This window comes from Eublepharis macularius, chromosome 1 (assembly GCF_028583425.1).
Source record: "Eublepharis macularius isolate TG4126 chromosome 1, MPM_Emac_v1.0, whole genome shotgun sequence".
Lineage (NCBI taxonomy): Eukaryota > Metazoa > Chordata > Lepidosauria > Squamata > Eublepharidae > Eublepharis > Eublepharis macularius.
In genome coordinates this window covers 150,974,561-151,083,029 of record NC_072790.1, presented here as the reverse complement: position 1 = coordinate 151,083,029, position 108,469 = coordinate 150,974,561, and the positions used below count along the sequence as shown (strand labels likewise).

Below are 108,469 nucleotides of genomic sequence, written 5' to 3'. Positions count from 1 at the left end.
CTGTAACTCATGAACTGGGCTAGTGAGTATGACAGACACTAGACTATCAAATGACAAATTCCAGATTTTTAAAAAAAGAGGGCCAGGACATTTTGCTATATGATGCAGGATATCCAAGTGATGCTGCATTGTGCCAAAACAATGAATACCAAGTAATCTGTCATAGTTCAATGGGACTTAAAAGCGGTCTACTGAGGTGGCTACCTCACTTTGCTTCATGGTGTGGCCATCAACAAGTCAATATCCATAATAGGAAGAAATGTACTAGTACTCCTCATGATCAAACTACCAATACTAAATTTATCTTAACAGCCTGTGGAAAGGAAGTCCATGAAAAGAAATAGAAGTTGCCTCACAAAACAGAACTCACGAAACCAAGACAACAAAAAAGAAAGCAGAACAACAAAGAAAAGATACCAAGCATTTATCATGCTTTGAAGGTACATTGAATTAATCTCAGCTGCTGAGCCCATATTAAAGTTTGAAAAGCAAATTTTATTTAGTAGGCACATTTTTATTATACTGAATTGTACAGCTTTTTGCCATTTGTGAATATTTCCATTTGTTTGCATTGCGTTTTTCTTCCCTGTGACTGCTCGGCTTCAAGTAAAAAAGTTTATTGCTTTACTTCTCTACAATCTGTTGAGATGAAGAGTTAACAATAAACTACCAGACAGACCACCTTACTTAAAGAAACCACCATGACATGCAGCATGAATCAAGACCAAATGCAGCAGGTACATGGTAGAGAACAAACATACAAAGCTTCCTAATATCCTGTTTGTTAATGTGTCCTTTCAGCTGCCAAGTTAAAAGTCAGGTATTGCTTCCGAGGATAAGGCTTTCACTTTTCAGCAGGTTGCTGGCATCAAATGTCTTTATGTCAACACATAGGTGAAAAATACAAAGTAAGTGTTTCATGTATAAAGATGACAGAATTTTGTATGGTTTTAGCTACATTTTTGGTTTGATGCATTTCCTAGTCTGTACAACTCCTCCTGCAGAAGCATTACCAAATCTGATATCCTCAGATGAAAGCACGACTGCCATGAAAGCAAAAAGCAGACACCTGGAGGGAGACTGCAAAAGACTCATATACTGCAAGAGGAATTTATGAGCAAAACGCTTCATCAATATTAAAATTGCAAAGGGCTTGATTTCAAATATCATTTTTCCTGAGACTTCCAGCACAGACTATTTTTTTCCTGTGGGTGTTGCTTTTCCTTTAAAATACAATCAGGTAATTCATTTGGGCAACTGTATAATGTTGACAAAATAAATACAAACAATACCAATGCTGCACTCTTTATATGTATAGTTAATTTACTGAATGTACCTGCTAAATCTGAGAAACTTACTTTGAATTCAGCTTGCCCAAGAAGCAACAAGCTGGAAAGTAAGATGTTTATTATAATCACCTATGGTAGTCATAGCCATTTACAGGTCACTCTCCCCATACAATGCTGATGAAAATGAGGTATAATCCAGAGCTCCAGGAACAGCACCTGGGCCCTTGTATGCTGGCATTCGCTTGATGCAGTACTGAGCCTGCTCGGGCGGCAGCTCTCGAAGCAGCTCCTCAGCAAGAATATAAGCCTGCAAAAGTTTTAAAACAAGTTCAGTTTTCCATGCAAATCTGAAATCTTTTTGATGCATACCATCTGGAGGCAATATTATGGGATTGAGCAAAAAGTCTAGCGGAATCTCTTATGCCATACATCACCTAATACATCCTACTAGATTTGCATAATCTGTTATGCCATACATCCTACTAGATTTGCTAAGGCCTGTGTGCATGTGCAGGGCTCTGATAATCTGTGTAACTAATTCGCACATGCCACACATGATGCCCTCTTATTCCTCAGTAATCCATATTGTATGCCAGAAGACTTGTTGTGTATTGTACAAAATTCTACATAGTATGGTATCATCTTTGCTTCCCATAGTCCCCATTTGGGGCTTAAAGTGTTAAAATTAGAATATGAATGTCTGCTGTGGAAATATGGCTCAAGCTATAATTAAAAATATAATGCAAGTATTGAGAGTCAAACTAGACTAGACACTGGGAGATCTATGAAAAGATCTACTACAGATTTTTAAATGGTAAACTACTGCTACAATGGGGGGAGGGGTTGGATAGGGTGGGTTGGGCTGGGGCCACTTATCCCCTACCATTATCCAGACTTCAGTCAACCTTGTGAAGCTAATATTTGCCAGTTGGGGGAAATACACAGAAATATATAGATATAGAAATATATTGCATTATTTACAACCTATTCCCAATAGGGCTCCTAAGAAAACAATGCAAGGGAGAATGCATAAGTCCATCTCCCCTGTTGCATCAATTTCTGAGGCTGCTATTTACTTTTAAAAATCCTGGGCAGGTCTCCCAACATCTTGTCTAGTTAAGCCCTAAATGTACAAAGTTGCAAGAGAATAGCCTGAACATGTATGGGTAGCATCTGATTAGAAACCAAAGAAGGTTGGAATTATTAAATAGAAATCTGTACAAAAGTGTCAATTTTGGCATCCTTGCTGTAATCATTTATGGTTACCCAAAGGTTTGAATCTCAATTTCTATCACACAGTTCCCAGTTCCTAATAGAAAACAAGGCTCTCAATTAACTAATTTCCATCCTTCACCCCATCGCCGCTGTAATTATTTCAACCATAACAAAGCAATTCATGGCTTTCTGGTTTTTAAAAAAGTGCTCAGAGATTTTTAAATTCATTTTATATTCTTATATTCTGCCCCATGGCGCAGAATGGTAAGCTGCAGTACTGCAGCCCAAGCTCTGCTCATGATCTGAGTTTGATCCTGGCGGAAGCCGGATTCAAATTGCCGGCTCAAGGTTGACTCAACCTTCCATCCTTCCAAGGTTAGTAAAATGAGTACCCAGTTTCCTGGGGGTTAAGTGTAGATGACTGGGGGAGGCAATGGCAAACCACCCTGTAAAAAGTCTGCCAAGAAAACATCGCAACGACGTTCCCCATGGGTCAGTAATGACTCGGTGTGCTTGCACAGGGGACTACCTTTACCTTATATTCTCACTACTTTCACAATAATCTTGTGTTAGATTTCTTTAGATATGCCAAATATAGAATTGTTCATCTAGTTTATAAGTACCATTCTGCTGCTATATAAATATTCTTTGATATACTGCTTTAATCTTCTGACTTATAGCACTCTGGTCACATTTTTGCATTTGATTATGCTACTGTTCAGTAACAGCAAAAGAAGCTGAAAACAGCCAGACTTCCAGCATATGGAAAATTCCATTACCTAGACAAAAAACACCAACCTTATCTGAAGCAAGGATCCTGAAAGAAGCAATCACTTGTTCAGCAGTATCAGTGTCTGCAGTCTCTCTGGTCATAAAGTCAATAAAAGACTGGAAGGAGATGGTTCCTTGACCATTGGGATCAACCAGGGACATGGTTCGGGCAAACTCTGCTTCACCCTTGAATACAATTCAGAATCAGTGATGAAAGTAACGATATAGGACAAATTAGCAATTCAAATTAGCACATATACTAACACATTTAAAAAAAATTGAAATACAAGATTAACTGACTGCCATACATCTCATTATTTTTTATATACGTTTAAATAGGAAGAAGATATTTCATAGCTTTGGATCACAATCCAGCTAAATAACAATGCTTAAATCCACTGAAATCAAGCACTGTTTTGTATTAGATCTAGAAGAGTTAGCTGTGTTAGTCTGTATTTGCAAAAATAGTAAAGAGTCCAGTATCACCTTTAAGACTAACCAACTTATTTGTAGCATAAGCTTTCGAGAACCACAGCTCTCTTTGTTAGATACATCGTAGTCTTAAAGGTGCTACTGGACTCTTTACTGTTTTGTACTGTAGGCCTGAATTGTGGCATAGAAACTATAGCTAAATGCAATAAATCATTATCTTGTAAAAATAAAGATCTTGCCTGTTTAATCATTTCTAAAATATAGAGATGTTGACCAATTATAATATTTTTAGCATATATTTGTATGCCCTTCTAGTCATATAAAATATTTAGAAAATTACATATTAGCATAAATTACTCTTACAGCAATAAATAATTGTATTTATTAATCTAGGGTAGTTGGTAGCATGTAAGTAAAACTATATAATTGTATGTTAAATTTCATACCAAATCATAGCCCATGGAAATTAAGCAAGCTCTGAAATCATCGTGGTCCATAAGCCCATTTTTCTTCTGTTGGGGGGGTATGTGGAACGCAATAACAAGATTTGAGGTCCAGAAACAAGAAGGAGGCCATCACCATTTCCATTAAGAAACCCATCATCGCACAGTTAGCGTTTTCATTTAAGGTCAAGTCCAAGGAGATTCATCAGTTTTAAAGGACAAAGATCAGATACACATATCACCAGAAATAATGGGACAATGGGAACAATAAAATAGACAGACAAAGACAGAGAGCAGACCCAGAAAAGATAAAAAAGAAAGAAAAAGCTTAGTGTCCTTGAATTAGCCAACATCACTAACTGCAAGCTTCTTTTGTTGGTAAGATACAATTGCTGTCTCAGCTAGTGGGGTATGGAACATTATTGAAAAAGTTACACCTACCAGACTTTGCGGATTACATTACATTACCAATGACAAATATTTTCCAAAATTAATGAATCTTTAAAAAAAATCTGGATGTAACATATTCAATTATGTTCTCACTGGAAATGTGTTCCTTGCTACACTATTATTTTTTTAATGAAAATCTTGTCATACAAGGCTTTTATTTTAGAAAGGAAAGGAAACTCATGCTATCAAACCATCCATTAAACAGGGGTGAATTACAATACTGGCACTCAGGGGGCTAATGCCAGCTACTCCCAGAGGTCAACATCATGCCATATAAACTTTAACAAAATAAAAGACCTTCTCCTCTGCACTATGTATGCAGGGAGAATCTGGATTGAGCAATCAAACCAGTAACAACAGAGGGTTAGTTTTGCTGTAGAAATTGTGTGACAGCAGGGTTAACCATTTTTATGCTGAATATTGTATATATTTAAAGTTTGGGGGAAATGCTCATACATTCCTGTTTGTAAAAATTCCTAATGCACATCAAATAACAAAATTCAGAATGCTCTAAATTTAATTATGTTACTGCATTAGAATTACCCTTGTAATAACAATAACAACAACATTCAATTTATATACTGCCCCCAGGACAACTTAACACCAACTCAGAGCAGTTTACAAAGTTTGTTGTTATTATCCCCACAACAAACACCCTGTGTGGTGGGTGGGGCTAAGAGAACTTGGAAGAGCTGTAATTTACCCAGCTGGTTTCAAGTAGAGGAATGGGGAATCAAATCCGGTTCTCCAGATTAGAGTCCCACACTCTTAACCGCTATACCAAACTGGCTCTTTGAATGCAGCAATTTTAATTTAATGCAACAATAATTTAATAATTATTTTTCACTTAATAATAGAAATAAAAATTCTGTCCAAATGCTCACAAGGCAACTCTTTTAGGGAAGTAAAAGGAATCGGAGCACAGTCAAATAAAAGAGCTCTACAGTGAAAGACCATTTGTCTGGGAAAGCTTAAGAAAATCCCTCACTCTTCTGAAGTTGTTTGAATACAGATCAAGAGGTAGCATGATTACTATCAACAGAGAGAACTGATTAGAGAGAAAGGCTTAGTAAGTGAAAGGCCAGAAAGGGTGTGATTTATCATGGAGACAAGTAAGAAGAATGGAGAGGAGGGAACATATTGTTGAAAAAAAGATTAAAGATAAGGAGGGCAAATGAATTAAGTGACTGAACGGTAAGAGAGAATTTTAAATGGACTATGAATGTGCCAATGAAATCTTCAAAATGGAGGAGTGAAATGATGGAAACTGTAATTGCTATTATTATTGTTGATACAGCATGGGTGTTTTTTTAGGTTGTCAGTTGCTATCTCCATGGCCTGGCATCAGTTTGTCACCCTAGTTCAGGCCTTCATAGTCTGTAATCTGCCAAGCCACAAGCAATCTATCACTTATGCACTGTCTTGCTCGGTGGCTAGACAGTCCCTCTACTTCTGCAGTCCCAAGTAGGCAGACAAACAGGGTGTTTACTGAACCACTCCTACCTCCCCATGGGTGATCCTATATGGTGTGGAGAGTGACAAATGGAATGGGGCTGCATTTGGTGGAGCAGTGGGGTTACTGGGAGCTCACATATGCTCATTCCACGTTACCATCCATTTGTCTGTTGGACAGAGTACATCAGGTATATGGGCCACCTGGATTCAGCAATAAAGTTCACAGGACTGTCCCAAGGTGGGAAATGGGTGTACCACAACATCTGATTATTTTAATGCACACCCTGTACTCTGGACAAGAGGTGACTGATGGACAGAACATGGAGAAACAGAATGGTTTCCAATTGGCAAAGGTGTCAGACAAGGATGTATATTATTTTCCTATCTGTTCAAACTATATGCAGAGCATAAGCTGACTTAGATTCAGATGGTAGAGTGAAAAATGGTGGAAGAAACATTAACAATTTGAGATATGCAGATGACACCACATTACTGGCAGAAAATACTGAAGATTTGAAAAAACTATTAATAAATGTTAAAGGAGAAAGTGCCAAAGTAGGATTATAGCTGAATACCAAGTAATGACTACCAAGGAATTGTGCCATGTTAAGGTTGACATTGAAGAAATTGAAATTGCTCATGTTTTTCTGTTCCTTGGCACAATCATCAACCAAAAAGGAGACTGCTACCAAGAAATCAGAAGGAGGCTGAGATTTGGAAGGTCAGCCATGAAGGAACTAAACAAGATTATTAAGGATAAGGAAATGTCTCCGAGGATTAAGGCTGCCAGGTCCCCCCCCCACACACACACACACTGGAGGCAGGGATCCTCTGCTTCCAGCCGCCTCCCCTGCCTCCACTCACCTGGCCAGAGGGGTGGGGAGGCCCAGGGAACAGGCCCACAAGGCAAAAAAACTCCCAGGCCTGTATGCAGTGGGCATGCTCCCACTGGCCACAGTGATGTAACTTCCTTCAGTGATGTCGTTCCACCCAGCAGGCATGCTCCTGTGCTTCACAGTGGCCCAAATTGGCCTCTGTGAATGGTGGGAGCATGCCTGCTGCCAGGACATGGTGACATCACTTCTAGAAGTGACATCATCACACCTACTGGGAGTGTGCGCATGCAAGGAGATTGCCCCAGGTAAGTGCCAGATCCCCACCACCACTCCTACTGGGATGGTAAGGGGACCTAGCAACTCTACTGGGGACCAAGTTCAAGATAATTCATAGTATAATATTCCTCATTACTATGTATGGATGTGAAAGTTGGATAATGAAAACAGCTTACAGGAAGAAAATTGATTCTTTGAAATGTGGTGTTTGAGAAGACTTTTATCGATATGATGGAAGGCCAAAAAGACAAATTAGTGGGTTCTAGATCAAATCAAGCCTGAATTCTTCCCAGAATGTAAAGTGACAAAACTGAGGCTATTGTACTTTGATCACATCATAAGAAGGCAAGACTCACTGGAAAAGATAATGATAGCAAAAGTTGAAGGCAGTAAGAAAACAGGAAAATTCAAAATGAGATTGCTTGACTCAATAAAGGAAGCCGCAGCCTTCAGTCTGTAAGATCTGAGCACGGCTGTAATTACAAGATGTTTTGGAGGTCATTAATTCATAGTGTCTCTATAAGTTGGAAGTGACTTGATGGCACATAACATGCATACATGCATTCATTCTTGTTCTTTAAATACTCAGTTTGGTTTTACAGGGAAATTGTATTTTTCTATATGGCGTGACTGCAAATCCAGGCCAATAGACTGATTTTTCTTCATGGTATTATCCTCTTAGTAAATATAAGACAAAATCAAATATATCTGTCCTTTGACTTTCTGGTGTAATTTGGAGAGATCAACCTATTGTCCTTTTTGCCATTTTGTTTTTATGCAGAGAGGTTAACTGGTTTTATTTTCTTCCTGAATCTTCAGGAAGCCAGTGATGTTTTAAGTAACTTGTATATACCAAATAAAAATCTTGGATATATGACCACAGCAAAACAGGATTTTGTTCTTCAATAAGTTGCCTGTGGGCCAAAGAAGTGTTACCAAGCTGTTCTGATGGGCCTGCCAAGAGCCTGCCTCATCATTGTTCTCTGAATCTCTCAGCTTCTACAGTAAGGGCTGCCTCCCAAGGTCATCCACTATTTTTCATAGGGTGATTTTATTTTTATTTGTTGCAACCTTGCACATAATATCAAATTATATTACAAAGCAGCTGGTCTAGTTTGGATTATAGACTGGATAAGAAATCCCAAAGATAGACTAATACAACTAGAAGCAGCGGACCTGACAGATGGACTGCACAACCTCCTCTGGGTGGCAAAAAGATCAAGAAAGAAACAAGAAAGTCATGTTATAAGAGATGGTCTCATTCAAATTTGGGATTCAGTTAGAAGAAGAATAAGCCCGTTGATATCACCACTATTTTCACCAACTGATGCCTTTTGTGATAAGAATCAGAGGAAAGATAATGATTTTATAACGTACCAAGATATGACAAACCCTCGAGGAAAGATAAAATCATGGCAAAGAAATTCAAGATGAAGGGGAAAAAATACAATGGCTGATATATTAGGCTGATATATTATCAGGCAGTTTCTAGAATGCAAGAAGCCCTGAAGGAACTCAGAGGACAGTTAAGGAATCTTACCGATTTTGAGAAAATAATCATGCAGAAAAAAGAACACATCCTGGGTCTAATATATAAACTTTTACTCCAATATGATACTGAAACAGAACAAGTTAAAGTGTGCATGATAAAGTGGCTGCAAAATTTCAGTGAAGAAATAACATTTCAACAGTAGGAGACTATTTGGACAAAGGGCATAAAATTTACTGCAAGTCAAACATTAAGGGAGAACTAATGAAGAATATGAATTTGAAGAAAGAGATTTTATATACCAAATTCTGTGTCTTTAACAAGTGGGGGCTCGTCCTCGCTGCCCTCTGTACAAGATGTTCTTCAGATGGTACATTACACCAAAAGACATCAAGAAAATGGACAAGAAATATGTGGGGTCATGTTGGAAATGTAAAGAAGCTGACGGTTCTTTTTATCGTATGTGGTGGACTTGCCACAAAAGCAAAAGCTTCTAGAATGAAATACATGCTGAGATGCAAAAGATTTTAAAATTTGAGTTTGCCATGAACCCACAAACTATGCTGTTGGGAATACTACTAGAAAATGTAGATAGAAAACTACACAAACTATTTAGATATTTACTGACGGTGGGCAAGGGTGGTATTTGCAACCAGATAGAAGGAAGAAGAATGCCCAACTAGGGAAATCTGGAAAGACAAGATGGCAGAATACGCAGTGATGGCAAAACTGACAAGCTATTTAACCAGAAGATCAAAGAGTAAATTCGAAGAGAAATGGGGGAATTATTTTACCTACAAAGGAGAAAATGCATAAAATGTTTTAGTGTCAGAAATCTAAATAAAATAGTATATTGATATATTGTTCTAGACTGAATATAAGGTTAGGATCCGATAAGATGGAAAATGCTTAAATATCATTGATGAGGTAGAACACAAGATATGGAAACTTTGGTATAATAGTTAAAAGAAATAAAAATGATCTGTATAGAAGTGTTAGACTCTGAGCAGAACCACAAGTGACAAAATGCACATATTGGACACTTGTCTGCTTCCCTCAAGTTTTGATGGGAAATGTAGGCATCCTGATATCGCAGCTTCGCTCTCTGACTGCTGTCCAATGGACTTTTCAACTGTCACTTGTCCAACATTCCGCCAAGCTGCCTACATTTCCCATCAAAACTTGAGGGAAGCTGACAAGTGTCCAATCTATGCCTTTTGTCACTTGTGGTTCTGCTCTATGTTAAGATATAGCAGTAAGAATGTGCATGGAGACCACTCGTTATGATCTTTAGTTGATCTAAAAGTCAACACTCGGTAGAAAAAGAATATTTAGTTAGTAAGGTACACAGAAGCTGGAATATTAGATGCAATCTTCATTTTAACCTTGATGAACTCTGATGAAGGTGTGTTGTGTGTACGCTGTGTTTTAACAACCCTTGTAGTGCAAAATTTTACCGTTCCTTGGACCCTGTTATCCCCCTCCCTTCTTTTTTCTGTACCCCTCTTTGTTTTGGAAAAAAAAAATAAGTTGCCTGTGGGCCAAAAAAGTGTTACCAAGCTGTTCTGATGGGCCTGCCAAAAGCCCGCCTCATCATTGTTCTCTGAATCTTTCTCAGCTTCTACAGTAAGGGCTGCCTCCCAAGGTCATCCACTATTTTTCATAGGGTGATTGTATTTTTATTTGTTGCAACCTTGCACACAGATACATAGCAAAATGACTGAATGATAGCGTTACTTTGTTACAGATGTTTTCGGCTCTTTACTGAATGTAAATTACTTTCTGAAATAGCACTTATCCTTGGTGCTGTTATTCCACCTCAGCTGATTCAGTTTATATACATCTTATTAGTTTATATTAAAAACTCCCATCAGTAGTTTATTTTCTTCCTAGTGAGGATACATATAATCCTTGATAGCAAAATATTTTTGCATTCATTCATATCCGAATATGTATCATTATCACTATACTGAATAATAAAATGCCTGGCCCTGTGTGAATGATGAAAGCAACATAAAGTGGCCAGGCAGAGACTACATAGGGGCAGCAGCATAAGAACATAAGAAGATCCCTGCTGGATCAGATTAGTGGTCCATCTAGTACAGCATCCTGTTTCACACAGTGGCCAAGCAATTGCCTTGATGGGCCAACAAACAGGATATAGGTCTTTTCCACATGGGGCTTTTTCATCCATTCCAACCCCACACTGCCTTGATTTATCTCCAGAGCTCTGCACACATGGTCAAAATACCCCACAATTCAGTCTCCAAACTGCTTCCTAGACATGGGGGGAGGGAGATTCCACCCGCAAGTCACCCAACTTTTTAATATATGAATTCCCACTCATTAAATCCTATTCCAATAAATATGTTTAGTGGAAAGTTATTCTATTTCATTCTATAAACAATTTTAATATGTGACAGCCTTACAAGGAAGATTTTAAAGTAATGACCTAGTTTAAAATCTTCCTTGTAAGGCTTGAAAGGCTCTTAAGTGAAAACCACATTTCACAGTCCATATAAAAATGCAGTTATTTCTGTCAGTTTAATAGCTTATAATATATAATTTATGTAGATTTTAACAATATGACAAAACTCTAACACTGAAATGGGTCTTTAATCGATTGGTATAATAAATTTGGTGATTTTTAACAGAACAACTACAAGGTGAGGAGCCACCTGAGCTGGCTTATTGCAGGAGCAGGGCTCCTAAATGAATAGCATAGGTAGATCAGCATAAAAGACACACTCTTTGCCACAGGCATAAAGATGAGGGGAGGAGCAAAAATGTGATGAAAGTGTAAGGGATATGAACTGTATCAAAAATATTATTAGGTATCTCTAAAATTTTAGAATATTTAGCTCTCATACTGATACAGAAGTAGAGAACAGATAGGATATTGGTTGTCCAGAGAAGACATTTTAGATTGTCCTGGGGCATTGCTGGGCTAGGGTGACAATGCCAGGAAGAGTCTTGTAGATGTACAAGTTGTTTTTTTCCTGGTTCTGCATATTTCCAAACTTTGTGTATGTGTTTAAAAGATGTATTTTTTTTAAAAAAAATCACAGTAGCAGTTAAACACAGATGCTTTTTGGAACACTGTCTCCAGGTTAATAGAAAAAGAAAACTGTACCCTGTCAAAGTGATTAAATGATGCTCGGAATTCATTCATTTGCTGCTGTGTGATCCCTTTGGCATCCCTTGTGAGGATCTGATTCCCAACTTCATTGATGGTCCGTGCAATAGTGGTCAGTAACAGTTCCCATCCAACACGGATATGCTGTAGCAGAAGAAAAAAAAGATATGCTTTAAGGATAGCCGGTGAGAAACTGGACTGAAAGATTTAACGAAACTGATTGGAAAAAGTAGAGCTTGAGACTTACTCTTTTAAAAACTCAGAGGTGTTACTAGATCATGGCAACAGATAGTTATAACAGTATTGCTCTATAGTGATCTAGCAACTGACGATATTTTTTAAAATCCCCCAAACCCATCTGGTAGCACTGGGGCAGGTAGGAAATGATGGTGGGAGGTGGAGGGGCTGAGACAAGATGAATATAGTGAAAACCGCTCTACAAATATTACATCGTAAATAATTACTGTGTCAACACTGGTCTTTCCCATCTTTCCCAAACCTGTTTTTCTGTCATGTTTTGGGAAAGATCAGAGCAAAGCTGGAATGGTACCCATGTGAACTGGAAAATTTTCTTGATCCTATTCACATCAATGCCTGTTTTCTGGCCACTGGACGATTTTTTTAAAAAAAATTGGCAGCTGACATATCACTACAGCAGTATTTTTAATTATTTTCATTTATACCCTGCTTTTCCCCCAACAGGGAGCCAAAAGTAACTTACATCTCAGCCTAAAGTGTCTCACATGGTTGTTATGAGGATAAAATGAAAGAGAGCAGACCATTAGGTTGAGAGTGTGTCATTGGCCCAAGGACACCCAGCAAGCTTCCAGGGGAGAATGGGGATTAGAACCTGGATTAGAACCTCTGAATTCCAGATTTGGGTTTTTTAAAAGTCTGTAGCACCTTCTGTTGCAGAGAAGTAAGGGGGAAAGCACCTCTCTACAATAAAAGGAACTAGAGACTGCTTTAAAAATGAAACATGGGAATTCAGAGAATCCAACAGATTGTTACGACATTATAATTCTATTACCAATATGTCAATTGCTGGTTAAGAAACAACTGCTAAAGCTCCCTAGTGGGAGTGGGGGATGGTCACTACTGAGAAATTGTGGGAGGTGGGGGGGGGAGAAAAATGTGTAGAAACCTGCCCCCTTTGCTGCTGTGCTGTATTGGCAGCTGCAGCAGCAATGGGGGAAACTACAAAAGCCTCCTGTGTGGAAAACTGTGTTTAAACATATGGGTATGCTTCTGCTATGTATAATTTTATGTCTGTAAGATCGCGATAATAATTCCTGCATATTTGAAAGACTGTTGTCAAGATTATTGAATCTGAAATACTTCCTTAAAACACCATAAAATGCTTATTTATTATCACCATCATCCAGTCTACATGTAGTTGTTTGAGAGTCCAAAACAGGGTTTCCAACCTCCAGGTAGTGTCTAGAGATCTCCTAGAATTATACCTGATATCCAGGCAGCAAAGATCAGTTTCCCTGGAGAAAATTCCTTCATTGGAAGGCGGACTCCATGGCATTATAGCCAGCTGAGGTCCCTCCCCAGGATTCACCCCTCAAATCTCCAGGAATTTCCCAACCTGGAGCTGGAAACTCTAGTCCTAAAACAGCCGGAAGCACCCATGATTTAAAAAAAATATCCAGACAACAAGAAAGCCCTATGAACTCAATTCAATTCAATTCAATTCAATTCAATTCAATTCAATTCAATTCAATTCAATTCAATTCAAATATCTTTAATGGCATACAGCCCTATGAACTCAGCACGGTTGCAACTACCACCGTGAAAATCATTAAGATTGCTTATGTGAAATGGAACATTTATATACTCAAAAGGCACATAAAGGATTCCACACCTACCTCCATTGTGTAATTAGTATGCTTATTATCAAACACCAAGGCCTCTTGTATCAGTTGATGATCTCCTTCCAGTTTGTCAATGTTGTGTTTATAGTTGATGAAATTTTGCTCATACTGCTTTAGTTGAGTCATCTGGTCCTCTAAGGGCCCTCCAATCTCAACTGAGCTTCGGGCAATTTCCTGCCACAAGGTTGAGAGTGGGAGAGAGAATTTAATTACATTACATCAGTTTGTAGTTAAATAATCCAAAGTATTTTGCAAGTGATAAACCTTTGTGTCTATGTACAGAGGAGGAGCCAGCATCTCTGAACATGCCTGCTGAAAGAACCCCTTGCCTTAGTGTGCATGCGAAGGGAAGTAGGGAGTGTGGCACTCTTGCTCTTTACATGTAACTTAGCATCAGGTTCTTCCAGATTTATATATTGCAGGTGGGACTCTAAAACAGTGAAGAATAAATATCAGCATTTCTATTTCTCTTCTCCCTCCTTCTTGTCATATGTAATGTATGCTGTATGTACTCGAAAGGAACACAACCCTGAATGTAAGATGACTCCCTTAAAAAAATTATACTCCCACACTCCCTTTTTGTTTTTTTGATGGCATACTGGGAAAAAAAACTTAGTCTTGCATTGGAGTAAATAATGTTTGACCATACTTTCATTCTGCACAAGCTCACCTATTGCCAGTCCATTTTCCTGTCCAGTCTCCGAGCCTTCTCTATGCTTGAAACAGCCTGCCCAATCTATCTTCCCTTCTCCTTCTTAAGTACCTTGGCAAAACCACCATAGCCAATACTCTGCCCCATTCTATTCCGAATATTCCACTGTCAATCTCTGATATTGATGTCAATTTTGCCCCATTCCTGTCTTCACTTAAATTGCAACCCCACCCCACTCCCCACCCTTGAGGAAGGGACTGTGTCACTTTTATGTTCTCTATAATACTCTGCTAGTGCGCTAAGTAAGGAAACTGATAGTATAAAATAAAAGTGCTAATTAGCTTTGGAATGCCAGTTGTACAATGATAAAGGCCTTTGATATTTTATATACCCTTCCAAGAAAACTAAATGTTTACCTCCATCTGGGTTTGGATCCAGGGACCAATGACATTGGCCTGAGCAGCAAACTGGCGACGCAGACGTTCATTGGTATGCTGGCGAGCCAGTTCTTCTTGCAGTGATTGATCCCTCACAGGCACAAGTTGTTTTACCTGTAAAATGAGCAGGAATTACAAGTAGACAAGTTGTTTGATAGTAGAAGAGTGAAAGCAATAATAGGGCAATGGGACGGTGGAAGGTTACATGGGGGTTTCCCCCTCTCTCCCCATCCTCAATCCCTTCTGCAGTGATCCCACCTCCCCATGCACTGCTGGTGTGTGTTTTTGGTTTTGGAAAAAATCCATCATTGAAATTAATATAATGTTATATTGGTATGTCAGTTGTGTGGTGAAAAGTGCTGTCAAGTTGCAGCCAACTTGTGGCAACCCTATAGGCTTTCAAGGCAAGAGATGTTCAGAGTTGGTTCCCCATTGCCTGCTTCTGCATAGAGACCCTGGACTTCTTTGGTCATTTCCCATCCCCAGGGCTGACTCTGCTTAGCTTCCGAGATCTGGCAAGATCAGGGTGGTCTGGCCCATTCAGGACAAGGTGCTATGTCAGTTACTGGTGTTTTTAAAACTTAGAAAGCCTCCTAGTGGTGCAGGGAGGAATGGCCACTGTGAGGATTAGGGCAGGGAAAAAGCAGGGAAATCTGCCATCTGGAATCCCTAATGCTGTTGGGTTGCTTTAGTGGTGGCGGCAGCAACACTGGGCTGCCACAGCAGCCCAATATTGCAAGTCATTTTATGCAATCAATTTTAGTGCAATAAATGCCTACAACTAATGTATTTGTTACATTGAGTCCAAAAGTCTTCCTCAGGTCTTGTTTCAGTAGTAGGGATATCATATTTTCCCAGCACTGATTGCACTATATTTTGTTTGTTACTGGGAAATGCAATTACAGACATATATTGGCTGCCATCTGTTAAATCGTGAGTTACAGAAGTACAATTACTCTCCCTACCACTTCCATTTTTTGAACTTTTTCTTTTTAATTTATTTTTTCTTTTCAAGTGATGACTCTCAGCACCTGAGCATGCTGCTCATTCAGTACCGGGATTTTAAAAGACTTTTAAAAAGAAGCAACATTGTACCAGTACCCCCATCCCCAAATAATTTAATTTAATTTAATTTATTACATTTATATTCCACCCTTCCCGCTTTCGCAGGCTCAGGGCGGATAACAAACACAAACATCAAATAACCATTAAAACTAAGTAAGTATACAAGACACATGTGTGCCAATTAACTAGTTTATTATTGACTGATCCACATAAAGTAAATATTCCTGAATGAGTGTATGTCACTGTTAACAAGCATAGCCACCAGTATTTTAGGCAAATCCACCCTGGCTCCATATTAGAGCTTAATTTATACTCATCAGCACATAAAACAGTGTTGAGAGGCATCAAGCCTCATCTCCCTCCTCTCATGTGCCAGTCCAGCAACTAAAGGCTTGGCCGATGTTGTACACCCACCAAGACTATTCCCTCCTCAGCCCACCAAGCCACTCAAGTCAGTGATGGGCTATCTTGGGAATAGCCCCCATACTAAGATGGCGCACGGTACTTGCCAATTATCCCTACATGTACTATAGCAGCTTGAACTATTCCTGTCAAAATGATTTATAGCCTTACTAGTCAAAAGACTCATTAGAGACTCAATCACTCCTTACGGCACTGTTGAACATATGTAAAAAGCCCCCTTCCAGGCCAATTTGAAGGATGCCCCCCCCAAATCTTGGTCACCCTCAAAAAGCAACCCGCTATCCTCACATACTCCAAAGGGAGGGTGGGTGGAACAACTTGCAGCAAAAACCTTCTGCAGAAAAGAGAATAGCTTCTCCAGCCACTTCCATGTTGACTGCACCACACAAGGCAGCAATTGGCTTATCAGGAGTCCACAGTGCTCTTGTGACACATTTAAAATTGGGGCTGGCATAAAGCATACCCCAACCCTATGGGCTGGGAACAAAACAACTCTTATGCTATCTGCCCTTTAAGAAACGTTTACTTGAAAGGTATAAAATGCATATTGTTAAGCTGGCTATTTATCCCTACTCGTTGTGTAAAGTCACCATTGGAACTTTAATTCAGCTCTGCTTTGTAAAATGCAGCATGGTTATTCTCTCCACCCCCATGCATTTTAATAACCTCCGTATAACACCAGTGGCACAATGTTTCTTATTCAGGATATGCGGGACTGGGGCTGTCAAAATACAGCACCAAGGACAAAAATCCATTGTTCCATCCCTGGAAAGGCCCTGTTTTTACACACTTGCATTACCATTAACCAATAAATATTTCTGCTATTTTTGTTTACAGTACCTTTTCCCATTTGGTACGTATCTCATCCAGTGTGACTGTGCTATAAGGATTGTTAGCACTTATTCTGAGGTTGTAGCTCTGAATCACTTTCTCCACTTCATTATGGATAGAGAGTATAGCTTGCCTTTCACCATCTGCCTCAGGTAAAGTGGCTTTAAATTGTTCGTGAGCAGTTATCAGGCTCTGGAATCAGAAATGGGGGCGGGGGTTGATTAAGGTATATATAGTGGCATCATCAACCATATTTTGCTGAGTATTCATTTCCTCTCCCAACAGGATTATGAAGACTGCATAGTTGGTATGCTCTGTATAATCATTAAGGGACATCATATGTCTGTTACTGCTGCAGTTCTTAAAAACTGGATCAAAGAAGGAACACATCTAAACACAGAAGGAACAGAGGCTAACTACATATTACATAAACATATGTATGACAGTAATCCTTTGTTAGCTTTTTGAAAAACAATAAGAGCATGCAACAAATAAAGTGCTTGACAATGGCGAAAACGGGGCATTAATATGGAAACAAAATAATTAAAATCTTGAACAGAATGCAATTTGAACTTCAAAAGCCACATTGGCTTTTGCTAGCTCTAACGTTAGCAACTCTGGGTTGGGAAATTACTGGAGGAATTCCCAGAGAGGGTAGATTGGGGGGAGGGGGAGGGAGATCAGCAGGGATGAGATGCCGTCCTCCAAAGCAGCCATCTTTGCCAAGGGAACAGATTTCTGTAGTCTGGAGATCAGTTGTAGTTCTGGGAGCTTCCCGGGCTCTACATAGAGGTTGAATACAGAAGATGTTTTTCCCCTGATGTGTCTTTAAGACATGATAAGAACAAGCAACCCTTGAAACATCTCAGTTTAGCACTACTTCGGTGGTACAGGACTTTTCCTTCACAATTGGGCAATTGCAGGGCGGGAGAGCCATTTGGCACAGGCCTCAAGCTCCAAGGGGGCTTCAGATTTAGACATTTGTTAATTTTTTGACATTTGATAGCTTTTACAATTTGTTTTTGCATGAATTATGTGCTGTCATTTAAAAATATTTATTATGGTTAGGAGCTCAAAAGGTGGAAGTGGTCCTAGCCTCTGTGTTGGAATAGATGACTCAGAGCCAAGCTACAAGTGACGAATTACACTTGCCTGGCAAGTGAACAGACTCACGTGTATTCCTCCCTGTTCACTTGCCATTCACTTGCTCTCCAAGTAAATGGCAAGTGAACAGGGAGGAATACATGTGAGTCTGTTCACTTGCCAGGCAAGTGTAATTCATCACTTGTAGCTTGGCTTTCAGCATGCCTTGGACATTGGAGGGCACTGCATGTCTCTCTGTATGTATGTGTTATTTTCCTGATTAGCAAGATCTCTCTCTTTGTCTAAGGTAGGAATGCCTCCTTAACTCCTTTCTTTTTGTCTCCACTGAGAACAATTCTTTCTCTTGCCTTGTGGTGTCCAAGAGAAGAGGTTGCATCCACATCTCTCTTCTCTGCAATGACAAATTTCCCTCCTACACCCAGCAGCTACCATGCTAAACTAGTTAGCAGTGGTACAGGGAAAGTAATTCTTTCTTTCTTTTACAAGAAAATTCTGTGAATGGAATCTACCTCAATAAACTGTAAGTTCTAGCTTTTTTTACAATTTCATTGCCTATGGATTAATTACTGCATGTTGTGTGCTTCTGACTGGGTAACAAAATATAACTGTTTCTAATACTATGAACCTCTGAGAGGGCCTGTTCTCAGTCCAAAGGAAACTTTTGCACTTCCATAGGTTCACAAAGCAGAAGCCATGAGCTGGTCTTACCTGGATCTCTTCTATGCTATGAACAATAAACATGTCTTGTAAGTCTTCCATGGCACCTTCCATCCAGTTGTTGAAAGGAGCAGCCCTCTTGCTAAACTCCAGGTGCAGCTGATCAATAGTTTCCAACAATTTCTCTGTTCTCTGTAAAGTTAAAGCGCAGCAATGAAATAAATCAATGTGTTTTTATTTTTTACAAGCCTATGCTCACTTTTACTTACATTTTGGAGGGCGGACAACTAAATTCAACAGAACCAACCAATGCCAACAAGCCAAGGATGTTTTCTTTCTTTCTTTTTTTTTCTACAGAACTAGTGGAAACATGATTACCACAGTAGCTGCACTGGAAGAAAAAAATTGCTTTGCGTGATTTTAACCCCCAGTTCAGAATTTGTCTTGGTGCGTTGACCTGAATTCATGACTTTTTATCATAAAAGGTTGAGCCAGGGTACTGTATCTCAATACATTTCCTGTGGCTTCAGGATATTCAAATCATTAATACAAAATCTGTAAGGGACTGATTATATTATCCGATTGATTTACAGTGCAATCCTGGGAATAAGCCCCATTGACTACAGCTGCATAGGATTCTGAATAGATGTTTTAGGATTGCACTGTTCATGTAGGTGCTAGCTGCTGACCTGTGGTTAATGTTTTAATGTATGTAGTGGACTTTTTAAAATTTGTACTTCTTTTCTGTATTGTCTTTTTAAAATATATTGTCCTGGGGAAAGATGGGAAACTGATATACACTAAAATGATTTAAACCAACAAAGTCAAGTGATGACTGCAACAATGAATATACCTGTGATGCATCAGGTATCCAAAAGGTGGTGCTAGAAGCATCCCTTGATTCCAACTTCAGTTAAGATATGCTTCCTAGCCACACTGGGCAGCAAACAGTTACAAGCTTTTTACAAAATCAAAAAGAGTCCAGTAGCACCTTTAAGACTAACCAACTTTATCGTAGCCTTTTACAAGTATTCCTCCCCCCCAAAAAACCCCATAAATGGTACTTTTTGCACTCGGTTTTTAGAGCATATTTGTATCTGTTCCACATCCCATGTTTGCAAAGTTTTCACACTTTCAAAGCAATCATGGGACGCAGTCTCGTTTTTTGTCCACTGTATCCCCGATTTTTCCTCCTGTGGACTTACCGTAATGTTTTTTAAAGTCTGCTGCCAACTGGCAGCTGGACCGCATTTTGCTAATGTGAACACTCCCCCAACCCTTTTTGCTTCTCTCCTTTTCCCTGGGAGCTTATTGGTTTGTGCAGAATTAACCACTCCCACCCTCCTCAGCTCTCTGAACTCCTTGTCCACCATTTTTTTTAGTAAAACGAGGTGAGGGTCATAAGGCTGCTTCTCCGTTGGTTTCCTTCCTCCCGGTATGCATGTACTCTTTTATTTTTTTCCCCAAAGCCAGGAACAATTCCTAAGCTTGCTGCTAATTCCCTGCTAGCTCGGCTTTCTCCTTCCTCCCTTAGGGTATGCACACACACACTTTTTTTTTAAAGACAAGAATGGGTTGCAACATTGTATCATTGTAATGTTACTGCACTTTCTTAAATGGCTGCTTTTCCCTCCCTCCTAGGCATGTTTCAGACTTTGCCAAAGAAAAAGAACCCCAAGCATTTTGCACAGCCCTTTGGAAACAAAGCCTCAGCTTGCTGGGAGGGGATGAATCGGCAGCATTTTAACCCTTTCCTGGCTTGATTTAAAAAAATTAGAGTGGTACATGTTTTCCCCCAGAATTCCGCCACCAATTGCCTCTTCAGTGGGCAGGGGACAGCCCAATCAGCAATCAGGGTTCCAACACTGCAACGTTACTACGCATACTCAATTTTTTTTTAAAAAGTGTGACATGAATTGCAAGGCCCTGAAAGCCCAAAACTGCACTGAGGCTTCAAAGTGGGTTTGAAATGAAGCACAGATGCCAAATCGAAACTGCAGTGGACAGTGTGAAATGAACGGGTGCAATGCCGAAGCCACTGCGATTGGGGTGAATGCTCATAAATGGCGGTTTAAACCATAAGTGCGAAAAGGGCCAATGTGCTGGGTGGGAGTTTAATAGTGCACAAATAGCTGTCATGTCTAGTTGTCAGGAGTCCACAACAAATAGTATACATTCCACTAATTATAACTTTGTTTTAAGGAGATGGTTTTTTACATTGGTCTCACCTCCAATGCTTCTCTCCTTTTCTGAGTGAGTGTTCCCAGTCTGTCCCACTGATCACAAATCTTCTGACATCGATCATTGACACTTGCAGCATCATGGTAGTCTAGTTCACTGAAGGAGAAAGGAACATATTAGAGATGGCCAAGTAAAACAAAACACTAGAGTACAAACCGACATTTATCATTTATCTAGAATAACTAACCACTTACATTCCTGTTTGCAGTTTCTGATATGGAATAGAATTAATGCTCCTTGCATAGATAGATACTTTATGGAAATATTTGAGAAATCTGGAGGAAAAGCACTTACTCTTTTAAGTTGCTAAGAAAGTGGTAGTCAGTTTTGTGACCTTGCATCCTGACAGCCTTTTCTCACATTTTAGAAATATATGGGTATAGATTTCAATAATGCTTGTGCATAAAAATAATGTTGGAAAGGTAATATTTTTTGGACATATGACCTCCAGAGTCCCTTCCCACCATTTCTTTTAGGGGGGGCTGCCAAAAAAGACTTCTGTGACTTTATCAGCTACCAGTCAAGTAGAAATTTAGCAGTCCATTCATTTCATCTCCATGCCACAAAAAGTTTCTCTTGCTATATTACAGGAACCCATCAGAAAAAGAAGGTAGAAAATATTCATATTTTATATGTCCCTTTACCCCTTAACAGAGCCCCATGGTGCAGAGTGGTAAGCTGCAGTACTGCAGCCCAAGCTCTGCTCACGACCTGAGTTTGATCCTGGCAGAAGCTGGGTTCAAAGACCTCTTCCAAGGTCGGTAAAATGAGTACCCAGTTTCCTGGGGGTAAAGTGTAGATGACTGGGGAAGGCAATGGCAAACCACCCTGTAAAAAGTCTGCCAAGAAAACTTCGCAATGCAACGTCCCCCATAGGTCAGTAACGACTTAGTGCTTGCCAGGGGTCATTTTGTAGAAAAAGAGTTGCAGGAACTCATTAGCATAACTCATTTGCACAACTCATTTGCATATGCCATGCCCCTCGACATCACCAGAAGTGTGTCATTAGCAAAACTGATCTGCATATGCCCCACCCCCTGACATAACCTATCCTGGCTGTTTTGGACCCAATCCTGGCCATTCAGTGCCAAAATTGGGCCCAAAATGGCAAAAAGGGGCTGAAAATGGCTGAAAAGGGGCCCAAAATGGTCAGGATTGGGCTGCTGCTGAGTGGGAGAGTGATCCACCACCTGTCAGAGGCCCGATCCTGGCTGTTTCGGGACCAATCCTGGCTGTTTTGGGTCTGATCCTGGCCATTTTGAGCCCAAATTGGGCTGTTTCGGCCCCGATTCAGGCCGAAATGGGCCCCAAATGGCCAAAAATTAGGTGGGCGGGGGTCACCTGACATGTGACCTTTTTGGAGAACTACCAGAACTGCGTTCCTGCGCGTTCCCCTTCAAATGAGCCCTGGTGCTTGCACAGGGGATTACCTTTACCTTTTACCTACCCTTAACAGATCTTTCTAAAGTTCATGCGCTGTGTGACACAGATATGAAACGCATATTCATGGGCTGGATCTGCACAGTCTTTGTGCAAGCAAAAGCACTAAAACTATTCCTTACTGTCAGCCTGTGCTAAGTGCAAATGATTGTATTCCAACTGTCTTTCCATGTGCACAAGACATAGCACAAAATAATTCTTCTGATACAATTTCCAAAGCAAACTAAATAAAATCATGTGTACTGTTTGTTGTACATTCCATTGTTCCACATACACATTGAATTACTATTTCGTCAAAAATTATACTGAAATCCTATGTGCTGCTACAGTCCTTTCACTATTGCTTACACAAGCAGAACTGCACCAAGTATATTTTCCTTTCTGCTCACACATAAATGGATCATCCAACCCTTCTCCTGTTTTTAAAAAAACTTGGGACGCGTCTTTAGACATTATGTGTTTTATCCAGTTTAACGTTTCCATGAGTACAAAGACTTCTGCCTGTGAGGCTTCTACCTCACTCCTCTCATGGCACCTTCAAATACGCCTTAGGTACAGGATTTGGCGGGGGGAGGGTTTCAGGTTGCTGTGGAAGGAGAGAGGTGGAAACATCACTCTCTGGATCTGAAATTATTTACTGAATTGTAATAATTTCTCTTGTGCACATTTTGATTACAATCAATTCTAAAGATCTCCTAGGCTCACATGGGGATTTATTACTTGTTTTGAGAGCTTATCCTTGCCATATCAGAAGCTGCTTTTGAAATCCTCTTCAGTTTACCATATGATTATGGGGACTTGTTCAAGAAAAACAAATCTAAAACCCTTTGAGCTTGAGGGAATAACTCCACAGTTCTTTGTGTCCTGGCTTATAGTTTTGAAATGGGAAGCAGAACAGTGTTCTCACAGACAGACTTGGTGATTCTAGTGAAATCTCTGTTCACTTTTATAAGCATCTCATCATCTGCTACATTTAGCTTTTGGCTGCTACCAGGGTCCAGGACACTCTTTGTTGGCACTGTTCATCACAGACATTGTAATGATGTGAGTACATGCCAATTTGAGTCTGGGATTTAGTTTAACATGAGTACACTACGTTAAATCCAGACCTTGAGTGAGGTGGGAAGATTTTCTTTATTTGGAGGAGTCATTCCCAAGTTTAATCAAAGTGAGTCTTAAGTCCACAGAATTTGAGCTTTTACATGAGAAAATGTGCTATTTTATTATTGTTGTTAAATGCCAGCTTAAAGGGAGAAATATGGAAGTAAGAAATATGAAAGGAGTCCATTGGCATCCTGTGCCATCAATCAGTAAATGAATGAAGGCACAATTTCATGTTTGTGTCACTCTGCTTTATTTTTTCCTAGTTTCTATTGGGCCAGTGCCATTTTATTTCTGCATAGTTGAAAGGCGGAGCCTAGGCATAGAATTCTGTGTAAAATAAATAATAAAGGAATCATATACAGACAGTTTGGCTCTAATTTTCCAAAATAAATAGCATTTAAGAGGATCATGAGTCTACTGGACTGTGAAGTTCATGCAGTCACTTTTTTATACATTACTTTATTTCTGCTCTTTGAATCACTTTGCATCCAAAATCTATAATCGCTCACTGGCTACTATTTCTGAGATCTACAGGCTCACACACAGTAGCAGTTTCTGAACTAGTATGGGTTTTCTGTCATTCTGCATGCATACAGTCTTCATCCAGATACCATATATCAACAAGCCTTTAACAACTTTAACCTTTATGCTCTTAGCAGACTCAGCTGCTGTAAAAAAAAATGGCAAAGCTGACCGTGAACTATAACCAGTATAGCTCAAGGTCACACACCAATTGTTCTCCAAAAATAGCAGCTTCACACTGCCAAGAGATGAGAACCAGAAAATAGAACCATAGAAAGGAACAATGTCTCTCAGAGGGCCAAAGCTAATAACCAGTAAGACTATCACCAAAGTTTTCAGCCCCCACGTCATTAAGAATTATCTCCAGGGAGGAAGATTCGTTTTTTCTAATCCCTGGTATTCTGAAAAAACTACTTCAGGAAATTATAAACAGCTTCACTAAAACTATTTTCTTGTAGGTAAGGACGACAAACATTTCATTAATATACTTAATATAGTTCAATCTACAAGCTCCAGGGTTTCAAGGATTAGCTAATTTACAGTGTAATCATATGCAGAGTTATGCCAGTCTAATTGGCTGGTTAATGATTTATAGAAAGAATGGCACAACTCAGCCAAAAGTATGCACTTTTAATTCCCATTGATTTCAATTATTACATTCACACAAGAGTCCCCCCCCGCCCCAGCTTGGCATACAAACTACAGCTGAGGTGGTGGTGGTGGTGGTGGAACAGCTACACAATGGTATCCTCTAATTTCCAAATTGGTTCGGTACAATCTTTCTAGAAAGACTTTTTCATGCTAAATGAACATTATGGACAAATCTAGATTTAAAAACTGGGAAGAAATCTTATCTATGGAAGGCTTGTATAGATAGGGGGATTTTCATTTTGGATCAGTTGATACACTATGATGACGATAAGTTCTTGTCATTTTCTCAGCTGAGGACTAGATATGATTTGTCAACTTTTTCTGAATGGCAATTTTACAACTCCAACATCTGTTCATATCCAAGTATGCTCCTACAGCACTGAATGTTTCAAAGTTTCCCCCACTCTTGGAAATGCTTATTGAATCTATACAAAAAACGAAACCTATAATATTTGTTTATAAATATTTGATGTCAGTTAATAAATATAATATGCAGAATCTTAGAATGAATGGAATAACGAGTTATATTGCCCTATTTTGCCAAAGCAATGGGAATAAGGCCTTAAATGCTATACCTGTAACTTCTATGGATCTTAAACTGTGACTTATTCAGCAAAAAATTGTTTAGAATATATTCAACACCATAGAACCTTTATACCAAAGGACTTAATATAGGAACTAATTGTTGGCACTGTATTTTACAAGATGTGTTTCTTAAGCATATGCTCTGGCTATGTCCAGTTATTCAATCTTTTGGGGGAGGAAGTTATTACTTATATTAATTTTGTATTAGAATGCCCATTGATTTTTGAGGATGTTTATGTACTTTTAAACTACCTACTGGTATCCTGGAATCTAACTGGTGGTTAATGAAAATGGATCCCTTGTGCCCTTATTGAAGCTAAAAGTCTTATATAACAACACTGGAGACACAAAAGCCCACTTCCCATAATTCAATGGATAGAGGACCTTGCAACTTTATCTATGTTCAGACCTATGGAATATAGATGACAGCTGTGGATGGACGTATTTTTAGCTATTTGGAAATCTTTTATGGATGCTTGTGTAGATTTCTCACTGTTGTTGTCACTGTTGTTTTTATTGTGTATGAGGCTTATTTTTTTTCAAATAAAAAATAAAATGGAAGGTGTGCCTTTTAGAAGGTTCCAATCACATTGCTGCTATTTTCCCAGCAGTCCCCATACTCCCTCTGTGCAATTAGAGGACTTTTTAAAAATTGGTAATTACTATTGCACTGTATCGCAATAACATTCTAGTGCTCTGTTCCCATGATTGACTAGTTCTTTTGATTTCCCAGTTTTCATTTTAAAACATAAGCCTCTGGCCCATTTCATTGGCTGCAGTAAAAAAAGACTAGAGCTTTACCTTAAAAAATTAAAGCTGAGAATTCAAAGGAATTAGCATATTGTGACAATAGATCACTAGAACGTTATTGTACATAGTACAATAGGAATTATCAATTTTTAAAGCTCTTGCAAAGCCCTCTAGTTGTGCAGAGGGGATGCAGAGAAAATGATAGCTGATAGAAGGAAGTGTGCGCAAAACTCCAGAGTGCACAAACTGTTGGTAGTGTGCATTCGTGGTGGTAATGACAGGGAAACAGGGAGAATCCTCACTATGTGAATGCAACTGATGTGAGAGTTAAGCATGCGATGAAATACTTCCTGTTGAAACCAATTCATTAACAGTGTGTATTTGTAGAAACAAGAGGAGGGCTAGGAAGCGAAGAAAGGATATGGTAGTGTAATAAGGCCCGGATCTAATGCTGTATTTCTTTAGGCACAAGAACTCCTGCCCATGGTGCTGAATTCTGTAGCTTCCTTCTCCTGTAAGAACTTGAAATGGTTTCCCACATCCTGCTCCTGGGGCAGAGAGAACTCACAGGAGTAGAATCTGGGAGGCCATTTCAGGATGACACAATAGACAGGAACTGTGAAAGTCACACTGTGCAAGCTGAAGTCCTTGTGTCTACAGAAATGTGGAGTTGAACGTGAGGCTTAGTTTATCAAATATCAAATACTTACTAAATTAGCAATAAAGCCAAAGATCTTGGTCTTAATTCAAAGAGCTCTATCAGTGTAGAAGAACTGTTTTTTTTCTGGTTTGGGCTATTTCAACACTGGCATTTTGCCCCCGCTGAAATTCAGCATACCCCTGCTTTATTTAGGTGTTTCTACATGATGATATGCTATTCCCAAGCACAGCTCATGTGACTTTCCTCATTAAGGCAGAGCAACGAAACACCTCTGTTGCTGCAACTTAACCAAGAAACAGCACTACAGCTGAAGGCACATCTTCTGGGTCAAAACTCTGCCTACAGCGGATCTGAGGTGGGGAGAGGAGTGTAAGAAGAGGAAGCAAGCGCTGTCCCTTACTCAGGTTTCAAAGGAGGACAAACTAAAGAGTTAGAAAGATAGAGAGCTCAAGGATGTGTTTACTCTTTTGTTCTCAACTGCCCTGGCGCTATCCTTTGATGTGTACAATGCAATTCTCAGAGACTTCCTCTTTTTGACACCTCCTCTTCCTCCTCATTACACACTCCATCTTTTCTCTCCCTCTTGCACTATGGAGGCAGGACCTCTCATCCTGCCATCCACTGGCATCATTAGACAAGATAGCTTGATAGAGAACTGTCTCTCATCTTTCCTATAGTGTATGGAGTTCCCTCAATAAAGAACTTTTATTTTTCTAAAGCCTAATCAATGTTCTGAGTGGGTTTCTCTCTCCCTGTGTCCCACGTACACTCACAATGAAAGTTCCTACACGCCACATTTCTCTGCTTACTAGTCACTCTGCTAGCAGAGTGGAGCTTAGCACTATCTTCAAAACGGCAATGCTCTGCTCCAGGATTCCTTCCTCTTTAGCCTTTTAACAGGCTGTGTGTGTCTGCTAACCTGTTGGTGGCATGGAGGTTGCCAGGTTGTGGGGTACTGGTACTGCTCCCACCAGCTTAAGCACAAGCCTGAGAGTGGGGAGGGGCAGTATGAGTGGCATGGGGACTAGGGTCAGAAGCATGAGGCAGGCAACCAGTGGGAAGCAGACCTGGGGGGAGCCCAGCAGTAATGTCATTAGCAAAGCCATGTCACCAGCAACATAATGACATCGCTTCTAGTCATGTTGAAAGTTATGTCATCACATTAGGATACTGCCTATCACCACTATTCATCCTCCATTTTTCTCCTCCTGCTCAGGTGAGCAGTGGCGGGAAGGGCCCATTGAAGGGAGTTTCCTGGTCAAAACAGGCAGCCCTAGTGTGGATGGGGTGTACGAATGCTGTCCCTGCACATTACACTCGCGCCTGCTGTTTCTTCCACAGATCCTGTGTGAAAGCATCCCTCACTGAGAGACAAGTTACCTCCTTCCATAGTTCATCACGAGTAACTTTCCAAATTTAACCAGTTGTTGAAAGCTACATACAATGAGAATGTCAGGTAAAAGTCCTGTTGTATGCCTCAGGATCTTTATCTGTATTTCTGGATCAGGGCCCAGAAATAAATACGCTGGTGGGGTGTTTGTGAACATCTCTTTGAAATGAAACAATCTCTGCAATCAGTTATTTTTAAAACAGTCTTTTAAATAATGCACTACACATAGAAAATAGATGAAAGACATCACTCCAGAAAGGTTCGTTTTCCTTCTAGCTTCTCTCAAGTAAAGTGTGTGAAGTCAGAGCTGACTTATCTCAAATGCCAGAATCACTGACTACGAAAGGGAAAAAAGCAAAAGTTTATTATTAAGTTATGTTTGAAATCTTTGCCCTTCTAAGGCATCTCTATTTTTAGTTTAAGAGGAAATAAGAAAGGTTTTCAATGAGCAGGCCAAGATAATAACACTTACAAAACTATCTGTGGAATTCCTACATTGTACCTATGACACTATCGAGTTTATTGGAAAGAGTTTATCATGTAAATGTCAGCAGCTGTGTGCCTCTAAATGGAACATACTTCAGCTCCTGGGCAATGGCAGCGATCTGTTCCACTCTGTCCTGGTGAGCGGCCAAGTCGCTCTCAAAAGCCTCATGTTTCCTCAACAAAGCCCGGATCTCTGTCAGAGAAGCAGATTCATAATCCTTCTGCTGCAGAATCTGCTCTTTGCCTGGCAGAAGGAAAGAAAACCAAAAGGATGGTCATTAATAAGGCTAATTACTTTAAGCATGCTTCAAAGGTTCTTTGGAACACCGTCCAATGTTTGATAGGACCAGGATCAAGTTGAGGCCTGTCATTGCAAAGTGCCAAGGTATCTCAAATAAACCCTTCTGTTTCGATTATGGTATCACAAACAACAGAGGCCTGGATAAGCTGAACACAGTCCACCATCTCGCAAGGGTCACAAACCACATTATGCTTGTTCATCTGCCTAATAATGTAAAGGCAGAAGAGATATCAGGTACCTGGCATTCCACAATGTCTCATATATTTCCAAAGTATTAAGGAGCATTGATGTGGCAGCATCTTTGTTTGGGGGCTACCAAGTATCTTGTTTGCAGGCTCTTAGAACAACACTTGTAGCTGTATCCCACCTTGAGTGTTTTGATGGAACACACAAGCAGGAGATATGTAACAATAAATGAAGTTACACATGAGTATATACTGTAGAAGCACTGTTGTCCCCCCCCCCCCCCTTTAAAACCACCATTGGAACTTGTCTTCATATTTCTATGAAGAGTCAAATAATAAAGGGAGCCAGTATTGTGTAGTGGTTAGAATTTCAGACTAGGATCTGGGAGGTCCAGGTTCAAATACCCACTCTGCCATGATAGCTTGTTGAGTGACCTTAGGCCAGTCATATACACTCAACCTAACCTATCTCAGATGGTGGCTGTGAGAATAAAATGAAAGAGGCAAATGATGTAAGCCACTTTAGGTCCCAGTTGGAGAGACAGGCGGGGTATATATGAAGTAAATAATAAATATATAGTCTTCTAAAATGTGACAAACATTACGTTTTAATGTTTCCCATATTGGGACACTTTTAAAGTACATATATAGTAGCAATTGCATTGGGACACCTGAGTGGACATTAAGGGCTTTTCCAAAACTCAAACCCAGGTTTTTAATTACATGCAAAAATCCATCCCAGTAGGATGGATATTGTGCCCAATATTGTGCCCCCCACATGCAATGATAAGAGGAAAGGGGGCTGCTGCTGCAAGAAATGCATCAATTCTCCAAAAAACATGATCAATGTTGCTTCATTTTTATTTATATTATTCATTGTTCAGAGAGATTTAAGACCTACTTTTCCCCCAAAGGGGACTCAAAGCTGCTTACATTTGCCATTCTCCCTCCTCTATTTATCCCTACAACACCACCCTTTGAGGTTGGTTAGACTGACAGAGGTTGGCCCAAGGCCAACCAGGAAGCTTCCATGGCAGAGTGAAGACTCTTCCAGATTCTGCTCTGACACTCTTAACCCTTAACCCCTATACTGCTATGTGTGCGCTTCAGCACTGGGGAGGTAGAAGCCACAGCCTGAAAGAAAGTAAGAGGGAACTGCTGCAAGAGAAGGGGAATAGCTGCTGGTATATTTGTTCCCCACATTTTAAATAGCTACATGAACACTCTCATTAAGGCATTGTAAGAGTATTCAACTTCTAAAATCAATTCACAATTTTTGAATTTTTTTAAAAAGGTCTCAAAGAGGAACAAGCATCCTAAGGCAAACCGTGTTGTCAATGACTCACTTCTTATGTCCGGGCATGCATAGAACGCAGGGATAAGAAGTCAGTGGGGGCAAAATGGTTTGCTTCTCCACCGCGCAGCTGCAGGAAGGCCCAGCGCCATGGTGCTGAGCCTTCTCGCTACCTTGGGGGTTCTCAGTTGGGCAGTGAGAAGGCAGGCTAACCGCCACTTTCTCCCTGCCCAGCGAGGGGGCGGCAGAGTGCCTGCCGCTATTCAGTTAGGCAGGGAGAAGGCTTTCTTCCTGCCCAGCTGATACGTGGGTGAGGGGGGCCAGTGGCAGAGTGCCCGCCTGCCCATGGATCAGCTGGGCAGACAGAAGGCTTTTCCCCTGCCCAGCGGATCTGCGGCCCAGCCCAGCAGCCCGCTGCTGCCCAGCCAGCAGCCCACTGCGTTGTGGGGCTGCCTGGCCTGCTGCAATGCGGGCCAGCCCAGCCTGCTGTGTCCTGTGCCGACCCAGCCCAGCCTGGCCTAGGCTGCTAGAGCCCATTGTACTTTTTCACAACGGGCTCTGCCGCTAGTGGGAAATATGCACTGCTCATCACAAGTGATGTCAAATTGGTCACTAACCAAGAAAAACTCATGATATGCAACAAAAGTGAATGTGTAGAATTATAACATACTAGGAAAATCTTGTCATGATATCATCTTGTCAGCATTGGTAATGAGACAGGAAACATACATCTCAATTCAGTCTAGGTGGATGCATTGTCTTGAGCTTTGTTATTAATTGCAATATCAATGCTGATTTCTTCACATCCACTACCCCTCTGCATACCCCACCCTATTCAATCATGCTTGCCATTGTCATTAACTGGCTGTTATCATTCAGCTTCCGTAATCACTCCACGCTCCAAGATATAAGGACAGATGGATCCACATTCTAGCTGTATCTGAAGAAGTGAGCTGTGATGCACGAAAACTCATACCCTACCATAAATGTTGTTAGTCTTATAGTGCTACTCAACTCTTGCTCTTTTCTTCTGCTACAGACAGAGTAACATGGCTACCCATCTTGATCTATCTTATTTTATATCACTGTGTGGGTGCAGTTCTGACTGTAGCCTCAGATTGGGGAATTATGCTGACAGCAGCAGTGCATATGCAATTTTTCAGCTGACTACAACCCTGCTTTCAGGGTAGTACTCCCCCTTTTTTCCTACCCAAAAGAAAACTTGCATCTCATTCAAGAGTTACAAATCTTCTCTAAGATTTGAGTCTAATGACAGCTTAGAGACCAACAAGATTTTCAGTGTGTAAGCTTTTGAGATTCAGAACTCCCCTTCTTCAGACACAGTAGAAATCGAGATCCCTGAGCCTTTATATCCCAGCCAGTGAATGGCTGTCCTCAAACAGAGAAACTGCAAGGGAAAATTACAATGTGAGATTGCTGAAAATTAGTTCATTTACAAATTCAGAACAATATCCCCCTTAGTCTGAATAGAGACTTAGGATTCTTATATCATTACTACGGATGTAATTTCTGACCTCATGAAGCTGCATTGTACCTTTGTACTTTACATCCTAATGTCTTCCTTTGCTATGCCCCTCCCATCTAATCAAGCTGCATTGTTCCTTTACATCCTCCTGATGCCCTCCCTTGTAATACCCCTCCCACCTTTGGCTGGGATATAAAAGCTCCTCAGCTCAGATCATCATTCCTACTTGTCTGAAAAAAGGGGCTCTAACTCTCCAAAACTTACACAGTGAAAAACTTGTTGGTCTCTAAGGTGCTACTGGACTCTAATCCTGCTATTCTATTGCAGACCAACACGGCTATACTCCCCCCCAAAAACTTCTCTAATTAGTTGGGAAAGAAGTATTGTGCTGTTCCCACTAAAAAAAACCCTCCCATGCTGTTCCCACTAAAATTCCCTTCAAGAATTAGTGCTTTCATTATTTTTAAAAACATTTTATGCTGAATCTATGCCATGGTCCTTATGTACCCCTTTACCATCTGTGCATTCAACAAATTCCTCATAACAGAAGTAAAACCTAACTTCTTCATGATATTATTTCACATTTCCCCCCCCCTTTCCTTTGTGATTTTTTTACAAATAAAAATGCCAAACTTCTCAACAGTTGCCCCCTCTATTAAATTGTTTTTAGTGAATTACATTTTATTTCAAAATCATCTTGGAGGTGGTCTGCATCTCCTTTTTTGGGTTGCAGGGCAAGATTGGGGCCAAGCTACCCAAGCAGCTGCTTAGGGTGGCACAAGGAAGCGGCTGCCAATGCACCACAGGGGCTTAGCTTACTCCTGGCAATTGGAGGTGTGGGAAATGATGGGTATCACCCCCACAATGGTGCTTGGAATAACAAAATTCCCTGGACCAGCCTGATGAGTGGGGATGCTCATACTGTTGTCCTTTTCGTTTACCCCAAAGAGCAAGAGCAGCACAGCTGTTTCCCCAGAGCAAAACTGCATCCTTCCCTTACACAGGGATGAAATACTGTATGAAAATGAACAGATAGGAGTATTATGCAGATACTATAAACTTGGGAGATACTTATTTAGGAAATGTACATGCTGCTTCTCCAAAGTCTTGTTCAAGGTCACTAACAGGTAAAAACAAGCCATTAAAAACAAGCTAGGTTCCTAAAACCAGCATAAAACAGCCACTAAGTTCCCTTTAAAAATCCATAAAACAGACTGTTGATTGTCTCAGCTTACCATATGACCATGTTTCGTGAGCAGATGCCTTTTGTCTAAATTTTGCAGCCAAATGTTCAAGTCGCTCAAGTCTTCGTATTTCATTCAGCAACCATTCTTCATAGCCCTTTTCTGCTTGTTCAAGCCTTTGCCAAGCACTGGCAATATCCTATGTAAAGTGTGGAGATGAACAGCTTTAAGCACCTTTTGTGATGTATCTCAAAAAAGTTTTCTGGCATTACACATCTTTTGTTCATAGGATCTCACTTTCACTTCCTTTTATTGTCTCCCCACTGATGAAATTTAGATGGTAAACTTCTTCAGCCCACAAATAAAGCACCATATATTGTATGAGAGTGTATTAGAAATAAATAACAAGAGATGTGCCAAATGGAGCAGTTAAGCATTGGGATGTAAGGAAAGGGGGAAACAGTAACTGAAAGTATTTGTAAGTCTTGTTATTTCTTTGCAGCTGTGAAGAAAATTAAGCAAGCAAAATCAAAGCAAAATCAATTTGCACAATGCAAAAGCATTGAGGTAAAATAGACCACAGTGTTAATTAGCGCATGTGAAATATTTAGTATGGAATTTGGTTTAGATTTGGTGTACTGTATACCCTCATAGATCACTCGCAAAGGAAATCACTCACATCTTGCAAAATAAGAAATTTTCTATATAAATTGGTTAGAATAAATTAGGAACTAAATTGCCATCATTACTGTTAAAAAGGGAATTTAGAGGCAAACGTTCTTGTCTTGATCCTTGTATCAATACTGTGAATTTTTCAAGGTAAAAAAAGTTTTTAAAGTTGTTATGTTTTAAATGTGAAAGATGAATATGGATGTATTGTTCTTTTAACACTTTTTTAAAGGCAGAAAATCTTCCTGAAGCAGAAGGCAGATGCAACACTGAATGATGATTGTAAGGAAAAATTGCAAGACTGGATTTATAATGTGGGTGAGAAATTGTTACCACCTTTAAGATTACCGATTTCCTACTTAAACATCAGAATAATTAGAACCAAGTAGTTATGCGCTTTCCCAAGATTAACAAAATGTTTTAGAACTGAAAGTGAAGAATTAAAAAAAAATACATACTGAAACCATCTTGCCCTCTGATGGCATAAAAGCTGGCCTGTTACTGATTCGTAACTTTGTCTGCAATGTATTGAAATTGATCTCCAGCTGGCATTTTTCTTGGACCTTGGGTGGCTTGTGCTTGCGACGATAATCTCGAAAGTCTTCTAACTTCTTCTGCATAGCTGCCATAGTCTTCTCTGGAGTCCTGTTTTCCAACCAAGGAGTTGTGCGACGAATCCATTCTAAAAGCTGTTTTGCACACACATAATATTGTAAAGAAACAGGTAAAAGCCAAGCCAACAAAAAGAAGGTATATCCTCCTCAATATTCTGCTTAGTTTATATAGACCTAGGTGGGTTTGTTTCTTGACATTTTTATAGCCAAAGTGGACAATGTTTTATAGCCAGAGTGAACAATATCCTGTACTATAAGACTTATGAAGTAAGTAGTATGGGCCGTTTTCACACTACTAACCTGCTTCCACAACGTTGCGAAATGTTGCGCAAAAAGCACAGAAGATAGCGTCTTCTCGCGAGAGTTTTGCACGATGTTGCGTAAAACTCTTGTGAGAAGACGCTATCTTCCGCGTTTTTTGTGCGACGTTTCGCAACGTTACGGAAGCAGGTTAGTAGTGTGAAAACGGCCATGGACTCAAGAAAAAAAGATGATTCCTAGGGTGATTTTGTGAGAAAATACACATATAAGAAAAGATGTGAGCAAGTGGATACTTAGCTTCAGGTGAACCAGCTCTAGACTAAACAACATTTCCTCATTCAGATCCAGAGCAGTGGGGGAAGATGGTAGTATTATTTGGCAGCACATTGTCTCCTTGTGGCACCCTAGGTCAATCTGTAAGGTTGGCCAAGGAGGAAGACATGATGGTACAGATTGGGGTGAAAAAGCCCTGGTGATATGTGGACAGAAGACCAGGAAAGGGACATCAGTAGCTGTTGCAGCTTAATATTTGCATCAGTTTCTCAGGACCATGTTTCCCAAGAAACCTTCTTCCCTCAGAAGACTGAAAACTCTGCCTTGGCCATGCAAACTAGAAGGCAAACCCCACAGAAAGGACTGAGGGTGGATGAGGGGGTAAACCAAATATAATGCTGCTAGACAGGCACAATAGAAAGAAAAATGATTTAGTTTCACAGAAAGGGCAGTTAGGAAACAGGGTGGTAGTTAGGAGACTAGGTGGTGCTCCCTGGCATAGTCTAAGGCTGAATCCACACACCCGCGGAGCGTCCCAGCGTTGTGCTAAATGTTCGCTAAACACCTGGAAGTGTAGTGTCTTTCTAGAGTGATTTCTGAATCACGCTAGAAAGACGCTACATTTCCAGGTATTTAGCGCAACGCCGGGACACTCCGCGGGTGTGTGGATTCAGCCTAAGAAGGCCTGGCCCAGGCTCTTTCAGGGGCAGCCACAAGCATACCATGTGCTTCTCTCTTTTTTATCATATACTTTTTATTAATTTTCAATTAGGATACATACACATATGCATAAACATAACATCAAGGGATATCAAACATAATATCATAGGATATCAAAGGAGATAATATACAACAAAATATGTATTATATTCATTTTCCATCTCTACAATTCCTTCTTCTTTATATTTTCTTTTCCTTATTCTAGACCTAGTTTTCCTGTAAGGCTCCTCTACTTGATTCTAATATTCTCTCCTATTCTCATATCATATACTTAATTTCTTGTTCCATATTTTGATTTGACCCATATATAGAAGGGTGTCCATCTTTTCTGCGAGTCATATCTACTTTGTTCTTTTATCAGTTCTGTTAACACGTCCATTTCTGTTGTTTCTAAGATTTTTTCTATCAATTCTCCTTTTGTTGGTACCTCTATCTTCTTCCAATATCTCACATATGTTATTCTTGCTGCCATAATTATATGAAGCATCAAATACCCATTTTCCTTCTCTACCCCCTCCGGCATAATGTTAAGTAAGAACAGTTCAGGTTTGAAAGGTATGGTCATGCCTAATACTTCTTTAAGTAACCCATGTATCATCTTCCAATATTTCACCACCTTTTCACATGACCACCACATGTGATAGAACATACCTATCTTATCTTTACATTTCCAACATTTATTGGATGTGTCCGCATACATTTTAGCCAATTTCTCCGGTGTCACATACCACCTATAGTACATTTTATACAGATTTTCTTTGAATGAAACTGACTTTGTTATTTTAATATTCGTCTTCCATATCTGTGACCATTGTTCTAGGTCTATATTATACCCCAAATTTTGTGCCCACTTTATCCTGCAATCTTTTATTACTTCATCTTCCCTTTTCAACTGCATTAGATATAAGTAGAGTTTCTTAATTATTTTTTCATTTGTTTCCAGCAGCAATTTATCAAAGAGAGACTGTTCCATATAGAATCCTTGCGGTTTATCTTTGGCAAAGCTGGGTTTGATTTGTGCTCTTAGCCACCAATCCATATGTATATCCTGTTCTTTTAATTCCTCTATTGAGTTTAGCTTTCCATCTTTTCCTAAAAGTTGCTCATATCTATATATTTTCTCCCAGCTTAGGAAATTTGGGTGGGTAAATGCTTCCACTGGTGACACCCATTTTGGGATTCCTTTGTATATCTGTGGTTTTAATTTCTCTGACAGTAACATTAAAGACTTTCTTATTACATGATATTTGAAGTACTTATGTACCTCAACTTTTTGATACCAGAGGAATGCATGCCATCCCAATTTAAGATCATGCCCTTCTAACTTTAAAAGCCTTGTATTCTGAGTTAAGATCAATTCTTTAATCCATACCATACCATGTACTTCTCAACAGTGTTGGACTGAATAGATGTAACTTTTCTACATTGTTCCTGCCTTGGTTAAGTCTAGAAATGTGTTCAGTAACATTTTAAAAATTGTTCATTCAAATTAACTATAACTAATTATCAGAATAATGACTGCATTGTGTCAGACTCCAGTGTTGTGTGAGATTTCTTTTACCTCACTTGCCAGTCGTTCATATTCTTCCATCATTTTTTCATTTTCTTGATTCACAGCAAGTACCTTACAAATCCGATTAGCAGCTGTTTCTGCCTACAAAACAAAGTAAATTGCTATATGCCATTACAAAAAGACACAAAACAATAAAGTTTCCTGTCCTGGCTGGTATTATGCAGTGATCTCTAACACTGCAGCCACAGGGTACCATGGTGCCTAGCAATATGTTTCCTGGCACCCGCTTGCTTCAGCCCTAAAAGAAAGAGCCAGTCCTGCTTTTTCTACAGCTCAATGGAGCAGGAGATGCTTCAGAAGACCTCAGGAGGCATCACTTCTATGGCTGCAAGGAGAACCCATTTGGAAATAGCTCTACACATCATAAGAAGGTGCTTTGCTTGGAACCTTCCACAACTTGTTCTCTCTCGATGGCAGCCATTTTGTGTCTACCTCCCATGGCAGTCATTTTCTGATGGTGCCCACTCTGCCCTGCCACAAAATTCCAGAAGTGCTCATAGGCTCAATAAGGTTGGGAACAACTGGTGTAATGGCTAGAATGCTATAATAGGACGGGGGAGATCAGAGTTCATATTCCCACTCAGCCATTAAGTTTAGTTTATTCAGTGTTTAGCCTGCCCTCACCGCAAGCGGCCTCAGGACGGGGTACAGCAGTCTTAAAATACAATTCCACTACGGGATAAAATACAATACAATAAAACAGAAAAAATCACCAATTAAAATCATATACACAGAATCATAGATGGCCACTTCCACATTTCTGCCCCCAACATACAAAGATGGAGGGAAATGGACAGGTGAGATGTAATCAGCTACATACATTAAGCTTATCTGGTGACCTTGAGCAAATCACTCTTTTGGCTTTACCTACTTCACGGGGTTTTTATGAGGATAAAATGGAATACAGGAGAGCCGTCATGGTGCCTTAAGCTTTTTGGGGATAGAATGTAATTAAAACTGGACAGAAAACTAGTATGAACATCCAATGGCTACTGCAATGTAACACAATGGGCATGTCCATTGAAGGCGGTTTTTTTTTCTTTTTAGTTCAGGCACACTGATTCAGCCCACCAGTCCTGTCACAGCAACATAGCACCTATTCATGAAATCCCACTGATCTACAGGAAGTGTCTATTCATCAAGGTGGGGCATTCCATGTGAGAAAAGGCTGCACATTGCTCACTGCCCCATGGTATCTTCTTCTTTCAGGTATTGTTTCCTTCATTTCCCATTAGCACAGAACGGATTGGATCCAATCTACTGACAGTGGCACTCTCCACTAGCACAAGATTTTCCATGACACAGGAGGCTGTCTCTTACATCACAGGAAGCTCCCTCAAGCACTGCAGCTATGGGAGCAGATCCATCCGTGCCTGTGTAAGCCTGAGGCATCTACAAGATCATTACGGTGTTCTTTCAGTGGGACTTGCACAGCAGAACCTCCTAGCAGACTATGCCCTGCAGCACCCATCCCAGAGAGTAAAAGACTGGTATACCCCATATTTAGGAAGTGGGTCCAAAAATGATGCACATAATAATTTTACCACTTAAATGACTAGAATAATATTAATAACCATTCAATTTAAAGTGTTGTTCAGGAGGTAAGTCATCTTAGATATCAAAATGTTATTATTTCAGTAATGTGTAGATTTAGAGAGAACAGTGCTATAAGCCTCTGTTATAAAAAATACTTTGGGCCTGTTCACACAAACATGCTGCATTAATTTTCTTCCTTTGTTGGCATGTTCAAGGGCACGCACAAAAATCTCTGTTGTGAATAGTCACTTACATTTGGACACCAGATTGTAGCAACCTAGAAAGGGGAGCTAAAATAATAGAAATTGCTATCATTTAAGTTACTTCCCAATGACTGCTTATCCACAAAAACAAAAACAACAAATAGATTTAGGATGATGGTGTTGGTAGTGTTGAAAACATCACTGCTGGTTTTAAAGTACACTGGAGTGATCCATTTTGGCTAGCCCATATACGAACATAGTCTCCATGTGGATTGTAGGGGTCTGGTGATCTGAATCCTGCTTGCCACTTACAAAAACTACATCAGGTAGTATCCTTATTTGTGTACTTTGGCTGTAGTTCATAAATGACATACCCAGAATCCCATAAGATAGATATAATACAGACCTAAATGCTAAGCAACAAAACAAAAAGGACTTGTGAAGCCAGCTATTAATTCTCAAAAAGTCAAGGGAAAAAATCTCCCTTTGAATGAATTTGAAAGAAATTACACCTGTTATATACTATGGTGTGGACACATTTGTAATACTGTGTACAGTTCTGGTAGCCATATCTCAAAAAGATATTGCAGAGTTTAGAAAAAGAGCAGAAAAAGAGGGCAGCCAAGACAATTAGGGGATTGGAGCATCTTTCCTATGAGGAAAGGCAGAAGAATCTGGGATTGTTCAGTTTTGAAGAAAGACACTAAAGGGGGAAATCATGGAGGTTTATAAAATTATGCACAAGGTGGAAAAAGTGAATAGAGAGAGCTTTTCTTCCTGTCCCATGATACTAGAATTCAGGGGCACCCAATGAAGTTGATAAGCAGTCAATTCACTATGAACACAAGGAAAGTAATTAAATTGTGGCATTCACTGCCAATGAATGTTGCAATGGCCATGAGCATAGGTGGATGGCTCAAAGGGGGATTAGACAGATTCATGGAGGAGAGGTCCATCAGTGGCTACTAGACATGGTGACTAAAGAGAACCTCAGCATCCAGAGCCAGTAGACCGCTGAATTCCCGTCCTAGGAAGCAACATCAGAGAAGGCCCTGGATGCTATGCCCTGTTCATTTCCCTATTTGGGCAACTGTTTGGCCATTGTGTCAAGATTGTGCACTAGATGGACCACTGGCCTGATCCAGAAGTGATTTTCTTATGGTCTTATATATCCTTTTGCAATTGAAGACCAATCACACACCTGAGATTTCACTCCTGTGCTGGGAAAAATAGTATGCTATTATCTTCTGGTTTCTATAGAAGACATACTGGGAAAGCCAACATTTTTAATTTATTAAAGCAATTACAGAAAGATTTTTTTAAAACTCCTGTGCCTTGGGGAAAGGGATGCATAGCAGCCAACATAATAGAGTTATAAGACCAAAGAGATAACGTGGAGCAAGCTAATTACATACCAGTTCAATATAATGAGGAAGTAGCTAGCACCAGATGCTTCAGAGTCACTCTTCACTGGGCAGGACAATTATCTACTGACCCACCTTTCTCATTTTTCACTCCTGGCAACATTTGGAAACTGACATTCCACCTCCATCCCTGATCGCTAAGGTAATAGACATTCCTAAATCTCTTAATCATTCAGATGCACAATAATAACAGTACTAATTCTATTTAAAAATCTTTTTCAAATAGTAAAACATTTATGGGAAAGAAGATTATTAGCAACTATGACACTCCAGTATGTTTGATGCATTACTCATTTTCTGTAAGGGTTATTTTGGTTTCCATCACTGTCTATGGCAATGTAGATGACATACTGTCTCCTGATGTTGTCTAGTTTCAATAAAGATGGTGCTAACTCAAGGTAACTCTAATTATGGTACCATCTGGACACCATCTGAATTCTCATCAAATGAAAAACAAAAGATGATGGCTAAATAGAAAGAAAAATAGGGATGCAACAAATTTTGGTCATAACATTTGTCAGGATTATCAAAATAAAGGTTGGGGGCAAAAAAATCATGACTTCCTGTTTATCTTCCAGTGCATTGTTCATAATTTTGGTAGCTGCTTTTTGCGCAGTCTAAAGCCTTGCTATCTTTTAAAAAATCAGGCTCTTCTTTCAGATAGCAATCATGGCCTATCAGGGATCACATGGGTAACTTGTTAAAATTGTATCATTTGGATTTTGGATGTTCTCTTTTGATTTTGGCTACATGATGATACCATAAAGCCAAATCTTGAAGCCATTGGCAAGATTGCTCCTAGTCAATCTCTCCCACCCTTGAGTGATCTACAGAGGGCTGGAAGATATCTAGAAAGATGCAAGTGCTATAGAGCCACTGGAAGACCTTTACAGAGCAGTGAAAGGAGCAAAGAAACCTTATTTCCCTGCCACAATTCCATCAGCTGTTTTGTGACCACCTCAATTGCTTAAGGTATTTTGGTATCTTCTGACTCCTAAATGTGAACCTTTACAGGCTCACTACCAGACAATTAGATGTGACATGTTCACAACGTTTTTTTGCTGATGAAATAGCACAAATATGCTCTGGCCTGGATGCCACCTGTAATATGAGGATTTTGACAGGATCATGGCACCTGTGAAGGCCACTACTTGTGCCCTGGATCCTTGCCTAACCTGGCCACTAAATCATGTAGAGCCCACATAAATGAGCCCTTGATGACTATCTAGGGTTGCCAGTCACCCGCCCCCAGTGGAGAATCCCCCGCTTCCACCCTCCACCTCTGCTTACCCTTGCCAGCTAGGGGGGATGCGCCTTCTGGGGCCCACTCCCGGGTGGTGCAGCATGCTTCTGTACACTGTAGCAGCCCAATTTGGGCTGCTGCAGAGCATGGGAGCACTCCCGCACTTCTCAGCAGCCAAATCCAGGCCCGAATCAGGTTGAATCTGAACGGATTCGGGCCACTGCAGAGCTGCTAGAGAAGTTAAGACAGCTACTAAAAAGTCTTCTTCAAACTCAAGTTAACCTGGGAGATGACCTTGACACAGTCTGTCTAGACACTTGGATCCACACCACTGTAATATTGAGACTAGATTACTGTAATGCCCTTTACATAGGTTTTCCCTTGAAGCCAACTCAGAGACTCCAGTTGGTACAGAATGCTACACCTTGATTATTATCAGGAGCTGAGTGAAGCATGTATATTAGTCCCATTCTGCAGTCCCTCCATTGGCTTCTCATCAGTTACCAGGCTCAGTCAAGGTTTCAGCTGTCACATACAAAGCCCTTCATGGCCTTGGTCCCTCATATCTATAGGACTGCCTCTCTCCCTATGCCCTACTATAGCAGTTTTGCTCATCTGAACAGAACCTTCTGCAGTTTCTCCCCGCAGTAGAGCAAAATCAGCAACTGCCTGTACATCTGCATTCTCTGTAGTGCACCCCCTCCCCTTATGGAATGGCCTGCCTGAAGAGGTCAGGAAAGTTCCCACTCTCTTAGCTTTCTGCAAAACTATGTGAAACTGATGTATTGTCGAAGGCTTTCACGGCCGGAGAACGATGGTTGTCGTTCCTAAATGTCGTTCCTAAAAGACCACGGCAATACAGCCCGGAAAACCCACAACAACCATATGTGAAACTGAGTTTTTCAGGAAGGCTTTTTTACACAGATAATAGTACTGTGTGGTAAGGAATAGGTTCAGAGAGACGTACTGGAAACAGGAACTGTAGACTATACTACTGCATAGTATATGTTGCTGTAAGTGTGCTTCTACTGGATAGTTCCACTCTGTGTAATGTCATGTCAATTTGCTTATGTTTCGCTTCAGTATTGATTTCAGCTCTATATTGGATCTCTGCTTGTTTTCATATTTGTTCAAATTTTGCATTTGCATACCCTATTGCATAGTTTATTGAATGTCCCAGTCATTGATCAAATTGACCTATATTGTATAATCCACCTTGAGTCTCAGCAAGAAAAACAGAGTATCAATATATTGTCGAAGGCTTTCATGGCCGGAGAACGATGGTTGTTGCGGATTTTCCAGGCTGTATAGCCGTGGTCTTGGCATTGTAGTTCCTGACGTTTCGCCAGCAGCTGTGGCTGGCATCTTCAGAGGTGTAGCACCAAAAGATAGAGATCTCAGATCTGCTCTCAGAGATCTCAGAGATCTCAGAACTCTGTCTTTTGGTGCTACACCTCTGAAGATGCCAGCCACAGCTGCTGGCGAAATGTCAGGAACTACAATGCCAAGACCACGGCTATACAGCCCGGAAAATCCGCAACAACCAGAGTATAAACAAATAACGTAAGAAGTAAGAGCAGGAATTGTTCTCTTTCTAAATAAATTTCCTAACAATGCCCTCTCATTGTGGATTTTACCTTAATACAAGGTTTAGGACACAGCAGGCCCGAGAGTCTGGTTTTCAGTTTTGTGTAAACATACATTTTTTTACTGTTCTAGCTAAATTAGAGTTTTCAGCCTTGAGAATGATAGTATATGAATCAATGGCTTTCTGCCCAGAATAAATCCTAGAACAAACAAAATGAAGTTTGCAACAATTATCCCTTGGAACACTCATCATGACTCTAGAGAAAATGAAATGGTCATGTCATGTGCGACTCAAATAATTATGTCTATACCAGATTACCAAATCCTAAAACTGCCAAATATCTCAAATCTGGGTTGTAGTAAGACTATCTTATCTCTTCTGAAAAGGTTTGGTAAGAATTTTAGAAATTGCATTTCATTTTTAGAGCAGCCTAGGTAGCAAAATAATTGTTTGTATTTTTATGATTACTGTTTTTATATTGTAAGCCACCTTGAATGCTGTAAAGTAGAAATGCAGCTAATAAATATTTTAAATAAATAAATAAATATGTCTGATATGGAATCATTGCAAAGGATTCTGTGGCATGTTGTGAGGTGTAGTCAGTTCTCATGAGGTATTGATCACAAGCTACGAGGACCTGTGCAGTTCTGTGCAAAATGGGAGCACCCCAAGAACAAACCTAGCATGCTTCTGTTTCTGGAACCAGGCCACATGCTGTGTTTCAGGGAATCTTTTCTGCTTTTACTGTTTTTCTTACTGATAAGCCTTGGAGGAACCACATCATTCCCTAGAACACAGTTTGAAAACCATTACCTTAAACCATCTGTGCAACTCAAGGGGATAATGCAGTGTTATGCATTAACTCTTTTAAAAAAGATATTTAGACCCTGCTTTTCTTCTTAATGGGGACTCAGTGACTTGTTCCAACCTCATTTTCCCATCCCTCATTTTGTTCTCTAAAAACAACCTTGTGAGGTAGGCTAGGCTGACAGAGTATGACTGGCCCATGGTCACCCAGCAACCTGGCGGAGTAGATTCAAACCTGTGTCTCCTAGATCCTAGTCTGTTGCTGTAACCATTACATGTATACCTCATTTGACCTTCTTGTAATCTAATCACTGAAGAGCAGTGAGCAGAATATTTTGCATTTTACCCTTTAAAAGGAAATAGTAGTGTTTATCTGTATTATGATTAGAGATGGGCACGATTGGCATTACGATAGAAAAATACACACAATAATGGCGTTCTCGCGATCGGCACCCGGCGGATTGGTGCTGTCCACGGCGACCGATCCAGCGGTCGGGCGGGGGGGGCTTGATTGGGGCTTGATCGGGTGATCGTTATCTGATCGGGGATCCAGTCACTCTGGTGCCAGCAATCTATTCCCCTGGCAACGGAGCCAGGGGAATGCCTGAGCTGAGTTTGCCCTCCTTCCGTCTACCTGGAAACCCGAACGGAAGCCCAGCTTTCCTTGATCAGCAGGGCTTCCTTCCAACCACGGAGCAGCAACGCACTCACCAGTTGAGAGAAGACACCCAGGGGAGGGAGGGGGAAGGGGGTGTTCTGTAGCCATGGGCACTCCAAACGTTTTTTGCTTTTTAAAAAAACGGGGCTTTGTAGGAGGAATGGCTGTTTTTCTGTCTGTCACTCTCTGTTTTTAACCTGCTTTTAAAACACTGTATTTTGTGGGAAAACCTCATTCACGGCTCTGTGTGTGTTTAAAATATGCTTTTGGAAGACTGGCTGCTTGCTTTTAAAATCGGGTGGGGAGGAATGGAGGATTCTGTCCCTGCTTTTTTTTTAAAAGCTGGCTGAAACATGTTGATGGGGTGTCTCTCTCTCTCTATTTGGAGAGGCAGGGACGGGTTAAAAACTATTTTCCCCCTCTGCTCTGTGTGTGTGTGTGAACGTTTCCTCCCTGAGGGGAGGCAGCTCGTCGCCGGGTTAAAAACTCCCCCCCCCTCTGCTCTAAGTGTGTGTGAACATCCCCTCCCTGAGGGGAGATGGCTCGTCGCTGGGTTAAAAACTTCCCCCCTCTGCTCTAGGTGTGTGTGTGTGTGTGTGTGTGTGTGTGTGTGTGTGTGTGTGTGTGTGTGTGTGTCAACGTCCCCTCCCCGTGCCCGCCAGGCCCGGCGGTCACCGCCACCACCCACCTTCCCACATAGCTGGGAACAGCGGGGTGCCCCTCCACTTTGGCCTCCCTGATCCCCAATCCACGGATAGGAAACGGGAGATGATCGGTGTGGATCGGTGATTTGGGGTCAGCGCCGGTACTGATCCCCAATCAGCTTGATCGGTAATTTTTTTTGGATCATGCCCACCTCTAATTATGATTGTGATGAGAAGATGAAAATTGCTTTTGTAAAACATTAAAATTTGACAATATCACAAAAAAAATTGGCAGTTGCATTCTACGTATATTTATGTTAATTAAAAACAATATTGCTTTTAGGGCAAATAAAACCCCAATGAAATGCACAGAACAAAATACTCAGCAACCCAAAAGGGATACAAGATGAATACCTGCTCTGCTCCTGCAAAAGCATGGTAGAAGCAGGAAACATAAGTCATGATAGCTCTTTCATCAGGCTTGGGAGTATTCACAATGTCTACAAGAGAAGAAGAAATAAAACACAAGGAAGGAGGAAAGGAAAGCATAAGGTAACTGTCATCTTGTTCTCTTTTCTGCATGCAAGGCAGGTGCTTGCATGCAGCACCACACTCCAGGCTTTGCAAAGCTGAAATTAATCATCTGCTAACATTTATACATGCTGGCTGAAAAGACAAAATATTGAACTCAAACTGAGATTCTGGGAGGGAAAACTTAGAATATTTCCTCTGCTTTTATGAATAACATTTGCAGAGTAAATAATGCATACTATTATTTTCCACCATAGTATGCCCTAAGTTCAATCAGTCTAGTCCAGTTTTATCTACAAAGAAAAGATTGGTTGCATGGTTAATGTTTGCATGACTGATGTTTGTGTCCCAAGTTAATATGTCTGGTTTCAGTGAAAACATAAGCAAGATGACATGTGGACTCGTGCTTTTCACAAGTGCACATCTGAGAAAGGTACTCTTGGGGAAAAGTTGGCCCTAAATTTCTGCATGAATAATGTAATTTTTTTAAAAAATAGCATATTTTAAAGCATGTTGCTTATTAGCAGTTAAATTTTCTAAAAGATAAAATGTTAGCTTTCTAGTGTACATGTTAAGATTCATAGGTACACTGGTGGTTGAATGCATTTTGGTTTTACAGCTTATGAATTCCTCATAAGCAGCAACATGGACATAAGCAGCAATCTGAAGATCTCTCAGAATTATAACTGAACTTCATACTGTAGGTTCCCGCACCAAATCTCCCAGAATTCCCAACCTGGAATTGGCAACGCTAGCAAGAAGCCTTAACTCTAATCTTGGTCCATGAATTGAATGTCTGCATTGACGTTGCCGACTCTTGAGTTTGGAAATTCCTGGAGATTTGGGGGTAAGCCTGACAAGGGACTATGGAAATATAACACCATAAAGTCTACTCTCCAAAGCAGTCATTTTCTCCAGGGAAACTATCTCTGTAGATCAGAGATCAGTTGTAATTCAGGGAGATCTACAGGCCTCATTTGAAGACTGGCAACCCTAGTCTATATCAGCAGGAACACGAAGGTAAAACTGGGGTTTCTTCAGAAGCGATATGTGTCTTCTGTAGGAATTACAAGAAACTTTACAGTTTTACAAGAGAGTTTCCAGCAACTCCTAAAGAGGCACGACGTTACAGCTGTTTTTTGTTTCTGGAAGTGACATCACACTGTTAGCCCAACTGTCATTTAATTTTTTTTCTGCCCCCACAGATGGAAACAAGATCTGGGGGTTGGCAACTAGTACAAACACTATGAACTAGCCATTCTGAAATTCACCTGAATGCTGGTGCAACATAGTGGTTAAGTGGTTGGGTTGCAAATCAGCACTCTGCTGGTTCATCTCCCAGTACTACCATGATCTCTTCAGGTGGCCTTGGGTAAGCCACTCCTCTCAGCCCCAGCTCCCCGGCTGTGTTGTAGGGATAATAATAACACTGACTTTGCTCACCATTCTGAATGATCACTAATTTGTCCAGAAGGGTGGTATATAAGCACAATGTCGCTGTTGTTACTAATACTACTACTGTCATGAACTCAACAGGTGGCCTTGTGTAAGCCACTCCTCTCAGCCCCACCTGTATTGTGGGGATAATAACACTGACTTTGTTCGCTGCTCTGAGTGGACACTAATCTATCCAGAAGAGTGGTATACAAATGAACTATTATTATTATTACAAAGATAACTAAGCAGAGTATCTTAGAGCTATTTCAAAGATACTTACAAATAAATGAAAGACGAATGATCTTACATGTATAAGTACCCAAAACATCCCTGTAGTCACTTTTTACTTGGGGCATTTTCTAGAGGCTAATTTCTACAAGCCATGTTGTATGTATAAGTATTAGAAGCATCAAGTTTGCATATGGAAATAAAAGTTTCCATATAGAAACAACACATTTTCTTTTTAAAGTTATGTCCTGCAATAACTCTATGATATTTGGTTGCATCCTTTGCTTTCCATATCTATGAAACTCTTTTCATGTCTTTCTGCCCCCAGTAAAACAACATTTCTAAGGAGAATGTGTCATTATACTTTATTCCTACAGTTCTGATTCTGAAATCAGGCATAATGAGGATAACAAGAAGCAGGGATTTGTAAAAAGGCCCTGGGGATTTTAAAAGCAATTACAAGAACACTCAATGAATTATCATACAGCACCTTCCACAAAGGATGCTCATTCTTTGACAATACTTAGAAATTCCCATAGTGGTAATAGGAAAAGATGTGATGAAAAAGTCTTTTAACAGTCATCATGCATTATCTCTGTATGAAACATCTTACCAACTGAGGAAAGTATGTATTAATTATTTGTATAGATGTTCCTCTCAGAAGCCCATATTTAGTTTTATTACTAATTACATTTTAAATACAACTATTAACTGTTTTGTGTCTGTGCTAATTCTAGCTGAGTAGGGCAAAACTACCACTGCTGCACGCGCTCCAGAAGTTGTTCCTTGGAAAGTGGGCAACTTCATGATCTCCATGACTTCTAAGGCCATATAACTCAAAATCCAAGCTGACCTTGCTTTAAAACAATTAGAATGAAGAAGGTACCATAAGCAGCAGGATTTTACCACTGAAGCACAATGATGCCAACCTGATGCCTCGTTCAGGAATTCCTGTGGACGATGTGCTCACTAGGGCTCGCTAGGGCTCTGTGACAGAACAGCTAGTATGCTCATACAAGTATCACTCAAAGTTTCTGTATTTCTCAGTGTTCCCCTTCCAATTGGCCTTCTTAGGTAATTTCTACTCCATAGTTGCATTGTATATGATTCATTTATTCAACCACCCCAAATGTAAAGATTCAGCAGAATAATCTGCCCTCAGAGGAGTCCACATCTTCTGTCCTTAGATGAGCCATGGCATTGGATTTGCCTCCTTCCTATTAGAAGGTATATCCAGATCATAAACATAGGGGATTGTCTTCTCTGATGTTTACACTCTAAAACTAAACATTTTGGGAGTATAAAAGTGAAATGTGCCTCTGGTTTTTAACTCAGAAATAAAATTGCTCCCCTCAGGTATCAGACATTTAGAAAACATCCCCCTAGTTGCTGAGATCCCATTGTGGAGTAGAACAGTCCCATCTTTCCTTTGTTCCCCTTGTGCTACCTGACTTCCTTTGGCAGGCAGGAAGACTCGAGGAAAACAGAACCCACTGTTTACTTCCTAACTGGGAAAAGCCATGGAAAGGGCCAAAAACCTCAAAGCATTTTGGTCAGCCCTGTATGTCAGTTGCTCATGAGAAGGCTTGCACCTGCAGTTTTTGAACAGTTGCCACACATACTCAAGTTTCCCCTCCAGCTGGAGGAGGGTGGCCTATGGCAACAAATCATGGCCAGCTTCATAGACCTTAATTAGATCAAAATATACATTTGGCATTCTCTAAAACAAAAGGAATTACTGAGTGAGCACTGTTTGTTTTCAGGTGGGTAGCTGTGTTGTTCTGTGGTTGAACAGCAGGCTTTGAGTACAGTAGCGCCTTAGAGGCCGCAGGACTCAAATCCTGCTGCTTGGTTTGGAAGAGATCCCTCTGTCATGAAGTGTGCCAGGGTGGGGGTGGGTGGGGGTGGCATTGAGAAGTTGCCTTTTGTTCAGCCTTCTGCTTATTAAAAGTAATCCCCACCTTCTGCATCCAACATCTTCGGGATATCCAAATGTTTTTCAGCAACATCCATGGCAAGGTTTATATTTCCTAGTGGATCATCCTGCACAAAAAGCAGAAATCATTACTGGCATATCTTATACAAGATTGCTACAATAACTGTAGGAAACATTGTTCATTCAGAACCAGGAAACATTTCCCAGATATTTCCCACAGTCTCTTTCTAAACCATAGTGTCAAAATAAGCCAGTCTGATCCTTTTAAGAAGAAAATCTCATCTTGTTACTCTTAAGTAAGCATGCATAAGATTGCCACCTTAGTTTTACTTGGAAACTATTAGGAAACCATAGATCTTGTGGCAGGAAATGGCTACATGAGAAGGTGTGCTAGATTGTACAGAAGTATCCTTAAGAAGATATGTGGCAAGAATAAAAACCAAGCAGCAAAAATGTTCAGGAAACATTGGATGCTGCTAGCTATAGCTCAGAATTCAAGATGAAATGTTTTTTTAAAAACATTAAAAAAAATATTTAGATGTGCCTCCATAATATCATATGAAAAATATACTGGGTGTGGCTTGCCATTTAGGTGATTATTTCTTATGCTAGATACTGCTGTTTGGCAGAGGGTTGATCATAAGTCACTCATCTCAGCCCCAGCTCCCCAACTGTATTGTGGGGATAATAATAACACGACCTTGTTCACTTCTCTGGCTAAGGCACTAATCTGTCAAGAAGAGCAGTATATAAGCACAGTTATCATCATCATCATTCGAATTATCCGAAACACAATCAACAATAAGCAGAGGTCACATGTTATTATTGATTGGCCTTACTAAGCTGATACAAGTTTCCACTGGAGACCTAAGTATCAACCAGATATCGGCATAACATCTATGCTGTTTCCAGTAGCGCCATCTTTTGCAGTTCTGTAGGTGTTATGTCAGAACGCTGCAGTTTTTCCATATGAATTGCAAAGTTTTTGTTGTTGTTGTTGTTGTTATGCTTAACCTTTTAAAGGTACTTAAAATTAAAGTATCATGGATGCTCAGGAAGTCTTTTTCTAAATCACTCTAGGGGCCAACCTGGCAAATGATGGAACTGGAGAAGATAGACTGTTTAAGAGTATATTCTCATGGCTACTTCAGCATACAGGGACCCACCTGGGTAAAGCTTTGTCTATAGCAGCACCAGTCAATTCAGTACATGGCAAATGATTACCAGTACTATCACCCAAACAAATCTTGTGCATGGTGTTTAACTTTTCTAAAATTGTTGTCAATTGTCAATACGTGAACAATAACCCACAACAGAAGGGTCTACGGACCAACACCTGTTAGTCTTATAGGCGCTACTGGACCCCTGCTTTTTTCTGCTACTACAGATAAACACGGCTACCCATCTTTATCTATCAGCACAGGCCCCTGAGTGCAATGACAGTCCCTGGGAGAAGAATCAGTGGTCTGGGACTGGAATGGCAGTGGGTGTGGAATGACAGGGGATGTCATTCCAGTCCCAGAGCCCCGACTCTATTCCCAGAAACAGTCGTTCCACTCTTTGACCTGTCATTCCAGTCTCTGAGCACAGGTTCTGTTCCTAGAGGCTGTCAATACATTCTGGGGCTGTCATTCCAGTCCAAGAACACTTCTGCTACTCCCAGGGGCTGTCATTCCATTGTGGTGCCTGTAACTCCACTCCTACTACCAGGGGCTGTCATTCCACTGTGCAACCTGTCATTCCTTCCCAGAGCACAGATTCTGCTCCGAGGGGCTGACATTGCACTCTGGGAGCTGTTATTCCAGTCCCAGAATGCTTCTGACAATGTTTTAACTTTTTTGTTTCACTCGTTCCTGCCTTGCTGTTTATCATCATCATCATATTATTTTTTCTATCCTTATTCATTTCTTTGCTGCTGTGGACCCCTGATGGGGAGAATGGCAGAGTATAAATGAATTTTAAAAATAAAAGATATATATTGCTTAGGCCTTTGTCTAATTTTTCAGTGGTTGACATTTTCCTTCTCTATGCCTCTCTTCCCCCTAACCCTATCTTATGCTCATATACTGGCTCTATGTATGCTTGGGAGGGGGTCTGTACAGAACCTCCCTACAGCATGGGCAAAGAGCAGTGACTTCATCTAGTACAGTGGATTATTTTGCAGAATACACTACAGCCCCTCTCATAACATGTTTTAGTGACCCCTAGAACACAGTTTGGGAACCAGTGGTTTCCTGAAGTGATTTATTTTCTAATCAAGTTCACTAGCAAAGCCAGGAAGGAAAGTCACTTAAGTTACTTAATCAGTCCTGTTTACTGTTAAGGGGAACATGCTAAGCACACAGGAAGTGAGCTAAATCACTGCAAATCAGCATGCTGTGTCACCCAGACTTTTGACCTTAGATAGCTTGGAGTAGTCAATAAGATCAGGTCGATGTCTGTGGATAAGTGCACAGAGGCCAAGGCCGTCTTTCCAGCTTCACAGCAAGGAACCAAAAATAAAATGGAAAGATGTTAATAAAATTATAATAATCTGTATGGCAGCTCAGCTCAGCTCACATGCAGAAATAGCACATTTTGATCAGTAATGATAACTCATACCATTTTCTATAGTTCCAGAGATTGTTGGGTTTTATTCTGTATTCAGTACTTAGGCAAAATTTCCCAAGAAAACGAATGTAATTTTAAAAATTATTAGGAATATATCACACAAATCCAGTTTTCTGAACCATGGTCACTGCCATGTAAACAACTGAGTAAATCCCATGCGCAGTTCAGCACATATAATGAATGGACATGTGCCTACTTGATCACATGTTCTTTTTTATGGTTATAATTTTTATTTTATTGTGGAAAAATTGAAAGAAAGAACAGAAAGGAAAAAGAAACACATATAACTAATAAAAGCCTACAGTGGCCTACACAAACAGACCTAAAAAGAAAACTAGCTCATATCATTAATCATCACAGTTTTTCCCCTCCGACACTTCATCCTTTTCACAGCAATCAGCTGGTGGTCTAATTTCTTTCTTTTTTTCTTATTTTATATATATAAAGATTTATATAAAAGATATATATATATTGTTTCATTAACATCCTAGCTCCATATTCTTACTTAAACTAATAGTTAATTCATTTTTCTTTTCCATTTGCAGAGAGTCATCAAGGGTTTCCAATTTGCCATGTATATAAACAATATTTTTAACTCTCTTTGTAACTATAAGTTTGGCAATCTCAACTAAAACCCACATCTTTCCAATCCAATTTGCCATGTATATAAACAATATTTTTAACTCTCTTTGTAACTATAAGTTTGGCAATCTCAACTAAAACCCACATCTTTCCAATCCAATCCCTCTACTGTCAGTATATAAACCATTTCAACATTTCCCCATAAGGCATTCGGGAAAATATACTCTTTTTTCCCTATCCATATTTCCCAACACATAAAACTCCAGTCTAGACTATAAAGTAATCTTTCAAATTCCCATTAACATATATAATTATAGCCATTTCCCCCCATTTTTTTACCACTCCAGTCCACCCAAAATAATAAAATGATCCTTCGTTCTATTCCCCTTCCAGTCTTTAATTTACAAACCTTTAATCCTTTTTACTATTTTATAAAAGCATATACCATCAGTAGTTTTATAGGGAGTTCTCTTTAAAATTTTTACAAAATAAATTTGGGGCCCCTATGTTTACAATTCGTCCCTTATTTATTTATGCCCAAAGTTCTTTATTCAAGTTCTCATGACTGTTCTGTTCTTATTCCTCTTCTGATCTAAGATAATCTTCTTTCTTCCCACTCTTTCAAATCTTCACAACCTAAATTATGACTTGTCTTGTTAGTTTATTTTTTATTACAGATCTGGTATAAACTTTGTACATTCCATTTCCACATTTAGGCTGCAAATCTGATATAAACTGTGTAATCCATTTCCACATTTGGGTTAGAAATCTGATATAAACTTTGAACCATCCAGTCCATTTCCACTCTTTGGGCAGGATTTTTTTCTGGGAAAAGAGGTGGCGGAACTGTCAAGAGGGAAATGAGGAAGAAACACATGTGATTCTTTGAAATAATATTATTTTCATGCACTATTGCCGAGTTTTTTCAAGAGGTGCCAGAACTCCATTCCACTGTGTTCCTGCTGAAAAAAAAGCCCTGTCTTTAGGTATATATAAATAAGAATCCAGCAAATACCTCAACCCTTTTTTGTCTAGTACCTTCATCTTTCCTTCTTTGGTTCCATGAAATAAATTCCTTTTCTCTTCAGCTCCAGTAAAATCCAATTATTTTGATGTATAAAAGTCCAATTTCATAGTATTATTTCTCATAAATCCAGGAGGTGATGTTATTAAGCCAGAGTTTTATAGTCAGGAATATAAAATAATTTAAGGAGGGGAAAAAAAGAGAGGCAAAGACTTTCCAGCATAATTTATGTTGTTTACCTGGCTTATCTTCTTTCAAGGCTGTTCTGCTTCACATTACTTTTCAGTCTCCCAGGCCAAACTGTTACACTTGCCGAAACAAAAACATAGGCTTCCTCAAACATAGCAAAGAGTCACCCTATGTCCATTTAAAACTTCCTTTTCCCAATATAAATAAACCAACCTCCTGTGTATATTCATTTCCTTTAATTCTTCTTTTTCAATATAAAAAGCACTTCCAAGTTAGACGAGAATTAAACAAGAGACTGTTTCTCACTCAAGCTGTATAAACTTCATTCTGTGTCACAGGTTCCAGACTGTAGTTAGAAGATCAAAGAAAAGGTTTAGTAGAAAGGTGTGGGATGGGTCATACTTTACTCCAGCACAGCTTCAGTGATGCTCTGTTCCTGGTCCTCGACTCTTCGACATTCAGACACTGCCCCGACATGGTCAGGCAGTAAATCTTTCCATCGAACTCACCAAATGAGGCACAAATGGATATCTTCCAATCAGTCTCATATCAAGAATACAGCTGGAGAAAGACTCTAGCCACAAAAAAACAGCTGCGTGTCTCTCCCACAGACATGGAAGTGACCTACTTCACCACATATTCATGCAGGAGGAATCCATAACAGATAGCAAGATATTGGGCTAGGTAGACTCTTGCTCCGACCCTGACTTCAAACATAGTTACTCCAGTCTATGCCCATTGGTTAGGATTTCACTGTTAATATTCCAGAGGATTGGGCACACCAGGCATATGAGGATATGTGGTATGGTGTATAGGAGACTAAGTTCAAATCTTACCTCTGCCATAAAGTCATCAAATGGGAAACCATTTTCTCTCAATCTCAGCCCCTCACATGTCATAATAATAATACTGACCTACCTTACAATGCTATTGCTAGGATTACAACAACAGCATGCATGTGAAGCACTTTAAGCACTTGAAAGTATTATTTAAACTTGCATACATACACAGAAGAAGTCCTATCTTACATAGCTATTAATATAAGCTTTGAAGGAGATGGTACATGATGGGATCGACTTTACCTGATAATGTTAAAGAGAAACTCATATGGGACAAAACATAGTTCTCCTTGATATATTTGGAGTTAATCTAAACAGAGAACTACCTCTTTTACAATATATAGTGCTGCAATTTTTTAAAAAAAATATTTTAATTTTCCAGTATAATAGCCTTACATAACGTCTTAATGTTATTTAACACTAACAGTAACCTTATTTACAACATTAGTGAAGAGTACTAAACAATACACAATGATTAATAAAATACAAAATCAACATATTTCTTTGATAAAGAAATATCTATTGAAGCATAATTTGAAATATAATCAAAAAACGGAAACCATTTTTCCAAATAGTTTGATTGGTATGTTGGGTTATCCATTATTGCTATTTGTGATGAAATTTTATCCATTACAACCAAATCCCAAACCTTACGTAGCCATTGTTTTCTTGAGGGTATTTTTTCAAATTTTCAGTATTAGGCTAACATAAATTTGGCTGACATAAGATCTCTTCTAATGGCTGGTATGGATGAACTATTCGACAAATGAAGTAATACAGTTTAGGGCATTTGGGGATTTGATATCCTGTAATTTTTTCAACTATATCAAGCACCTTATCCCAAAAGATCTGGATTTTTTGGCAAGACCACCAACAATGTACAAATGTTGCCACCAGCCCACAGCCCTTCCAACACCTGGGGTCTTTGTTCGATTTGTAATAAAATAATTTCAAAGCAGTTAAATACTATCTTGAATTCAATTTAAAGGCTTGTAACTTAATATTTAATGCTTTAGAAGAATGGATCCAGAGGAGCTAGCCGTGTTAGTCTGTAGTCAAAAGTAAAAGCAGCACAAGCACAATGTTTAAATATATCAATAAAGTGCAATATGCTCCTCTGCCATAAATATCAATAAATATAACTAAGAAAGTTACCAGTGCATGTAGATGTAAAGTGACAGTACCTTGAGTTACAAATGATGTACAAAGGAAATTAAATGTACAAGTTTCAAATTTCAAAGGGAAATGTCCGTCAAGTTCAAAGGAGATATTCCATGGCTGAGGTGTATATGATTGAATGAATACATGAGACTGAATATCTTTTCAATATTGTTTACTGTTTCATTATAATACATTCTTATGTTTAGTTACAGTGCAATCCTATGGAGAGTTACTCCAGTCTAAGCCTATTGAAGTCAATGGGATTAGACTGGAGTAACTCTCCATAGGATTGCACTGTTAGTGTTTCACAGTGCTTGTGCTGCTTTTACTTTTGGTTTCTTCCATGATTCTCTCCTTTTTCTTCGTGTTAGTATGTAGTAGTAAAATAGTCCAGTAGCACCTTTAAGACTAACCAACTTTATTGTAGCATAAGATTTCAAGAGCCACAGCTTTCTTCATCAGATGCTACTGGACTCTTCACTATTTAGAAGAATGGAGATTTGAGGACCATATTGAATTCCATTAATTTTCATTTATTGTTATGCCCCAGTCCTTTCGCCATGCCTTCTGTTGTGTTGTCATTAGTGACCACTGTTTATTGTTTAGCAATTTATAAAGAATAGTGATTTTCCCTTTGGTGCCAGAAGGATTATTTTTAGCAGGGATTCAAATGGGGTAAGCTCTCTATCCAATAATGTGACCAATCTGTTTTTACAAACAAATGGTGTAGTTGGTGATATTGGAACCATGGTATTTAAAGATATATTTTGTTTCTAATTGGGTTTTTGTTTGTGCCATAAATTCCTATGTTTGTCCCATAAATTTTCCTATGTTTGTCCCATAAAAAATAAGGGAAAATATAGGTTTGTTCTATTTGAATTGAACCCGTCTGTGCTTCGGGCCATATAACTCAATATATTTTTTTATTTGGGCTGCAACATAATAAAAGTTTAAATTGGGAAGCCCTACCCCTCCTAACTTGGAGGGGTGATTTAGCAGTGGAAAACTTATTCTTGTTTTTTTATTGGCCCAAACAAAATTATTAATTCTAGATTGCCAAATTTTTAGTTTACTTTGATGGACCAATACAGGAAGACTTTGACATAAAAATTGTGAGAAAATAACAGATTTAATAAATTCTATTTTTTTCATCCATGACAGATTGATTTTTCCCCAATCATTTAATGTGGTATGTGGTATTTACTTTTCTGCTAAGGGTTTTATAATTATAATCAAATAGGTCCTTTAGATCAATGGGGATATTTACTCCCAAGTAGACATGGGCACGAACAAAAAAAATTTAACGAACCAGCGGATCGTGGTTCGGTGCCGACAACAATCCTGAATTAGCGAACCACAACGAGCATCTCCCGTTGCCAACTTGGTTCATGGTTTGTGGTTCGTGTATGTATTTTAAAATAATTTTATTGAGACATGTGGCCAAGATAGATGAGAATTTTTTTAAATCATAGGCCGTTTTTACACTGTCTATAAATCACGCGAGACTCACAGAAGGCGCGATTTTTGATGCCATCTGTTTACAAAATGCCACAAACAGTGATTTAAGGCATTTTGTAATCAGATGGTGTTAAAAATCATGCAAGGAAGCCAACAGCCTTCCGTGAGTCTCATGCGATTTATAGACAGTGTGAAAACAGCCATAGTTTAAAATAAAAATAGGTCTGTATGATTCTTTTCTTATGGGATCTTTCTTCCACTAGTGGTGAGATTAACTGAGTTTTTTAATAAAATTCTATCAGTAGGCCGTCCCGACCTGGTGTTTTGTTATGCTTTCGTTTTTGTATTGTTTCTGCAACTTCCACAGTGGTGATGGGATTATCCATAAATTTTAAGTGGTCTAAGGAGATTTTTGTATTGAATTTTATGGAATTCAAATATTTTTCTATAGAGGCTTCTTGAGGGTTTTCAGAGTTATATAATTTCTGATAATAGTCATAAAAAAGATTGACTAGTCATAAAAAAGATTTCTGATAATAGTCATAAAAAGATTGAATTATCTCTTTTGAAGTTGTTAACATTTTCCCTTTCCCTTGGGGGTTCTTGATCTTATGTATCAGATTTGATGAGTTTTTGTGAATCACTCTTCTATGAAGCCATCCCAGAGACTTTGGAGATTTCCAAAATCTTTGTTTAAAAATAACAAATTCTTTTGTATCTTTGATGTTTCAATCATTTCTAATTTTTTACATTCAAGGTTTAATTTATGGAGCGTCATACTACCACCATATTTTGTATGCCTCTTTTCTGAAATCAATTTCTGTCTTGTCTTTTTTAGTGTTGAAGCAACAGATATAATTTTGCCTCGAAACACCACCTTAAAGGCATCCCACACACTGTCTTGACTTACCCCACACTTTGAGTTTAAATCAAAATAAGTTTCAATTTCTTTAGAAAGCTCAGTACAGAAGTTTTCATTGAGTAAAAGTTACTTGTTTAGACACCAATTTGGACCTTTTCCATCAGTAATTCTCTTAGTTATTAAACAGGACACCCAACCATAATCTGATGTAACTCCGTTACCGATACCTGGAGACTGAATTTGTGGTAACATCGACTTGGAAGCTTATAAAAAATCAATATGTGTATATACAGTATGAACTGAATAAAAATAGGTATAATCTCTGGCTCCTGGGTTATAAAATCCCCAGACATCCTCTAGACCAAATGAATCCAGGATCTCCTGTCATTTTGATGGTTTATCTCTTTTACTTTAAAATGGAGGGGGTTCTTTTGAGTTTTGTCCAAAGCCGAGTTTATTACATAATTTAAAACACATCCTATAAGGACATCCCCTTGTTGAAATGCCATCAGTTGTTCAAAAGCATTTTTATCAAGTTGAGTTGGTCTGAATTTGGAGCATATATGGAAGCTAATGTCAGGGGGGAACCATCCAGTTTCCCCCTGACAAGGATAAAACATCCTCTTGGATCCACTTTGGTATCTAGATGGTGAAATGGTACATTTTTAGAAATCAAAACAACTACCCTTCTAGCCTTAGAGGAGCCAGGAGCTTGAAATGAAATGTTAAACCAGTTAGAACTTAAGACATGCTTAACAACTTTTTTATAATGTGTTTCTTGTAAAAAAACAAAAGGAGGGTGTTCTTTAGTTAATTTATTAGAAATTCTCTTAACTTTAACTGGATTGTAAGACCTCTGCTGTTCCATGTAACTGCCTACAAGGATTGTGTCATTATTTTTTTATCACTCCTATATTTGGCTAAATTAAATATCTTGTGTACTAAGGATATAAAGTATACCTTGAGTTTTTAAGTTAACTGTTCACAACTAGAGAGAGAGAGAGAGAGAGAAGAAAAAACAGAAACAACTCCTACAGCCCTATTTTTAAAGTTTTAAACACTGCTAAAATGCCATGAACAAAGTTACTAAAATCTGGGCTCCTTATTGAGTTATATCTTATTCTTTATACAAAACAGAATAAAACAAAATAAAGGAACACCTAACATTCTATAAAGAAAACAAACTTCAAGCACCCTATAAACTGGGTGGGTTTCTCAGGGCACTTCAAACTACTGGGCACAGGGAGTTAGAACTCCACAACTCCCTAACCTGGAGCTTCTTTCTTTGGAGGGAAAGTGTTTAATAACCAGATATTACCATCCTCCTCCTACCTCCTCCTATAGATAGTTTCAGTGTGTGTTAATTTCTTTTTATTCCTTTATAGCCAGTCTTTTAAACTGAGAATTGCTCTTTTTTCAAAGTAAATTATATATTATAATAAGCTACCAACTATTGTTAACCAAAATAGGTCTATTTGCATTTTTTGCAAGTATGTTTTCTCATTAACACAAAGTGCATTCCTGACTACTGGGATCATAATTCAGAAATACAGAACTATTAAATTCAGAGGTCTGGATCTTGTTTGTCTTCTGCTTTCCACCTTTTAATCACCAGAACTCAAACCCATTGCTTTGTCTCCTCTTTACTTGCCAATTGTTCTTCTTCGGATGTCAAAGAGAGATTTAGTGCAGATAATAAGAGTTTTCCTGAGGCCAAGTCACTGACTTGATGAATAAGTCCTCCATGAAGAACAGTTAAGGTTGATGAGGGGCTCCATCTGAAGTGAATGCCTGCAGGTGAAAGTTTAGATGCACCAGGTTTAAGTAATCTTTGTTCTCTAGTGCTTCAGGAGACAGATCCAGTAAGACTAGTACTTTTCTTTCATTGCATAATAGAGCTCTATTTTGACGTGCTTCTTGAAAAATTCTATCCCTTATTCTTGGATGCAAAAATTGTATCAAAATGTCTCTGGGGTGATTAGAAAGGGCTGCAGCAGGCTTACCCAAATAAAATGCTCTGATAATAACTGGGGCCATCCCCTCTTCTAGATTTAACACAGAATCCAGCCATTTTGAAATAAAGATAGCAAGATCTGTATTACCTTCCGCCTTTTCTTGGATTCCTCTCAGCTTTAAGTTGTTTTGGTGCCATTTATTCTCCAGTGCTGCAATTCTTTCTTGCATGGTTTCTTCATCCATTTGTAGTGACTTGATGTATTCTTGCAATGTTATTCCCAGTTTGATTGCAGTCTCTGCCAATTGAGTGGCCTCTTTTAGGTTTTCTATCAGCTTTTTAATCTTGGCTGCTGAAGCTCTAAAACCTTTTCAGTGAAAAAGTTCTGCAGGTCATTCTTCAGTTCTCCCGGGTCCTTCTTGCCTATGGGAGCTTTTTCCGGGTCAGCTGGAGTGTTAATGGTGGCCATTTTGGCTCCATTGATCTGCTGGGGCTCAGGATCTGCTGCCAGGTCTGTCTTACACTGCAGGATTGGCACAGTGGCTTCTTGCCTTGGGCTCCATAGAATGGTGTTAGTAACAAAGTCGTTACTAAGTTAGGACTCAGCTAGATGATACATGTGATGAGTTAGGTCAGTGGTCAGCCCAACTCATGTCACATGTAAAATCATGGAAGAAACATTTCCAAACACTACAAGGCCAGTCTCAACTTGTGAGCATGGTACAGGGGAAGGAGGGTCTTTGTCCTTCACAACCTCCCTTGCAAGCTGAATCCGGCCCCACAGCATTTGGGAATGTTAGTTACTTGATGTTACGTGTGACTTGATTCGTGTCACACATAACATCACATTTATCATCTAGCTGAACCTTTACTATGCCAACATTACCTCTTTCTCCAAGGCAAGGTGATAAGGATACATGAAGCAAACTCATTATTGATTCTTCCAGTGTGATATACTGTTCTAATCTTACTTGAGCAGTTTGAGAAAGAACCATGCCACCTCTGAACTGGCCGTTTTTCAATCTGCAAGGATACTTTTTAGTACACCTCTGAAACTGGAAATTTTTGGAGCATTTTCATTTTGGGAAATTATGAACTTTACCTAAGATGAAAGTTTTGAATGTTCACATTTCTATAAGGTGCAGTTTTCCTCTGACACCATAGCAGCAGTCCTTCTTTGGCAGATGTCTCTGAAAAGAGCACAAAAATGTATTCAAATCTGAAAAGAGCACAAAAATGTATTCAAATCAAGCTCAGAATATGGCTAGTTCTCAATAGCCATTTAGCAGCTGGGAAGTCAAGTACTTGTGTGGAAGAATGTTCCTTAAGTCAACAGCTAATATTTCTTAGAAAATGCATGCAACTGCACATGGTTTCAAAATAATTTCACCCAATTTTAATTAAAACATGTTACCTTATGTTGAAACTATTTTTGTTATCTTATGTTGAAACTAATATAGTTAGTTTTAAATTTATCCCAAGTTGCAATGCTTGAATATTGCATTTGGTAAGAATCTCTCTTTCACTAGTGATAGATTTATATGAACAAGTGACCCCAGAAGAATATATGAGGGAAATGATCATATATAAAATCACCATGATTTCTGCATCATGAAAATGTTATTATTTATTCTTATTTCTTCTAAAATTTATATCCTGCTTGCAGGGCCAGTGCAGAGTTTCTGGCACCTGAGGCCGGGGGCAGCTTCAGGGCTGTTGCCGCCCCCACACACGTGTGCAAAGTGCGCACACACCTGGACTGCATGATGATGTCACTGCATGTGACATCATCACACAGCATGCCACTGTGAGCCAGCCCCATTGGCGTGGCAGGCAGCTGGGATGGCTCACGGGTGGCTTCCCAGCCCTCCTGCTCAGTTGCCCCACACCACCCCAGCCACCTGCCATGCCTGGTCCACAGCTGTGTGCAGGCAGCGGCAGCATGGGGCAACTGAGTGGGAGGGCTGGGAGGATGCCCGCTCAGACTGCCCCATGCTGCTGTTGCCAGCACACACTCACGGCCGGGCGCAGCAGCTGTGGCCTGGGCACAGCAGGTGGCCATAACAGCATGCAGGAGGTTTCCCAGCCCTCCTGCTCAGCCACCAGCACTGCTGCTGCCAGCTCCGCGATGCACCCCCCCCCACCCCCTGTGCTCCTCCAGCGCCTCAGCACTCAAGGCGGCTGCTGGACCCGCCTCCATGGATGCGCCAGCCCTGCCTGCTTGATTAATTTGACACAGGCTCCCAAAACATTAGTCTCCAAATATATGAAGTAGTAATTATTATCCTATTCAATTCTATGGCAGCAAAAACCATTTTTTTTACAAAATGAAAAGGAGCTGTATGAAATTTACCAGGTCACTTTATTTTTAATGCTGCCAAATTAATCCATTACAAAACCAATCAAACCAGTATTTTAACCTGCTTTCCTTTGTTGGTGTACAGTTATATATATTCATTGTTTCCTCCCTGCAATGGTAATGCTTAACACTGTGTAAGTAAGGTAATAGGGAACAAAATTCTTAGCACTCTCGCTTAACTAACTACCACACCATGACAAACTGATATTAATGTGTAATGTAGATGTGCCCAGAGGGCACACATTCTTGGCTAGGTACTTGTGTGCTAATCTGAAAATAAATAAAACAAACAGAACAAGTACCTTTAAAAAGTTGAAAACCGTTTTACATGCTGCCTGATCAACTTTTACTAGGCAAACTATAAATAATGGACGGTGCTTGTTCCATGCTTTCCATTGCCAATAGTTTATGGATACAGGCTGGGAACTGGTATGGACTGCCCTTGACCAGAAAGGGGGGCTGCCAGGGATGAATATATGTTAGAGGTACTTCTGTTCCTCTTCAAAACCACTTTGGAGGGTATTCCTTAACAGAACTGCACCTTTAAAAGGCACGTACATTTCAGCCACCTCCTAAAATTTACTGACAAAGCTCTCTTGAAAACCTGTAAAAGCATAGTCCATATTGAAAAAGGACAATCAAGATATATTTCTTCTCCAAGAACTATATAATTGCTACAGTATATTCAGATTAAAATAAATTTGCCAAGAGTAATTGTTCTCTAAGTCAACAAATGAACTACAGGAGACAGATGATATTGTATCCAATAATGAATGACATATATATGCTCAAACAATTTATACACATTCATGATTTGTCAAGGAATCCACAGCTTCCTGTATACTTCATTTAAATGTCGTATATGTTATTTATTTTTGAAAACTGTGTTGTTAGACAACAAAATCTTTTAAAATGTTGCTGCATCTATGGCAGAGAATGAATATTTCCAAGATATAGCTTTATCTACACAGAGTAAGTTTCAGGTGGGTAGCTGTGTTAGTCTGCAGTAGAACAAAATTCAAGTCTATAGCACCATAAAAAACAACAGAATTTTCCCCCAGTTGTATAAATTTTTATGAGTTGAAGCTCATCAGTTAGAACAATAAAATTCTGTTGGTCTTTAAGGTCCTACTGGACTCAAATTTTGTTTGGCACAGTGGTACCTTTCTTTTTGAAAACACTGAACAGTTTTGAATTGTTTAACTTAGGAAACAAATATACCTGGTGCTATCATGTTTCATAAGTCCTGAACAGCCCAACTTCTAACACTTTTCTCTGATTAAAAACTTGACCAGGAGGAAAAGATTTATGAGGGCAGTCAGTGTCTTTTATCTACATGATGCCTAAAAGTCATCATTCCTTGTGCTAACATAATGCTGACATCCATTAGGGAATGGAAAGCTATCGAACATTCTGACTTCTTAAGCCATGTACCAAAATCTTCTGACATTTAAGAGATGGAGTAGAATTATACACTCCTATGATGCCCTTGGCACCTCCCCATTGGTGGGGAATTGGGGTCTGTCAGGAGCGGCTGGCTGCTGTATGGCCCAGTTCTGTGGACAGATGTCCTGGGCGGGGAACCCCTGGACAAGCCAGTCTCCCCCCTGCTGCTGTACGGCCGGGTGGGGGAGCTTTAAAGGGGTGAACCACTTTGCCTGGCCAGGCCAGGTCCCAGCCATTTGATGGATGGCTCACATCCGGGGCAGTGGGTGAATCGGCCAGACAGGTCAGAGCGGGGTCCAGGAGTGACCCCAGGGCCTGACCTGTACTGCTAGTTAGGCCCTTGCCGTAGTTGATGTTTGCATGCTGTAATTTAATAAAGTGGCCCATTTTGAACCCAAATACTGTGTCTGCCTTTCATTCCAACTGAGGGGGCAAAATGCTGACATCCATTAGGGAATGGAAAGCTATCAAACATTCTGACTTCTTGAGCCATGTACCAAAATCTTCTGACATTTAAGAGATGAAGAAGAATTATACACTCCTATGCGTGCCAATTTATACTGCTTCTGTTTCCTGTTTGCTCCTCTTGTCAGGGCTTGTTTCTGCCGCCACTGGGCGGGGCACCAGCTGGGTCAGCCCTGACATCAGAGGGGCACCAGGGATGCTGCAGGACCCTGCTCTGTGGAAGGAGGGGCGGTATACATCACCCTGACTCCCTCTCAATCCACTCGCTGGCCTGCTCAACCTGGCCTGCTCAACCTGGTCTGCTTACCCTCTGCGTCCTCGTCCTCGTCCTCGTCCTCGTCCTCGTCCTCCTCCTCGTCCTCGTCCTCCTCCTCCTCCTCCTCCCAGAACTCTCCTCCAAGCCTCCACTCTTGCACTGTTCTGCTCTCACTCCACACCATCACTCCTCACTCACACCCACCACCCCAGAGCTATTCCCAGCCAGCTTTTATAGTGTTTCCTTTCTCCACCCTGCCCTCCTTCCAGGCTTGTTCCCTCTCCTGACTTGGCCCAGCTGTGCCTTCCCTCAGGTGTTTCCCTCCTATCATTAATCCCTTCTAGGCTTCTTTGCCTTGCTGGCAGGGTGGGGTTGAGTGTGAGCCATCCCCAGCTGAGGTCTCCTTGGCCTTGCTCATGAGGAGCTGCCCCAGCCAGCTTCTGTGCTGCTGAGCTTGCCTGGCCTTGCTCGCGAGGAGCTGCCCCGGCCAGCTTCTGGGCTGCCTGTTCATTGCTGCTGGGTGGGGCTATCCATCTCCTCCCCCAGAATGCGTGTGGCAGCTCCACCTGGAGGGGTTTGGCTCCTAGCAACTCCTGAGCCGGGCTGCTGTCCTCTAGCCAGGGTGTGGCTCTGGGCTGTAGTGGCTGCTTCTCCTCCTTAGCTGGTAAGGGCTCTGTGTGGGCTGCTGCTGGGTCCCTATTCCCCCTGCTTTGGACCTTTTCCTCTGGCCTGCTTAGTCCCCTCTCTTCCCCCTGGAGGGTGGGACTGGCTGGTCTCTCCCTGCTCCCTCCAGCCCTCTGAGGCTTTGGCCTTTCGCTCCTTCCCCCTGGAGTGGGCAGGTTCTGGACCTGGTTGCTGGCTGGGGTGGTAGGGCCACTGCCTCGCGGTTGCCTCCCACTGCTCCCTCCTGGCAAGTCTGGGGGCTGGGACGCAGACCCCGGACACCTCTATCTAGATATTCCCTATGATTCCCCAGTCTATTGATAGTTTCCATTCTGAATGACATGACGTGGTTCTGAAAAGCCAACACAAAGTTTGAAGTATATTGTGACATGTTTCCAGTATGTACAGAGATCTCAGCTCACCACTTCATCCTACTGCAAAACTTCTAAACTATGAAGAGCCAGCGAGCAGTGAAAGACAAACAGCATAACAGATTCAAAGAATCAATCACAACCAAATATTCATCTTGTTTACTGCCTGTTCAGAATGCAGGAAGGAGATAGTGTGATTATACTGAAAACTCCAAACCATGGAAAGACAGCATATGAGGGACTTTGCTTAAATTTTTTTTTTGAAGTTCACTTTGTACAGGGAAATTATGACGTGTGTGTGTGTGTGTGTGTGTGTGTGTGTGTGTGTGTGTGTGTGTGTGTGGAGGAAATTGATGCACTACCTTTTTATCCCACCCTTCCACCAAGGAGTTCATGAGGACATACATTATTTTCTCTACCTTCATCTTACCTCACAATGGGTTTGATCCAGACAAGAACCTTGCAAGGTCTCTGCAAGGAATCCTGATCTTCCTGGCTCTCCCACACCTCCAGCAATCATTTCCAACCAATTGAAAGTTTATTCCCAGGCTGGAAGGGCCTGCATGGAGTAATAGCTGCACAGGTGGGGGAGTTTGCATTGGGGAGGGGGAACATGTCAAAATCATTCCCTTCTGCCTCTTGCCACTAGCTCTGCCAACTCAACAGTGTTGTGAGGTACAATAGGCTCCAGACACAAGTTTGGTTTGGGTTCCGCTGACCTAGCTCGCTTTCCCTGCACCCCTATAGCAGCTCCCAGGACATACTTATCCAAGCACTGCAGAGCCCAATTCAGATCAAGACCATAGCACAGGGGAGAAAGACTCTGAGGGAGCATTACTTGCCTTGTTGCAGAGCCATTTTGGGTGTAGAAAACAGGATGTGGAGAAAGGCTGGAATTCCTCCTCCCTAACACAATGGTCCCAATACAAATAGGGCCCTGGAGCACTTGGGTAAGTTCCCTACAGCTGTGGAGAAAGTGAGTTGACTTGTGGCCAAACATATAATGAGAGAGTAATTACCCCAAGTCATTTTAGCTTCATTGGAAAGGGAAGATGGGAAGATGGATCTCTCTATTCCTAGTCCAACACTCTGTAAATATTATACCAACTATCTCTAATCCAAGGAAGGAAGACTAAAAAGAAAGCAAGCTAGCAAATGCAGAGAGCCAGGACTCCTAAATAAACATGGGCACGAACCACAAAAAAATTGAACTGTGTGGTTCGTGGTGTTTTCACAAACCAGGAACCACAAACACCCATGAACTGAACCGGTTTGTGGGGTTTAAATGCTTAGCAGCGGCAGGGAAAGAGGCATTTAAACCCCCGGATCAGCTGCTTGTCGGGGAGATCCCTGAGAAGCAGCTGATCATATAAATAGCGGGGCTGTTTAAACGGCCGCTCCCAGCAGCGGGGAAATGGCCATTTAAACTGTAGGTGGGGCTTGGCTGGCCAGCCAGGAGTTCCTGGCTGGCCAGCCAAGCCCCGCTGTTTAAATGGCCATTTTCCCACCACTCAGAGTGGTGGGGAAATGTCCATTTAAACAGCGCGGCTTGGCTGGCTGGCTGGCTGGGAACTCCCGGAGCGCTCCGAGTGGTGGCCATTTCCCCGCCGCTCAGAGCAGTGGGGAAATGGCCATTTAAACAGCGGAGCCTGGCTGGCCAGCCGGGAACTCCTGGCTGGGCAACCAAGCCCCACTGCTTAAATGATCAGCTGCTTGTCAGGGATCTCCCTGACAAGCAGCAAATCTGCGGGTTTAAATGCTCCTTTCTCTGCTGCTTTGCAGCACCACAGAAAGGGGCATTGCTGAACCAAACGAACCAGTAGACTAGTTCATGGAAGTTCGTGGAAACGAGCTTCCACAAACCACTGGTTCACGAACCATGAACTGGGCTGGTTTGTAGGTTTTTTGGTTCGTATTCTGGTTCGTGCCCATCTCTACGCCTAAACACTTATTTATGAGCTGTCTGGCTGCTCCATCAGCAAGTAACACATCATTATTCAATGTTATCAATAAAGCCATAATTTGTTTAAACAAACTGTCAGCTCTGGTCAATGCACCTTGAAAAAACTCTAACAGTCTTGTGAAGCAATTTCTTACCTTCTACTGAAATGTCTTGAATAGCAAAGCGAAGGATGATCGTCCAAATCATACCTAGGGTCATTTTCACATTGCCGTCAACAATTTCTAAGTGAAATGAAAGAGATTTGATATTTTAGACAATTCACTGTGATCACATTGTACATGCCTGCTATACTTTCAGTTTGGTCATTTTATTCATACTTGTTTAATTTTTCAGCAAATCCATAAATCACTGCTTTTTGTATTCAGAGTCCATTCACACTTTTTGAAGGACACAGCAATTGCCTCTGTTGGGGAGCAACTCTAAGTAGGTCTACTTGGAAGTAAGTCAGGCTTGGACCCTTGGGGATCTATCCCCTAGTGTCATACTCTTGAGCTGGAAGTTGTCTCTTTATCTACCCCATATTAAATGGTTGATTTTAATTAATACTATAGTTATTTTACCACTTTCACAGCAATACTTGTCTTCTGAAAATAGTTGCATATATAGAAAAGAAACTAAACCCAGGCCATTATCACATGGCTAAAACCTCTAGGAAATTGCGGGAAACACAGGGCATGACAGCATATTCATAGCGCAATTTCCCATTTAATGGTGCAATTTCTGACGTCATTGTGCCATTAAATGGGAAATTGAGCTATGAAGACAGTGTCATGCCTCAAGTTTTGCACAATTTCCTGGAGGCATTAACAGCTGTGTGAAAACAGCCACAGTGAACAAAATGAAAATGAACACATTTAAGATGAACATAAAGTCCAATTAAATAAATAAGATTTGGCAAATGAAGCAAATATGAACAAATCCTATTAACTGGTCATTGTGGTCCCATCTAATGCTGGTTCTAAACAAGCTGAAGGGCCATCTCTTTGCCTTGATTTGAAAGGTGCTTTTTCATTCCTATTTTGTCACAGCATTCCCTCTTGAGTTATGCCTATTTGATAGCATGACAAATTGAAGTTAGTTGAAGACTTCCATTTTCAATCTTGGAATGACTTGCCTGTCAAAGAGGGAGGGAGCACACAAGCCTGACAACTGACCAAATTCATGCCCGTTACAAACAAACTCCAATTTGTTCTTGACATCTGAACCACACCATTCTGTGTTACCAGCCCACTAATTGGTACTTCAGTCCCTCTTTCCCCATATTAACTTGGATCAGTTCTTGTTTATTTTACTATATAATTGAGTAGGCGTATTTCAGACAACTCACTTTATACCCTGGTGCACCACCAGAGGGTGCTGCCATGGAGGGAAGCCTAACAAACAAACAATTCCGGGAATATGTATATAACTATCAATTTTTATATTTTTATATGGTGCAAAAGTGCAAAGTGCAAAATATGGTGCATAAATATATACAATAGTAATAAATATACAATAAATACAATAAAATTCTGATCTCTCTGTCTCAACACGCAATAAATATAATAAATATAATAAAGATACAAAATGCCAATGGTTATGAAATATATTTTCCAAGGAAGCAATGTCCATAGGCTAATTAAGTTGAAAATGTAGCAGCATGCAGATTTCCTCAAATAGAGCTCCAATGCAGATGTGCGGGAGGCATAAGGTGGGGAGTTCCAGTCCAAACTGCAAATAAGTCCACAAGTGCCGACGGGATTATGTGTGCATATTTATACAATTCCCGTTTCGTATAACATACTTCTTCATGGGCACAATAACTATGGACTGTGAACAAGAGTAAAACATAGTCAATTGCTAACTCACCAAACATAGAGAACTCTGTATACACATTCCATCTACTCACCAGCCCCCACTTCACCGGTAGCTCCAGTGCTGCTGCTTATGCCATTCTGATTCAATTTCAAAAAGCATGAATTGACAGACAGAAATCATACATAGGAGAGGACTCTCTTAATCCCAAAGCAATAATTGGATGATTGGCCAAATTACAATGAAACAAGCAACAATTACATAACAGCACAAACCTCAACACCACTTAGATCCCTTTCCGGTTTTAAAGAGACAAGTAATGTAGAATGCACCCTCAGCAAGGCAATACAGTCTATAACCCCCAATGGGTAGTGCAACGCCGGGCATCCACTAACCCAAAAAGCATGAGTAATCCACTTCACTATTGAGACCTCCTGGTGCCAAACTCCGTATTTTAAAGATCCACCTAGACTCTAGTTGCAACAGTTTCCTGGGGCCATCCTGAACCCCCTCCTGAATCATATCAACCACTGTTACCCTAAGGTCTCTAGGGTTATGCTGAAAACTCAAGAAATGTTGGACTAATGGTGCCTCTCTTACCTGATTACGGATTCTAGATATATGTTCCTGCACTCTAATTTTAAGAGGACGTGTCGTGCTGCCAACATAAATTAAAGGGCACCCGCAGCGGATCGCATATATCACATTAGATGTCCGACATGTACTAAATCCACCTGGAACGTCACGGCGTTCAGGGAACAGGTCTTCAAACTTTGTCATCAGGGCACAGACGTTACATTCCCCGCAGGGGAAGTGTCCCCTCGACGCTCGGTTAGCGGAGCTATGTGGTAAATTTTGCTGTTTGAATTCAGAGCGAGTGAGTATATCCTTAAGGTTGCGAGTTCTACGGAGACCGATCTTTGGACACATCTTGCACCCGGGAATATTATCAACAAGGTGCCAATGCTGTCGGACAATTCTGCAGATGGGGGTGGCTAGGGTGATGTAATCAATAGCCCATTTTAAATGTGTATTCCCTTCCTTAACTTTGGGAACCAGTAATTGTACACGCGATGTCCTCAATGCCCGGTTCCTGGCCGAATCAATGGCAGCCGAAGGGTATCCCCTGCTAGCCAGCGCCTTTCCTAATTTGGTGCCACTGTCCCTGAAATCCACATCCTGTGATGAATTCCGTTTCAATCTAAGGTATTGACTAATGGGAATATTATATTTTAGTCGCTGTGGATGAAACGATGAATAATGAAGGTATGAGCACCTATCCGTTTTTTTCTTAAAGGGGCGCACTCCTAGTCTCCTCTCACTACACTTGTAAATAGTCACGTCCAAATAGTTGATACATTGACCATTCCCCTGCCAAGTAAATTTAATGTCCATACTGATCGTGTTGATCCATTGACCAAACTGTTCTGCACTCTCCTGGTTTTCCATAATGGCTATGATGTCATCAATATATCGGCGGTAAAACCTAATGGTCGCCTTGAAAGGATTATTGGTATCATTCAGTATGTAATCCTTTTCTAGTTGTGACATAAATAAATTGGCGATGCTGGGGGCCGCCGCGCACCCCATCGCTACCCCCTTTGTCTGGTAATAAAATTCCCCATTGAACTTGAAGTAATTACGTTCAAGTATAATATCCAAAATGTTTAGAAGGAAAGGAGTAGAGGGGCTCTGCTGTGTCCTAGTAAGCAGTGCTGTTTGTACCACGGCTCTGGCCCCCTCATGGGGAATAGATGTATACAGGGAAGCTACATCAAGAGTCAACAAGTAGGCTGAGCTAGGTAGCTCCAATTCCTCTAATAAAGAAATAAGGTGCATGGTGTCTCGTAGGTAAGCCGCCGTTTCCACAACGAGTGGCTGTAAAAAGTTATCTAAAAACTGTGAGAGGGGTTCCAGGACCGAATTGCTCCCCGAAATGATTGGTCTCCCCGGAGGCGGAATGCCACCTTTGTGTATTTTCGGGAGCAAATAAAACACGGGATTCTTATTCTGCTCTGGCCCCCTCATGGGGAATAGATGTATACAGGGAAGCTACATCAAGAGTCAACAAGTAGGCTGAGCTAGGTAGCTCCAATTCCTCTAATAAAGAAATAAGGTGCATGGTGTCTCGTAGGTAAGCCGCCGTTTCCACAACGAGTGGCTGTAAAAAGTTATCTAAAAACTGTGAGAGGGGTTCCAGGACCGAATTGCTCCCCGAAATGATTGGTCTCCCCGGAGGCGGAATGCCACCTTTGTGTATTTTCGGGAGCAAATAAAACACGGGATTCTTATTCTGCAACCCCTTGTGTGTCTTATTATTTATTTCAAATTGGCCTAGACCCTCATCAAGGACCACTTTGATGACCCTCTTGATTTGAGGTAATGGGTTAGTGGCGATTTTCTTGTAATCAGTGGCAACCGAGAGTTGTCGAGTCGCCTCCTGAATGTAGTGAGCAGTATCTAGAATAACAATACCCCCGCCTTTATCAGCCGACTTAATGACTATTGTGTGGTCATTTTTTAAGGAATTAAGTGCTTGCCATTCCTCGCGGTCCAAATTAAACCTCCGGAATCTCCTCTCTCTCTCCAAGTCCTCAATATCTCGCAGCACCACTCTCTCAAAACAATCAATGGAGGCATCAGAGACCGATGGACAAAAGGTAGATCTGGGTCTGATAAGCCTGTCAATATCCTGTGCCCTATCGGGGAGGTTGACAAAGAACTTTCTAAGTTTAATAAGTCTAATGAGTCTGTATACGTCCAATCTAGTATTAAACCCATAGTAATTAGGGTTTAATACTACATTTTCAACTTAATTAGCCTATGGACATTGCTTCCTTGGAAAATATATTTCATAACCATTGGCATTTTGTATCTTTATTATATTTATTATATTTATTGCGTGTTGAGACAGAGAGATCAGAATTTTATTGTATTTATTGTATATTTATTACTATTGTATATATTTATGCACCATATTTTGCACTTTGCACTTTTGCACCATATAAAAATATAAAAATTGATAGTTATATACATATTCCCGGAATTGTTTGTTTGTTGTGGTTCCTTACTATCCGGGCAGATTCCCTTGTTTTGCATAGATGGAGGGAAGCCTAGGCAAGGCACCATGTCCCTGCAGAAAACATGCCATGGTGGGAAGCCCAGGCTGGGAGCAGGCTGGGAGCAGGTGGCAATGCCCACCTCCCACCTTCACCCAGCTGGTATTAGAAGTGAGGCAGGTGGCAATGCCCATCACCCAACTTAACCCAGCAGATATTAGGAGTGGAGCAGGTGGCATTGCCCACCCCCTGCCTTCACCCAGCTGGTATTAGCAGATCATATGGCAATGCCACCTCTACCTTAACACAGCTGGTATTAGGAGCTGAGCAGGTGGCAATGCCCACCACCCACATCAACCAAGTTGGTATTAGGAGCAAAGCAGGTGGCAATGCCCTCTCTCCATCTTAACCCAGCAGGTATTAGAAGCGGAGCAGGTGTCAGTGCCCTCTCCCTGCCTTAAACTAGCTGGTATCAGTAGCGGAGCAGGTGGCAATGCCTGCCCCCATCCTAACCCAGCTGGTATTAGGAGCAGACCAAGTGGCAATGCGTGCATCCTGCCTTAACCCATCTGGTATTAGGAGTGGAGCAGATGGCAATGCCTGCCCCACACCTTAACCCAGCTGGTATTAGGAGTGGAGCAGGTGGTAATGCCCTCCCCTGCCTTAACACAGCTGGTGTTAGTGGCGGAGCAGGTGGCAATGCCTACCGCCCACCTTAACCCAGCTGGTATTAGGAGCGGAACAGATGGCAATGCCCACCCCCCACACACACCTTAACCCAGATGGTATTAGGAGCGGAGCAGGTGGCAATGCCACCCCCAACCTTAACCCAGCAGGTATTAGTAGCGGAGCACTTGGCAATGCACACACCCCCTTTCATCCAGCTGTGATCAGAAGCAGAGCAGGTGGCAATGCCCACCCATTGCCTTAACCCAGCAGGTATTTGGAGTGGAGCAGGTGGCACTGCCCACCCACCCCCCACCTGAACCCAGCAGAGATCTGGAGCAGAACAGGTGACAATACCCACTCCCTTCACCCAGCTGGGATCAGGAGCAGATCAGATGGCAATGCCCGCCGTCCTTCACCCGACTGGGATCAGGAATGGAGGAGGTGCCACCTCCCGACTTAACCCAGCTGGTATTAGGAGCGGAGAAGGTGGCAATGCCCATCCCCCAACTTAACCCAGCTCATATTAGGAGTGGAGCAGGTGGCAATGCCCTTCCCTGTCTTAACCTGGCTGGTATTTGTGGTGGAGAAGGTGACAATGCTCACCCCCCACCATCACCCATTTGGGATCAGGAGTGGAGCAGGTGGCAATGCCCACCTCGCGCCTTCACCTGGCTGGGATCAGGCACAGAGCAGAAGGCAATGCCCTTCTTCCCTTCTTTCCCAGCTGGGAAAAGGAGTGGAAAAGGTGGCAATGCCCACCCTCTTCAACCTACTGGAAGAAGCTACTGAGCAGGTGGCAATGCCCCCCCTGTCTTCACCCAGCTGGAATCAAGAGCCAAGCATGCAGAAATGCCTGCCCGCCCCCAACCTGCAGGAATCAGGAACAGAGCAGGTGGCAATGCCCACACCCCCTTCAACCAGCTGGGATCAGGAGCAGAGCAGGTAGTAAAGCTCACCGCCCACCTTCACCTGTCAGAATCAGGTGTGGAGCAGGTGGCAATGCCTGTTCCTCTCTTCACCCAGCAGGGAGAAGGTGGCAATGCCCACCCCCCCCTTCACCCAGTTGGGATCATGCTCGGAACAGGCGACAATGCCTTCCTCCCTTCACCCAGCCATAGGTGCAGAACAGGAGGCAATGCCCCCCTTTACTTGGCATGTATCAGGCATGGAACAGGTAGCCCACTACCCCTTCACATGCCCGAGATCAGGCAGATCAGGTGTGGAACAGATGACAATGCCCACCCCCCACCCCGTCCTTCACCAGCCATAATCAGTGATGGAGAAGGAGTGAATGCCTGCCTGCCCTCCCCTTTCTAGAGCCCGTTGTATTTTTCCCCACAACGGGCTATGTTGCTAGTAACCAGATAAAGTAGCAACCTATCATTTAGATCTCATTCATATTGAGACAGAATTAAGGTGAAAAACAGTCACTGAAGATGCAGGTGAGAACCTGCTGTAGGTCCAAGTGAGTTCAGGCAGAGCACAGTGAAATGGCATCTAGGTCAGAGGTGTAATGCTCATCTGGAACATAGATCAGTGCCTATCTCCAATATCTAGTAGTTCAGAATTGTCTGATGATAAAGCTAGTCACAAATAAATACCAAAGCAAGATGAGAATCAGATGACCTATATTTTAATTCCAGTTTCTGTGCTTCTTGGGCTGTCATCTAGCTTTAAAAAAATTGTAGTAAGTACGGTGGAAAACCAGGGAATACACAACTGCTTGGTCCTCCCTGTCTGCCTTCAAGGTTTCAGCTAAGACCCTGGGGCTGGTAAAGACCACTTCTCTTCCCAAATCTCTCCTCCACAGCCTGGTGAAGATCTCCTCACTGACCTGTCATTTGACCCCTTATATGGACCAAACCTAATTGCACATGTGTCCAACAGCCTTCCCTGACATCCCACACCTGTATGTTTGCCTGATAGCCAGGCCAATTTGGCTCAACTGCAGCCAAAGTCACGGCTACCTGCTGCACCTGGGTAAGTCCAGGAGACGGTCCAGTCTCAGATATGGACCTTTATGTGAATGTGCGTATAAAGTGCCATCAAGTTACAGCATACTTATGGGGAGTCGGACCCCATAGGGTTTTCAAGGCAAGAAATATTTTAAATTTACAGGGAATTAACTGGCTGTTAAAAGATAAAATAGTCATTCTGATATGGAGTGGTGACAGTTTGAGAGAAAACAGAACCTGAACTGAATGTTCCTAACAGATCTCACTGGCATATTCAACCCAATCAAACCTCTAATATATCTGTAATATATCACTTAAACAGATTCTCAAAAGCCCTGTCTTCATGGCTGAAAGCCAAGCTTTACTGTTTCCACACACACACACCAAGTACCTTCTGCACCAATTGAGACAAGTTTGACGCCTTTGCTGGCTATAAAATCCAGGGCTTTGTTGACATTTGCAATTTTATGGAAGCGCATTTTTCCTCTATCTGGTTTTGGTAGTCTTTCCCCTGTAGAAAAAACAAATTGAATGGATTTATTCATTCTGACATCTGACTGCAGGCTCCCCAGGGGCTAGACTGATGGAGGGGCAATGTTTAATGCTATCTAAAACTAAATATCAATCCTTACAGGTTTCTATTCACTTCAGAACCCATGCCTGAAAAGAAATAAAAATGTACAAGTGACTTTCTTTTTGAGTATGCAGTAGCAGAACTTTAAATTAAATTGTTATATCTCTCCAAAATATGTCCATGAGTTGTATACTCATCTTCTAGCTTTATTTTTTGTTAGCATTTTAACATTTTGTGGAATATTGTAATGGTCTTCTTTGCACTTGCTCTAATTTGAATCCAGTTTTCAAGAACAAGTAACCAAAATATACGTTACATTCTTTTTGACTTATGAAAGATGGGCGGTTTAGTTTAGAATTGCCATCATTAATTTACTCAGTTCAAATGTTGTAATAGGCATTATTGTATTTTTATGGAAAATATATTGAGTGTTGAGTGGAACCCTACTTTCAGTTCAATTTGCAGCTAATTAGAGAAAAGGAATCACTAAGGAGTTCAAAAGCAACCTAGTCAAAAGCAGCCAAAATTGATTTATGAGTGAGCTGTGTATGGTTAAATGCACATAGGTTTTGAAGGATTGCTATGTATCAGTAACGATGGCAGAGATGCAGTGGTGGGTTGAAGGGGAAATTAAATCTAATATACAATGTTCGTTGCATTATTCCAGATCATAACTATACTTAATTTACAGTCTCCTTTTACCAAATTTGAATTTGTTTAACATCAAAAAATATGATTGGTTGCATTCCAATACATTTTTAAGCAGAAATTAGTCTAAGTAAATTCAATTCTGCTTGCTCCTAAGTGTGCATTAGGTTGCCCCTTAATTCGGCCCACCTGGACAGCAGCACCGCAGCTTGGACAGGGGCCGCATTTGCAGCCCCAGAAGAAGGAAAGGCAGTTGGGCATTTCCTAGGCATCTGAGGGCTTTGCTGAATGGGTGGAGCTAAAGGCATATTTGCCTGCTCTGCCCTTCCCCAGCACACAGTTGTCTTTGTTGCTCAGACCACCCACCCTCCCTATAGCAGTGCAGGATTAGCCGGTTGCTGTTTATCAGAGCCAGGTAGGAATTTTTTCTCCTCTTCCAGTTGGCATAAGGAGAGGTGTTTTTGCCTACCTTGTACTGCAGGATGGAGTCCTAGTAATTGGTACAGTGGAGCTGTAAATATTTTGGCCACTGGCAGGTTAGGATGGGAAAATGAGCGGGACAGTGACCCCCTTGGCACATACCCATTGGTGGGGAATTGGGGTCTGTCAGGTGTGACTAGTGGGCTCCACGGCAACCAGTTGCAAGGGCAGACTGCCACGTGGCTCTCCTGTACAAGTACAGGGGACTTCTGCTGTATGGCAAGGTGCTGCAGGCTTGGAGGGGGAACCATTTGCCTGGCCAGCTGGATACCAGCCATGCATTGTATGGCTCACCCCTGCAGCAGTGGGGGCTTGCCCAGACAGGTCAAGGCGGAGGTCATAGGTGACCCCAGGGCTTGACCTGTACCACTAGTTAGTTAGATCCCTTGCCGTATTGACAGTTTATGTTGAAATTAATAAAGTGGCCCAATTTTATACCCAAGCTTTGTGTCTGCAATTAATTACCAACATGTTGCTGGGCAAAAGTCACAAAGAAAAAAATCGAAACAGAAAAAACAAAATATATCAAAACCCTAATGTTGCAAGGCAATTAAGGCTTTCCTTCTTATTTTTCATTCCTTTATCTTTCTTTTTGTTGGGGGGCACCATTTCCTCCCTGCCAGAAGTATTTACAAGGAAGTACATTCAGGCAGCCATATTTTATATTCATGTCTCATGAAAGGGTTTACATTAATAAAATATTTATTTATGTATACTGGTACAACCTATTGTTGGGAACAATATGGTTTTTCTTAGCCTCATTCAGTTTTAAATAGGTTCTGCAACAATGTTTAGTATGTACTGTAAAGTTATGATGAGTGTTAGAAATACGTTGTGATGAAGAGATGACATTTACATTCACATTTCTAGAATGTGAATATTTCCTTAGCCGTTCACTTCACCGATGTGACCATAGTATACCTTGAAACATCCCCACACAATATAATTTGTTATTTGCTTCTCCTGTTAGGAAATACGCTATAGAAACTTGTTGAAATGGCTCTTATCAGATAAACTATATGATGGGAGCCAGTTTGGTGTAGTGGTTAAGAGCGCGGGACTCTAATCTGGAGAATGGGGTTTGATTCCCCACTCCTCCACTTGAAGCCAGCTGGGTGACTTTGGATCAGTCACAGCTTCTAGGAGCTCTCTCAGCCCCACCCACCTCTCAGGGTGATTATTGTTGTGGGGATAATAATGACATACTTTCTAAACTGCTCTGAGTGGGCATTAAGTTGTCCTGAAGGGCGGTATGTAAATCAAATGCTGCTGTTGTTGTTATTTAAACATACCTGAAATGACTTCCAAAAGCAGCATCAACTTAAGGCCGTTCCTGAAATCCTCTTCAATATTCTCAATCTGTGTCCCTGCTTTCCGTAGATGGGAGTTGCACCAGGCTGTAAATGTCTGTAATGACAATTATTTAAAGTGTTAGAAAGGATAGTAAATGGTTATTATAGTTTAACTGAGAAATGGGCCTGATTTTAATCAATTTTGCAGTGAACAGACATTAACATATTAAAATTTGAGAAATGCTTCAGCTATCTACTTAGCAAATACAAAACAAATCTAGTTTGTATTTACTGAATGGTCAGACTGAACATTTCTAGAATGTGAATATTTCTTAAGCCATCCACTTCACCCATGTGACCATAGTATACCTTGAAACATCCCCACACAATATAATTTGTTATTTGCTTCTCCTGTTAGGAAATACACTATAGAAACATGTTGAAATGGCTCTCGTCAGATAAATTATATGATGGGAGTTTGGAAAGAACAGGCTATCAAGTGGTAAGTACAACCACCATATTAAAAAAAGTGTCACAAGACTTAGCTATGAATATTAAAAGGAAAAAGTGACTTGTATCCAACCATCTATGCACAGAAGGGACACAGAGGTTTCCCTCATACTGCTACCTCTACTGATCCCCTGGCGTTATGGGGCCTGCACGGAGGAACAACTATGTGGATGGGGGGAAGTGGGGGGAAGAGACACAAAAGGATGAAATCTCTATCTCAGTGGAGCTGCTCTTGTGGAAGAGGGAGGAGGAGTGATATTGTCCTCTTGTTCCTCTTGCAACCCCCTGACTCTCATGGCTATTCCTTTGCTCAGGTCAGCAACCCCGGGAATGACTTTCTAGGATCAAATGGGACTGCAGAAATGAACACAGGAAAATGTCACAGTCTGTGCACTGTTTGGATACAGGCTGCTATAATTAAAATATGGAGGATGTTGGATCTATGAGGACTTTAAGGAGCTGCAGTCTTCTAAATAAAAAGAGCAATCTCTGTATGTGTGATTAGTGGTTACATGTATCTAAAGAGATAGAATGCTGGGGACAGTAGAAAATATTTTTAAAATGTTGTTCCACTTTTTAAAGCATAGGCTAGTTCCAACATGATATTTTGCACCAATAGGATAAATCCTAGGATTTCAGTGGGTTCAAGTACAAGTTTTTTCCTGAATAATTAAAATTTGTGATACAGCCTAAGAACAAACTAGATTTATTTATCATTCAAATACAACAATTACATTAGCTCAAGAGACATCCAGTGGTACAAAATATTACATTAGCATTGACACAATAACAGGGGTGGACTAGCCACAACATACAGGGAACATTCTTGGCAGGCTGCTACATTGGAGAGCCACTGGTAATGAGCAGCAACCAGAGACAAGCTCCAGTAGCTCTGTGAATGTTGCAAGAGTATAGCCTGGGGAAGGTGCGATTTGGGAGGAGGGACCACAGTGGGGTATAATGCCATACAGTTCACCTTCCAAAGCAGCCATTTTCTCTAAGGGAACCGATCTCTTTTGTCCAGAAAATGGTTATAATTCCAGGAGATCTCCAGGTCCCACTTGGAGGTTGGCAACCCTAGAATGGCCTCTGAAGCTCTGGCTTGTAGCACTATAGGAGCCACTCAACTGGGCTTGTTCCTGGGCCATCCTAAGTGCTAGCCTGTCCCCGAATAACAGTAAAATAATAGTAATGCCTGCTTATCTTGATGTATCTCTGGCATCGTACTACATAATTCCTCATATTCTCTGCTTATGGGATATTATGAATTGAATGATCACAGAATGCACTCCTCTGGCTAACCTGGCTGGGTACAGAAGATTTTGTAAATGGCCTATCCAAGATCCTTGGGCTTTGCAATGACTACCTTATCCTACATTATTCAAGACTTGAAGAAGTTATTATACCTTTACTTTCTACTATCTGTTTCTTGGAATTAAACAAGGACAAAATTATTCATAGAATACTAACCTAGACAACAGGGTTCATGAAAACCGGGCCATAAGTTTACAGTCAAAATCTGCAATCTAGTGGTGGTAAATATGTGGAAGTTAATCTCCAGTGTTCATCACACTGCTCTGCAGTTAGCAACTTTCTTATTATTCTTTATCTATTGTTCATAAATATTATTACATTGTCCAAATGAAGTTTCAAAACTGGAATTCTTTGAAGAAACTGGATCTGCTAATCTTGCCCAGTTAAGTGTCCCTCAGTAAATACAATGAGAAGATACTTTTGGATGACCCTATTAAGAGAATTGAAAGGTTGATGGTTAAACTGAAAGAATTTGGTACAGTAGGAGGCCCTAAGGTTAACAAACAGACTAAAATATTAACAAAAATATGACAATTCAAGATCAGTTGAAATTGGAAAACATAACAGGTTATAAAATTGAGAAAAAAGTAAAATATTTGGGTATTGTTTTGACAAATATGAATTGTATGTTGTATTAAAATAATTATATTAAGACCTGGAATGAAATTAAAAGAGATTTAGTAAGATGGGAGAAAATCCAATTGTCACTTTTGGGAAGAATAGCCATGATTAAAATGAATGTTTTACCTAGAATGCTATTTCTATTCCAGATAATTCCAGTTTTTACAATGGAGGCATCATTTAAACAATGGCACACAGATATATCTAGATTTATATGTCGAGGGAAAAAACTGAGGGTTAAATTTAAGGTTCTGAAGGATGCCAAGGAAAGAAGGGGACTGGGCATGCCCGATCTGAAATATTTTGCTGCAAGATGTTTTGTTTGGATGAAAGAGAGGATCTTGTTGAAAGAAGACATTTGAATCTAGAAGGGCATGACAAGATTTGGATGGCACAGTTATTTGTGGTATGATAAAACCAAGGTTAATGCAGGTTTTAATAACCATTATGTAAGGCATGCTTTGTTGAGAATTTGGAACAAATATAAACCTAGATTCTGCCCCCAAAATAACTATGTGGCTATCTCTACAAGAACTGTATCTTAGAAGGGAGATAATAAGCCTTTTGAACATGATAGTATTTTCACAGGGTGATGTCAAACTAAAATCAAGAGAGGAATTTTTAACAGAGGGATATACTGTTAATGGTTTACTTGTATGCAGATGGTGGAAAGATTTAAAGCCAATAAGAGACAATATGACTTTGATTAGTTTAAGACTGAATTTGAGACAGAATTATGTACAAATGATGAACATGTTATTGCAAACATGTATAAACTTGTGTTGAAACTGGAGACAGAAGAAGAGCAAGTCAATAATGTATGATTAAACTGAGTATGATATATTAATGGAACAAGGGGGAAATGTGTGGTTAAAATAATTGAAATTTACATTAAGGAGTCTCAAGTCTTAAGGAGAATTTTTATAAGATGATATATCGATGGTATAGGACTCCTGAGAAATTGGATAGAATGTATAAGGTACATCAAATGTATGTTGGAAATGTACTAAACATGAAAGATCATTCTTTCATATGTGGTGATCTTGTAAGTTAGCAAAAACCTTATGGAAACAAATACAATTATTGATACAGACGATTTTAAAGATTAAAATCTTTGAAATTGGAGGCATTTTTATTGGGAATGATGGACTTTCAATTGGAAAAAGTGCCAACACTTTCTTTTTATATATGCTTACAGCAGCAAAACTATTATACGCTCAAATCTAGAAGAATTCAACTTTGCCTACAATGGAGGAATGGTTGACAAAGATTTTTTTAAAAATATTTTCTAATTACTAACATCAAAACTACAAACAGAAAAAGGAAAAAGGAAACAAGGGGAGAGGGAAAAAACAACATAAGAACACAAACTACAACTACAAGTATTGAATTCCCTTCATAATACAATTATTTAAAGTTAAACTTTCTAATATGCTATTAGATTGGTAGATCTTATAAGATACAAACTACAGTCAGGATCAGGTCTTCTTCCCCCCCCTGCGTCTCGGTCTCAGTTCTCTTTGAACAGCTACAATAGCTGCGCTCACAAATGGTTGACAAAGATGCTGGAACTGGATGAGATAGCAAAGCTTACTTCACTGATCAGAAAAAAGCCAATAAATTCATTCGTTGATGAATGAAACCGTTCATAGACTATTTATATGAAATAGATAACAATGATTGGATTTCTGGATTTCTGGATTAAGGGATTTTGACATTAGGAAAAAGAGAGCTGTTAGTCGTTACTTAGAGAAAAAGTGTAGATTTGACATGATACAAATATGTGTTTTGGAGAAAATTGGAAACCTTTTAGTTTAGATTGTTTTTGTTGTTTTATTTTTGTATTATGTTTGTTTTTGTATGTTGATTAGTTGTTTTATTTTTGTTTGATAGTATATGTAGAATTGTAGTTTTTTAGGTTTGTTTTAAATTATATAAAACTGTTAATAAAAAAGAAACAATCCAGTAGCACCTCTAAGACTAACAAAATTAGTGGTAGAGTATAAGCTTTCAGGAGCCACAGCTCACTTCTTTATATACAGCTAGATTGTGAGTCCATCTGTCCTTATATCTTGAAGAGTGGAGTGATTACAGAAGCCGAATGACAATAGCCAGTGAATGACAAAGGCAGGCATGATTGAATAGGATGGGTTATGCAGAGGGGTAGAAGGTGTGGAGAAATTATGAGACAAGAAGACTTTGTCTTGATTCAGTCCAGGTGGATGCATAGTCATGAGCTTCAACTGATAACGAAGCTCAAGACTCTTGATCTTCAAGAGTTTCAGCTGATAATGAACTTCAAGAGCTTCAGTTGTTGTATAGTAACACAATTTATTAGTGTAATATATTTGCAAGGTTTCCCCATTCAGTGCTCCAGACAGTCCTTATTACAGTTCTCATACGTGAATGATGGCACAAATATAGCACAACCTTCAGGCTGTGTAGTTTCTACAGAAATGACTGTAGAAAACAGAATTATCTGTATGATTGTATGCAGGGGCTCTCCACGCTCTGTCTGCTTCTCCTTTCCAGTCAGCCCAGATTATGCTGATAAACTCAACCTCAGTTCCTCAGACTTGTGCATGAAGTCCCTTGCACCAAACTGTAGGGTAGGGAGAACCACTGTGGATGTGACAGCACATGTAAAGTAACCTTAGCCTAGTTAATTAAGAGAGAGAGAGAAAGCTCAAATAAAATCAGAGTTAGGGTAGTAGAGTAGATAGGACTAGTTGGACTAGGATCTTGGGAGACATGGGTTCAAACCCCCCTCTTCTATGGAAGCTGGCTGGGTGGCTTTCAATCATTCACACTTTCTCAGTTAACTTGTTCGGTTGGGAGGAGGGAAGAGGGAGGGAGGAGTGTTATGTTGGGAGGGAGGGTATAATCATTTATTTATTTATTATTATTATTATTTACATTATTTATAATCCTCTGTTCTTGCTGAGACTTAAGGCAGATTGCACATTGTGAGTCAGTACAATCAATTTAAAAACATTTCAATAAATAATGTAATAGAGTATATAAATGCAAATTAGCAAAGATTTAAAACCAGCAGAAATCCAACACAGAGTTGAAGAAATGCTGAAATAGAGTATTAGCAATTCTAAGACTGACATATTAAACAACGTAGGAACTACCTAGTAGGATCATACTTACAGCAACAGATAGTACATGGTAATAAAGCCTATAATCCCTATCCCTTTACTAACACGTATCTTTAAGACTGCTTCTGTATATTACAGCCCTATTATCTGAGTAAAATGTTCTCTTGAATAATTAAGCTTTGCATAGTTTGAGAAAAGCCAGGACAGTGGGAGCTTCAGGTAGGCCGTACCATAAACTGGGGGCCTCCACAGAGAATGCACATGTACGGGCAGCTGTTGATTTTGCCCATGTAGAAGGCGACACCTGTGAAAGGCTGTGCTCAGATGGGCAAAGCTGTCATGATGGAACATAGGGAGAGAGGCAGTCCTGTAGATATGATGGACCAACGCTATGTAAGAGCTTTGTATGTGATAGCCAATACCTTGAATTGAGCTTAGTAACTGATAGGTAGCCAATGGAGTTACGGCAGAATGGGAGCAATATTCATGCTCCCCCTAGCTCCTGATAATAACCAAGCTGCAGCATTCCGCACCAACTGGAGTCTCTGAGTTAACATAGAGCTCAGATTGCCAACCCCCAGGTGGGACCTGGAAATCTGTCAGAATTACAACTAGACATGGGCACAAACGGAAAAAAAAACCCCTGAACACCCTGCTCGTCGTTCGGTGACATCCACAAACAATGAACATGGACAAACATGAACTGTTCCCGGACTTGTTCGTTGTTCTTGGGGGCCAGAACCCCACCCCCACCCCAACCCCCCCTTAGCCCCCCTCAAACCCACTTACCTGGCCCTTTAAAGATCCCTTTAAACTATCAGCTGGCAGGCAGGGATTCCCCCCTGCTGCCTGCCAGCTGATAGTTTAAAGGGCCCTTTCCTGCCACGTGCAAGGAGCAGGGCCCTTTAAACACCCCACAAACTGACCTTCCCAATGTCCAATACCCACCAAATTTGCAGGGGACATAGTCCTCACTGTCCTCTGAAGCTACCCCTCATTTCTGAGAGATTGCACCCCAAGAAAGGCATGATCCATGGGTCTCCCCATTTGATGTCATTTTCTCTTCACAGTGGCAAAAACGGGACGGAAGTGCTTTGAAGGGTTAAAGCCAGAAGGAAAGCCAGAAGGAGTTCAGACAGAGTTCAGTCCCTCCTTGCCTCCAGTTGCCAAGGGGATTGATTGTAGCAGGTGCCAGACTGTCTGGCTTGTGGAACGGCTGCTGACGGCAACGGACAAGGCTTTTAACGATCACCTGTTCATTTAGGATGGGGCCTCACAAACAGCTTATTCCAGAACAGCAGATTAGGCTGTTTGTGGGTTTTTTCTGTTCGTAATGCTGTTCGTGCCCATGTCTAATTACAACTGATCTCCAGACTACAGAGATCAGTTCTCTTGAAGAAAACGGCTTGCTTTGGAGGGTGGACTCTATGGTATTATATCTCACTGGGGTCCCTTCCCTCCCCAAGGTTCCATATCCAAATCTCCAGGAATTTCTTAACCCAGACTTGGCAACCTTACATAGAGGGGGAACCTATCTACATTACAGTGCAGTGCATTATAGTAGTCAAATCCCAATGTTACCATGGCATGGATCCAGCTGGTCAGATTGGCCATGTTGAGGTAGGGAGCCATCTTCCAGGCTAGACTAAGTTTGTAGAAAGCATTTTTGCAAGCTGCCTTATCTTTCTTTTCTAGCAGTTGTGCTGGTGGTACTTTGATTCCCCCATTGGGGAGAAAAGCATGGAATAAACAAACAATTCATATTTTATCTGTATTGTCTAATGCTTTTTTGTCACTGAGCCTAAGGCTAAACGATAAAGCTAGACACCCTTGCTGAGTGTTAAACAATGGCTTTCAAGAAGAATTCTGAGGACGTGAAAGTCAGGATGACTTTTGTATTCATTTCATATGGTCATTTCTGAGGGTCATAGGAGATACACATTTACCACATTTCCAGCTGTGATTTTTCTCTCTATGTCAGTGGCATCTACTTTTCATTATGCATTTCTGATTATGAAACAAGTCAGTACTTAACACATCACTCCAAAGCTTTAAGCAGCTTTCAGTGGCATGCAGTTGTCTATATGATTGTGTTACGTGGAACACCTCTATACGCCTGTGTGTCGGGGCAGTAGTCACACTCAAACACTTCATGGAGAAAACAGCATCAGGGAGTATGGTATGTGTGCTTTTGAAGCAGCCCAGAGAAGCAAATGAACAGAGCCAACTCTAATGCCTTTCATGTTATGTAGTCCTCTTTCTTGAGCCTTCATTCTTCCCATTTGTTGAGAGTACAAACTGCGGGCTCTGACTAATCTGTACTATTAATAGTCAACAAGCAACTATTCAAAATATGCTCAGGTCTTGAAGATCAAGCTGCAGTCACATAGCACAATACTCTGCAAATCTCTAATCCCTTGAGACTGGAAATAGTACTGCATTAATTAGATACGATCCTCCTCCCCTTTTTTTCATTGTTCAACACATGAGAACACAGTGGGGTATCATATGGCAATGAAATGCCACATGGAAATTGAAAATCTATGTGTCAACAGTAGTGTAGATAGACACATGAAAAACTGGAGTTTTCAGTTTTACACTTAGCTGCCCAAGCTGCCAGTTAAAACTAAATATGACACTTGTTAATCGAATTGTTAGGGATTATTCTATGACCAATAAGACCTTGAATAAACTTTAGGTTTATGGGGTTCTAGGTCTCAAATAGAAGACCAGAGCAAGAAAGGGTCTATGGAGGAAATTGAGCATAAGAATGTAGCTAACCAACACTATTTGTATGGCAACTGTTTGACGGGATTTCAATTATTAAAAGCAAGAACAGCAATATCAACAGTTCAGTTAAAAAGAACTAAATATATCTAGGTATGTCTTTAAAAGTCCTAAAGCAATAGATACCTTTGACGGCAATCCTATCCATTAAGGGACCAATAAATGTCATAAGGGAAGTTAGGGAATTCTAGATGATTATTTTACAGAACACCAAATGCACGGTTGTTGTTACTCATTTGTTTCAGGAGACAGCTGTCTTTCCTGAAGACAAACTACAGCTTTCAGTTGCAGAGAAAATGTGATTTCTATTCACTCACCTAGCTAGAGAATCAGTGATGCTAGGGAATGCTACATGTATGAAGCCTGTGACTTTGTAGGCCTAACATCCGTAATGGTGAAGACGCATCAATAACCATTTTGTGGGAAAAAATACTATTCTTTAAAAGCTGCAGTGCTCACTTAATAGTGCATGCTGTATGATTTATGTCCCTTCTGCTCAGTTCTAGCATAGGCAAAAATAACTGGTGACCCAGTAAGGCCAATGCAGCCTTGTATTGTGGACTGCCAGGTGCTTGACAACCCACCTATTTTAGTAGGCAAGAAAATCGGAGGCTGGCTGTGTTTAGTTTGGCAAGCTATGCAGATCTGCACTGTTTCCAACACTTTGAATGGCTGTTTATCCCATATTGGCCTTTAAACAGAGCTACTACCGCATGAGAAAAGTGGCAGAAAGATACATACAAACAACCGACAAGAAAAATAAAAGGAAATATTATATTGATTTGACACATCCTGAACACTATTTTTGTTTTAAATATCTCTCCTCCCCTGTAGAATTAATGGGTGTAATGTTTTCTCAAAAGTTAGTGAAAATCATAAATCAATATATCTAATTCTCAACCTGGGCCGTCATCACACGGGCATCTGTTCCGTTAAATTTACAGCATATAGCGTCATCGCTGATATCGGCACAGTAATGTTTCTTTGGGTCACCTCGCGTTTCTTCGTGCTCCCAGCTGTCCACACCTAAGCGCTCTGTTCCGTTCTCTCTAATGGGCGCAGAAGCAGCTCCTACCCCCCTTTTCTAAAAAAGTTTTTGGCGTTTAATTCTGCTATAACGGAATAACATTAGATAAACATGCCAGTAGCCCAACCCAGAATGACACTGATAGGTTGCCCTTTTTTCCCGCCCATGGAGTGGCCAGAACATTGGTTGACCCTTTTACTTTTCCAATTTTGAAATTATATAAATAGCCCTTTCTCTAATGGCAATTCAGTCATTTTTACTTGTTTTCTTCAGCAGAAAATTTTCATTGTGTGATGTCATTATAGCGATATAAGGACATTATTACAAAAAAAAGGGGGAGTTGCGGGAGAAATGGATTCTGGGATTGAGGAGAGAAAAAAAGGGTGGGCCTATGGTGTGGCGAGGCGAAAAACATCTATGTGAGGCATTCACACTGAGGCGCAAAATATTGCGACTATCAAGCACAAAGCAGAAGAGAGAAAATCGCATCAGTGTTGGAATAAGGTGGGTGTTTGCCAGGAAATGGCGCCATTTTCGTGCTAAATAGAAGCCCGTGTGACAACGGCCCTGGTCAAATCTGTGGATACTTAAATCTGGAGACTAGAGACATGAACAGACAAAGTAGAGCTATGCAATCTGGTCCGGGGGGAGGAGCACTGGAGTGGGCTACTGGAGAGGTGAGTGTTTTCCCTTGCCTTTCCTAAACTGCGAGGGTAAAAATTGACTGTTTTCTCTCTCTCTCTCTCTCTCTCTCTCTCTCTCTCTCTCTCTCTCTCTCTGTCTCTCTGTGTGACACAGAGAGAGAGAGAGAGAGAGAGAGAGAGAGAGAGAGAGAGAACAGGGATTGAGAGGAAGCTGGTGTTTTGGCCTGAGAGTGAGTGGTGAGCTTAGCTTGCAAGGAAGAGGTTTTCTCCTTGTCTCTCCCTAGTACAGCTAATTCAGGAGGGCTTGTCTGCTTGGGAGTGATTGCTGCCCCACCTTCTGCTATTGTCAGGGGCAGGGGCTGTGGGCTTTTCACATTTAAAGGCTTCCTCCTTGCCAGAGGTGTGAGCCTTTGGAACAAGCCTAAGGGTGAGTGCCAAAGGGCTCTTGGCCTGCTGCTCTTAGCCTGTGGACCCTGTAAGTTCCACCCCCCTACTTTGTAACATATAGACTCCCCTAATTGTGCTATCACTTTTGCTTTCAGGAGACATTCGATCAGGTGTTTTGGGCTAGGGTTTCTCACAGAAAGTAGAGTCCAGGGGGGAAATCTATTTTGTACAGCAGTCATAAGCAAACTTTTTTAAAAAGAGGACGATGGCTATTGAAGGACCATTTCCAGTTACCTGCCAAGGGAATGCCATATTTATCTTCCTTTCAGAGGACAAGATAGACTTCATATGTCAAAAGTGCAAGCTGATAGTTCAAGCTAGAAGAAAAAGTGAAGAGCCTGAACATATTGGTACTCTTCAAGAGATCAAAATAGGAGAGGATTTCATCAACAAAAGTCTTCAGGCCCTGCAAAGGGATGGAGAGACTGGTGGAGGGGACAATAAAACAGAATATGTTCTGAATGAAACTCAGAGATCAAAACCACAAGCCAGAATGAGCAAGAGAGCACTCAGAGACAATGAAAGTTATTCAATGGACAAGAATGCTGGAAGAGAAAGGAGCGAGTGAAGGGTTAGCTCTCTTAAGAGCTGTTGAAGGCTCAAGCTATCAGCATCCCAGCAAGACAGAAATGTGGCAGGGGATCTAAGAAGTCAGTGTGGATAAACAGAGAGCTCTGTGATCTAAGAAGGAAAAGAGATGTTCAAGAAATGGAAGGAAATGCATCCAAAGAAGAGAATCTAGGGATAGCTAAGCATTGTAGGGTAGCTGTCACAGAGGCCAAAACTCAGAATGAGCTGGGTGCGAGAGACTCGCCACAACAAAAATATATTCTTCAGATATATGAGGAACAAATGGAAGGAGGAGGGGGCAATAACCCATTGCTGGATGAAAATGGAGAAACTCTGACAGAGGACAGACAAAAGGCAGAAAGGCTCAATGCCTACTTCGACTCAGTTTTCTCTCTGGAGAGAACAGGCCCACCTAGAGATGGTAGTGGGCAAAGCATGTCTTTGAGGCTGCTGGTTGACATGGGCAGAAGAGTTGTGGAGAAGCACCTAGCTGTACTGGATGTGTACAAATCTCCTAGGCCAGATGGTGTATGCCCAAGAGTTCTTAAAGAACTTTCAAACGAGCTTTCAGACCCTTTGAGAGCAATCCAAACAGCTCTACTCAGAATCCTACTCAAGTCAACTCAATGGAACTTATTCGCAGGTAAGTGTCCTTAGGATTATACTGTTTGTCAATCATCTTCCAGGCCTCTTGGAGGACAGGTGATGTGCCAGAAGACTGGAAGAGAGCAAATGTCATCCCAATCTTCAAGAAACTGAATAAGGATGTTCCTGGGAACTACAAGCCAGTCAGTCTGACTTCTGCCCCAGAGAAAATACTGGAAGAAATATTGAAGGCGTCAGTTTGCAAGCATCTGGTGGATAACATGGTGATACAGGGAACTCAGCATGGATTTGTCCCCAACAGGTCCGGCCAGACCAACCTCATCTTCTTTTATGATCGAGTGACAGGCTTACTGGATCATGGGAATGCTGTCAATGTAGTTCATCTGGATCTCAGAAAAAGCTTTCAACAAGGTTCTCCATGATGTTCTGATAGTTTATCAGGAATGGAAAGGTTTCTCAGAAGCAGAATCTGCCCCACCATTCATATCAGATCCAGACAGGTTAGCATGACCACAGTGGACATAGTTAAGGATATTTATCAAGGAAGTCATGTACCTCAACAATAAAGATTCCTATCTGTACCTGGACACCCAAAATTAAGCAATTTCTTACTCATTGGTTTCCCACTGCACAGCCAAGTACCATGCTCCCTAATCATAGCCAGAAGTAAAGAGCATGAGCCAATCTAAAAGTTTGCACGTACCACGTATTCATAGTAAACAGCTTAATTTGCATTTTGTGTAGGTAACTCCAGAAATGTGTTTCATTGGATTGCCATTTGTTTTCCCTATCTCTCTTTCATTCCTTTTCCTTTGTATCCCCTGCTTTTTGTTTTTTTCTTTGGGCTCCACTTAACTTTTCTGTAGTTGCATATTCCCTTTTTCTGCTGGCTCCCTCTCTACCCATTACCTCCTTTTTGGGACCCCTCTTCCTTTTTTTGGGAAAAGTCCAACCCACCTTGTTGGAGTTCCAGTTTTCTTTACCACCCTCCTCATTTAAACATACACTAGCACACATAGGGGATTCACACATCACTACAATCTCTGGTGAATAGCAGGCCTAGATCTATAACTGCTTGTGGTATGGACTGTGTGCAAGTGAATATTCCACTGACTGTGTTTTACATTCTGTTCTTCACGTTTTGTGCTCTCGTTTCAAGTCCACTGTTTATTGATCTGCTGGTAGTGAAACACCATTCCAGTTCCTAATTGTGTGGGTCCATCTTTGCTGCTCTTTATGGTATGAGAAGTGTGAAAGCTAGCACCTCAGTGTGTTATTCTGTAATGTTTATAGTGTATTTTCTGACACGTGTTTTTATTGCTCTACCATTGTTCATCTATTTAGTAATAGTAAAGCCTCTTTAAGATCCTTGAGTGTTTTGTCTCATTAATTCCCTACTGTGAAAGCTTTGGTTTGGTTAATTCCCCACTGTGTTAGTCTAGACACTGGGAGGCAGAGAGTCCAGGGCTCTCACTCCCTTCCATCCCACTTCCACTGTTAGTTCTGAGAATAACGCCCTCGATGGGACCCCAGTGTATATAGGAAGAGATTTCTGTTTTTATGTTAACCCTGTAGGTGCCGCTCTGCACTCTAATATGTGCTCAGAGTCCTGTCATTAGTGAAGGGGTGCAGACATGTGTAGCCATCCAGGTAACATCACCACATGAAAGCCAGTGTGGTGTAGTGGTTAGTTTTAAACTAGGATTCAGGGCACCCAGGTTCAAATTTTAACTCTGCTGTGGAAACTCATGTGGTGACCTCAGGCCAGTTACACACTCTGAGCCTAACCTACCTTGCAGGATTGTTGTGAGGATAAAATGGAGGAGAGGAGAATGATGTAAGCTGCTTTGAGATGGTGGACTGTAAATGAAATAAAAAAAATATAGATGAAGTTGGGGGCAGATAAAAGGTTGGTGAGTGTGTGGAAAGAAGAAAAGAAGCAGGGAAAGTGGAGGATATGAGGGTTGTAAGGGGGTTGAAAAGAGGAAATAGTGTGGGGAAAGGGATACAAGGGCAAGTGAGGTGCTCCCTGCAAATCCTTGTGGATTTCCCACTGAGCGGTTCCCATGCTCAGAATTTTCCTAGGAGAGGCTGCCGGAGAGGGAATTATGCAAAACTGAAGAAAGGGGAGAAGATAAAGGTAACTGGCTGGTGGAAGGAAAGGAAAGAAGAAAGCAAGAAAAGGGGAAAGGCTATGGGAACCTTCAGGGAAGAGGAAGAAGAAATAGCGAGGAAGTGGAAAATGAGATGCCCTCCACAAGTCCTTGTAGTTTCCCCTCCTGTAATACCTTTTATTCTTCTTAGATCTATATTATTTTATTTATTGCATTTCTAGACCGCCCTCCCCATCAGACGAGCTCATCTATATACAGATGAGCATACTTCATTATCGACCTCAAGTACTTTTGTGATAAATTTCATGTTTTAGTCCAGACTGTCACGATATGTCCCCTACTACATCATCATTCAGTATCATGTTCTTCTCTGACAGAACTATATGTAGATTATCTGTCAGAGGCATGGGTCCTGTGTAGTTAGAGGGCAGACAAGTTCTTTTTCCTGAATAATAACCAATACAGAATTAAAAATGTATATAATCCAAACACCAAAATTCATTTGGCCACTTGGTTTGGTTTTATATGTAACCACACAAGGTTGGAAGTGGTGGTCGCTGTCCCATTCCAGGTATCCTTCCCAAACCTGTTGATGCTCCATCTGATAGTATACAGATTGGTAACCTCTGGCTCCATATCTTTGTAATGTTGAGCTGAGTGAGCACTTCAAAGTAAAGCATGTGAAAGTGGCATATTTGTTGTATGTATTACAATGGAACAACCCCCCCCCCAAATTTGTGTATATTGGTTTAGTCTCATGAGGTGGAGTCCCTGCACAGTGAGTTCTGTTCCTTAAAACTGTAGCTTGTATGAGCTCCCTTATCCTGAAACCCGTTGCTCCCATCTCTGTATCTCCTTGTTTTGAACACACCCATCTCTATTGTGTGAACTTCAAAATAATACCATATTTTGTTTGGGGAAGTGGTACTGGGAGAAGTGGGTGTTTAACCCTTTCCTCTGGTGTTCTTTCCCAGATGCTGCATTTAGTTCTACATGGCAAAGAAGACAGGTAGAACATCTGTGAAGCCTCTGCAGATCTGAGTGCAGGGGGGAGGTGAGAGGAAGGTGTTAAAGGCACCACTTTCTCCAGTTTTCAAAGCAGTTTCATGTGGCTGCTGTGAGAAATCCTGAATCAACTTTTCCCACATCTGAGCCTCATGGAGAGGGAGAAAAAAACCCCACAGCAGTTGAATTGAAAAAAAAGGTCACAAAGATTTTGTCAACTACAACATGATCCATTTTTAATCTATTCTTGTTATAGTTCAAATAATGCATTCTGAGTCTTTTGTTATTGTTGGCATGTTGATATGAAGCTCTTGTCAACTGCAAAGACATTGGGAGGATCAGGTTGCCCATTTGAACTTGTTCAATTTTATATGGGCATTATGAAAGCATCCCCCCCTTTTCCTAGTATGCTTCATCATAATATCCAAAATATACACATCATAAAGATGTGCAAATGCAGGGTTTTATCCACCATACATACCTCCAGTGCTAAATGTATCCAGAGAAGGGAGCTTTGACTCTCGAAAGCTCATACCCTGGAACTTTAATTGGTCTTTAAGGTGCTACTCGATCTAAATCTTGCACTTCTACTGCAGACCAACACAGCTACCCACCTGAAATGCTATAAAGTTTGGAATATTTAGCCAGCCCTTTGAAGCATGCCTGTAAACTATTAATAGAATATGCTGTACATTCTAACTTCAGCCACAGCTCTGTAAGCACCACTGGAATTCCCTAGAAAAAGAAATGATGTTGCAGCTGTTCCTTATGGAAATTATTGATGAGAGACAGAGAGCTGGTAACCAAGAAGACCATTAAACCCTCCCTGGTGGAACAAGGGTGCCTAATTAACATAACAAAGGAAAACTGCGGTTATGGATGAATATGTGTTCTCTGTGCCTTAGCCTAGCCCTACAACAACCACCTCGATCTCTCCAGAACAAGCCCTTCAGATACAAAGTCAGCTATTTTTGACCCAGGTTGTCCCACAAGGCTGGGGATTGTATGTGAGTGATGGTGAGGTTCCCAGTCACATAGAATCACTTCACTGGAAAGCAAATCCCACACAGCTGTAACCAAAGGACACCTTTAATGGCTAGTATTTGTGGATTCCTTCCAAAAGCCACACTCCTACTTGCTGCCCCATCACAAGCAGAAACTTGAATAGTTCTTGCTAGAAAGAGAGGATGTCTGCAGGCTCAATAGCTTGGCAGGTCTGAGGGCAGAAGTATATACTGTGTACTTTCATTATTCTTGTTTAGGACTTTTCCCCATGAAATACCGTAGCTGGGACTGGACTTTGAGTAAGAAAACTGGCTGGAGTGGGAGGAATATTTTTCTATTTTAAAAAAAAGAACACTAAGAGAAAAAGTAAAGCAGTCCTCTGCTTCTTGTGACAGTCACATTTAGAAAGAAAGAAAGAAAGAAAGAAAGAAAGAAAGAAAGAAAGAAAGAAAGAAAGAAAGAAAGAAAGAAAGAAAGAAAGAAAGAAAGAAAGAAAGATCCATGTCACTCTCGGAGGTGCTACTCGACTCCTGTTTCATTTCTCAGTAAGAGTGAGGACTATAACTGAAGTAAATAAATGAATAAATAAAATAGCTCTGTCCCATTCATCTTTTATGTATGTATTATTTTTGTTAACTAATCAAACAAACAACACTACAGCTTAGAAAGGGGAAAATCTGAGGAATAAGGATACAAGATAGGATAAGTGAATTAATAGTGCCTCTCTATGAACACTTTCCTGGGAGTAAGCCCCACTGAATAGACTTGAGTATGATTGTTAGTAAGGTTGCTGAATGCTGACTGTGACTATGTAAAGTTCTGGAGATTTGTGGATGAAGCTGAGGGGCAACAGAGTTTAAGGAAGGAGCTCAGTTGGGATATAATCACATAGAAATGATAGAGTCCACCCACGGAAGCTGCCATTTTCTCCAGGTCATAGATCCAGAGGAGTTAGCCATGTTAGTCTGTAGTAGCAAAATAGTTAAGAGTCGAGTAGCTCTTTTAAGGCTAACCAACTCTATTGTAGCATAAGCTTTGGAGAGCCACATCTCTCTTCATCAATTGCATCTGATGAAGAGAGCTGTGCTTTTGAAAGCTTATGCTACAACAAAGTTGGTTAGTCTTAAAGGTGCTACTGGTGTCTTTACTATTTTCTCCAGGGGAATTGATCTTTGTGGTCTAGAGACCAGTCATAACTCCAGGAGAAGTTGTGAGTCAATCTGCCTAGGATTGCTGTCTAAGGAGAAAAGGACACCCTGGCCGTTTCCACACGGCTTACTTTATTCTGCAAAATAGCGAAATCTCGCGAGAAGATGCTGTTATCGTGTGAGAAGACGTGATAACAGAGTCTTCTTGCAAGATTTTGCGCGAGATTTCGCTATTTTGCAGAATAAGGTAAGCCGTGTGGAAACGGCCCCTTTCAGCCCACCCCTTCCCTATGTTTGAGCCCTGAAGGTAGTTACATATCTTTTAAATTTCACTGTCATGCAGATGTGGAAGCTGTGGTGGCTTGATGTGCAAGGCTGAGAGAAGCTGCATCTATTCAAGTTCACTGCTGCACACAGGTATTAAAGGTACAGGAATTATGAGCCAAGCTACAAGATTCTAATTACAGGAGGAGGATCACGTGAAGGGAGTCACAATGTTAGCCAGGAAGCTGAGTTTTAAAAGAGATCGGAAGGCTTTGTTAATTTCCCCTCTCTTCAGAGCCAGGGAGATCTGCTCAGAGGGTTTGTTAATTTCCTCTTGGCCTCCTGAAGGCTCTGCCAGTTTTACCTCCCCTTCTAAGAAATGAAGAAGAAATAAACAAACCTTCTGAGCAGCAATCTCCCTGCCTCTGTAGAGAGAGGAAATGGACAAAGCCTTCCAATCTCTTTTAAAACTCAGCTTTCTGGGTAACATTGTGACTCCCTTCACATGCTCCTCCTCGTGTAATTCATCTCTTGTAGCTTAACTCTATGTCTCCCATTGTATTTGGTAGGCCTGGAGAAAGAAAAAAGCCCTGTCCATTTAATAGAGGCTTCATTTTGTTTGTTAGTGTATTTATTTGCTTTATTTATTCCTTGCCTTTCATTCCAGTAGGGACCAAAAGTGGCTTTCATAGATCTCTTGTCCTCCATATTATACATCTGGCTCTGAAGCATTTCATGATATGGAAGTAAAAAAACATCATCTTCCCAGGGTGGTCTTAAAATTGCAGTGATGTGAGGGGAGCTGGTGATCTTTAACATATCACTGAACTATGGTCTGTGCTCTACACATCCAGCAGGAAGAAGAGTCCTGAGGCAGCAGAATAGACTGTCTGACTTCTTTTACATGCTCCTCCTCACACACTCATTCACTCATCCCCCTCCCATAAGTAGAAAACTAGGCCAGCAGACCTTTCCCTTAATGTATTACTTCTTGGAAATCATGACAATTAAAGAAGTATCAAGCCAATATAACTTTGTAGTGTAGAAATGTCCTGTGCAGGTTAGATTGCAGGGTCAGCTACTAAAATCTTGGTGTCTGCAAAGATTCCACTTATTTTGATCCTGCACCAGCTAATACATAATCACAGAGGTTTGCCCATAGTCACACCTGGATCCGCAGCTAAATGTATCCACTGATATTATTTATTTATTCATTCATTCATTTATTTATTTGTATTATTTATATTCCGCCTTTCTCACTGAGACTCAAGGCGGATTACATATAGTGTGAGATTAGTACAATTAGTGGCAAGGACAAGGGCAGGCATTTCCATACAGTGTCGAGAACATTTCCATAAACAATGTCGTAGGGAAAATGAATAGAGTTTCAAGAACATTTGCAGAGCTGATTGGTTACATTACATTCAGAAGCTCATCTTCTTTTCATCTAGGGAGTCCCAATCAAGCTAGTGAAGTGTGCATTGAGAACTGCTTCTGCACATCTCTCTCTTTCTCTGGAATGGGGCGATAGACATTTCAGCCATGCCCTGAAACCATGGCCTGAAAACAGCAATAAAGCCTATGGATGGATCATTGCTATGGATGGATCATTGCTGTATTATACTGAAGATCTGAATTAAGAGCAGTTTACTGAATTTTAATTCATCAAATGTTTGGTTGCAACTTTAATAAAAGTTTTCATATATAAGAATGTTCTGTTTCTGGTCTTAAAATCTGCCTTCTGATTCCTTCCTACTGTTCTTTGACATCCCATGATTCTCTCAGAATGTTTCCTGAACTACTTAGTGTGCAATTAGTGGGCTGTTCTTTGGGATTGCTTTAGGGGGGTTGGGGGGGGAGGGGTTCTGTTTTTATTATGTAGTTGATCTAACAAAAAACATATGAGTTAAGCATGCTTCTGATGGAATTCAGTGGACTTCAATGCTCTTAACTCTTTGCTAGGTTGTGGCATTCAAGATAATGAAAATAAAAACCTTTTTTAAAGAAAGAGATTCATGATTAACGGACCCCATTCATAAAACAGATTAATAATGAGGTTTATGTGGCTACATTGGATAAAAAGTTTGTGCTTCTCCATTATGCAACGCTTCTATTCAAAGTTAAAATGATCGATAAATACAATTCCACTGCGGAGTCTCTGAAACTCAAAATTCTGCACTAGAGAACCAGAATCACTGCAGAGCAGGATGCTCTACAAACTAGAGTTATAATTAGGCGTTGCATCCATTGTAATCCTAAGGACGTCATCATGTGTTACCAGCAACTGTTGACAGATCTCATACCATGCATATCCTGAAATGGCAAGTCGGGAGAGGGCATCTCACAATAGAAACAATGGCATTTATTTTTGTCTTGTTCCAAGATTGTCTCATAGTACATGTATGCTAGCCAACTGCCAGGCTTGCTGGGAGATCACTGTTCAATATTATGTTACTAGTTTGTACAAAGCTCTGCCACCCTGCATCTATAACCTTCTCATCATACATATGAATATCAGGAATGTACTGGGTGGAACTTATTTTAGCACTAAGAAGCTGAGTCTGACTCCCTATCTTTTCAAAGCCATCAGTCTTTCTACTGAAAAAGTGAGTTGTTCCTGGGAAAACAAATGTGACAGTCCAAGCCAAGGAAAGAGAATGCCTTCTTTTCAAGTTTACTTATAGATGCGTATGTTCATGTAACCTTTGTTTTAAATGCCCAGGGCGATGTAAAAGTAAGCGATGCAATCCACCACCCACTGCTGCTACATAACCATTGTTCACATCAGTCAGGCCCACTGAAATGAATGGCAGTATTATTAGATTAAACTACTGTCCAGTTGGAGTAGGAAAAATCGTGATTTAGTAAAATGTAAGGATTCAAAATACAGATTACATTTTCACTGTTGTGGCAACTCTTTCAGATGAGACAAGTAGAGTTTAAAAAATAAATAATGTTGTCTTCAGTGTCATAAAATCAGAATTTCAGGTAAGGCCATCTATATCGCTCAGGAATCAGGGTGAGTAAAGTAGAGAAAATATATCTGTCCACAATCCAAAGAAAAGTAATGTTAAACTGCTGAAATGAATAGTAATTATGCTTAGTCGCAGCTAACTTGCCCTTGTGATTTCAACAAGGTTTAACTGCATCTAACTTTCTCCAGGTTGGGGTATGGGAATTTATGTGAATAGCCAACGAGGTGTAGTGGTGAGTGTGTGTGGGACTGGAGGGTGGGGCTGAGTTCTAATTCCTACTCTGCCATGGAAGTTCAGTGGCTAACCTTGAACCAGTCACTCTCTCCCAGCTTAACCCTCCTCACAGGGTTGTTGTGAACATGGAAGAAAGTGAGCTCTGTCTACTGCTGCCCTAATGTGATGATTTCAAGCAACTTCTTATTTTGTCTTAGTAGAAATGGAGCAACAAGCTCATCCAGGATTGCAGAGCCGACATAATCATAGCGCAGCATGTAGGCTGCTTGGTTGCCTGCCTGTGTATCATCACTCCTTGCTTGTCCGTCATGCACTGATTCCTTATTCAAATAATCCTCTTGTGTTTCAAAATAAATGTTGCTTTGAAAATAATTTGTATCAACTTGCTTGTATATTACAAATGTAGAAGGTTTAGAAGATTTGAAGTCTCATGTTCCCAGTTAACAATCACCTCATGATAATCTACTTCAAATCATTTTAGAAAAAGGCGGGAACCTTAGAAGACAGTGGGTGAGTTCAAAAAATGTTTAAGACAGCCCATGTATGAAAATTACAAATAAAGAAGGAAAGGGAAAATTCTCCTGGGCAGCTCCTAAAAAAATTAGCTAAAGCTAATTTTGCACATTCTCATTCATTTCCTTTGGAGCTTCAGCAGGGGGACTTCCCAGGGGGTTGTAACCAAATTTGATGAAATTGTATATTTTATTGGGTGTTCTTCTGTGGTATACTAATATGTACCCTATCAAGCTTTGTAATCTGGTTGGTCAAAGCACATCAAAGTGTCATGCTTTGCAAATAAATTACTTGCATGTTCCTTTTCCATGTGAAATCCCAGCAATGTATTAATATTCTCCCCTTCCTCTAAGCAGTGCTGAACACTCACATTTTATACTCACAACAACTCTGTGTGGTAGGTCTGGTTAGAGAAGACTGACTGCTTCAAGGTCACCCAGGAAGCTTCATGGTAGAGTAGGGGATTGAACCTAGGTGTCTTTGGACCTGTTCCAGCACTGTAATCATTATGCCACATGGACTGTCTACAGGCATCTACTGAACTACTGCTGACTGACTCTTGGAAAGCTTTGTGGCAATGCTTAAAATTCTCAGCCTATGAACATTGGAAATTCCAAACTTGGGGACAGGAGGAAGCAGACAAGCAATGGCTTTACAGCATGCCCAGTCTCAGTGCTCATTTCAACTCATTTCCAGGGTTGTGTGCATTGTGGATTTTATTCCCTCTGGCCAAGATGATAACAATAGTCTATATAAAATCATTTTACAAGACACAACCAGGAGCCATAAATTGGGCATGTAATTCCCATGCAGCCAGTCTAAGACCACTGAAATCAATAGGCTTAGACTGGAGTAACTCTGTTTAGGATTGCACTCTAAACCTAAGAATCCCATTGAACAGTGCTCAGATTTTTTATAGATTCACTGCAATATGGCCAGTATTTTAACAGATGTCTTGCTACTAGGGCTGTAACTAAATACCAAAATACATATCCTGAGACTACATTCTGTACTGACTCTAATCTAAACTGCAACTGAGCATTAAACAGATTAGCAGAACTACCTCTGTAAAAATGCATTAAAAATCTGCATTTTAAAAAATAAAGGTTTTTCCCTGACCTTCCTTTGCTGTTTCTCCCACGCAGGGTCCAGGAGCAGGTCTCTGTCCCATTCTTCCTCTTGGTTCATGTACTCATCTTCTTCATACTCATAGTTGTAATGCATGACAGTTTCTATTTGGTTTGTCATCTTGCTTAAGGATCAGATTCAGTTTCACACCTCTTCTTAGTTCTTAATAACTCTCAGATTTATTTTTTTAAATCTTGCAACCAAGCAAAGAAATTGTTCTCTTTTCTTGTTTCTAGACAGAGAGGTCTGTATATTGCCTTGCTGGTGTGCCAGGGAAAAGTTGTCAGATTGAAGGTCAGAACTTGCCTTTACTTCCTCCCTCTCCTGCCCCTGGACAGTTACTGCTGCTGCTGTGATTCTCTCCAAGAAAGCCCAAAGCTCACGCCTAGGGCTGCCGCTTCTGCTTATTATCCCTGGTCTGCCTTGTCACATGATGCTGCTGCTGCTGCTGCCGGGACCATCCACCCCTCCCCTCTTGTTCAAACCCCTCATTTATTGATTACCTCAACAGGCAACACAACTCCTGCCTTTAGAAGCTAGTGAATGTAAGCTTGCTGAGCAGCGGCTTTATCGCCTTTGATGTGAAAATGTTACTATTTTCACATAGGAACATGTCTCTGGAAATGCCTCCAATCTCTCCAGTGATGGAAATGCCATTTCTCATGTCCTGGACAGTATTTTTTCCAGGATGCTGTAAATCATTATCAGATCACATTAGGACATACTCACATACTGCTGTCTATCCAAAAATTCAGGGAAAAGGTCATTCTTGTTTTAGCTCAAAACTATACTCTAAGCAGAACCACAAGTGACAAAAGGCACAGATTGGACACTTGTCTGCTTCCCTCAAGTTTTGATGGGAAATGTAGGCAGCTTGGCGGAATGTTGGACAAGTGACAGTTGAAAAGTCCATTGGACAGCAGTCAGAGAGCCAAGCTTCAAGACTAGGATGCCTACATTTCCCATCAAAACTTGAGGGAAACTGACAAGTGTCCAATCTGTGCCTTTTGTCACTTGTGGTTCTGCTCTAAGTACTTGTAGAAAGAAACTGTAAAGCACGTATCTCTCTATCCAAGCCTCTCTCTATCCAAACCCCTAGTGCTGCTGCCTTAAGCTGTGGTCAGTTGGCCGAATAAAAACAAATTGAAACTGAACCCAGAAAAGACTGAAGTGATGCTGGTTGGGAAGGTGGAGATATTGAAGGACACTGTGTTCTTCACTTTCAGAGGGGTTCATCTGACCCTTGCAGACTTCATGAAGAGTCTAGGTATTATACTGGATCCAGCACTGCTGCTAGAGAAGTAAATTAATGCAACTGCAAGAAATGCCTTCCACAAACTCAAGTCTAGTTCAGAAGATGGCCCCTACCTTGACATGGCTGAACTGGCCACCTGGATCCATACCATGGTAACATTTGGACTAGACAACTGTAATGCACTCTACATAGATCTGCCCTTGAAATCAACTCAGAGACCGCAGTTAGTGCAGAACGCTGCAGCTCATTGTCCGGAGCTAGACAGAACATGCATATTACTCCCATTTTGCAGTCACTCCACTGGCTACCCATCAATTACTGGGCTCAGTTCAAGGTTTTGGCTATCACATACAAAACTCTTAATGGTCTTTGTCCTCATAGGTACAGGACCATCTCTTTCCCTGTACTTCACCACAGCAGCTTCGCTTATCTGAACAGGGCCTTCTGCAGTTGCCACCCTGCAGTTGGGCAAAATCAACAGCTGCCTGTACAAATGCATTCTCTGTGGTGTCCCCCCCCACACTCTTATGGAACACCGTGTCTGAAGAGGTCTGGCGCTCCCACTCTCCTGTATTTCTGCAAACGATGTAAAACTGAATTATTCAGTAGGAGTCTTCTTACACCAGTAATAGTGCTGTGCTATAAGGAAATGGTTTAAAGAGATGCATTGGTAAAGACTGTGTAGTGTCTGTGTTGTTTAATATATCATATCAATCTGCTTATGCTTTGTTTCAGCATTTTTTTTTGCTCTGTATCAGATTTCTGCTTGTTTTCTGTACCCTACTGTATTCTTTATTGAACGTCCCAGTCACTGATCATGTTGACTTATACCGTTTAATCCACCTTGAGTCTCGGTGAGAAAGGACTATAAATAACACTTTTTAAAAAAAATCTGATGTTAAATAAGAAGAGATTTTAAATACTTTAATGTCATCATTTATTATAAAAATGCAGTGTAAATATGTTTGTAATAACTAAGCCTAAATCTACATTTTTCAGAATTGTAAGATCTTTTGAAAAAATGATCTCCTGAATACTTCTGTATGCACAGAAGACAACTCAAAAAAATAATTAAAAATAGGCAGGTAGGTGGAATATCAGGAATAGGCTCCACTGGAGAGTATATGAAGGTGAATGTGGACAACTTCTAAAGCACACAAAATGAAAGGAGATTGACCCATAAATTAGCTACTTTAGTTAGAAAAGTTATTTTCTATGCCGAAATACTTGGAAATATATAGAATTGTGCACAAGAATGATACGTAAGGAAATTGTTAACAGATAAATGACATACCAGTTCTGAAATACTTTACTTAGAATAATGTCCCACTGAGTTCAGCACAGCCTGCTTGCATGTAAGGATTTTTACGACTGCAGCCTCATTCTATATAATTGCATAAATTCAAAAAAGACTGCACCCAAAGTGATCTTGTTCTCTCAATCTGTTCATGCACTAAAACTGCAGGCACACCAAACAGACTTACAATGTAATACACATAGTGACAGGTGGAAAACTACAAATAGTGCTGGCATACGATTGGAAAAAATGGTGAGGCAGATCCAGGATTTTAAATATGGTTCAGCAGTGGGAATGCAAAGTGAAGGAGGGAGGAGGGGAGAGGAACAGAAAGGAAGGACAGGACTTTGGAGATATAGAATAACTTTCTACAAATGTTGAGACTGTCATGCATTATCACTATAGCTTAGCCACATTTCTTTTTTGCATTAGTTTATACTTATAGGTAATATAAATAAACAAGGAATTAACAGCAGTTTTAGGGCCACTTGTCTGTGACTAGCCTGTACTGTGTACTTTTCAGGAATCAATGGCTAAAATGTATCCCTTTTTAAAAATACTGGGCAGTCACTGAATATTTGCAAAAGTGTGTCACACCATCAATGCTTTAGGCATAATCTACCAACCTAACCAAGCAGACTGGATAAGGTGCCATTAAATTGGCATCTGTATTAGACCTCTTGTGTACAAGGTTATTTAGCTCCACTGGCTGCAGCCAGAAAAGGAAATCAGCCTTTTTCTGTTGAAAAGAACCATTAGTGATATGCTAATGCCTGCATGTATCGACCAAATGCTTCCAATAGTCCAGTTCTATGTTTGCTTACTTGGCGAGTCCACTTGAGTTCACTGAGTCTTATCCTCAAATACTAAGTATGCATTAGGATTACTGCAGGTTATCTTAAACCTTTGAAAAATCTGGTCTCTGCCTTTTGACCCACAGAGAGGCTCTAGGCTCAAACAGCTGTGTCCTATGAATGGGTCAGCTGTGCTGTATGGCATCTGCTGCAAATGGAGTCTTACTTACTTGCAGCTAGAATTGTAAATAAGAAGCTTGTAGTGGATTGTCAGAGAAGAAGCATGTTTTTTATGAACTGATACTTACAGCAGGATGGGAAATTACTTTTACAGTATTAGAGATTATGGACAATGGGAAGCGAACACCTTATACCCGACTCTATTGATGCCTTTAGTAACTAATCTGTGTCCCTCAAAAGAAAGATAAATTTTATTTGGATAAATTACTGGGACTGTTTTCATGACAAGGTGCTAGTGTTCATCATGATATTCATTAGACTTCCCTTCTCTCTCTTCTTGATCTTCACATCTAGTCAAACCACAGCTGCCAAAACCCTTCCTCACACCCACCATCTTGATCCCATCCTATTGAATCATGGAAACTGACAGATCTTTCAGTAGGCTGCAGAGAAGGGGGAAATGATATTGTAGGCTGCTTTGGAGGAGAAAAACAGGGTATAAATGTCTCAATTTAATATCCATTCAGCAATTCAATGATTCACTCAGCTGTAAATACTGCAAACATCTTCAGTATTTTCTTATGCAAAAGAAACTGCCCTGGATTTCCCACTGCCTATCTAGTACATTTGGAAGGGATGCATCATATCAAGCCCTTCCTTGAATCCATCCAGAATCCCCCCTATATTTCACACACATGAGCACAAACCAGTCCTTCCACTTAAGATTCCCATGCACAGTTGGGTCAACCTGACAGCTCTAGTAGTACTTCATTGTTTTGTAAGGGCTCAAGTGAAGCAATGTTATCTCAGAACTCCTTGCGGTGTTGTAAAGAATGCTGGGCAAGTAATTCTTAAGATAGTGTGAGGAATGGCTCGATGAGGCAGAATATCTTGGATCGGTCTTTGTTCCATTTCCTTGCAGTATCCTGCTTTTTATCACACCTCTCTTCTTGTGATTCCATGTCATTCTTAAGCCAAAAGTGTATGCTTCCTAAATTGCAACTTTTCCTTAATTTCTCATCCTCTTTAACTGGAACTTCTCCTATGAGCACATATACATCACACATACATCCTCTCTCATTTTTTTAAACATGCAAACCATATTTTGTACAGTAAATTATATTTAAAATAATGGCAGCCAAGGATAGGCAACCCCAGGATGTGTGCTAAATGGCAGTGTGCCAGAATATTTTGCTCAGCATAGCAGTTTCCACTCTCAAAGCAGAGGTGTAATTGAGTCACCTCTCATCCTTGTTTTAAAGAGTCCTGTAGCAGTAATTCCATCTATTGGAACTCCTTATGGCCTTGCCCCCAATAAATGCTTGCAGACCCCATCCAACAGTTGATGCAGTATTGGGCAGTCATGTAGTAGCTACCACCACATCCCTGAAGAACAGAAAATGGCACCATCTCTGCTCCCCTCAGTCTGAGCTGCTTCTGTAGCCGGCACAAACTTCATCCTCCGCTTTTTTTGTTTGTGGGCACACCAACATTTCCACAGGCAAATGTGTTCCATTCAGCATTCAGCCAAAAAACTTGCCTACCCTTAGCATACAATGTGAAGGTATTGTTAGAAAGAGTATTGAAATTCTGTATTGGTGGCATCGCAGCACAGAATCTGATCTACTGATTGATACCAAGGTCAAAGCAAGTGGAAGACATGGTGTGAATTACCTGCTAAATCATCACAGGAATATAACAAGGCAATGTCTATGTATGTGGGTTCAGTGATCTTTAGCCTTCCTGTGACAGAAGACACATCAGACAAATTTGTATTTGTAATAATTTCTTCTTTCAGCACTGCCCAAGCCTTCCCTGCTTGGTCTCCGCATCTGCACACAGACAAATCTCCATAAGCCATAACTGAGTCTTACTTTGCCTAATTTATTGCTTCATTTAAGCAATTTCTAGGTTGCCTTTTCAAGAACAATATGCTCAAGGTGGCATATACTATCAAAAAAAGAAAAAAGAAAACAACATGTAAAACAGTACACACAGACAAGTGGTGCATAACAATAATGCAAATAAAAGTCAGGGCAAGGACAAAGCATCAGTGCTACTCTAAGGCCTTTGGAAATAAATTCATTTTTCTTTGACCTTAGAATGAGGGGGAGGGATGCTATATGGGACTTCCAAAACACAGAGGTGGCCGCTAAGAAAACCCTTTTGTGGGTCCCTGCTAAATGCACCCATAACAACACAGATTTCCAGAGCCCCCCTTGAGTGATCTCAGAACACAGGCAGCCCCTTGGCCATCCATATCAAGGGCAGTGGGAGACTGGTGTTTTTTATATATATATAAAAATAACATATGGGATATATATGTTATATATATATAAAACATATATATATATATGTTAATCTATTTATATATATTAATTATATATGTTAATCTATTTATATATGTTATTTTAATCTATGGTATTTAAGGTGTTTTATGTTTTTAAACTGTTAAACTGTGAGATGTCATTTTAAACTTTGTTGTAATCCGCCCTGAGCCTGCTGATGTGGGGAGGATGGAATATAAATTGAATATAAATAAAATAATAAAATAAATTAAAATAAATAAATAAATAAATAAATAAATAAAATGGTGGTAAAGGAACAAGGTTGACAATTAAGGTTGCCAACTCTAGAAAGGGGAGGGCAGGCAGGCACTTCTCCGTGACTGATCCCGGCAAGGTGAAGGGGGGACGGGCATTGTCACCTTCTCTGCTACTGATCCCAGCTGGGTGAAGGGGGGGTGGGCATTGCCACCTGTTCCACTCCTGATTCCAGCTGGGTGATGGCAGGGGGCGGGCATCACCCCCTGCTCTGCTCCTGGTCCCAGCTGGGTGACGGCAGGGAGTGGGCATTGCCACCTGCTCTGCTCCTGATCCCAGCTGGGTGAAGGCAGGGGGCAGGCATTGTCAACTGCTCTGCTCCTGATCCCAGGTGGGTGAGCATTGCCACCTGCTCTGCGTCTGATCCCAGCTGAGCGAAGGCGGGGGGAGGCATTGCCACCTGCTCAGTTCCTGATCCCAGCTGGGTGAAGGCAGGGGGGGGTGGGCATTGCCACCTGCTTCACTCTTGATCCCGCAGGGTGAAGTGGGGATGGTATAGCCACCTGCTCCATGTCTGATCCCAGCTGGGCAAAGGCGGGGGGAAGGCACTGTCACCTGCTCAGCTCCTGATCCCCGCTTGGTGAAGGCGGGGGTGGGCATTGTTACCTGCTACACTCCTGATCCCAGCTGGGTGAGCATTGCCATCTGCTCCGCTCCTGATCCCAGGTAGGTGAAGGCAGGGGGCAGGCTTTGCCACCTATTCTGCTCCTGATCCCAGCTGGGTGAAGGGGGGGCAGGCATTGCTGCCTGCTCCCGGCCTAGGCTTCCTGCCACAGCATGCTCTTGGAGGGATGGGCTGTCTCTCCTGGGCTTCCCTCCATGACAACGCCCTCTAGAGGCACATGAGGGTAAGAAGTGAGTTGCCTGGAACACGGTTAGCCTTTTATATAGTAGGATACCAGTAATTTATATGTCCTGTATTTTAACCATGTTTTCTCCAAACAGTCCACTAAAAAACAGACTGTCTGGGGGAAAACCGGATTTCTTGTAATTCTAGAACTCAATGCCACACTGGGAGGTTGATAACTCTATGAAGGAAAGCCATTTCCAGGGTACTATTTTGCACCAGCATTCATCTTGAAATTAAGCTTTGGACAATTTCCAGTAGAAAAATTGTGAATTGTACTATTTATTTATTTACAAAATGTATATGCTTCCTCTTCATAGACCTGTTCAAGGCTGCTTACAAACAACTAAAACAATACCATTAAAACACAGGTACTAAACACAAAACATTCATTGAAGCAAGCCATTAAAAATCAAGCCAGGCCAAAAACACACAAAAAAACCCCAGAGAGGCCTGGTCTTTTGCTTCACTGGCTCTTCCCACCACTGCTGAAGGTGGAGGGGGAAATGGGGGGGAGGCAATCAGCATCATGACACCATTATGTCACATCTGGGTTGTACTAGAAGTGATGTCAGTGTTGCATTACTAGCAATATCAGAACCTCTCCAGTGAGTCTGTGTTCCTAAAGGCACACATCAAGCAGCCTAAAATGATATTCATTAAATAGGCGTCAGGCTAGGAGCAGACCACAAAACAGCTGTTAGAAGCCTGTGTAAAGAATGCAACAGTAAGCTGCTGAATTGGAATTCATATGTAAATTTGACTCAGTCTGGTTTGGATTGAATAGAGAATATGAATGGTTATCTCATTATCAGAAGTAACTTATTTCATTATCAGAAGCAAACTGATCCCATTATCAGAAGCCACTGATTGCATCTTCTCCCCTCTCTCCACCTATATATCTAACCAGTTTCTTCTTACCCTCCATGCATCTGACAAAGAGAACTGTGGTTCTCGAAAGCTTGTGCTACAGTAAAGTTGGTTAGTCTTAAAGGTGCTACTGGACTCTTTTGTATTTTGCTACTACAGACTAACACGGCCAACTCCTCTGGATCTGTGTAAAGAGGAGTTCTGAGCTGGCCTCTAACTTTAAAAACTCAGACCCTCAGCTCTATCCAAAAAGAACTATTAAAGTAATTGGGGATTTGTGGAAACAATTAAGCTAAGGTTTGGTGAGGAGGGTGAAATGATTATTAATGGAAACTTGAGCCAGTCGCACACTCTTAGAAGGAGAGAATGTTATAAGCCATTTTGGGTCTCCGCTAGAGAGAAAGGCGGGATATAAATGAAGTAAAATAAAAATGTACAGGACCCTAACATATTTCTTTAAGCGTCTCC

General features: G+C 40.8%; 1 protein-coding gene across 1 annotated transcript; it reads right to left on the bottom strand.

Moving 5' to 3' along the window:
* Window positions 1-474: 474 nt before the first annotated feature.
* Window positions 475-100,549, bottom strand: ACTN2 (actinin alpha 2). Its single transcript, XM_054975153.1, has 21 exons — window positions 100,147-100,549; window positions 78,140-78,254; window positions 75,537-75,656; window positions 67,803-67,889; window positions 61,248-61,335; window positions 51,865-51,943; window positions 49,492-49,573; window positions 45,749-45,834; window positions 37,220-37,312; window positions 34,249-34,479; window positions 33,173-33,320; window positions 28,765-28,915; window positions 21,070-21,178; window positions 18,893-19,033; window positions 17,090-17,272; window positions 14,741-14,875; window positions 13,667-13,846; window positions 11,790-11,936; window positions 4,154-4,219; window positions 3,303-3,461; window positions 475-1,596 (listed from the first exon to the last, which is right to left on the bottom strand). The coding sequence occupies exons 1-21, from the start codon at window positions 100,273-100,275 to the stop codon at window positions 1,438-1,440; spliced, it is 2,688 nt and encodes an 895-aa protein (XP_054831128.1). The 5' UTR covers window positions 100,276-100,549; the 3' UTR covers window positions 475-1,437.
* Window positions 100,550-108,469: the final 7,920 nt, after the last annotated feature.

Bases quoted from the DNA above. Each gene is read 5' to 3' on its own strand.
- ACTN2 (XM_054975153.1), bottom strand. From the start codon at position 100,275: ATGACAAACCAAATAGAAACTGTCATGCATTACAACTATGAGTATGAA. The intron at 51,944-61,247 runs GTAAAGTTCATA...CTTGCTGTGAAG, and splicing joins ATTCAAAACTTTCATCTTAG to CTGGAAAGACGGCCTTGGCC. The intron at 37,313-45,748 runs GTATTCATCTTG...TTTGTTTTGTAG, and splicing joins CTTTTGCAGGAGCAGAGCAG to GCAGAAACAGCTGCTAATCG.